Source organism: Chlorocebus sabaeus, chromosome 3 (assembly GCF_047675955.1).
Source record: "Chlorocebus sabaeus isolate Y175 chromosome 3, mChlSab1.0.hap1, whole genome shotgun sequence".
Lineage (NCBI taxonomy): Eukaryota > Metazoa > Chordata > Mammalia > Primates > Cercopithecidae > Chlorocebus > Chlorocebus sabaeus.
In genome coordinates this window covers 40110685-40254863 of record NC_132906.1, presented here as the reverse complement: position 1 = coordinate 40254863, position 144179 = coordinate 40110685, and positions in this window count along the sequence as shown.

Below are 144179 nucleotides of genomic sequence, written 5' to 3'. Positions count from 1 at the left end.
AAGAAAAGAACTAAGAGAAAGCAATAGACAGAAAAAAAAAAGTTTGAAGTTTCTAAGAGCTAAGAGGCATTGCGTTTTTGTTTGTTTCTACTACCCAGAATGCAAATCAATAATAATACATAAGGCATCATATATAGTATGTAGTTACCACCTTGTCGGAAGGTAGAATCTTTGAGTCTTTTGTGGTTCTCCATATGTTTCTGGATAGTCCAATCAAAGTCCTAACCTCTCTCTTACCTGGGTCATTTCTCAGAACTTTTTAATACAGTTTGTACCCTTGAGAGAGGCAAGGTAACATTTCCATCTGCACTAATTCTTTCTGCTCATATAAAAGGGATGGATATCTCAAACCCACAGATCCAAAGCTGCTATGCAAACCCACTGGGTATGTAGGAATTCAACTGGAAACATCACATTACTGCCATCAGACTTGGAGCTATCCCAGGACTTCACACATAAATATGCTGATGTTCATGTTACTTTCTGTGCCATGGAAATAATGTCCTTTGCAATTTGCTTCTTATCCCAGAATTTCCAGTCTTTTGACAGCATGCATGAAACAGTCACAGGGTAATTTACTGGGATGTATCTTAGTTTTTCACTGTTATCACATAACACAACAGACTGGAAAATTTATAATGCACTTTGGGAGGTCGAGGCGAGTGGATCATGAGGTCAGGAGATCAAGACCATCCTGGCTAACATGGTGAAAGCTCATCTCTACTAAAAATACAAACATTAGCTGAGTGTGGTGGTGAATGCCTGTAATCCCAGCTACTCGGGAGGCTGATTCCGGAGAATCCCTTGAACCAGAGAGTTGGAGGTTGCAGTGAGCCGAGATCACGCCACTGCACTGCAGCCTGTCAACAGAGCAAGACTCTGTCTCAACAACAACAACACAAAAGAATAACATGCTGGCCTCTGGTGAGGGCCTTCTGTGTCACAACATGGTGGAAGTCATCACATAGTGGAAGATGGAGTAGCAAGAGAAAGAGCAAGAGAGGAGAGCACACTCCCACGATAACAGCGTAAGTCCACTCACAAGGGCACAGCCCTCATGACCTAAACACCTCTTAAATGTCTCACCGCCAAATCCTATCACAATAAAAATTAAATTTCAACATAAGTTTTGAAGAAGACAAATATTCACACCATACCAGAATGGACCCTTTACAATTTTTGTCAGTTTTAATGAGAAAGATTGTATGGTGACAGAGACATAGCTTTCTGGAAGAAGACCAGATTCAGGGATAAGGGATGACTCTCTGAGATCCAGTAGCAAATGCTCCCACACATGGGGGGAGGGTAAGTATCCTGCATGATCCTTCTTGTTAATAAAGAAGAATTGAGTTAATGAATACGAGTTGCATGTCAAGGGCAAGTGATAGGATTGAGGTAGCTGCAAAAATAATACTTTTTAAAAAAATTATTTTATGTGGAACGGTGGGAGGGGGATAAGGGATGAAATAGGTCCAATTTGGTACAATGTACACTATTTAGGTGATCAGTACACTAAAACCTAAGACTTCCCCACTGTGTAATATATCCATGTAGCACAACTGCACTTGGACCCTTAAATCTACATTTAAAAAATAAGACAAGTGGACAAACAGCCTGCTGACAGACAGCAAAGAAAAGTAAACCAAATTCAAGGCAAAAATTACCCTAGTTGTATGCTAACAATGCAGTTAATGGACTTGACTCATGATATTTAACTTTGTTTTTGCATTAATAGCAATTCAAAAAAAATTATCTTCCAATGTGCAAAAAATCTGGGAACCCAACCAAAAATATGTCCAAATTATACTGCTCAATGAAGAAAGTAAATCTCAGAGTAACAGATTATAATGTTAAAAAATAAGTAGGTATATGCAGCAGAATGAATATGCACATAGGGGTATGTGTGCGTGTATGTGTGTGTATTCCACATTGCATGGATATATCACAGGTTATTCAACCAATATCATCTATAGGCGTTTCCTTGTTTGGTATTAAAAATAAAACTCATTAATTAAAAAAAGCAGTGCTTTTTTTTTTTTTTCTTTTTTTTTAGCTCATTCTCCTCCAAACAGGAGGGCCCTTGTGGAAACGAAAAGTCTTACCTATAGAAACCTTGTGACTCTCTGGCCTGACATCCTCATTTTATATTCGGCCAACTTTTGATTGACCATTCACAAAGTTACAAGGCCCTGACAGGTCTCCTAACAGAATAGAAACATCATATTCAAAATCACTACCACACCTGAATTTAACAGCATTTTGGCTTCACATGAAAATTTGAATTCTTTGGCTGTTGCTACTGCAGCAAACTATTTAGCAATTTAATTGTGCAAATAATTCAGAGTAAGTGAAAACAAGTAGAATATGGGGGCAGCAACATCAAGAAACTTTCATTCCAGTGCAAAATAGAAATTTTTTTTTAAATTGAAGGCAATAATAAAGAGGCTCTGTATGGTGAAGCAGTAGAGGGGCAGTATACCTAATTAAACTCCTGAAACAGTTAAGATGAGATTCCATGATACCTGAAATGAGTATCTTAGGTTTATTAAGATACTTAATTAGGTTTATCACTGTAGCTTTTGACCAAAAATACCTAAAATGAGTGTCTTAGTTTACTTAATTAGGTTTATCACTGTAGCTTTTGACCGAAAAAGGAAAGATGAAAAAATGGTAAAAGAGTATACATAAGCATAATATAACAAAAATCATCAGCATTTTGTCTGCAAAACCATATGTAATTTAATGCTGGAGGATTTTTAAAAATGATGCCTTTTTGAGCTGGGGAGAGATAAAATGTTGGCAAGCCTTTGTCCTAGTAATCAATTTTTCTATAATGAACTGCTCAAAATATTTGTAGCTTAAAAAGCAATCATTTCACTACATGTCAGAATTTTGTGGGTAAGAAGTCCAGGCAGAGATTATTTAGGCACTTATTATGTTTTTTGTGACATTGATGGATGTCACCACCGTTATTCTACTGGCAGAAGAGATGTTCTTTAGAGTTCAATACAGCTTCACCCAGATGTCTTTAGCCTTGATGAGGTTGGCTGGAAGGATTATCTCTGCTGAAACTGTCAAATAGAGTGCCAAAACCGACCCTCCATGAGGGTGACCTCAGAGAAGTCAAGCTTCTCACAATCTAGCTCTTGACTCCCAGAGAGAAGGTTTCAAGAGGCTCATGCACTAGCAAAGTGTGATCTTACGACCTAGCATTGAAATTACCACAACATCTTATCTACCATATAATAATAACCAAGAATGTCATCAAGTCTAGCTAAACTTCAAAAGGAGAGAAATTAGGGTCCACCTCTCAAAAGAAAGAGCAGCAAATAATTTGCTCTCTTTTCTAATCTGCCTACTAGAAAAAAATGTACATATATAACCATAACAACTAATATAATATACATGATATATAATAATCGTGTATACACTATAAATTATTAAAATATACTATATAGTATATATAATTATTTAAATTATACATTATAAATTATTATAAATTATAATGTACTATATATTACAATATAATTACATAGTAATAATTTATAATAAATGATGACCATAATATGTATAATATATGATTATATATTATGCTGTAATTATAATTTATAATGTAATATAAAATTTAATAATTTACATTTCTTCCACTTGAAAAGATACTGTCATCCTTTCTTAAGGACCTTAAAAGTCATATCTAATTAGGGAATCAGATGCAAAAACTAGTATCTTAAAACCTTTAAACAGACTCAGGTTTTCTCACTGTTTTCCTCACAACTTGAAATCCTGTAAACAAGGAAGCAGTTATCCTCCCCTATATACTCAATATAAAAAGATGTGACAGAGACAGAGTGAACACAATCAGTCCTCCTGTTCAAAAAATAAAGTAATAGGAAGCAAGAAATAGTAAGTGATCTATCACATTTCTGAAATCTAGCAAGAAACATGTTTCTAGAGCCTTGAATGGAAGGAATTGGAGGCTCAGGGCTGCTTCCTGGGAATGCTCCTTTACATCTCTTTTCCCTGCCCTCCGAGATCTCAGTTTCTCCTGAGTCCCACTTTTACATAACAAATCACTGATGCTTACAGCTGCATGGTATTTTCAGCCTATGACTTGCCTGTAGAATAAGGACTCTTCTTATTTTGAACTGTCTCTGTGCTTCTGCCGGGAAAAGTGTTTTATAAAAATATTAATCTTTGTGTGACTCTTATCTGGGTTTGGTTCATTAAACAAATGCTGAACCACAAAACTCTGAATTTAGTCCTTATTTGCCTTGGGCTAAGAATCATGAGGTTGTTGGCGGTGTGCTTAAAAGTTTCAGGAAACTTGTTATCTAGTCAAGAATATCTATGGGACACACACTTCAACCTTTCTGAATTCTTAGTTTTAAAGCTTCAAAGTTAAGATAATTTTGCCCCAAAGCTATTTCTCCCTTTAACAACATTTTTTTGGGGGCATGTCAAAACAGGCTGTGAATAAGAAATAATATTATTTTCAAATCCTTCAATTCTTGATTCCGTGATATTTCTTTTCATTGTGCTTGAAAACTAAACAGTTGCTGTCATAGCTCATTTCTTTGTCCTGGCTCTCTCATTATTTCTGGCTGAAAGAAAATGGTCAGCACTTCCAATATTTTGACTGAAAATTTCCTCAAGAAAAAATATGAGGTTCATTTTTATATTTTCTACACTAACTTAAGTGACAGTGCGGACTCTACAAAATAAAGACTGTTGACAGAGTGCCTAGCTGCGGTCTCTTTAGCGTGGCCTTCTCGGGATAGTTGACTTTCTTAGAGTTGAACTCAGGGCCCTCAGGGTAAGTATTCCTATTGGTTTGCTTCGAATTTCCACAGCTTCTTTTTAATCTGAAAAGTCCCAGAATTGTAGCTTTCGCTACATTAAATTTTTCAAATAAGTAATTAAGTCATGCCTATATTCAATGGGAGGGAATTTAGTGGATGGGAAAAGTACCGAAGAAGTGCAAGTAAGCCTCTGGGTAAGAGCAGATCTTCCTCCAAGGATCCAGAAACAGATGAGTGCCACCATACCCAGCACCTCAGAAGCTCGGCCCAGTTCAGTACCAGGATTCAACAATGGACATATTTGACTAATTCTGAAGTATATTTTTATATGAGACATCCATAGAGATTTCCAACCAAGTGATTTTTGTGAGAAATAGGTACCAATTTATGTTTCACACCAGTTAAAATGTAATAACTCTATCCAGACTTAAATATTAAACATGGACTACTTTGGTGAGTACAATTCTAACAATTTTAGCTTATAAGAAAGTGCATCCCTTATTTCCTTGTTTCATATAAACGTTATTTAAAAATTAAATTAATTTTTTTGCTCCTAATAAAATACTCATACAGGGTGAATATTCTTTGTCTTAAAGGCTTGGGACCAGAAGTGTTTTCAAGTTTTTTGGATTTTGGAATATTTGCATATACATAAAATGATATCTTAGGGATGGGATCCAAATCTGAAGATAAAATTCATTTATGTCCTATATACACATAGCCTGAAGGTAGTATTATACAGTATTTCAAATAATTTTGTGCATGAAACCCAGCACACGAGTCCAAGTTTTGACTGAAACCCAGCATATAAAGTGTGGTGTAGAATTTTCTACTTGTGGCATCACGTTGGTGCACAAAATAATTTGGATTTTGGAGCATATCAGAGTTTAGATTTTTTAATAAGGAATACTCAACTTGTATACAGCCAGGTGCTGTCTTAAGGTTTCAAATATTAACCCATGTAGTCCTCACATATGGGTTGGTACAATTAGTATATACATCATACAATTCATGAAAATGAGGAACAAAAAAAGTGCATCATAAACATTTCATAGCTGTGCAAAGATTGATGAATTGTAAGGACAGCATTTTTGCAGAAAGCAATATTATAACAAAATATACTTCTCACACTATGTAACATATGTTTATGGGTATTAGAGTTTAATGTAAATTTTACTTAAAATTTAATTCCTAGAGATATTAAATAAGAACAAATATAGAAGCATAAACCCTCCTATTTTTCTTTCAGATCTAATTCAGTTCCATTAAAACTGCTATTTAGTCTTGTAGTAAGGCAAGATTTCCAAGGTTTATTTAAATTTAGAAGAGCTTATAAGATAATTTACGATATACATGATATTGTGAGTCATGGTAAAATGTATAATGCTTTGAATAGCTAATAGTTTTCTTTCAGAAATGGCATGTGCTGCAGTTTGTTGAGAAAGACAATGTAATCTAAAAAAATGCAAGTATGTATTTAACTGGAAAATATAACATCAATACAGTTCACCATCTGATTTATTGTATGCAAGCTTAAGGCCAAACTTATTTAATATTATTTTTCTTCTGATAATGAGCCTGCACTAGATGAGAATGAAAATTAGCATGCTTTCCCATTGTCTAATCGTATATTTTCTCCTCATTAAGTAATTTGGCAAGGTGGAAGTTTTACAATAAACAATATGTCTTTCTCTTAGAGGTAGCTTTTATCTCTGGATCTAATATTGTGACAGCAAATCTGCTATTGCTGTATACACATCTTAGATGAGTGAAGAGTCAAATTAGCTTATTTCGGGCCATGCTTTCATTTACATAATATTTTTCTAACAAAATGTTTGATGGCACTGAGAATAATAGCAGACTTCCACATAAATGAGATAAGAATATTTTATAAAATAACATGTTACTACAATTATTTTTAGCTACCTAGGATTTATGTGTATATATATATGTGTGTGTGTGTGTATGTGTATATATGTGTGTGTGTATGTATGTGTATATATACAGCATATGTGTAGCACAGATATATATATAAATACACACATATATACCCTTAGAATCCCACCAGATTCTAAGATAATGCCTTTTGGGGGCAGGTAGTTTATATGGGACATGGCCTCAGGAAGTAAAACTGAGGAAGCAAAGAAAATGAGGCATGGGAAGGAGAAAGGCAAACAAAAAGTGCATTAATGGATTAATGGACATACTACTGCTGTGGGCTACTGGGACTTAATCCTTTTGGGGATATGCAAACCATATGGAATATTCTTCAGGACAGTGTTGAAAGAGAACAGCAAAGCTGGGCCTTTTTTTAAAAAAACAATTATCTTGTGCATTGGTTCAGAGTTACCCCAGGAGATATTAACTCCTAGGATACTGACCTCAATCTTTTCATTTTGTAGCTGAATGTGGTTAAGCAAGCTTATAAAAGTAGCAGGTTGGATACTGAAATTATGCTGGGAAATATCTCGGAGAGCATGTGGGCTGAAACGATACGGGGCAGGATATTGATGACAGGGTTGGTTACAGTGAGAGCCCCAGATCTTCTCATTCTCTGCACTGAACCCACACTTCTGGTGATGCTGCTGGGCAAAGTCTTGCCATAATCTTAAAAAAATAATAATTAAAAATTAAAGGGTCAGAAGAACAAGTTATTTTACTCATTCATCATTTTCCTTCTGTACCATCAATTTTAGATTTTCTTCACCCTCAACAAAGAACTTCCATTTGTCTATATTTCCTGCTCAGTGGGGTAACATGAACCTTCATTAACACTGAGTATGAATTCTTTACTTTTCAAAATACAATTTTTTCAATTGCCTATTTACAGGTTTTTTTTTTTTTTTTTTTTTTTCCTGAGCATGGATGCATCCAAAGATGTCCTAGTAAACTCCTCAATTTCCAGATACTTTACGCACTGCCTCCATTATGTAGCAGTAACTATATTGCTCCCCATGATCAAGGTTTTTTACCCTAGAAATATAGTAATTTCTTATTTTGTCTGTTAGTTAAATAGCATGAGTAGCCCAAAATAATCACATGACAGACATAGTTTTAAAGTTCAGTGGAATTCTTATTGTACCCCATCTATACCTAGGACCCTAATTATGATCAGGTTTAAATTCTGGGGACAAGAAAAACAAATTCTCCAAGTGGTTAGTGACAACAAAGATTGACAGCGGTCAATCCTCCTCTCCCTCATTCTGATATTCATGAGCTAAGAACACGGGATCATTAAATGGCCATTGGTATGACAATATACCATGTTTTAGAAGACAACTTATTCATATAGATTGTTGTCATAAAGTTGCTGCTTTAGTTAGGCTTTAAAGAAGTGATTTCAACATCTCTAATTTGCTAATTAGAAGTACTAGCATCAGAAAACACCCACTGGTCCATATACATGCCACTTCCTCAGGACCACTGTCCTGTCCAGAGCTTGCCCAGGGCTCTGGAAAAGCAGCCACGTCATTTGTGACTGCCACAAGTTTATGAATATCCTATCTCAATTATTTTGTTTTGTTCACCTAAATGATATGATCAAGTGTGTTCCTCATAGAGCAGAATTTCCTCTCACCACTAACTTTTAGTGCCACCTTCAGTGGAGATGTAATGAGCAAACACTTTAGCCATGAAAACACATCAAACTAATCTGTTTGTGAAACAGATCTAGGGTATTTCTTACTCCCTTAGCCACAGCTGATGATAAGAAACTATACTTGAAGTCTGTACATAGATGTGAGCTGAGGAAGAAGTGTCAGTTCAAAAGAAATAAATAACAAGGGAATCTGGGCTCCTGTGCAATGAGCTGAATTATATTATCTTAATTGTTAACTCTAGCCTATTGTGGCCCTAATTCTGTCTATAATATTTCTGTCACATGAGAGATTTATACTGCACCTGCCAATTTTTTAAGCTGCTCATTCTGAAAATTCCCAGCTCATAACAGGCATCTGCAGCTACACATTCACTATTCCAGGTTAAGTGTTTAGTTTCTATTCACAATTTTTAGGAACTACTCCTCAAATGGGGAGTATGTCTATGCTGCAAAAGACACAGAACTCCAAGGATCTGTCCTGCAGCTCTCCAACTGGGACTTTCTAGAGACCCAATACATGATCTTTATCTACTCTTAGTTCTCTAGCATCACTAGGTCTGCTGAGGGGAAAGTAACCTTAAAAACAACCTGAACTTGCTACCGAGCCAAGCACACAGTGGCACTAGTATTTCAGTTCCTTGATAAATATGTCAGAACAGTATGGCCAAATGAGGCAAATCCCATCTCCAAAATCCAAAGTGGTTCACCAGCTACTATGTATCTCCTCTAATGATGGGAAGTGTAAGGTGCAATAAGTTGTTATCTCAGAATGAATGTCGGAAAACATCCAGGTCACCGGAATTCTGCAAGCTTCACTAATTATCATTCACTGTCAGCTCCGGCTCACAGAAGACAGGAAGCGCTGAACTTCTCCCTGCACTCAGTATTGCTTCTCTTATTGTTTGATTGATGCAAGTCAACTCAATGTCCTTCTGGCTTAAGTTTGACACAGTAAATTCATTCTAATCTTCCCAGTTTACTGAGCCTCCTTATCCTTTCTACATTTATATGCCAAATGTAATTCTCGTCTTCACTATTTCCAAATTTAAGAAAAAATCCCAGAAACTGCTGGCTTAGTAGTTTTTTTTTTTTTTTTTTTTTTTTTTTTTTCCCCCCGCCATAATGTTTTCTTCCTACCATTATGACTCAATTTCACTGTATAGGCTATGCTGGGATTTGCTCAGGGTTATATATAAACAGGTAATCAGCAGAGCTAGGCACAGATATTGAAGAGAACAAGATTTATCTTGTAAGACTTCCATTTCAGGTAAACTCTTCCATGGTCTCTATGTAACTTAAGCCACTGTCCTCTAGCAAGAAGGCAGAGATCAATTCCGCTTTTCTGGAGACTTTGGGAAAGTCTAAAGCTTCAACATTCTCATCTACGTCAATTCAAATATTGTATACAAAAAAACTCAAGCATAACGAAAATTTTAAAAATAATGTTAAGAGATGAAAGTTAAAGTGGATAAGGAAGACAAAATATCCCTCAATATAATCTCAATTAAATATGCAAATTGATAAAGTATAACATGTTTTAGGTAGAGTGTTCAATTCTAGAAGAAAATCGAGCAATATCTATACACCTATAGGGTTCTCAGAGAAAGAAAATGAGATAGAAGTATGATTTCAACTGTCATTAAGGTTTAAAAAATAGATATACTAACATTGCTTGCAGTCAAAAAGTATACTTTCTTTGAGCTTCAGCCAATCATTAGCTGAAAGCAGAATTTTACCTAAAAGGGCAGAAATTTGAAATCTGTTTTAAAAGAAAAATAAGAGTAAATATTGGGAGTGATTTTAATTGTAAAAATTAAATGGTATAAATATTTATAATTGGGAAAAGCTGCTAACATAACTAATAAAGATCTACATGCATTATTTAAATAGAAACTAAATGAAGTAAAGATATCAAAGTATCAAAGCAATCAACTTGAATCGAGAATCTATCAACAGAGGGGTCATAGAGAAGGAAATTAAATTTGTACTAATTTTTCTACTCAGTACAGGGAGTCATTAGACATTTACTTAAGTTGCTGAATCAAGAATAAATGTATTTCACTTTATCTTTAAATGTATGTTTTTAAATAAATTGTCTTAAAGGCAAACACTGCTACAAGTAAAACAAATTCAAACCTTCCAAATTATAAAAAGGCAACAAATATTAACCCTCAAAACCTCTAAATATAGATAATACTCTATATCTAAGATATTATAATGGAAACATTACAAAGACAATGTATCCTAAAGTACTATGGGAAAACTAAGTTCAAACATATCTAATTTAGGTATATGTGTATTAAGTAACTCATCTATCAAAATAAGTAGATCTTAAAGCTGGATCGGATACAAACCAGATACACACCTAAAATACAGATTGAAGGATTATATATTCTCTTGTTTTCAAGATAAGAGCCATCCATTCTTTCCCTCCTGTATGTTAAATCTATCCCCACTGAAAGACGGAGTTCATTCATACCCTCCCTTTTTCTGTGCATATTTTGATGAATAAAATAGAACAGATGTGATGCTGGAGGACTTTTGAGGCTAGATCATAATGAACTCGGCAGCTTCCATCTGAATCTTTTGGTATGTGCACACTGAGGAAGCCAGTCACCATATAAAATGCTTTAATATTTGGAGACTTCTGCTCTGCGAGAAAGAGCAAGGTAGTTACACGAAGAAGCCAGGTGGAGAAAAACATTGATGTTGGACCAACTCTCTACTCACTCTTTTCAGACCAAATAGCAGACACGTGAGTCATGAACCCTTCAGTCACACTCTATCCCAACTGCCATTAGTTTTGCTCACTTCTATATACCTAATGTTTAAAACTACCACATAGAGGTCTTCAACAACCATTTATTTAATAACTTAATTTTAGAAATTGTAACGGCTCAATTGTAGGAATTGTAATTGTAAAAATATTTAATATAGATAATCAAAAAGTCAAAGAAAATTATTAATCCACAATTAGAGATGTTAATAGTTTCCTATTCATTTGTATGTTGTGTATATATACCTATTTTACATAATTGATTTATATTATTAATTTTATAACATTCTTTTTACTTATTTTTTAAATTACTAACGTATATCAGTATCTATTCTATAACGCATTTTAATAGTTACATAATATGAAGTTATATTAATTGAGAGCCTGCCAACTACTACCTACTGTGCTGGAACTGATTACATACTGCTACAGAAAACAGAAATGGTCCCCACTGTTGCAGAGGTTTAATCTAATGTGAGATATAATCAATAAATGTTGCTTGTGTTTTCTGGAAACCAGCCTCCAAGATAGACCTTATTTTACAGGTAGGCTTATCAAAGGAGTGAACTGATGTCAATACCTGTAGAAGATAGTAAGAAAGCAGGGTTAGACCAGGACAAATCAAGTCCTGGTAATTTACAGAAAAAAATTTACTAATCATGGTTTAATACTTCTGGTTTACTTTAAATGTAATTATTGGAGAAGTTTGAATCTTTAAAAGTTGATATATCAAAAAATATTACAAAATCCAATCACAAAATAAAAATATAACCACTTCAATCCTATATAATCTCTATTAGTGTTTTACAATATTTTTGTAGGCTTCTTTTTCTATGCAGTTTATATAGTTGAGAACACTCCATCAGTCAATAAATTTTTACTGGAGCTCTACTATACACAAGGAAATTTTCTAGAACTTGTAGAACAGTGAACAAAACCAAAAAGTTGTTGGTGTCATGAAACTTACAATATAAAGGAAGAATTTTCCATTATTTTAATGATAATTAATTTCACAAAGTATTATTTATCCCATTTATTTAACCATATCCTTGTTGGAAATACTACTTGTTTTCAAGTTCTGTTATTATGAAGAGCTGTAAGATTAGATGCCTTGAAAATAAATATTTTCTTAATTTTAACTTTCTTAACAATGTATTATAGAAAAATATTAAAACTAGAATCATAAGTTTAAAGGACTTAGGCATTTCACACATAACATAATTGGCAAATAAATTTTCAAAACATTTTTATGCAGTTATATGTCTATAATAGAAGCAGTGTGTAAGGGTTAACACAAAGTCTATTTAGGACAAACATCTTAGTATAAAAATAACTAGAGAGCTTTTCTTAAAATTATGATCTTATGGATACAACAAAAAAATTGTTTAGAATATCTGATGCCACACTGTAATAAGACTTAGATAGACAGATGAGAGAGAACAAACAAAAGGAAGAAAGGAGGAAGGAAGATAGAAAGAGAGGAAAGAAAGGAAAGAAAAAGAAAGAAAGAAAGAAAGAAAGAAAGAAAGAAAGAAAGAAAGAGAGAGAGAGAGAGAGAGAAAGAAAGAAAGAAAGAAAGAAAGAAAGAAAGAAAGAAAGAAAGAAAGAAAGAGAGAGAGAGAGAAAGGAAGGAAGGAAGGAAGGAAGGAAGGAAGGAAGGAAGGAAGGAAAAAGAAAGAAAGAGAGAAAGAAGGAGAGAAAGAAAAAAAGAAAAAAGAAAGAAAGAAAGAAAAAGAAAGAAAAAAGAAAGAGAGGGAGGGAGGGAAGGAAGGAAAGAAAGAAGAAGAAGAGAAAGAAAAAAGAAAGAGAAAGAAAGAAAGAAAGAAAGAAAGAAAGAAAGAAAGAAAGAAAGAAAGAAAGAAAGAAAGAAAGAAGAAAGAAGGAAAGAAGAAAGAAAGAAAGATATATGTACTTGTTCTATAATTGATCCAAAGAGATGGGCTGTGTGTATTGGGCCCTATACTGCTAAACTGCAGGCCGAGATTCATTAGCGCACAAGCCCACTGCACCAAAATCAAAAAATTGAACACATCCAATTATTTTTAAAACAGCCAAAAGGAGCAGATGTTTAGCCATTTACGCTTTGCATAAAACATGGAACTGCACACCAAATCTGCTAGCTAGCTATTTTTAGCACTGAGGCCATTAAAACTCCAAGCCACAACTATCCTTCAGAGCTCTTTGACTCAGAGACTCTTGCCATGCTGCCGAACTATATCATTTAGACACTTAAGTCCCCTCTCTAATATCTCTCTCCCCTGGAGTTCCTTTGCCCTCCTTCTCCACTGAGCAGCCTCTTTACTAACTTCTGCTGTGAGTAACTTCCCCTGCAAACAATGTCAAAGCAGCACCCAATGAGGCTTGCTTGTGATACTACCACCTGGTGGTTACCTCTTTTCCCCTCCTCAGGCCCCAGCTCCCTCAAACTTTCTACAGTATGTATACATAATTATATATATATGTAAATAAGTCTATACAAATTTACTTGTATATGTTTGAACAGAATATTCGTAACATATTTTGTATATAGCAGTTTGGATATGTATCCAAATGTATATTTGGGTTATGTCTGTGTGTATACACACACACATACACACTCACACACACACACATACACACACACACACCCAGAGAGAGAGAGACAGAAGGAAAGAGGCACAAAAATTGTAACGTACAACTGAGACAACTCAGCTTTCTCTTCACTAAGGAAATTATAATAACCCTTAGTTTCTGTTATTTTCTTGTGTATATTCTTCTCCCTTTGATTTCTGATGTTTTCTTTATAACATAGAATATGAAAAAGAATGACCCATTTTCCAGAATTACTTTTACAAAAATATGATTGGATAAATATTCTTTGCTTATGTTCTTGCTGAAGGCATTATTTAGGCAACATTGATTTCTAAAGGACTTTTAATTTCTCCATTATCCTCTGGAAAAATATTTACTGAACAATTTATTAGATAATAGGACTGAACTTGGGCTACTGTAGCTTTCTATTTATTTCTCTATCTAAGCACTGGCATTTGTCTTGGTTTTATGCCTGTATTATTTTTGCCATTATCAATGTTCTCTGCTAGGAATGTTTTTTTGTTTGTTTGTTTGTTTGTTTGTTTTTTGTATGTTGGTAAATAGAGGAACATTTGATTCTGCTAACTATGGCAGAAAAAAGAACTTTCTTTATAAAGATCCAAGAAAAAAAAATAGAGCCCTAGTTAAAATTGGGATCCTTCTCATAGAGAAGTTATCACCAGCAATATTTTCCATTGTTATCTAGAATAGCTAATCCTTTATAAACTACATATAATAATTGCAACAAATATTAGAAAAATCTATTAGTCCATTTAAAAACAAATGGCAAACTCCCATGCAAGTGATTTTTGTTTGTCTCTTTTCCATCTATTCTATTAGTGCTCATACATTTCAGTATTTCCAGTGATATATGTGCAGCACAAATCATACTAACTAAGAAAATTTGGTGTCCTTTGCTATTAAGCAAGGAAAAATAATTCAAACATAATTTATTACTTAAATCACTATATAATTTACTTACTTTAAATAGGAAAATCATCAAATAAAAGACAGTTACTGTCTAACCACATTCAAAAAAATGTAATACGTATATATCACTTTGTTTTCATGCTGCTGATAAAGACATACCCAAGACTGAGCAATTTACAACAGAGAGAGGTTTACTGGACTTATAGTTCCACATGGCTGCAGAGACCTCACAATCATGGCAGAAGATGAAAGGCATGTCTCACATGGCACCAGAAAAGAGAAGAGGGCTTGTGCAGGGAAGCTTCGCTTTTTAAAACCATCAGATCTCATGAGACTTATTCAATATCATGAGAATAACATGGGAAAGACCTGACCCATGATTCAGCTACCTTCTACTGAGTCCCTCCCACAATACGTGGTGATTCAAGATGAGATTTGGGTGGGGACACAGCTAAACCATATCATTCTGCCCCTGATCCCTCCCAAGTATCATGTACTCACATTTCAAAACCAATCATGCCTTCTCAACAGTCCCCCAAAGTCTTAACTTATTTCAATATTTGCTCAAAAGTCCACAATCCAAAGTTTCATTTGAGACAAGTCAATTCCCTTCTGCCTAAGAGCCTGTAAAATCAAAAATAAGTGAGTTACTTCCTAGATACAATGGGAATACAGGTATTGGGCCAAAAAAATGGGTTACAGTCCCCAGGCAAGTCTAAATTCCAGTGAGGCAGTCAAATCTTAAAGCTCCAAAATAATCTCTTTTGACCCCATCCAGGTCAAGCTGATACAAAAGGAGAGTTCCCATTGTCTTTAGTAGCTCCACTCCTGTGGGTCTGCAGGTTACAGCCTCCATCCTGGCTGCTTTCACAGGCTGGTGTTAAGTGTCTGTGGCTTTTCCAGGAGAATTATGCAAGATGTTGGTGGGGCCAGCTCCACTAGGCAGTACCCCAGTAGGGACTCTGTGTGGGGGCTCCAACCTCTCATTTCTCTTCTGCACTGCCCTAGCAGAGGTTCTCCATGAGAGTCCCACCTCTGCAGCAAGCTTCTGCCTGGACATTCAGGCATTTCCATCATTCTCTGAAATCTAGTCAGTGGTTCGCAAACCCCAGTTCTTAACTTCTGTGCACTGGCAGGCTCAACACCACGTGGAAGCTGTCAAGACTTGAGGCTTGCACCCTCTGAAGCCATGCCTTAAGCCCTATGTTGGCCCATTTCAGCCACAGCTGGAGCAGATGGGACGCAGGACTCCAAGTCCCTAGGCTGCACACAGCATAGGGACCCTGAGCTCGACCCACCAAACAATTTTTTTCTCCTAGGCCTCCAGGCCTGTGATAGGAGGGGCTGCCTTGAAGACCTCTGACATGCCCTGGAGACATTTTTCCCATTGTCTTGGGGATTAACATTTAACTTCTTGTTACTTATGCAAATTTCTGCAGCCGGCTTGAATTTCTCCTCAGAAAATGGGGTTTTCTTTCCTATCACATTGTCAGGCTGCAAATTTTCTGAACTTTTATGCTCTGCTTCTCTTATAAAACTGAATGCCTTTAATAGCACACAAATCACCTTTTAAATGCTTTGCTGCCTAGAAATTTCTTCTGCCAGATACCCTAAATTATCTTTGTCAAGTTCAAAGTTCCACAAATCTCCAGGGCAGGGGTAAAATGCCACGAGTCTCTTTGCTAAAAAGTAACAAGAGTCACCTTTGCTTCAGTTTTCATCAGGTTCCTCATCTCCATCTCAGACCAGCTCAGCCTGGACTTTATTGTACATATCATAATCAGCATTTTGGTCAAAGCCATTCAGCAAGTGTCTAGGGAACTTCAAACTTTTCCATTTTCCTGTCTTCTCCTGGGCCCTCCAAACTGGTCCAACCTCTGCCTGTTACCCAGCTCCAAAGTTGCTTCCATATTTTCAGGTATCTTTTCAGCAGCACCTTACTCCCAGTACAAATCTACTGTAGTCTATTTTCACACTACTGATAAAGACATACCTGAGGCTGGTCAGTTTACAAAAGAAAGAGGTTTACTGGACCTACAGTTCCACGTGGCTGGGGAGGCCTCATACTCATGGCAGAAATTGAAAGGCACACCTCACACGTCAGCAGGCAAGAGAAGAGAGCTTGTGCAGGGGAACTCCTTTTTTGAAAACCATTATATCTCGTGAGATTTATTCACTATTATGAAAACAGCACTGGAAAGACCTGCCCCCATGATTCAAATACCTCCCACCAAGTCTCTCCCACAATACATTGTGTTTCAAGATGAGATTTGGGTGGGGACACAGCCAAACCATATCCGAGTATGTACTACGTGTCTGAAACTGCTAACAGTGATAAATAAGGAAGATTTGTTTCTCCTCTAATTAACTAGCAAAATAAAATAAAACTAAATAACCAGATAATTTCACTTAGTGATGAAATTATAGAGAGCTTCTTAGAATGGGTGGAGGAAAGAAGAAGTCCCATTTAGGGGGACATTTGATTAGAGAAGTAAGTGATAAAAACGATAGAGTCATGCAACAATTTGGGGAAATAACATTCTAAGTAAAGAAATCCCTAGCACAGTGGCTTAAATAAGATAGAAGTTTGTTTCTAGTTCACCTTCAGGATTTGTAGTACAGACCTTGCTGTATGGCTCTGTCCTTCTCAGTACTAGGCCCCCAGTGTTGTTCCAGTGTTCACCATTTCACAGTTAGGGTAAAGGGTAAAAGAGAGAGAACAGAAGAGCAGTCTTTATGGAAATGACAGACATGAAAGTCATATGTATTATCTCTGTTCACATGACACTGGTCTGGATTTGATCAAAATTCAATAAAGAGGCCAGGAATATAGTTTGCAGCTTCCAGTCATGTTACTAGAAACAATTCAGTTGGTTATATTACAGAAAGGAAGAAGGAAAAGATGGATACAGAGATATTGTTATCAGTCTCTGCACAGGCTTCAAGTTGAATACAAACTTGTATTTTTATGGAATATAAAAAAGGTTGGAAAAGCTGAAACACAGTCAGACTTAAAAGAAAGAGTCAAGGTTGCTGAGTCTGACAGAGTGTAGATAATTTAGGACCATGTAAGCCATTATAAAAATGTGGATTTTATTCAAAGGCAAAGAGGAAGTAATTGAAGTGTTAAGCATGAGAGTGACAGATATAATTTATCACTTAAAAATATCAAATTGATTCTGTTGTAAGGAATAGATTTTTGGTGTGAATGACTGGATGGATGCAACACAGTTTGAATCTCAGCCCATGCTTCTGGAACAAGGATGAAGGTGGATATGAGAATTATTACGATTTGTTTGCATTTTGAAGACAGGTCTAACAGTTCTTCCTAATGAATTGGATTTAGAGAACAAAGGAGAGAAGAGGAATCAAGGATGGCATACGTGACCTTGGAGCAAGAAACTGGAGACACAGTGACACCATTTATTGAGATAGAGAATATTGTCAGTAAAACAGTTTTACTGAAGCCTGACAGTGGTGAGAAAACCACATAGTGTGTGTTGTACATGTTGAGTTCAGAATACCTATCAGACATACAAATAGGATTGTCAATAACTGTTGGATATAGGAGTCTATGCTGAGAAAGGATGTTTGTATATGGAGAACTTAGAAATCCACAATACATGCATTATCTGTAAAGAAAGAGAACATAGAAGTGAGAAGAGAGGTAAAGATTGAACCCTACAATACGTCAAAATTAGCAATTAGTCAAATACAGAAGAGTCCATAAGATAGACAAAGAGGAAGTACCAGTCAGGAGGAAGGAATCCCAGAATATGTTGGCATTATGGAAAGGGAAAAAATGCCAAGATGGATAGTGTTAAATCATGTAACAGAACCACGGCTTATATGTAATCTCTGAGCAATCACAGAAAATTGGAAAGTTATAAGAAAACAAGTATATCAAGTCAGGCTCCCTGGAAACAGGCACTGAGACTCTACTATCTGTATGTAGAGTTTTTTAGGTGGTGTTCTCTTAGGAATAACACCTATGAGGAAATGAAAAGAGGGAGTGGTTGGACTATGATTCAGTTGAGGTGGGAAATTAAAGAAAGAAAGATAAATAAAATTAAAAAGAGAAATAAGCTTTCCTGTATTAGACTCACTTGTCCCAGAGGCAACAACAGGCACAGCCCAGACCCAGGAAAAGTCTTGATAATACTATATAAGAAACCAGGACATGAATGTGCTCTGGACACTCTCCCAGCATTCCCTCAACATAGAGAGGAGAAAAACAAATTTTCTTTTCTCTTATGGTATGAGTTTATAGATTCCTGTTCTCTGTAACTAGTGACTTCAAGTATTCTGTTCAATCTAAGCAGTGGAGTGAAGGTCATAAACCATCTGAGCAGGCCTGAGATACGGCCACCTGGGCACCATAGTGAAGGTTATGGGATAAGTCTATGCCTAGGCAAAACCTAGATAATGGCCATCTGGGTTGCTTGGCAACAGTCACGTGTAATGCTGGGTTATGCACCTGTCGCAATTTGATTAACTGCCTTTGTTCTGGCTCTTTATCCTTGCTTTCACTTCACGCCACTGTAAGCCTGACTTAAGCTAGTCCACCCCCTTTTTAAAGTGTGTATAAATGTCAAGTGCTGTCTTTGTTCTGGGCCCAGTATTTTGGATGTTATGTCTACTGGGCCTGAGTGCACTCAATAAAGATCCTCCCCCTTTACCCTGAGGTTTCTTTCATCCTCCTGATTCCTGCAACACAGTGGCAACAGAGACCTCAGGCAATCTCACAAGGAAATTCGGAACTGGAATGGATTCACAGAGTTATCTCACTTGAGGTGATGGGACCATCTTTTTCTTTCCTTAAGTAACATAGATCAGATATTTGTTACAGGCTGCCCTCAGGGAGAGGCCATAAACTTGAGAATGGCAGTTGCCTTTAGGCTAGAACAATTCCTGAAGAGGGATTCACTGGTAGAGTTGTCAAAAGCCAATATACCCAATACTTAGTAGAAATACTTTCTTCATTCTGAACGGGAAGCAGGTGGGGAATTTAGATCCAAATTTTCTTTCAAGGAAGAAATTGTTGTTACGGTTACTTGGAATACTTTCAGAAGAAAGCAGACAATCTAAGTTTTCAGTATCAGGAGGGATTAACTTAGGTTCAGGAAGTTTTATCACCTCAACTCATACCATTCCAGAGATGTCCATAGCCAATAATTGAATGTGGTTGTGTTAGAGAGTCAGTATTTCTAGCAGAATATGGGAAATCTCAGATGGGTCATTTAAGCTCCAGCTCTGCCTGTGCAGTGGCTGAGACTGTCAGAATTGCGTTTCAACTTCACTTCTTCCAGTACCCAATCTGACTTCTTTCTTTCTTCTGCTCATTGGAAAACATTCTGCACTCTAATCTCTGAATCAGAAACCCTTTCCTGCAAAAGTCATAAATAGGTGCCAGGAGTTGTCTAAGAGCACAGGCAATTATATGAGGCTTTGGATTGGGATCACTCACCATCTGGCTAGAAACAAAGACCCACTCACTGGTGTCAATGAAACACATATAGTCCCTGAGATGAAGCAGCAGTACTATTGTTGAAATATTCACAGGTGGTGAATTAGAATATTTTATTATACTGATAGAAAGGAATGTGCTATCTGGTGCAATGTATCAAATATTTAAAAATTATATATTAAAGATAAACTATGCAAAGTGAAAAGATTATGGGTGGACTGCCATTAACCTCACATCCTATCGTTCACATCCTTGTGTTATCCCTTCTCTTTCAGTGTAGATGGGACCTGTCATTTCCTTCTAATTAACAGAATATGGCAAAGGTGAGAATATGCACGATTGCATGTATGTAGTAATGTGATCTGTTTCATAAGATTGTAGCTGTCAAATTGCTAGAGTCTCTCACTTTCGTGATGTGAGGAAGCAAGTGGCTCTATTGGTAAACCTCATACAGCAAGGCCTGCAGGTGAGCTCTAGGAACTGAAGGCATCCTTCTTCCAAGAGACAGTAAACATGTTTGAAGCTCTCTGTACTACCTCTGTAAGAAACTGAATGCTACTAACAACCATGCAAACAGGGAAATAGATCCTGTTCCAGTCAAGCTTCCAGCTGAGATTGCAGTGGAGCTTGTATCTTGATTGCTAGCCCTGAAATACCCTACAAAGGGAAATAAGCTAAGCCACAGCTGGATTCCTGACCCACAGAGGCTGTAGGGAAAAAAAAAATTGTTGTTTTAAACTATATGCTAAGTATGAGATCAAGTTGTCACACAGCAATAGAAAGTTAATGCAGTCAAAGGAATCAGGGCTTTATTGCAAATCTAGATTAGATTGACACATTATGGAAAGATAATACAAATCTAAGAGAGACGAGCTGTTAACTGAAAGCCTACTGTGAAAGCCAGGTTTTCTCATTGGTAATATACAGTGAGCCTGTTGTGTCTTTCAAGAGGAGGGCAGAGAAAGTTAAGTATGAAATCAAATACAGATCAGAAAAGTTAGGCTCCAAGGAAGGTTTATATCATAACCAAAGCAGATTACTATGCCAATACCAGAGTTTTTAATTGGAACAAATGGGGCCCTGATACATGAATGGAAAAATCTGGATTTATGACCCTAAATTCTTAAATTTTTATATTTTAATAAAAACTCTGAATCTGCCAAAGAAGATATCACTCTCTATTAAGAACTGGAATTGGAAAGTGGGTAGATTGCTTGAGCACAGGAATTCAAGATGAGCCTGGGCAACATGGTGAAACCCAATCTATAAAAAGAATAGAAAAATTAGCAGGGCGTGGTGACCTGTGTCTGTAGTCCCAGCTGCCTAGGAGGCTGAGGTGGGAGGATCGCCTGAGCCCAGGAGTTTCAGGCTGCAGTGAGTTGTGATTTTTCCACTGCACTCACGCCTGGGTGACAGAGTGAGAAACTGTCTCAATTAAAGAAAAAAAATAAAAGAACTTTAATTATCACTTTACTTGAATGTGAGAGTAAATTATTTGGAGCACTGTCTCATGATTGATGAATTAACACCTAGCAATAATCTTAGGGAATAATCCAAACTTGCTGTCAGGATGACTCCATGAAACATAGAAAAAATATTGATCTCCACACTATGGAGGGTCAAAGTGTCAGAAATTCTCTGGAAGCAGATAATGATTGGAGTAAAGGACACAAGAATGTGGAAGAACCAGAATGGATATCATAACTAAGACACAAAAACCCACCAGATGATTATGTTCTAAGTCAGGTCCAGAGCACACACCATGTTAGAAAGCCATAAAGGAGGTCTGGTGAGAGAAACACCAGCATCACTGAGAAGTTCAGGAGTGGTTCTGCTGTGCTAAAATTTGACACAATTGCAAAGTGAAAGATTAAAGTAAATACAGGCATCACAGCAGTATCCTGCCATTTCTCTAGATTTTGGTCACTCAAGTCCTAGCTGGCCTTATTATCCTGCAATGAATTTAAAATTTTGTTTGCTGCTGTCATTTGATCTTGTTCAGCATTTATGCTTTTCATTGAGAAGTTTAGTATGATCCAAAGCTACTGTATCATCAAGAGAACATTACGTTTTTAATTGATCATTTAAATAGAGCATTTGTGTCATAATGTAAGAGTTTTATAAATTTACTTAATTCATGCTGACAGTTACATCTGGATCACATCTACCATTGGTTTTCGATACTGTTTTTCTCACATGTTCCGTTTCTTTTTGCTCTGCTTTTTCCCATTACTAACATAAAATCCCATTTATATTATTTTACAATGGAAATAAAAGTGCACACTAATAATTTAACAAAGTGTAATGTTAATTCCAAAATGCTAAGTTTGGTCATTCTTTTCCCACTCATGTTATTATTTTTATTTGTTTGTAATGCAATCAATTATAACTTATCATTTATTATTTGTTTCAGACTGGTAATATTTTTCAGCATCTCTGACCTTCCTTCTTGAATTAGTTCCTTTCTTCTTGAATTGAGTATTTTACCATAATTGCTAGTTTACTCTCAATATATGCTTGTTGGAAAATATCATTATTTAGTGTTATTCTTTAAAAATATTTTCACTAGGTATAGCAGGGTTTTTTTCAACATTTTGAAGATACTGTTTCAAGATCTTCTGTGTTCTAATTTCTGTTGAGACATCATTTGTCAGTTCAATTATTATCCCATTTTAGGTCTTCTACTTTCTTTTCACTTTAACTTTGGTGGTGTTCTTTTCATTTTTTGCTCTAGGTATTTAGATGTATATCTCTTCCTGAATATCTCTCTCTCTCTCTGATTTTGTGCTTTCTAATTTAAATGATTCATTGTTCATCAATCTTGCAATATTTTTAGGTTTTCAATGTCTAATTTTTGTGTCTAACCACTTATTATCCTTTTCTCCATTCTCTCCTTCTGTGTCTGCAATTAGAACTTACTCAGTTTTTTATGTCTCTTAACATTTTTCATATTTTCCATCTCCTTTTCTGAGTATCAATCCTCTTATTGTTATTTAATGTTAAACTTCAATTCAGTTAATCTCTCTTTACTTGTACTTAATATATTTAGTGTGTATACAGTTTTTAATCCTTATTTTTGAGTATTACATAAGTTTCAATGTAAAATCTTAAGTTTTAATTGCTAGAAATTATATTACTCTAAACAGTACATTGGGTAGTTTTTAATATATGATTCATTTTGTTCATTTAATTATATTATTTTTATGTTTTATCTGAAGATTTCAATACATGAAGCTTCGCAAAGCTATTTTTCAGTTTGTTTTTCTTGTGACTTTTGTTCATGAAAGTTTATTTTCTTAAGTGTTTTATGAAGTTTGGGAACTTACGTTCCTCAGAACTTTGGCTAGAAATACACATTTGAGATTGGCCTAGAATTTCATCTACATTTTAAGGATTCTTTTATGTGAATGTATTTCATCGAATCTTCATTTTTTTCTTCTTTTGTTCACAGTCTTTAACTGTTGCCTTTTAATATGCACTAATCATAGGACTAACTTTAAGCAACCTGTGAAATGATAAATTATAAAGGACAGATGCAGTGGCTCATATGTTTAATCCCAGTGCTTTGGGATGGAGACTGAGGGGAGAGGATTTCTGGAGGCTAGAAATTTGAGACCAGCCTGGACAACATATTGAGATTCTGCCTTTACCAAAATAAGTTTAAAGAAATTATTAAAAAATGTTTTAACTCCTTCTTTTGAGGCCCACTAGGACTGGCAGTTGACAACAAACAATTAAGGGACCCCAGTTAAAATCAATAAATAATCCACCTGCATCAAACCCAAGAAGATGCCATCCTACAGCATTGTGAGTAAACAAATATTTCCTTTAAGAGCCAAAGTTTCAGGATTATAAGTTATACAGCAAATGCTACAAGATGCCAAAATGTGTCAGAATTATGGTGCTGTTATAAGAAAAACCTAAAATAGGTGAAATTTTCTTTGGGCCTGGGCTTTGGACAGATACACAAAAAATAGCAGAAAAACTGTTAGTGAAGTCTGGAAAAGAAGTGGACAACCATTTAGTAGACCATGAAAACATAGTAAGAAAAGTGCTATAGCTGGTAGAAAAAGTGTTGACCCTGACAATTTTAACTGATGCTGGCAAATAAACAGTTTGTATTGATTGCACTTGAAAATTAACTCTTAAGCCTGCAAAATGGTGAAGTACGACAATCCAAACTGTTGTTCTTCCAGAAACAACATTGAAAACAGCAGAAACAGTTAGAACCAACTTTGTCGATATTCTAGAAGCAGTTAAGTGTTTTCAGGAAGAAGTTGAATCCCTGAATAGACCAATAACAAGTTCTGAAATTGAAGCAGTAATAAATAGCCTACCAAACAAAAAAGGCCCAAGACTAGATACATTTACAGCTGAATTCTACCAGAAATACAAAGAAGAGCTGATACCATGTCTTCTGAAACGATTCCACACAATTGAAAAGGAGGGACTCCTCCCTAACTCATTCTATGAGGCCAGCATCATCGTAATACCAAAGCAGGGCATAAATACAACAAAAAGGAAAACTTCATGCCAATATCCTTGATGAACATCAATGCAAACTTTATGTCAGTATCCCTGATGAACGTAGATGCATAAAATCTCAATAAAATACTGACAAACTGAATCCAGTAGCACATCAAAAAGCTTATCCAGTACTATCAAGTTGACTTCATTCCCATGATGCAAGTTTGGTTCAACATACACAAATCAATAAACATAATTCATCACATAAACAGATCTAAAGGCAAAAAAACCACGATTATTTCAGCAGATTGCGGAAAAGGCCATTGATAAAATTCAACATCCCTTAATGTTAAAACTCTCAACAAACTAAGTATTGAAGGAACATGCCTTATAATAATAAGAGCCATTATGACAAACCCACAGTCAATATCATACCAAATGAGAAAAAGCTGGAAGCATTCTCCTTGAAAACAGGCACGAAATAAGGATCCCTCTCTCAGCACTCCTATTCAACATAGTATTGGAAGTTCTGGCCAGGGCAATTAGGCAAGAGAAAAGAATAAAGAGTATTCAAATAGTAAAGCAGGAAGTAAAAATGTCTTTGTTTGCAGTTGACATGTTCTTACATCTAGAAAACCTCATCGCCTTGCCCAAAAGCTCTTAAGCCAATAAAAAAATTCAGCAAAGTCTCAGGATACAAAATCAATGTGCAGAGGTCACAGGCATTCCTATACACCAAAAGCAGGCAAACAGAGAGCCAAATCATGAATGAACTATCATTCATAATTGCTACAAAGAGAATAAAATACCAGAAATATAGCTAACAAAGGAAGCAAAGGACCTCTTCAAGGAGAACTACAAACCTCTGCTCAAGGAAACCAGAAAGGACATAAACAAATGGAAAACATTCTATGCTCACAGATAGGAAGCACAGAACCAACCTTGCATCATAGGAATGAAGAATCAACATTGTGAAGATGGCCATACTCCCGAAAGTATTTTATAGGTTGAATGCTGTTCTCAATTAAACTACCATTGACATTCTTCACAGCATTAGAAAAAAAAAAAACAAAAAACTATTTTTATGTTGAGCCAACCTCGCATCATGGGAATGAAGCATCAACATTGTGAAGATGGCCATTTTATAGGTTGCATGCTATTCCCCATTAAACTACCACTGACATTCTTCACAGCATTAGAAGAAAAAGTATTTTAAAATTCATATGGAACCATAAAAGAGTTTGTATAGCCAAGACAATCTTAAGCAAAAAGAACAAAGCTGACGATAACACCCTACTGGACTTCCAACTATACTATAAGGCTACAATAAATAAAACAGCATGATACTGGTACCAAAACAGACACATAGACCAATGGAATAGAATAGACAGTGCAGAAACAAGATCACACATCTACAACTATCTGATCTTTGACAAACCTGACGAAAACAACCAGTGGGGAAAGGATTTTCTATTTAATAAATGGTGCTGGGAGAACTGATTATTCATTTGCAGAAAATGAAAACTGGACCTTTTCCTCATGTGTTATACAAAAATTAACTCAACATGGATTAAAGACTTAAATGTAAAACCCAAAACTATAAAAACCCTAGAAGAAAATCTAGGCAATACCATTCAGGACATAGGTAGGGGCAAATATTTTGTAATGAAAATGTCAAAAGCAATTGCAACAAAAGCCAAAATTGACAAATGGCATCCAACTAAACTAAAGAGCTTCTGAACAACAAAAGAAACTACTATCAGAGTGATCAGGCAACCTACAGACAGGAAGAAAATCTTTGCAATCTATCCATCTATCGAAGATCTAATATCCAGAATCTACAAAGAATTCAAACAAATTTACAAGGAAAAAACCAAACAACCCTATTATAAAGTGGGCAAAAGATATGAAGAGACACTTCTCCAAGGAAGATATTCATGCAGCCAAAAAAAAATAAGAAAAAAAATCAACATCACTGATCATTACAGACATGTAAATCAAAACCACAATGAGATACAGTCTCATGCAAGTCAGAATGGCCATTATTGAAATGTCAAGAAACAACAGATGCTGGTGAGGTTGATTAGAAATAGGAATGCTTTTACACTGTTGGTGGCAATGTAAATTAGTTCAACCATTGTGGAAGACAGTATGGTGATCTCTCAAAGATCTACAACCAGAAATAACATTTGACCCAGCAAAGCAGTACAAATCATTCTGTTACAGAGATCCATTCACACATATGTTCACTGAAGCACTATACACAATAGCAAGGACCTGGAATCAACTCAAATCCCCGTCAATGATAGACTTGATAAAGAAAATGTAGTAAATATAAAACATGAACACTATTTGGCCATAAAAAGGAATGAGATAATGTCCTTAGCAGAGACAATAGATGGAGCTGGAAGCCATTATCTGCAGCAAACTAATGCAAGAACAGAAAACCAAACACCACATATTCTCACTTACAAGTAGGAGCCGAATGATGAGATCACATGGACACAGGGAGAGCAAAATCACACACTGGGGCCTGTTGGGAGTAGAGTGGGAGGAGGGGGAGTATTAGGAAAAACAGTCAATGCATGCTGGGCTTCATACCTAGGCAACGGGTTGATAGGTGCAGCAAACCACTATGGCACAAGTCTACCTATGTAACAAACCTGCACATCCGGAATGTGCATCCCAGAACTAAAACTAATAAATACATAAATAAATAAATAAATAAGAAGAGCAAAAAGAGAAAAGTATTTGAAAAAGTGTGAGCAAAGCATAAGTATCCTATGTGACAGTATTACTTACACAAATATTTGAATTTTGGGATTCCTGGAAGATGAAAAGATAAGAAAATGAACAAAACTTATTTAAAGAAATACTGGCTGCAAATTCTAAAATCTTGAAGGGGGTGTGGCTATCCACATTTACAAAGATCGAAAGTTCCCAAGAAAGACAAATCCAAATATGAATAATCCAAGGCACAACATTCAAACTGTCAAAAGTCAAAGACAAAGAATCTTGAGAGTAGCAAAAGAAAAGAAATTTGCCACATATAAAAGAAGTTCTGTAAGGTTATCAGCAGACTTCTCAACAGAAACCTTGCAAACCAGGCAAAAGTAGGAGGATATATTCAAAGTGCTAAAATAAAAAAACAAAAAAGGAAAACAAAAACCTGCCAAGTACATATACTATACCCTGCAAAACTATTCTTCAGAATAAAGGAGATATAAAAACATTCACTGACAAACAAAAGCTTAAGGAGTTCATAACCAGGAGATCTGTCTTATAAAAAGAAAATGCTAAAGGGAATTCTATTTAAAACAAAAGGATGCTAAGTAATGACATGAAAACATAGAAAAGCACAAAATTCTCTGGCAAAGGTAAACATATAGTCTAACTCAGAATACTCTAATATTGTACTGGTGATGTGTAAGTCATTTTTAACTTTATAAAAGTATAATAGCTAAAAGACAAAAGTGTTAAAAATAATTACACCTATACTAATTTGTTAATGAATACACAATAATGAAAGATGTAAAGTATGACATTATTATCAAGTGTGTGTGTGTGGAGAGAAGTCAGAGTAAATAGTTTTGTATTTGATTGAAATTATTAATTTAAATTAGAAATGTATCTTTAAGATGTGTTATATAAACCCTATAATAACTATAAAGAAAAAAACACTAGTAGATACACAAATTACAAAGAGAAAGTATCAAAACATATCACTAAATAAAATCATTCTATCATTAAAAGGTTAACTGAATTTAAGGAGTAGATAAATGTATTCCACTCAATGGGTAGAGATGGACAATTTCTAACCTATTTAAAAATTGGTGAAATTCATGTGTACTTTTTTCTTTACCTTTGTTTCTCTTCTTTTGATAGCTACAATTTTCTCCATTCTTAATTGTAGAGATACTTATTATTTTCTGCTAGTAGTTAGTGTTGCATCCTCTTCACTCTAGATATGTATTTTTTTCTCCTAGGATTTAAAAAGTTGTTTTGAGTTGGAATTAGCCCTAAGGAAAATACTGATAGAAATGGTATAATAATGCAAGAGATACTTTCTCATATTCTCAATATTTCAGAAACTTTATTATTCTTAGATACAATTGATTATAAATATATTCTGCCTAAGTATAAACCATAATAAAGTCTTAAGGTATTGAAAACTACATTTCTATTAACATGAGTTTCTGCCAAAAATCCTTTTGATCTGTTATTTTAAAAAAAACCTATCATTGATTTCTAGTCTTTTCCTTTTCCTTGCACATATATTAGCAGATTACCTTGTTGTGTAACCATACGGTTACTGCTTTGTTTGGTTTAGTGATTATTATTAAAATTATACAATTATATATATATGTGTATGCAAATTAGGTTGCCTTCATAAATAATGGCCCAAATAAGTTAAATGTAATAATTAATTGCTCCTATAATATTTGAAGCCTTAATAACAGCATACAATTAATATGTATGACATTTTATACTCAAGATAATTTTCAAACAGTGCCATTTTCTGAAAATGTTAGGCATATGGACACAGAAATTGTTCATGAATACCAGCTCATATGCAATGCTTTGTGGATGCTTTTTTCAAAGCTCAACAGGGGCTTGAAAAAAGCTTTTAGAAAAAAAAGTTATACTGTATTGTTAGCCACCCTTTTGTCCTTGTACACTGCAATTGTCTTAGGGCATTCTATTATTCTCTTTTTATTATTTGTAAGGTAAACAAAACAAATTAGGTCTGAATATCAGCTCCCTATTTTATCAAACCTTGCTCAAAAAGTAAACATTACAGTCTCATATTTAGTTGAATTGTTTATATGAATACATTTATTAAGATGGCACTAAATAGTGTAAGAATCTGAAAGGAAAATACTACTCCTCAAACAGTGTATAATACTCTATTGTTTTTATTTTTAATTCGTTTCTCATAGAATAAGCCTACCCAATTTAGTTAGCATACAGTGAAAATCCACATGTAAAAATTAAGTAGATATTTACAAGAATAAAACTGCATGACACATATGTGGGTTGTTAGTTTAGTCTTTTATAAACAAATACAAAATCTGAAGTAAAATAATGCTCAAAAATTATTTAAAGTTAATTTCTTATTAAGTAAATATATTAAAAATGTTAAAAAGTAATACAGAAAAGTAAAGTAACACAGGCAACATAATTTCAACTATTTAAAGTTAATAATTGTTAAAATAGATTCTTTTCTTCTGATATTGTGCTTATAAACATAGTTTATATGATTGGAATAATATAGTTGGAGCTTATTTTTAACATGATATAAGCAACTATACAAATATTTTATCAGTCACATAATGTTTATCCAATTAATGTTTTATGTTTTAGGCTGCATTTATTTATTAATAGTATAGATACACTGTAACTTAATTTTAAAGAGTAATATTATTTCATCTGAGCTCTAATTAGCACTTTCTTTTCTGTTGCACACTGCTTTCTCCATTTATTCCAAAAGATTACATTAAAATAAGTGTCTGTGGCCATCTGACCATTTTTACTTCTGATAATGTTTTCCAGGGTGAAATTGTGAGAAATTATTATGGCTGACAGACACACAAAAAAATAACATCAGCATTATTTGTATTTAACTTCTAGACATTATTATATTTTCTGAAGAAAGCAGTTTAAGTCTGGAACAAAAATGAATGGGAAGGGGAGGCACTTAAGTTAGAATTTGTGAATGTCATTAGCTCTGACCCAAAGACAGGATAACCAGACTGGTTGACGCTCTCTTGTGAGATGGGTCCATCGCCCTACCATAAATTAATGAAAATTCTGTTATGATCACTGAAGCTGGCTTTGCTTTGATTCCACAGTCATCTAACTATAACTTACCTAGCTTTGATTCCACAGTCATCTAACTATAACTTACCTAGCTTTAACTTCGAATATAATATTCAATTTAGAGCATACAGTTCCTTAATTAGGCAATACAAGTATTCTGACATACAATTCTCAGTGAAATTGTTGGACTACAGTTCTCTTTTATTCACCAGGTCTCTTGATCATGTTGGTCTGAATTATTTTCACACCTTGATCAATTTCAGGGCCATGAAAAACCAAATTCTTTGTTTCTAACAACACCAGACTTTGTTCTACATTATTAGGCAGAGGCCAGGATTATTTAGTGAGCAGTGAAATCTTTTTCTGAAATAAAGTATTTGCTTCAGATACAGACTGGGAGTAAAAAAAGAAAATAACTTTAGAAGTTTTTAAAACAGTGAGTCAAAAGCCAAAGCATTGCCTTTTTATGTTTCTTAGCAATGTTTCTTTTAGACCATGACATCTGGTAATGTATCTCTAAAGTGTCTGATTACGTCTCCACTAACTTGGTCTTCTCATTCTTAACTTACACCTTCCAGTTCTAAACAGATCCATGAATGTGAATTCTATGGCACAAACTCACTTATACTAGACAGACTTGAAAATGATGCTAATAGGATCAAATCTCTAACTATCCATCTAACTTCTTGTTGAGAGAAAAGCTGAGTGTTGGGAGAGAAGCTGAGGCAGGGCTTGCCTGTCTGGCATAATGTAAAAGAGTTTTGGAACATGTCTGGGGTCCAGAGTCTAAAACCCCTCCTGTCCTTTGGAATGTGTCCAGATTTGCTGGCTCCTCGCTTCTAGCACTCCCATTATCTCAAGTAGCCATATGTTTCAAAGAAAGTGCTAAACTGTCACAGCTGTAGCTCCTTCACTTGATACACTGCTTCCTTTCAACCCCCACATCTTCCCCACCTGTTTCTTGGTTTGATCACCAACAAATAGCGTGGGGTCCCAGAGCTGGGGCCTTCACAGCCTCCATACTATCATTGGCCCCCTGGTCCCACTTTCTCTCTTTTCTCATTCCTTTGACTCTGCCGGACTTTATAGCCCCCACGGCCTGGTATTGGGTCTGATCAGCCCCTACTCTTATTCTTTGGATAATCAGAAGTTCAGTAAATAAGAAGTTTACTATTTGCTAGAATTTTGGCAGTTACTTTCAGTCTGGTAGATTTGAAAACTGGCCACACTATTTAAAATTTTTTAACTTCACAATTACTTTTGATAATTGTATCTAGTCACAAATATTGAACATAACATTTACTGATCAAATATGTAGCTTATATGGGAGCATTAAAAAAATCTGTTTCATTTAATGTACATTTTACCCAGGAATACATTTTTTTTCTTAAAAAATAAGAGGCTGCCAAGCATGATTTACATTAGAATTCCATAAACCTCATAATTATAGTAGTTTTAGAATGTACTGTTAAAACATGCCTGCATAGTTTAGCAAAGCATATCTTTTAAAATGTCAAACATTTGCTAAAATTACTGAAAGCTATTTATATGTGCTTGTGCACTGCTGCTTTTGGATAAAACTTGCATTGAAACAAGCCAATGTAGATAGTAATATCTGAAAATGCTTTATATCTGTAGTGTTGAAAATGAGTTAAATACCTTTATGTTTTCCAAAAGTCACCTTTAGGATTCAGGGAAAATGAGTTATTTTTACTGCATTTTGCCAATTGGCAACTTTTGTGAACAGGAGACTAGGTGCTATTTAAGGCTTCAGAAGGATATTTTAATGTGCATAACTTTCTTAAGGCCACAAATGTAGGGCAAGCTGATCATCAAGTGATTCTTTTTTTTTTTTTTTTTTTTTTTGAGGTGGAGTCTTGCCCTGTCTCCCAGACTGGAGTGCAGTGGTTCCATCTTAGTTCATTGCAAGTTCTGCCTCCCAGGTTCATGCCATTCTCCTACCTCAGCCTCCCGAGTAGCTGGTACTACAAGCACCTACCACCACGCCTGGCTAATTTTTTTGTACTTTTAGTAGAGACAGGGTTTCACCATGTTAGCCAGGACAGTTTCGATCACATGACCTGGTGATCCTCCTGCCTCAGCCTCTCAAAGTGCTAGGATTACAGGCATGAGCCACTGTGCCTGGTCCATCAAGTGATTCTTATTCAAAACTTCTCTTATTTCCACTCTTGCCTACTAGAATCATTTGTGAAACCTTGACCTATATCAACAAAGCAATGTTGCAACTTAGCTCTTCATAACATACAAACATTTGCAAATAAATCTCCAGTGTGGGCAACATAAATATAGAGAAACAGTTTTACCCACCTGGCAATGTTTCTCCAAATGTTGAGAATTTTCATTTAATTTGATGAATATATTGAAAAGATCTTTCCCAGTTAAGAAATCAAAATAACTCAATATGAATTCAATAATTCATTTGTATTTTGTGAATATATTTTTCTCCTGTAAGTTTAAGAATATAAGAGCTTAGATGTTGCATACTTTCTTTGAGATGAGCAGTGAGTACATAGAATATTTAAGCTTATTTTTCTCTAAACGAAAAGGACACATTTATGATGCACAACTAACTATATACGGTAGAAATGCATTTTTTTCTCAAATTCCCTTATGGGATCTCCGTATTTTCTATGTGTGAAAATTTATAGCCTGGCATTAAAAAAATAGCTCAAGGAAAGATGTGGCAATTGGACCTAAAGGTGCAATAACATATCTCTTCTTTATTGAAGAAAGGAAAGAAGGATTATTTCCATTCTAATATTATTTTACTGTTACTAGACTGCTATTTGTACTGATATTCTCTAAAATGGCATATATGCTAAGAAAAATGGTTATTTTTGCATTATATGATTCTAGTGCACGTCTTCATTGACAATATTGCATCACTGTAGTAGAATAATAGCTGACCTTACGAAACAAAACCAACACAATGTCTGTGATCGGCATCTGGATCGGCATTTACAAATGTAGGTCTTGATCTCAAACATCTTTATCCAGGTAGGAGGTAGATTATATACCTCCTAATTTTTGATTAGAGAAAGATGATCTTGTGAATACATTAGAATTTAAAGTCCTGACTTTATATTCAACATTATTACAACAAATAGATACACTTTGTGCATACGTGTATAAATGCTGAGAAAGACAGTATGATAAAATGTTTAGGTTTTGGAAAAATACTTATACTTGTTTCTACTGTATGATTCTAGGGATGTCAATTACTTAACAGTTTATAGATGAATGAACACATCAATACTAAAATTGAAGGACTGTACATGACTAACTGAGACAAGAGCAAAATATACTAAACCCTCCGTCTGGTACATAGCTCCAAATACATGTTAGCTCTTTTAATGTTCTCATGTGATTGAGAAAGTAGACAAATATTAAAGTCAGTCCTCCACCCAAAATTTACTCATTTCTTTTAACTTCTCTGTGAATTATATAACAATTAGATCTCATTAATTTTTAGATATTTTGGTACATTATCAATACTCTGAAGACTGAAAAACTATATGTTTAGCAAATGCTATAGAGAGATTAAATATAACAATGTAAGGCAGACCAATAACACAAATACCGACTTTTACCACGTATTTAAATTAAGTAAACCATAAAGTTTCACTAAATAATTGCAACTTACCACTTTTCTTTTTTATATGTTCCCATCAAACTCACTACTTCAACTCAGATATTTTTATCAAAAACTTTATTCCAGTTGCTCCATCTCATCTCTAAATTTTCAAATGTCTAGGAAAATTTTAGGATAAAATTTACAATTATTAAAATTATTCAATGAAGTATTGAACTCCCTCTTATCTGATAAATGTTCTGTTTCACTTGGGCAAGTCATCTGAACTTTCTCAGACTGTAAAACTTGGGCTTAGAGTAGAAATCTCCCTTATTTGTTCTGGTTTCAAAAGTTTTTGCTCAATATGAAGGGATTCTGTTTACACATTTAAAGAGTGTGACTGTGGCAATTCCAAGACTAATTTTGACCACCAATGACACTGGCTAGAAGGGGTCTAAAATCTTTTCTGACATTATGTTTCTGATATATCAGTAGGTCAGAACTATATTATTTCCCTATGAATAATAAAATTTATGCCCATGTTCTTAAGATGAGTCTGAAGAGTATTATTTAAATTGTTTTCTTTATTTTCAATGGATATTAAAATGCAACCTAATATGCCATTAATTTAAATCCTTTTTAATAATAATGATAACAAAACTACAACTTTTTTTTTACTCATCCTGTGTTGTGAATTATACATGGTGCTTTACATATGTTGTTTCATTTATCCCCATGGGCCACACTGACTGCTACCATTTTCTGAGGGTTAAAAATAAAGCAACTATAGTAAAAGCTGTTTATATAATTTATTTTTGGCAATTACCCAAGATGCAGCCATTGTGTACCTATTACCATACATATTATTTCTTACTCTGATGAACAAGGACAATGCAGCATATATTTAACATGAAATTTTAAAACTGGGGAAATAAGCACATTGAAATAAGGAACTTATTGAAGATTACAAATCAGATGATTTTGAATAGATTAAAATTTTTATTGGGAAATTAAAAATATTTAGTGATTAATAACAAATATTTAGGGTGGAGGTGGAGCAAGATGGCTATATAGAACCCTCCAGTGATCCCAGCAACATCAAACTGAACAATTATCCACACAATAAAGCACCTTTGTAAGAAACAAAAATCAAGTGAGAGATCACAGCACCTGGTTTTAACACTGTATCAAGGAAAGAAGCACTGAAAAGGGTGGGAAAGACAGTCTTGAATTGTCTATGTCACCCCTCCCCCGTCTCCTGGAAGCACAGCCTGGCATAAAGAAAGAACTTGTGTGCTTGGGAAAGGAAGAGTAAGGTGACTGTGGCGCTTTGCACTGGAACTCAGTGTTGCTCTGTCAAACTGGAAAACAACACAAAGCAGAATTCAGCTGGCGCCCACAGAGGAAGCATTTAGACCAGCCTTAGCAAGAGGGGAATCGTCCATCCATCCCAATGGTTGGCACCTGAGTTCTGGGTAGCCCTAAAGTGCTAAAGTACTTAGTATGATAAAGTACTTAGTATGCTAACGTGCTTTGGAGTGCTAAGTTAATTTGAAAGGCAGTCTAGGCCACAATGACTGCAATTCCTGAATAAGTTGTAGGTCCTGTGCTGGGCTCAGAGCCAGTGGATTGGGGTGGATATGACCAGTGAGATATCAGACAGGACAGCCAAGGGAGGACTTACTCCACCCCTCCCTGACCTCTGAACAGTGTAGTTTGCCGCTTCAAGATAAACTCCTTCTGCTAGAGGAAAAGAGAGGGAAGAGTAAGAACTTTCTCACACAACCTGTGAACCAGCTCAGCCACAGTGAATTAAAGTGCCAAGCAGAGGCTTGAAGTCTCCATTCAAGATGAAGTCCCCATTCATACAGCCCCTACCTCCTGTATGACATTTTTAGACCTTCTCTAGACCAGAAGAGAACTCTCTTCTGTGAAGGGAGACCCAGTCCTGGCAGGATTCATCACCAGTTGCCTAAGGAGCCCTTGGGCCTTCAATAAAGATAAGCAGTAGCCAGGCAGTAATTGTCATGGGCCTTGGGTGAGGCCCAGCACCGTGCTTGCTTCAGGTGTGACCCAACACATTCCCAGCTGTGGTAGCCGTGGGGAAAGATGTCTGCTTGAGGAAAGGAGAGAGAAGAGTTAAAATAACTTTATCTTGCAACCTGAGAACTAGCTCAGTCACAATAAAATAAAGCACTAAGCACAGTCTTAAAGTCCTCAATTTCAGGCCTTAGTTCCTGGATGACATTTGTAGACCCTCCCTGGGCCAGAAGGGAGACTGTTACCCTGAAGGGAGAGTCCCAGGCCTGGCAGGCTTCATTATCTGCTTACTAATGGGTCCTTGGGCCTTGGATAAGCATCAGCCTAGCTAGGCAGTAGTAACTGTGGGCCTGGGGTGGTGGTGACCACAGGGAGAGACACCAGGTTGTGGTAAAAAAGAAGGAAAAATAAAGAGACTTTGTCTTGCAACTTGGTTACCAGCTCAGCCACAGTGAAATAAAGCACCAGCCAGACTCCCATAGTTCCTGATTCCAGGCCCTAGCTCCTGGAAAGACCCATCCTGAGCTGAAAGGGAACCTGCTCCCATGAACAGAAAGACCCAGTCTTGGCAGGATTCATCAACTGCTGACTAATGAGTCCTTGGGCTTTGAATAAACATTGGTGACAACCAGACAGTAGTTGCCATGGGCCTTGGGTGAGGCCCAATACTATGCTGGTTTTAGGTATGACCCCATGAATTCTCAGTTGTGACCGTCATGGGGAGAGACTCCTTTCGCTTGAGGAAGAGAGGAAAGAGTAAAAAGAACTTGGTCTTGACATTTGGGTACCAGCTCTGTCCCCACAAAACAAAACATGAAGTAGATTCCTAAAGTTTCCAGGCCCTAGTTCCTGGAAAGTATTTGTAGACCCATCCTTGGTCAGAAGGGAACCTTCTGACCTGCAGGGAAAGGCCCAGTACTGGCATCCTCTACTCCAGTCTGTTTCCGTGATATCTGTGCTCATGATACATTGACGCAGCTTTTTTTTTTTTTTTCTTCATTGCTTTATAACGTTTAGGTCAGCTATTGCCCTTAACTCTATTTTGAGTCTGTTCGTAATAGAGTCAAAATAGAGTCAGGCCATAAGTCAAGGGCAAAAGCTCAGTCACTCAGTTTTGTATTAAATGTACTTTTATTGTGAATGTGTTTTATTTATTTTCTCATTAAAAAGTAATTGTTAGTTCACTATCCCTAATACATGTAATAGAAAACATGAAAGTCCCCAGCAGTAGCTCAGAAAGATCAGTCATAGCTTTACTCACATGATTTTCAATTTTAAAACATGTTATTAAGTGAACATACAAATACAATGTATAAAATGTTATCTGTGAATATATATTTGAGTACTTACTGAGGCCAGACACTGTTGCATTTATGAATATTAACTCACTTATTTATCATAACCTCAAGAGGTGTATACTTGTCTTTTGTCCATAAATTACCCCCCCATTCTGGACTAATTGCATGTGCTTAACCATCATCATTTCCACTTTATCTTTCTTCTCCCAATTCCATTGTCGATCATTTAATTCTGCTGGGAAATAAAGCTGTTTAGGCCTTCCTCTCTTCTCTTTCTAATTCGTTGTTACTACACAAATTCTGCATAGTATCTCTTTCAATGTCTCACTGCTGATTTTTCAAGTTTTCTCCCACCTCAATTGCTAGCATGACTCAAGAAATTCCAGCCCTTGCATATACAAAATTTAGAATTTGAAAGTCTTTTTGTTCTTTAGCAGCAAGAAAATTTTGCTTTAGAAGCTGAAAACAACATAGACTGGTTTTCCCCTTTGGATTTCTGCTGTAAATTACGACAATTACACTTGAGTAATAAGAATGACTTTAACTCTCATTCAGAAATAAAACACAAAAGAGTCAGGAAAAAACATTGCAAAGATTAGTATTTCAAGATATCTTATTGTATAGGTATTCCATGTACCAATGAAAATAGGCCAGGCGCTGTGGCTCACACCTGTAATCCCAACACTTTGGAAGGCCAAGGCAGGCAGATCACCTGAGGTCAGGAATTCGAGACCAGCCTGACCAACATGATGAAATCCTGTCTCTACTAAAAATACAAAAATTAGCCTGGTGTGGTGGCATGCGCCTGTAATACCAGCTATTCAGAAGGCTGAGACAGAAGAATTGCTTGAACCCAGAAGGCAGAGGTTGTGGTGAGCCAAGATGGTTCCATTGCACTGTAGTCTGGGAAACAAGAGCAAAACTCTGTCTCAAAAAACAAATAAATAAATAATGAAAATAATTGTAAATATATAAGCCATATGCCTATCATATTTATTCAAATTGCTTCATTTAAATTCTCCTGTAACTTCTTTTTCTTTTAATATTTTATTATTTTAATACAGCTTCTTCTTTGTGTTTTTCTTATAACACCCATGTCAGCTATTAAGTTATGCTTGACCTCATAGCCTGACCCTGTTTTGACTCATACAAACTTTGACTTGAAAATTAAACCAAGTATTTCACATATGTCATAATACTAGAGTACTATAATTTTGAAAGTTTTGGAGGACTCAGAATGAGGGGCACATAATAGTATGGATCGCATTTACCAATTCTCCAATAAATTTGAATTTACTCAGAGTAAGTACTTTCCACAGCTCATAGCTAAGGAAAAGTTCATTGGTTTTTAACCCTCTTCTACTTTATGTGTAACCTCGCTTCTCATCCATTGCTCTTGTTTGTGAGAATATATTATTCTTTCTTCTTCATATGTTATTCAGAAGTCAATGATATTCACTGCATACCACATTCTAAAAACAGAAGTCATACTGAAGTACATTTATCCTAGAATAAAGAACAAAATTGGAAGTTCTAGCACTTATTTTTGCCTTGTTTCTTAAATTTGAGCTATAAGCCAATTATTAATTTTAAATAAGTGGTATAATTAAACCCATCTGTCAAACAGAAGCATTATTATTTTATGGCCTATGTTATAATAAAAGATCATAATAAAAATAAAAATAAAACAACACATAAATCAAGATACATTATCCTGCCTAGGGCTATTTTTCACCAGTACTGTTAAGAGAAAAAGGTATTTTCTTTCCTGTAACATACGGGTTTGTGGTGTCTCTTTTTAGTACTTAAGGATCATCTCTGAACAAACATAATTCTTGTTATAAGCATTCAGATGAGGATGAAAGAGAAACAATGTCATTTGTGGCAGCCTGTTGTTGTCATTTTTTATTTTTATTTTTAAAAGTACTTGTCATATTTCCTAGTTCACATCTCCATTATCTTAAAATGTAGATGGCTCTAGTTCTATAATGTGTTGTCTCCTTTGACATTTAAAGTAGCTTGTTTCCTCATATTTGTTTTGTTAGTGAGTTTACATCCTTTGGCATTTAAAGTAGCTTGTTTCCTCATATTTGTTTTGTTAGTGAGTTTACATTGTCCATGCCTCATCTGGGTCTTCATCTTGGGTTGAACATGGATCCTTTCAAGGAGATTTGTACTTGCTTCTCCCAGATACCCTGCACTACTTAGTTTCCTCATAGTAGTTTCTCTGGTTGAGATGTCCTGGAATTCACAGAGAAGGTAAATTTGAAGCCCAAACTGCTGAAATAAAGACGGAGTCACACCCCCACACAATAATAATTAGAGAGTTGAATACTCCACTGTCAACATTAGACAGATCAATGAGAAAGAAGGTTAACAAGAATATGCAGGTCTTGAACTCACCTCTGCACCAAGCGCACCTAATAGACATCTACAGAACTCTCCACCCCAAATCAACAGAATGTACATTCTTCTCAGCACCAAATCGCACTTATTCCAAAATTCAACACATAGTTGGAAGTAAAGCACTCCTCAGAAAATGTAAAAGAACAGAAATCACAACAAATTGTCTCTCAGGCCACAGTGCAATCAAATTAAACTCCGGATTAAGAAACTCACTCAAAATGCAAAAATACATGGAAACTAAACAACCTGTTCCTAAATGACTCTGGATAAATAACGAAATGAAGGTAGAAATGAAGACATTCTTTGAAACCAATGAGAACAAAGACACAACATGCCAGAATTTCTGAGAAACATTTAAAGCAGTGTGTAGAGGGAAATTTATAGCACTAAATGCCCACAAGAGAAAGCAGGAAAGATCTAAAATCAACAACTTAGCATAACAATTAAAATAGCTAGAGAAGCAATGGCAAACAAATTCAAAAGCTAACAGAAGGCAAGAAATAACTAAGATCAGAGCAGAACTGAAGGAGATAGAGACACAAAAAAAACTTTCAAAAAATCAATGAATCTAGGAGCTGGTTTTTGAAATAATCAAGAAAATAGACCACTAGAAAGACTAATAAAGAAGAAAAGAGAGAAGAATGAAATAGATGCAATTAAAAGTGATAAAGGGGATATTACCACCGATCACACAGAAATATAAACTATCATCAGAGAATACTATAAACTCCTCCATGCAAATAAACTAGAAAACCTAGAAGAAATGGATAAATTCCTGGACACATACACCCTTCCAAGACTAAACTAGGAAGAAGTTGAATCCCTGAATAGATCAATAATAGGCTCTGAAATTGTGGCAATAATTAATAGCCTACCAACCAAAAAAGTCCAGGACCAGATGGATTCATAGCCGACTTCTACCAGAGGTACAAGGATGAGTTGGTACCATTCCTTCTGAGACTATTCCAATCAACAGAAAAAGGGGCTCCTTAACTCATTTTATGCGTTAAACTCATAAATGAGCTCCTTAACTCATTTTATGAGGCCAACATCATCCTAATGCCAAAGTCTGGCAGAGACACAGCAAAAAAAGAGAATTTTAGACCAATATCCCTGATGAACATCAATGCAAAAATCCTCAATAAAACACTGGCAAACCAAATCCAGCAGCACATCAAAAAGCTTATCTATCAGGATTAAGTTGCCTTCATCCTTGTGATGCAAGGCTGGTTCAACATAGGCAAATCAATAAACGTAATCCATCACAGAAACAGAACCGAAGACAAAAAACACATGATTATCTCAATAGATGCAGAAAAGGCCTTTGACAAAATTCAACAGCCCTTCATGCTAAAAAGTCTCAATAAACCAGGTATTTATGGGACATACATCAAAATAATAAGAACTATTTATGACAAACCCACAGCCAATATCATACTGAATGGGCAAAAACTGGAAGCATTCCCTGTGAAAACTGGCACAAGACAGGGATGCCCTCTCTCACTACTCCTATTCAACACAGTGTTGGACGTTCTGGCCAGGGCAATCAGTCAGGATAAAGAAATAAAGGGTATTCATGTAGGAAAAGCAGACGTCAAATTGTCCCTGTTTGCAGATGACATGATAGAATATTTAGAAAACCCCATTGTCTCAGCCCAAAATCTCCTTAAGCTGATAAGCAACTTCAGCAAAGTCTCAGGAGACAAAATCAATGTGCAAAAATCACAAGCATTCCTATACACCAATAAAAGACAAACAGAGAGCCAAATCATGAGTGAACTCCCATTTACAATTGCTTCAAAGAGAATAAAATACCTGGGAATCCAACTTATAAGGCATGTGAAGGACGTCTTCAAGGAATACTACAAACCACTGCTCAACGAAATAAAAGAGGATTCAAACAAATGGAAGAACATTCCATGTTCATGGATAGGAAGAATCAATATCATGAAAATGGTCATACTGCCCAAGGTAATTTATATATTCAGTGGGATTAAGCTACCAATGACTTTCTTCATAGAACTGGTAAAAAACTACTTTAAAGTTTATAAGGAACCAAAAAGAGCCCTCATTGCCAAGATAATCATAAGCCAAAATAACAAAGCTGGAAGCATCATGCTACCTGACTTCAAACTATACTATAAGGCTACAGTAACCAAAACAGCATGGCACTGGTACCAAAACAGAGATATACACCGATGGAACAGAACAGAGCCCTCAGAAATAATACCACACATCTACAATCCTCTGATCTTTGACAAACCTGATAAAACCAAGAAATGGGGAAAAGATTCCCTATTTAATAAATGGTGTTGGGAAACTGGCTAGCCATATGTAGAAAGCTGAAACTGGACCCCTTCCTTACACCTTATGAAAAATTAATTCAAGACGGATTAAATACTTAAATGTTAGACTTAAAACCATAAAATTCCTAGATGAAAACCTAGACAATACCATTCAGGACATAGGCATGGACAAAGACTTCATGACTAAAACACCAAGAGCAATGGCAACAAAAGAAAAGATAGACAAATTTGATCAACTAAACTGAAGAGCTTCTGCACAGTAAAAGAAACTACCATCAGAGTGAACAGGCAACCTACAGAATGAGAAAATTTCTGCAATCTACCCAGCTGAAAAAGGGGTAATATCCAGAATCTACAAAGAACTTACACAAATTAAAAAAAAAAAAAAAAAATCAAACAATCCATCAAAAAATAGGCAAAGGATATGAACAGACACAAAGAAGACATTTATGCAGCCAACAGACACATGAAAAAATGCTCATCATCACTGGTCATCAGAGAAATGCAAGTCAAAACCACAATGAGATACCTTCTCACACCAGTTAGAATGGCAATCATTAAAAAGTCAGGAAACAACAATTGTTGGGGAGGTTGTGGAGAGATAGGAACATTTTTACACTGTTGGTGGGACTGTAAACTAGTTCAACCATTGTGGAAGACAGTGTGGCAATTTGTTAAGGATCTAAAACTAGAAATAAAATACCATTTGACCCAGCTATCTCATTACTGGGTATGTACCCAAAGGATTATAAATCATGCTACTATAAAGACATATTCACATGTATATTTATTGCGGCACTATTCTCAATAGCAAAAACTTGGAACCAACCCAAATGTCCACTGATGATAGACTGGATTCAGATAATGTGGCACATATACACCATGGAATACTATGCAGCCATAAAAAAGAATGAGTTCTTGTCCTTTGTAGGGACACGGATGAAGCTGGAAACCATCATTCTGAGCAAACTATCACAAGGACAGAAAACCAAACACCACATGTTCTCACTCATAGGTGGGAATTGAACAATGACAATACTTGGACACAGGGCAGGGAACATCACACACGGGGGCTTGTCGTTGCTTGTGGGGATGGGGTAGGAATAGCATTAGGAGAAATACCTAATGTAACTAACGAGTTAATGGGTGTGGCACACCAACATGGCACATGTATACATATGTAACAAACCTGCACATTGTGCACATGTACCCTGAACTTAAAGTGTAAAAAATAAAATTAAATAAACAGTAAAAAATAAAGAGGGAGTCATTTATTGTCTTACATTACAGGGGATTTTAAGAAACTGGCTTGTTTTAGGGAAGGAATTCTATGTCTCCATCAGTATGCTTTGCCTCCTGTAAGTTGGTTTTATTCTTAATGAGGCTTTTACTTGGATACTGAAAATTTTTTGGTAGATCGGGCATAGCAGTATTCTCATAATCCTTGAACAATGATTGCCCAGGAGAATAGTGTACCATGACTGAATTGTGTGGCATGTGTGGCATAAATGAAGGCAAGGCCATGGAATTGATATCTTCATGAGCTCCATTGATAGAAAACAAAACAAAACAAAACAAAAAACAACAACATATATACATAGTGGATGATGGCAGTGTTTCCAGGTAAGGGGTTAGTATAAGGTAACTGAGGCCACCAGGTAGCCTATGAGAGCAAACACCCAGTCGAAGCCTCTGCATTCTAGTACTGACTCCACTTTCCAAAGTCATTTGTGAGGTCAAGCCTAATACTTGGCGAGAGTTCTTTTAAGAGTGATGGAAATGTCCTAAAACCAGATAGTGTGGTTGTTTAACTCTTTAAACTTACTAAAAGTGTTAAATTTATCCTAACAACACATGAATTTATGGTATATAAATTATATTTCATTAAATCTGTTTAAAAAACAAGGAACAATTTTAAAGAAAATCAACTCTCCACACCAGCTTCCTGATTTTCCTCATTCCTCCATTTACCCTGAGCCTCGGTGATTTCCACTTAGATGTTAGTTTAATTCTCTGGGATGTTCATTTTCATTCTCATCCATCCAGATATTTCTATTAGTCAAAATTATTAGACTGGTTGGCCTTTCCAGTAGATTCCTCCCTTTTTAATTATGTATCAAATACTTTTCTTAATATTGCTAGAATATCTATGGTGACCTTTTTATGTTACAGAATGGATGTAGAATTTATTTCATAATTTTCATTTTTGATTAATTTAATTGTTTGTCAAGAAAAACTCAATTGAATGCATAGGTTTGGACTTGTGTTTTGAGTCATAACTTCAATATTCTTTTAATAAATATCTTGATTAAAGGTCTATACAGCATGTTACCATAATTGATAATCATATGCATTTGCTAGGGCTACCATAAAAAGTATCAGAAATTGGGTGGGTTAGACAACAGAAATTTATTTTTTCCCACTTCTGGAGACTTGAAGTCCCAGATAAAAGTTTTGTCAAAATTTTGTTTTCTGAGGATCATGAAGGATCAATCTTCTACAGGCTTCTCTCCTTGACCATTTTCATCTTGTGTCTTCCTGTCATCTTATTTCCATGTATGTTTTGTCTACAAATTCTCTTCCTCTAAGGATACTAGTTACATTGGATTAAGACCTACCCTAATGGCCTTATTTCACCTTCACTACTTCTCTTACAACTCTATAGTCAAATACAGTTTACATTCTGAATTACAAGGGGCTAGGAATTCAACATATGAATTTTAGAAGGAACACATTTAGCCCATGACAATACTTTCCTCTTTTTAAAACAAATTTTAATCAATGATATTATTTCAACAACTAATAGGCTGGATTAATGATGTGCCAAAAATAGTGAAGAATTTTACTTTAATGGGGAAGTTCTACTTCTGACCAAAATCAATATTTTGATTACCTGCAGAAGTTCCAATATCAATATTATACTTTACTTTTATATGTCTATTTGCCTTCTTTCTTACATTATCTCTTATGAAAGAAATACTAAATTAGAAGCAATTAATAAAATATATTTAAAACCTATCTGTTTATCTCTCTATACATTAATATGCATTCGTATTTTAAGCCATTCTAGTGATACAAAAAAATCTTATGCCAGATCACGGACTCCAAACTTGAAAGGCACTAAATGCTGCAGTGTGCATGTAATGTGCCACAACTATTTTCAGTTTTAAATCTAACAGCAGAATGTAGATGGACACTGTGACTGTTGAGTGTGAAAAGAACATGATCTTGTACGCAGCTTTTACTCCTTTTTGCAGGCTGCTGCCACTGCTGTCAGATTTTCTAACTGAGATCTATGGTGTGACGCTCTCACTGATACCTAAGGGCATTTCCAAAGTAACCACAAAAAACACAATCTCAAAGAGCAATCAGCTCCCCCGATTCATGCAAGGATCTGCTTTAAATAATCAAATGCCCTCTTTTAGGAGACTTTTCTCTAGTTATTAATCAGTTGCAAAGAGACTTTGAAATACATATGCACCAAATTTATCCATAAAATTGGAACAGCTAATACTGCAGAGAGATAAAATTAGTGATTTTACTACTATTTATCAATTCTTCATGAGGTCTCTAATGGGGGGAAGATATCATATTTTCACCAAATCTGTTTAATTTAAAATGACTAGTAGAACATATTATAAAGATAAAATACTTAAGTCCAATAAGAAGAAATTCGATATTTAAGTTAAATTCCTGAATTTTTCTTACATATATGATAAAATATATTACCTTTGGGTGTTCAGTTACACTTGGTGACTGCAGTTACCACAAATTCATCAATATTATAGTGAACAATAAAATAGGAGGAAGAAGCAGAACCAGCAGTCACTGTACTACTAGATAAAAATATGGCTTTTTTACAGACTCTGGAACATTCCACATCAAGGGTTATATAATCTTTTGTGCATTAAAACAAACAAACAAAAACACCCTGTAGTCAAAAAATTTAACTTAAATAAAAATGTAATTATGGGAAAAAACAAATGGAATTAGTATTGGTAATTATGTCATAAAAATTATTGGAGATTATCTCATTCTTAGCTGTGTGATTAACAGTTGGATGAATTTCATATGCAGTTTATTTTACATAAAACATGAAAAATAAACTACAAAGTTTCTTGTTCATTATGAAAAGATCACATATATGAGCATCCACCTTCTTGATTTCTTCACATAATTTAAAACTCACAGCCCTTAATTTGTGACTATGCTACCTTGACACTAACCTACTTTGTAAAATGATGTAACATGACTACAAAAGCCACCCGTAAATAGGAAAAGAAAAAAAGCACAAACTAAATGGAGCTCACAATCATATAGTGCTCTACAGTACTAATCAAATCATATAGAGTTTGAATAGTGCATAAACTATTCAAATACAGTGTTCTTCATATTCACTCTTATGCCTGAAAAAATTTTTCTATGTTAATAAAATATAGTTTTATTATGTTCTATTTTCTATTACTTAATGCAGCATTTTAGTGACATTTGCATAGTGTTTTACAGAATTACAAGTCACTTTCATACTATTTCACAATGTTACTTAGGTTTTGTTATGCTTTTTTTGCCTAATAAGGATTTAAAATCTCAGAGTGGTTAAGTAAATTGCTTGATATTGTATAGCCAGTAAAGATCGCTGTTTTCGTCTGCTCCTTGAAAACACATCTCTTTTCAGTACTGTTCTATCTTTCTGTAGGCAAATCTCATGGCTAATTCACTTATAGTCACTAGGTTTACTTTCTCCAACCATATCTCAATTATTGCAATAAAGCTTTAACTTCAGTACTTACAAAGTCATTACTCTCATGAAGATCACTAATGACATATTTGTAGTTGAATTCAAAAATTCTTTTTTAAATAATTGTACATCTTTCCACATTTAACACTGTCAGTAACTCCTTTCCCCTGATTTACGTGGTCTTACAAACTCCTTACATTTTTCTTAAATCTGATTACTCCTTTCTGGTCTTGCTGCTTTATCTTCTGCTCTCTGAGTATTAGCTTATCCCAGAGTTCTGCCTTTCTGTCTCTTTATTCTTCATATTCTCCACAAGAATTATATTTTCTTTTAAGACTTCAGTTTCTATGTGCTCAGCACCCCAGAATTCAGAGTCCTCTCCTGAGTTCCATAATTTATATTTGAATATAATTTACATTTGTTCTTTTATTTTGTAAGAAAACATTTCTTTTAGAGTATCACATGTGTAAAAAGCAAGTGTAAATATCGCATATGTGTGGCTCCATGTTTTTTTCAAAGACCGAACACAGATACGTTACCCCAATCCAGTTCAGGAAATGGATTATTATAACACTGCAGAACTCATGAAGACCTGTTCAGTGACTACCCACCAAAGCAAATTCCATTCTGACTTTTATTACCATATATTAGCATTGTCTAACTGTATATTTATATAGATAAAATCTATATTCTTTTTTGTATATTTTGTAATATACTTTTTTTGTATATGCCTGTGATATTCATACATACAATGTGTATAACAATGTCTTATATTTATTTTTCTGTAGAATTTGGTTTTATTCATATATTTTTAAATTAAGTCAGCTGTTGAAGGTCATTTTTACTGGAGCAGGTCAATTGAGATTGTTTCTATGTTTGAGTCATTATTTGCACATTTCCTGCAAATATTAATTTATGTGTTTTTTTGGTGCAAATATCCATGCATTTCTGTTAGGATTTATCTAAGAATGAAATTAGAGGGTCATAGTCTATGTATAGGTTCACAGTTAGAAGTTACTAAAAAAGGCTTTTTAAAGCATTGTATCAGCATACAATTTTTAAAAAAAAATCTCAAACTCAAAATTGTATTTTATTTTCTGAGATTAGTCCTCCGAAGGAGAGTTTCAACAGATGTTGAGCTCCAGACTGCTCGGATTATGCATAGAACATGGGGCTTTCTCCTCAGTGTCTTGAAGTTATTTGCCACTGCACTCATTTTGACAGCTGAGCTAAATCTCCTTATGGCCTTGTTGAAACACTAGGGAGAAGAAAACTCCGTCCTGCAAACTTCTTGCCACAATGGTATCCTGCTTTTAATCACAAAATTGCTAGCGTGGCTTCATTTAATCAAAGGCTTAATGATCTGGAATCAGCATTAAGGAGTGATCAATATTGATGAGTCCTCAGAAGGTTTCACGGCATCAGCCTATGAAGTTGCAATCCTTTCATATTCCTTCCTGACCGGCAGAAATACTAGGGATTTCTGAGAGAAACTAATAGTAGGCATTTCATAAATGTGTGGGCTTTGCATAAAGAGTTTGTGTAGAGATTTACATTTTACCTTATACATATCATACGTAGGTGTAAGTAAAGAATTAGTCTACCCATAATCCTGGAAAACTCAGGGTCAGAGTACTGCATTGTTTTATTCTATTCTTTTAGATTATCTTTCATAGAGGATTAGCCTTCATCTATATTTAATTTTTGAGGTTTTCTTAAGGAAATAATTCAATAGTATTCTGAAATGTTCTGAATATAGTAAAGGGCAAATCATTAATACTACTATTTTTAATAGTACTACTATTAGTAGTACTATTTTTAAATAATATAAAATAGTGTTTTTATAGAACTTCTTATGAAGTTATTTCCCTGAAATGAACATAGAAGTAGGCAGGTATTTATTTTAGTCATCATTAGAAAAAAACTCTTTGCATCCATAGGTAATTATGATCCATGGAGTTATTCAGTAATATCTAGAAAATGAGATAGTCTTGAATCTGCTATAAAATAGTTAAAAGTTTTTCATTGAATCGTTATTCAATACATATTTACCTAAAACCAGTTATATTTCAGGTATAGAATTATCCTAGGAACCACTCAGTATCTTGTGTAATAGATACAAAGTAAATAAGAAAAGATTAATGAAAAAATAATAAATTGAATTACTCTATTATATTAAAAAAATTGTTAAACTTCTTTGAACAGAGCCTTAAATTTGATATTTAAAGACAAGAAAAGGACTGTCAGTTTTAGGCTAGTGAACACGTATACAAACAGAATAATGAGTATGATAGTTTTTAACCCATAAAATTCAGGCAGAACAGTGTGAATGACATTGTAATTATGAAACAAGATAAATTTGGAGGCAAGGAAAGAAAGATGGATGAACAGAAGGAAAAAAGGAAGGAAGAAATAGAGAATTCAAGGAAGGGAGATCAGTTGGATATCAGTGAAGTCCTGTATAAAAGAAACTGTAAGAACTAAATTAGAATGATATCAACTAAAATGAAAAAGAGGACCATATTTTTATAAAACTTAAAAGAAATAATTGGCATATTTAAAGCAATAGTTTTATATGTAATACAAAACAGGTAGCTGTCAAAATTGTTTCTGAAATTTGAAAACTGAAAGAATGAGAGGACTTTAGTAAAATATTAAAAGTATGAGGAAGAGCTATTTTTGGTAAAGATGAAGAATTTTGTTTTACACAAGTTGTCATTTCTTAAGAAGGGGGAGTGGGAAATAGGACCGTGTTCTAAATTGTTCTGTCCTTTCTTCTTTATTGTTAATACCTTTAAATTATTTCTAATCAGATGGTTTTATAGATGTAAAAAGAAAGAAGCAATCAAAATTGTAAGAAAAATTGAACAAGACTACTTGTTAGGATATGTTTCAGGAGTCCTGCCATTCAAAAATGTCCTTATTTGCCTAACTGCTGAATGAAATATTCTAAGAGCAAAAATAGGTTTTTCTCTTCTAATAAACAAACTTAGTAGTGTTCCACATACCATTATTTACATCCTGAAACAGATTTTTATTTAGCAGATATCAATCACTTTTTGTGTTCTGTCCCACCTTTCAATTCAGGACTTTATTTTAAATGTCATTGTACTGCATTTTTTTACTTTCATGAATTTAATACAAACACAGTCAATGGTGTTATTTTACATCATCAAATATAACAACAATACTGATGAAGGATTTTGAGATCCTATGAAAACTTTTTACTGACTTAGAAATAAACCCATAGGAAAAAGGAGGATTTTACAAGTTCATGAAATAAGGTTTAGAAAAGACAGTTAAAATTCAGCAGAGTGCAATGAGTTATAAAATTTACCTATTTATATTCAGCGAATTCAGTGTTTCTTAAGATTTATCTGTATAGTGCTCCTCATATAATTGCCAGTCGTCACTGTCTATATTTCCACTGTTTACACCTTTTCATGTAAATTTTGATTATCTTCAAAAAGTCTATGCTAATTTTTGTGAAACAATTCTTTCCTTTCATTTTTATGGACTTTCTCCTTTCCCTCATAACTTACAGGTCTCATAGTCATAAACATTGTTTACATAGATCTGTGGACAGAAATTGGTTTGTATTAGAATAAAATTAATGAGGAGTGATGGCAAAGAGAAAAGAAACAATGAACATTTAAAATTAAAGTTTTAAAAATAATTTCTTATAAAAGATTGACGAGAACAGGAGGAGATAGTAGATCTAGTACAATTTCAGCCCCAAATACAGAAGATAACTAAAACCAAAAAGCAATGATTACATTTCATTCTTCTTACTCTTACATTTAAGCATCATTTAGATCCATAATAAAATCTTATTAAACACTTGTTATATTTAAAGATGATTTTTACTCTGAAAGAGATAACAATTATGTCTAAAATGTTTCCTCAGACCCTCACCATATATATAGTCTTGTTTCATCTGAATAAATAACAACTTCATCTTTCCTGTTTCTCATTCCAAAACTTGAGTTATTCTTGAGGACTGAGTCTCAGTTTTCCCTAAATACAATTTTTAGTATTTCCAAAAGTATTATTTGATATAAATCCTATTGTTTTCTTATTTGAATTTCATATTACACATTTATGTAACTGGAATTTCTAACTTTGTGTTTAGCTAATTTTTTTGATGTATCTGTGTTTTTGATTTTGTGTGGGGGACACATTGAATTTTGTTTTTTAACATTTTGATACTTACTTTTTAATATTTTCAACAACGTAGAACCATAAAGAAGAGTTCTTTAAACATCCAAGGCAAATTTGTAGAGATATTGTACCGATTTCTGCAGTAATTTGTGAAAATATGTCTTCATATTGTGTTTTATTTACAACAGTTCACTGAGATTGCATAAATGCACCACACATTGCACATTCACCACATAGTTGTGTTCTAAATGTGGTAGAGAGAATTCTAAGATGGCCATAGGATTCTTGTCCCGTGCCCTATTTCCTGATTGTAGATGGGATTTGTGAATATGTTGGGATAGTTTTTCCCTCGATTCACTTATGTTATTTAAGACCCTGTGATAATAGACTGGAGTGAGATCCCTCTGTTGGAAGTGAAGAAGCCAGCTACTATATCATGAGAACTCCCCGTGCCTAGACCTGAGGGAGGCTTCTACCAGCTGAGAGGGATCCTTGGCTAATATCCAGTGACAAAACAGGAACCTCAATTCTACAACCACAAGAAACCGAATTCTGCCAACAACTTGAATTAGCTTGAAAGAGGACAGATATACTTAGGTGAAAGTGCAGTCCTGGCAGACTCCTAGATTTTGACCTGAAAAGATGCTAAGCAAAAGATCTTGCTATGCTGTGCCTGGATTCATAAAAACAGGATAACAAGCGTTATATTGTTTCCAGCTGCTAAAATTGTTTTAACTAGTTAACCAACAGTATAAATATAAATATACATATACATAATAAATATAAGTTACATAAATATAAATATAAATTTGCATAATATATAAATATAAATAATATGTATATATGTATACATAAACATATATATGTATACATAAATATATGTAAACATTATATGTATATGTAAATATACATAAATATAAATTTACTTAATAAATATAAATATAAATTACATAAATATAAATGTAAATAAAACTAATTACACAACACTTTACATTTTGTTGCTATGTTAAGTAGTGTTGATTTTCATTACATTTGATGCTACTTTAATGTAATATTTTTTTTGACTTCTTTCAATCAAGTTGGCAGTGATTTGGACCAACGTGTATTTAAGCCAGATCACATGCAAGGCTGACAGTCAGCAGGTACACATTACAGTTCCACTATCTTTTTTTGGCCAGCATTCATTCTGCTTGGTTTATGCATCCATATGAATTGGTTGGTACCTATCCTATATTATTTGTAAAGCATCTAGGATAACTTCTAGTCACAAGGATGTGAGTATGATATAAAAATTGTGACTACAAACAAAAAATAAACAGCGCAAATTGTATTTTCACCAGGGCATTTGTTCAAGGATATTTATATTATGCAGCGTTTTACTCATAAGTATGATTCATTCCTTATCCCAATATATTTAGAAATGTCAACATTAGGATTGAAAGATTTGTCTTAATTGGGGAACATCTTCTATAAATTGCTGTTAACTAGAGAACTACTAAACACATTTCCAAAAACATAATAATATTTACAAAATGTACCTATAAGTTAGCTTATACCAGGTAATCAGTCTATGGTTTTAAAGTATTTAAAATAAAAAATAGAACATTTATACATGGCAATCTACAATATGGAAGTAGAATTTTGAAGCTCATGTCATTTAAACACAAACTGCATATAATCTAGAAAGAAGCACTGCTCCTAGATCATAGGAATAAATAGCATGATTTTCAACATGCTACACAGTGGAATGTAAAGAATTATAGTTATTATGCTACCCTTGATCAAAGCCACACATCAAAACATAAATAATGCTCAAGGAGTACTTCAAAAATTGCTTAACATCAATATATTAGAAAATGAACTGCATCCTTTCCATTTCTCACTCAGTCTTTGAGTAACAATTGATTGTGGGAAACCTTGAAGTCCAGATCAGAAACGATATACAGTGGCACCCTAGGACAAGCTTACAGGATCTATCTCACTTAACATCTAATGTAATTTATTTTACTTATTTTAATTTTATATTCATCTGTAAAATGAAGATCGAGCCCACAAAAAATTCGTTAAGTGGGATCCTGACAGAAACAATGTGAACTCTTTTTTTTAGTATAGGACATTCTCTCTCTCTGTGTCTCACTCCTTCCTCTATCTATTTCCTCAATATTATTAATATAGACTAAGAAAAGAAAAATATATATTAAATTTCACTTTGAAAATGCTTGATAAAAATAAATAAAAGCATAAAAATTTGTATTTTATTAAAATATATTGAAGGAAATTACATTTCTAAAAATACCCACTAAAATTTTTGTTCTTTGGTTTGACAGAGAGTATATGTTTTTAAAAATATTAGGGAGAAAGCTCCACAAATTTCTGTTTTTGAAAGCATAGCACACAATAGGCAGTTCTTCATGCTTGGGAAATTTATAATTTTTTTGTTCTACATTTCCAAAAGGAAAAAAGCAATCTAAATTTAAGATAAAAATTGTATATCTTTAAATACATTATTTCTTTCTTCCTACTGCATTTTTATTGGTTTCTATGTATTTATTTCATCTTTGAATCCAATTAGTGTGACTATATTAGTCAGAAATTTCTTTGTAAGTTGTAAGTTTTCTGTATGATATGTTACCATATCTGGTCATAAATTCATCAAGAAAAGATAGTGTTGTGCTAATAGATCCTAAGGTTACCAATTGCATTATCCGTCACAGTTTTCAGTGCAGAGTTCAGTTTCTCATGAGGTACATCTATACTGCAGAGAATTCTAATAATAGATTTTTTAAAATGAAGTCAACATTAAATCAACAAATTGATAGAGAAGTTGTTCTGTCTCAAAGACATTAGGAAGTCAGTGTTTGCACCAAATTTTTATCCAAATTTTCATAAAATAATAAAAATAACTGATTTTTTAGAAATGTAAGGCAGAACCCATAGCAGTTTACTAAAAACTAGAACTTTATTGGATTACTGCATATCTTTAAAAATGTGAATTTTACATTGTCAAATATATCTTTTTAAAGAAAAACGTTATCAAATATATCTTTTATAGAAAAAGTGATGCTTTAAGAAGATATTCCACGTTTTCCCTGGGCTTCTGTGTCTTGATACATTATTATGTAATTAAATGAATATAATGTCTATTTAATATATATATATATATCTCTTAATTTTGGTAAGCAAGGGAATTTTTGAGAGATTGTATCATTGTACCAATATATCAGTCCTATCATAATTACAACTTCGTTGGCAGTGCAGTACCATAAAAACCATCTGTTTTTTCTAATGAAATTTTTCACATTGCTCTTTATATGATTCAGATATTGTTATAAGTATACTGTCTTCATCTATCCATTTAATCATCACAAGAGCAGTATGTGAGCTATGATAAATCTTCATTCTGCAGATGAAGTCACTGAGAAATAATATCCCAAAGGCAGTATTATCAGAACCAGAATTAGGATCCTGGCCATGCCCCTCAAGAGTCTGTGCTCTCAAACACTATGCTCGGCTGCTACTTTGGGGTTGTCACATTTTAACTCTGACATTTAAAGCAAGTTACTTTAAGTTTCTTGTGTCATTTCTCTTTCTGGATCTGTAAAATAGGGCAGTAATGGTTTCCTTTTGATGCTATTCAGAAGATTGTCATACGTGTGTTTATCAGGATTAAGATGAGTATAATAAAGTTAAAAAGTGCCTCATACACTGTGACTATTACATTTTTGTCTTTGATTCCACTGCTAGCAAAATAAGTTTTCTTAAAAACAAAAAAGCAAAAAAACAATAAAGAGTTGTTGACCTGTCAATTCCCATGATTCTGTTCGTACACATTCTTATTATGTTTCTTTCTTTAAAATGTCAAGATACACTTATCACTTATGATGGGAATGTTTAAACTTTGAAGCCTTTCACTTGTCTGACTAATTAAAAAAACATAAAATGTGGCATTTCTAACACATTTGGAGGATGGAAATAATGTACAATTATGTAGGTCTCTATCTGAAGACTTTCAAGGCTACTTTTAAAAAAGAAGTTTAAAATAATTTTCATAGTTGAAGGCTTCTGAAAAAAGAACTACTGTTTAGAAAACTCATTTTCTGCAAGCATTGTTTTTCCTACAAATATATTAAGGAAAGCAAATGTTAAGTATAATTTACAGAATTACAGATAAATACACATTTTGAAATAAAAGGCTTATTGCATTGTATATAGATCTGCAAACATACAATTTGACCAGCCATTTTTTTCAGTCAATCCTGATTAAATAATAACACTTTTAGTACCATCTTTCTGAACTTTGAAAATTGATACTAAGAATTTGGATCTTAAATGAGGAAGACGTCCCACATTATTTGCTTTTTTAAATATTATGCTTGGTAAAATGTGAAACATTTAAACTGTCTTACTGTATATTTGCATGGAAAACTAGGAAACCACAGTTTGTTTGGTTATTTTGAACTGAAGTAAAGAGATTTCAAGATTGTCTCTTGATGTGTATATATATATTTAATTAACACACATGCCCTTATTTCTCTTCTTAAGAGTACTAAATTTTTCAAACTGTAAGATTTGAGTAGAATTGACGCTCCCATCCCAAGTCCAGGGTAGATTCTGAATAGGTTGCCCATAATGATTTGTTGAGTTTGACAAATGACCTAAGTGATTCCAACTTGAATGTATATCATATTATTTACTAGAAATATGATTAAATACATTAGCTTTCTCCAACTGCCTTGGAAACATAAAATATGAGGCTGAGACCTATTTCATTCTTAAAACTTCCAAGAAGCCCCTCCTGGAGTTGGAAGTGAGGTCAATATTACATCACAGGAAGATATTAGAGAGAGAGAGAGAGAGAGAGAGAGAAAACAAATTTACAACAAAATATTGGTAGTCCTTTTGCATTCCAGATGAAGCCTCAACTGATACCTAAAGTATCCCTGGCTTCTCAAATTTATGATTTAGTATAGTGCATCTAAAACAGTCTGAGTTAGGTTTATAACTGATAACATGCATTAAAATAACTGATAAGCATTCTGTGTTTTTTTTTTTTTTTTTTTTTTTTTTTTTTTTTTTTTTTTTTTCTCCCTGGGCAAAGAACTGACTTATTAGAAATGACCTTCAACACAGTCCTTGATACAGCTGTCGATTATTGGAGGATTAGAGTAATGGGTTATAAGTTTAATTACTTGACAAATTTTTTTTCCCCAAATTTAATTTGAGCCCTTGTCTATTATCATTAGAACCATCAATAGTAAATGAAAACAGTGAGATGCCTCATTTACAGTTTTGACAATCGTGGAAGGACTGATAAGGCAGAACAAAAATGGTAATAATATGCTCTCATAATATGCTTTACATAGATACATTGTTAAAAATAGTGTGTAGGCTTTTTGGTATTAGCAGCACTGTGCATCAACTATGAAACAGGGAGAATATTTTTCAAACTGGCTGGGGTATGTTAGGATAATATTAAATATTATATAATTATTCCAAAATGGGTTTTACCCTGAATTCCAAGCTCTCCTCGATAGAAGTGTAGACTTTTCATGTAAGTTATTCTTCAATTAGGTCCTATTTCCCTTCACTTACCATACCCTAGTAGCACTTCTTGAGAAATCCCAGAAATTGGCAAAATTAAAAGAATTTTTGCCCATAACAAAAGGTGAGACAAGACAATTGGGTGTCAGAGAAAATAAAATTATTCACTTGGATTTCAGGACACCTGCCTGCTGCTCAGAATCTGATCAAGTTGGCTTGATGATTTTTATCCAAACCTTTAGGCCTTAGCCCTATGCTTTTCTTTGCTAGAGCACTAGAATAGTCTAAGATACTTTCAGGCTCAAAATTCTGTGATCTGAGAGTGCATTAATAGGTGCTTTCTTCAGCTCAATTTTTAGTTTTGAACTTGATTTTCTGTCTGTTAGAATATTTTTTATGCTAGTTTAAAAGATTCACAGTTCTCAGAGAAAGTGAGATCCTCAATAGATTCACAGAAATCACAGGGCTGTTCATTTACAGCACTAATAGGTGACATTCACTGGCAGAAAAACCCAATCCCAGAAATAAAGAATATTTGTGGCACTTTCTCAGTTTATTTGGATCAAATCGTTCAGCTATAATCTGCTTTTCCAAGCATCATTTTCTGTTGGACTGAATGCCAGACTCAGGATGTATAAAGGAATTACCCACACTAAACACCAAGAATATTAAGAACAGAAACAAAAGCCAAAAAAAAGAAAGAAAGAAGACAAATAATTTGTTTACTTTGTATATTCTCATTATATAATTTTAATTCATCTATGTATGCACCTGAATGTAAAAGCATAACCATGATTTTATTTAAAATAAGATGAAAATGCTAAGTCATGGGCCAGACACTTCATTAAACACAATGTATACTCTATCTTAATGCTCACATGGATTCAGGATACAAGTTTGTTAATATTTTCATTTTATCAGTTAAGAATTATTGAGTGTCCAATGTGATTAGGGTCACAGAGCTTGTTAGTGGAAGAACATTGTTCAAGCATAGCTCTATACATTCCCAAGGCTCATGTTCTCTCTGCAACATCTAGCTGTCCCGGGGGTAAAACGTGATGTTACAAATCCAGCGACAGCAAGGTACGTTCTTCCTGCTATTTGCTTCATATTTTGTGGTAACTTATTGTGCTGCATGGTAAACAGGACTGGGATTTCATTCAGCAGAATTGGGGATATAGAATCACAGTCACATAGATTGTTATTTCAAGGGAGGTCAATAGAATACCTCAAGTTCTATGCTCCTTTGTCAGTTCAAAATATTGTTCTCATATTTCATTTTTCTTGTCACAAAAAGTAGGTGCTTTTTGAATAGGAGTATTAGAACAGCTTGCAAAACTGGAATTGAGGTAAAAAAACAATGCAGGAGTTAATATTTAACAGATACCAGGTTTTTGTATGCAAGTGATTATATATATGCGCAGTACAATATCTGTGAATACTTGTGCTATACATTTGGAAAAATTAGGATATTATTATTGTAATCAATAGAGAACTAATTTGTAAAAATCAAAATGTATTGGCCATTTATGCTGTTGAAATTTATAATTTTTGCATTGACTGACAGGCCAAACTGTGATCTTTGCATATTAAATTACTTGTAGAACATTTAAAATGCTAACCTGAGGAAGTGCTTTATTTATAAGTACAATCACAACCACTTGTTGATCTTCCAGCTTTTCAGACAGGTTACAGCATATCGTTTACTATTGTTATTTGAACTTACCTTAATTTTTTGTATTGTTCATAAAAATAAAGTAATTTGTTCAGAGGTTCAATCTAAACTATTCTACTCTAGGGAGAAAATGTTCCATAAGTTCTAAAAATACAATCCAAATACTTCTTGTGCTCTCATTTTTATTAGCCTTTGTGTAGTCTGAAATCTAATTCACTTTGACCTTCAGGCTCATCAACTTTTTTTGATCATCTTTATCATTACATTTTTTGAAGTTTATTATGGCAATTTAGAATTGAGTTTTGATTGCAAAATAGGTGGTGTATTTGTTATTATTTTAGTGTGGGAAGAAAAAATAACTTATTTTGTGTATTTTTAAGATGACCCAGAAAATTATACCTGTCAAGTCAATTAAAGAAAATGTATCACTCAAATTATAAAATGTGCTTTAAAACAATTTAAGTTATAAAATGTACTTTACAACAATTCAAGTTATAAAACAATTCAAGCTATAAAATATGCTTTAAAACCATTTTCAGTATATTAACAGTTTAATTTTTACCATTAAAGTAATAACATTTTTATCATTAAGTATGTAGCGAATCAATTCCATTTTTCTATTTCTCGTTATCATTAATAAATGTTGATTTATGTGCTGACATAATTGTTTAGTAATTAGGTAAAATTATCAAAATAACTACTAATACTACCAATGTTTTATGGTGTATTTCAGAGAGATCAATTGCATGACAATAATCTCCAAATGAACACAGTTTAAAAACTTATATCTCCTTTACTCCTGAACACATAATTGAAAAATAAAAGGAAATGTTTACTTTTTGTTCTTTTGAGAGAGGGTCTTGCTCTGCCACACAGGCTGAAATGTAGTGGCATGATCATAGCACATTGCAACCTTGAACTCCTGAGTTCAAGCCATCCTCCTGCCTTGGCCTCTCAAAGTGCTGGGATTAAAGCTGTAAGGCACTGCACCCAGCCAAAAATAATGGATTATAATAAAAACCTACTTCATTGAGGATCAAAAACCCTAAAAATGTTAGCTGTAGTGTTCCTTTTCACTACTTGAAGACTTTTGGAAAATAACCACAAGTCTTTAATGTGTTTATCTTTCTTCATCTATAAAATGCAGAATCTATGAACCCTGGTGACATCAAGTGCTACCTAAGTAGATTATATATAATTTTCCATCTATCTACTGTAAATTGGTACTCAGTTAAACTTTGTTACTGGCATTGTGCAGTGGAGAAATAAAAAGTTAAAACTATAGCAAAAATGTTCAATAGATTTTTAGTTTATTGGAGGTTTACTGTAGATTATTAGGGTAAATAATTTAACTTGTTTTTTTAATTTGCCAATAATAAAATATATTTGTTGAAATGACATAAACGTTCTATAGATTTGAAGGCAACTCAATGGAAACCAAGTCATAGTATCTGAAGGTTTAGGAGGACTGGAAGGTAAAAAAAACTGATTCAATTGGCATAAATTTATATGATGTCTTATTATCATAGTCCAAAAATATGACTGCTACTTGATATTTTTACAATGTTTAAAAAACAAGTTAATTGAGACTCATATAACTTACTGCATTTATCTCATATCTTCTCATGAACTATTCTACAGCAGACAATTTGCAACACATTTTGTTTAAAAACTACCAAACAGAGCTCCTTCATCTTCCTATTAGAAAATACAAATCCCCATGTTTCTTGACCTACTTTCTTTTTTGTTATTTTCTTTTTAATAGAGAAAGTACCTCTCTTCCTGTCAAAGGATAATTATCTGTTTTGAATTATTTCACATTTCTCTCACAGTTTTTAATCAAGAATCTGCATTAATATCTTCATTCTTCCTTTCCACGAACATATATAGTCATGGTCCAGCAACTCCTACATTACAAAAATCCTGTTCTGACTTCAAGTCTCTTTCAACTATTATAATATTTATCTTCTCTTATAAATAAAAGCCGAGAAAACATTGTCTTTATATTTGCTTTTACCTTTGTCACCCTTTATGCTGTTCTTATCCAATTTATTCTAACATAACTTTCCGTCTTACCATTAGGGTCCACTCTTGTCAATGTTAACTATTAATGTCTTGTGTTAAAATCCTGGAATTGTCTCATTCTTCATCATTCTTGACCTTTTATTGCCTCTCCAAAGCTGTTTAAAATGTTATAATTCTTAAAATTATTTATTACTTTCTCTTCTGACACCACAGTTACTGATTTTTTCTCCAAGCTGTCTACTATATTCCTCCTCTTGATCCAAACTATAACTACTGGAGTTCTTCAGATTCTGTCATAAGCCTTCTGATTTCTCTACACTTTCTCATTTAATCATGACATTTATTTCCATAGATTTAAAATCATATAAAGTAAGAGTTTCATACCTATTTATTGTCTTCTTATCCTTGTACTCAACGCCTGTCTATGTGACATTGACACTTTGATGTCATAGAAATATGACATAACTAACTTACTCTCATTCTTTCCTTTCCTTATTGTGTCTATCTCTGTTTCCCCAGTTTCTTCAACCTTATTACATGTCATTTTCTCCTTTACCCACTCTGGTTGGGTCACTCAGATTTTGCGCAATATGGTCTCTCTTCCTGAAATTGTAAACTCACAATTAATCTCATGGCTGGGTCTTTCTTATTTTTTTGTGCTCAACTTAAACATTTTTCCCTGGAGAGTTTCCTCAACCATCTAATGTAAGGCTAGCTTCTCCTGCTATTTTCATTCTTCAAAATCCATCTATTTCCTTCATTACAAAGTATATTTAATATCCCTGGTATCATTTAATTGTTGACTGTCTGCATTTCCTATAAAGCATTATATTCCTTGAGATCAAATGCCATTAACTTTTTCATCATTATATACTTGGTACCTAGAATGAAATAATGAATAAATTAACGAATAAATCAGAATTTCCCTTCAAAGTTTTCTGAGTCCAAAACCTATAGGTTTTCACTATACTAGATAACCTTCAGATCCCTCAACACAGTAACAACAACGTCAAAAAATCATAACTTTTTACAATGACCTTAAAATAAAACAAGTTTTAAAAAGAATTTGACACATAAAGAACTGGTATGCAATTAGCTATGTAGTGTCCCAGGATCTGCAATTGAAATGTTAGCTTTTGTAGTATCAGAATACACAAACAGTTCATGTATACATAATTTTCCAGTCTTGTAAAATTGTTTCTAGCTGTAACAGAAGGAAACAAATGAATCTCATTTTTCTCTTAGTATATAGTGTGGAAAATAAATAAATATTTGTTTTTGTATTAACAACTTACTTAAACAGGTAGTAAGAATTGATTTAAAAGTCAAGTTTTCTGCAGGAAGAAAATTAATTATAGCAGATTTCTGACTTCAATGCACATGTTGACATATTTTATATTCAGTTTTTAATAAGAAATGAAAATGAGAATGGGGAATCGAATCATGCTTAAAGGAGTCTGCTTCCATTGTTAGACAAAGCAGTTCTAACTGTTGGTAACCACGAAAAATCCAAAAGCACAAAAAATGTTTGTACAGAGACTCTGAAGCTCATTGAAAGGTACACATCAACTTATAGATCACTCTCAATAGTTCTCAACATGGGTCTTATACTGGAACTAGAAATTTCCAACTTTCCATTAAAGCCCTCAAAACAACCACACAAATAAACAAGAAACAATTAAATATTACCTCCATTTAATCAAAGCAGTAGAATTTAAACTCCATCCCTTCTTCTGCCAGATTTCTGGCAAAAAGAAGTATAGGCACTTTGTTTTTTACTTCTTTGTATAAATGTGATTTGTTTGTGAGTCACTATTTACAGGAAGCTGTGAGAAACTATGTATTTAAATAATGTATGACTGTATTTCAACTGAAGTGATGGTAATTTTTGACTTACAGGCATTGGTGTAAAATGCTACGTTTGAATTGCTATCTTGTTAAAATTATCTGTTCTTGAACATTTTAAATGTAGTTGTAAGGGACCTTACTTAGTGACTCTCAGATTACAGAGTTCTTAATTCCCATTCACTTATTTCCTGTCATATTGATGTATCTATTTACAATATATTCATTATAGTAGTCCATTGAACAAACATAGACAGAAAATCTAAACAAAATACAATGACATACGTTTCTTTCACAATTAATGCAATGTGTTTAGATAGATGTGGAAAAGTCTTAAGGGTGAGACTGCTCAGGACAATAAAAGGATTTCAGTGAGGAAATAATCTTTGAATAGAGTTAGAAATAACAACTTTTTTTCATAAATTAGGAAATTTTTATTAAAATTAACTACATCTATGTTTCTTTTTAAAAAAATTTGTATACCATTGATATTTTCTTTACTTTATCATTTAACAATTGAGGTCTCCAGTTACGTGCTCTAGGTACTTAATTAATCACAAGTGCATAAAATACACTTGAGGAAAGGATTTCTTGTCTAAATTTAATGTATAATAAGTCAATGAGATTACCTCTATTCATGATTATGTTTGCTCTTCATCAGTATTGAAAAGCCTGTGTGAGGTAAGAAAAAGTTCCCACTTGAATTTTTATTAGACTTTGTCTCTGATTGTATAGTAATGAAATAGCTAAGTTGAGAGCCTTAGAACCAGTAGGTACTTGTAGCTCCCTCTACACACAAATGTCTCCTCCCCAAACCAAAAATAAAAATAAAAAATAAAAGTTCCCATGAAAAAGCCTTCCAAAGTCAGTAGAGTTTTGAGGAAATGGTTTTGAACTATTGTAATAGTACATAATTTTGCTCTCCTTTAAAAAATATTCTAGTAAGTTCAATGACCTATAAATGAGTTGGATGTATATCTTTCTAACTCTCAATTCCACTGTAAAGATAGAAAACATGTGCTTATAAGATAAAACTTATCATTTTTAAAATCTAAACCTAGACTGGCTCCAATGAAAACCTGACTTTCTCTCTAATCAGTATCAGAAAAAAAATGGTGTGAAATAAACTTCTTCAAAGTAAAAAATAACAAAAAAAAAAATCTTCTGGAAAATATTTTCCAAGTAATGTTTGGCAGATGTTGAAATTTATCAATGGGCCAGTGTAGCTAGTTTGCAAATACTTATTTTACAAATATTTTAATTTGGAATGTTTTCATAATAATATTGTCTTAAATATCATAGCGACAAGCTATGGCAGTTCCTTGGTTCCAGGCCTATCCTGCCAGCTCAGCATTCACATGTGCCAAGATCACGAGCCCCTTCCCTCATCTTTCTAAAAAGAGTCTTTTACTTCTTGACTGGCTGCTTCAGTGGCTTCTCAATATCGTTTAGTGTGGTATAACACTCTTTCTATCTTAAAACACATCTTTTCTAATGTGTCAAGATGCTTTTTACTGCAAGTAACACTAACAAAATTAATAGCAGATTAAACAGTGAGGCTATTTACTTAGATAATAAAATGACATCTGGAAAGTTTCTGAAATTCATTCATTGATTCAATAATCAAGTACCTGGTGTGCTCTATATTTCAACCCTTCCAGTCTCAGTGTGTTACAGCATCTTTAATCACATTTGTAAGATGGCAATATTTGTAATATGGCAATAACAAATTGCATGTACCCCTTTGGCAGCATCTAAAGGGAGAAAGAAGAAAGCTTCCCCCTGCTTTTCCTCCATCTAATTACATTCTAAAGAGGGCACAGGTACAGTTTATGCTACTTGAAAAGGGAACATTTTATTATTTTTGAGGACTGTTGTACATATTCTAGGTTAAATTATGCAATACTTAGGTCAAGATATAAATCATGAAAATTGTGTTTACCTCTCTAGCTTAAGGCTTAAATAATAATAATAATAATAAATCCTGTTTCTCCTATATTCTAGATAGGGAGATTTTGAGGTAAGGAGTCACTCAAAATTCAGAAGTCCTGATACATTTTAGTTTATCTGTTAACCAATACTCAAATAATAATCAATTCAAATGAAAAATGAGACTAAAAGGGAAATATTTCTAATGTAAGCTGATTCATTAGCAAATGGCCCACTATGTGAAATAAGGATCTGCTGAACTCTCTATGCCTTTCTTGGAAAAACAAAATAAAATTCCTGTAATATTTAGGATTTTGCAGCTGTGGGCATATTTCTAAATATTACAGAAATTTTATTTTGCTTTTAAAATCTGGGGCTCACTAGCCCTAAAGTCTCCTTGCTCTTATCATAGCCCATTTTGTTGTTTTAATCCCTTGAGATATTTTAACACGTGAACTCTCAAGTTTAACCAAGTTGAATGACTTTTCTTCTTTATAATGCAAGGCTTTGAGCCAAGGCTGAATTAGAGGACAGAAGAAGGAAATTGAATTACCAGAGCCCAGCAAAATCAAGCTCAATACTTATACCACCAAGCTTTGTCTACTTCGAACAGAATACAATTTAGCCTTATTTCTTAAGTTAAGATTATTTTCTGCTTGCTTAAAATCATGGACGATCCATTAGTCATGCGTATGTTCTTGCTATTTAGTTGAAATTGATTTTGATATGACTTTGTATATGATTTACTTTCTGGGTATATATGAAAATATTCACTAACCTGTAATTTGAGTCTCAAATCAGTTCATCTGGTCCTAAAAAAACAAGGAATAATTAAAAAATAAAGTAGTGAACCATATGGTCTAGCAATTCAGGCACTTTCCTGTATGTAAGGGGCTGGTTGTTTTAGAGATGCAGCTGCTTTTGAAGTTTGAAGTCCCTGCTTGAGTCCACTGCAAGGATGCTCCCGTAAGCTTGCCAAGCTGCGCCAGATGTCAGTCATGTCTCCTGAGAAAAAAGATTTGGCCAGTTTCTTCAACCCCTGAATTGTCATCCAGCTGTATGCTGTGGCGACAGCCAGCCCTGTTACTCTATTGGCTGATGGATGCACAGAAGGCACCTCAGATATATGCACATATTTATCCTAAAGAGGAACATGGTTGCCAACTCCTCTGTTGTCTATTCCCTAATAAACTCAGCTGGAACTTGCTTTGAACATTTTTTCTGGCTCTCTTTTGCTTATCTAGCTTAAGACTTAAAACGTGAATTCAGCTTTTAAAACCAGTTACCTCTACCTTTCCCCTGGTATAACCCTAGTTTGAATTTGAATTCCAAATAAATAGGGACAGTTACAGAAGATGATGGGATGGTGAATAATTATTAAGTGAGTATTGTTTCTTAGATATATTACTTCACCAGGTATTGAAGAAAATTATTTGATAAAAGAGTTTGAAAGAAGATATATATCTCGGCCGGGTGCGGTGGCTCAAGCCTGTAATCCCAGCCCTTTGGGAGGCCCAGGCGGGCGGATCACGAGGTCAGGAGATCGAGACCATCCTGGCTAACCCGGTGAAACCCCGTCTCTACTAAAAACAAAAAAAACAAAACAAACAAACAAACAAACAAACAAAATAGCCGGGCGAGGTGGCGGGCGCCTGTCCTCCTAGCTGCTCGGGAGGCTGAGGCAGGAGAATGGCGTGAACCTGGGAGGCGGAGCTTGCAGTGAGCTGAGATCCGGCCACTGCACTCCAGCGTGGGCGACAGAGCGAGACTCCTTCTCAAAAAAAAAAGAATGCAAAGTAATGAGGAAAGATGGAGGAAAAATTATTAGTAGAGGGAGAAAGAGAGAGAGAGAAAGATTCTACATTGATATTAAATCAATTTTCTCCTCTTAGTCAAAACCGAAACTATATTTATGTGGAGGTAGAGTTTCATTGACTTTTCTTGGGACTCTTTTTCTTTGGAATTGGGAAAATTGAGATTGAGATGGGTAGAAGAAGCCATGACAAGCTAGCCTTCACTTCCTTCTAGAGGTTAGACAATACATATTAATATTAGTAACTAATACCAATAAATAATTATTTTAATGTCACTTTTTTTTCTAGGAAACTGTCTTAGTCTGTTTGTGTTGCTATAACAAAATGCTATAAACTGGATAGTTTAGAAACAACAGAAATTTATTTCTTACAATACAGGAAGCTGGAAAGTTCATGATCAAGTCCCCAGCAGTTCATCATCTGGTGAGAGACTCTTCCTGGTTGTATTAGCCTGTTACCACACTGCTATAAGTAAATACCTGAGACTGGGTAATTTATACAGAAAAGAGGATTAATTGACTTATGTTTCTGTAGGCTGTAGAGGAAGCATAGCAGCTTCTGCTTCTGGGGAGGACTCGGGAAGCTTCCAATCATGGTGGAAGGCAAAGGGCGAGTGAGGTGTCTCACACGCCAGAAGCAGGGCAAGAAGAGTTGGGGAGATGCCACACACTTTTAAACAACCAGATCTCAAGAGAACTCACACATTATTATGGAAACAGCACCAAGGAGATAGTGCTAAACCATTCATGAGAAACCGCCCTCTTGATTCAATCACCTCCCAACAGGCCCACTTCCAAAACTTGGGATTACATTCAATATGAGATTTGGGCAGGGACACAAGTCTAAACCATATCACTGGTTCACAGATCATGCCTACAAGTTGTGTCCTCACATGTTGGATATCCTAGCTCCTTCAGACCTCCTTAGAATGGTACTAATTTTATTTAGAGGGCTCTGGACTCATTATCCAATCACTTCCCAAAGTCTTCAGCTCTTAACACCATCATCTTGTGAGTTAGGATTTCAAATAATAAATTTGGGGGTAGTGAGGGTAAACAAACATTCAGATCATGGCAAAACACATGGCTATCTGGAATAATGGTCAACATACTAAGACTTAGTTAATTATGGATGGAAGATTTCTTTCTGATCTACCTATATAAGAAGTCAGGTATTCCATTCCATCTAGGGGCAATAATACAAATTATAGACATAGTGTCTTAGGGGAAAATAACCTTGTGAATCTTAATCAAATAAATAATTCTAAGTGTAAACTATTATATCATAAATTATTTTAATGTTCACTATTTAGCATTAATAAAAGTGTAAATTTATTTTTCCTTAATTCTTTTCTTAAAAATAAACTTCATCAATTGGAACATTGGTGAATAATTATATTTTCAGTTCATTCCTTTCGTAGGTCTTAGTATAAAAAAAAATGGTTTGTGATCAGCCTGGGTCAGACAGTGAGACCCCGTCTCTACTAAAAATACAACAATTAGCTGGATGTAGTGGTAGATGCCTGTAGTCCCAGTTACTTGGGGAGTTCGCTAAGGTGGAAGGATTGCTTGAGCCCAGGAGGTCGAGGCTGCAGTGAGCCATGTTCATGCTACTGCACTCCAGTCTAGATGACAAGGTGAGATCCTGTCTCAAAAATAAATAAATAAATAAATAAATAAATAAATAAATAAAAATCGAAGCCATAAGTGATTTATTTTCCTTAAGCAGCTATTTTTGACTTTTTTTTCTCTTTGTTGTAATTCCCTAAAGCCCTGTTAAAACAATTTTTTTCAATGCTCCTTCAGGAAATTTTATTATAAGTATACTGAATATCTGTTTATGTACTGTATGTATTAATATATCTATACTCTATAAGCAAAAATAACAAATATTATAATCTAATTCAACACATAGTTAAGAGCGATTAGAAAATTAAATCAGAGACATTACAATAAATGCCTCAGGAATGAAAAGGATTATAAGGGACTATTATGAAAAATTATGTGCCAACAAATTAGACAACATAGAAGAAATAGATATATCCCCAGAAAAATATAATCTGCCAAGATTAAATCAGGAATAAATACAAAACCTGAAAAGAACTAATAACAAATAAAGAGATTGAAAAAGTAATTAAAAACCTCCCAACAAAACAACCCAGGGCCAGATGACTTCAAAGCCGAATTCTATCAAACATTCAAAGAAAGTTATTACCAATACTTCTTAAGCTCTTCCAAAAACAAAGGTAGAGAAAACAGTTCCAAACATGTTCTATAAGGCCAACATCACCTTAATCTATAAGCCAAAGACATTGCAAGAAAATAAAACTATAAGCCAATAACTCTGATGAACATCCATTGTAAAAATCCTGAATGAAGTATTAGCAAACTAAATTTGAAAACACATCTAAAAGATCATACATTATCGCTATGTGGAATTTATGCCTGGCAAACAAGGCAAGTTTAACATGCAAACCAATCAATGTGATATACCACATTAACGGAATGTAAGAATAGAAACTACATGATCGTCTCAATTGATGCAAAAAACGCATTTGACAAAGTTCAGGTCTTTTCTTGATTTAAAAAAAAAAAAAAAAAAAACTTATAACAATTTTGGTATAAGAGAAAATTTTCTTAACATAATAAAGTCCATTTATGAAAAACCCACAGCTAACATCATAATCAATGAGAACAACTGGAAGTTTTCTTACCGAGTTCCCATATAAGGCAGAGATTCCCAGTCTCACCACTTCCATCAACATAGTATTAGAAGGATTAGCCAGGTAAGTCAGATAATAAAAGGAAATAAAAGGCATTCGAATCAGAAAAAGGAAATAAAATTACTTCTGTTTGTGAATAACATAATCCCTTATGTAAAAGTCTTCAAATATTTAACAAAAACTTGTTAAAACTACTGAACAAATTCAGCAAAGTTGCAGGTTACAAAATCAACATGCAAAAATCAGTAGCAGTTCTATGCACAAAAAATGACTTAACTGAAAAAGAAATCAAGGAAACAATATCATGTATAATTACATAAAAACACCATCAAATAAATTTAACCAAGGAGGTGAAGATTTGTACACTGTAAACTATAAAACTTTAATGATAGAAATTGAAGAAGACACAAATAAATGGAAGGTATCCTGTGTTCATGAATGGGAAGAATTAATATTGTTAAATGTTCATACCAGCCACACAGATTTATGGAATCCTTAAAAAAATTACAATGGCATTCTTCACAGAAATAGAAGAAATGATCTTCAAATTAATAGGGAACCACAAAAAAAAAAAAAAAAAAAAAGAGAGAGAAAACCTGAATAGCCAAAAAAAGAAAAGTTGGAAGCATCACACCACCTGATGTAAAATTATAGTACAAAGTGATAGTAATCACAATAGTATGATACCACATATAAATGAAATATAGGCCAGTGGAAATAAATAGGGAATCAAAAAAAAAATTCAAACATATATTATGGTCAACTAACTTTTAGCAAGAACACCAAGAGAACACCAAGGGGAATAGTTGGTCTCTTCAATAAATGATGGTTGGAAAACTGGATTTCCATATGCAAAACAATAAAATTGGACTTTTGTATTAAACCACACCCAAAGATCAACTCAAAATGGATAAGAGAGCTAGACATAAGACTTGAAATCATAAAACTTCTAGAAGATAACTTAGGATAAAACTCCTTGACATTGGCCTTGGTGTTGGTTTATTGAAAATCACATCAAAAGTTCAGGCTACAAAAGCAAAATTAAATAAATAGGACTATATCAAATTAAAAAACTTCTACACAGCAAAGGAAGTAGCTAGCAAAATAAAAAAGTTACCTGTGGACTGAAGAAAAATAATTGTAAATCACATATCTGGTAAGAGGTTAATAACCAAAATGTGTGTATGTATATATATATATAAACACTTACAGCTCAAGAGCAGAAAAGCAAATAACTCAGTTTAAAAATGGGCAAAGAATCTAAACAGACATTTCTTCAAAGAAGACATATAAATGGCAAATAGGCATACGTAAAGGTGCCCCAAATCACTAATTATAAAGGAAATGTAAATTAAAAGCACTGTGAGCTATCACCTCATGCCCATAATGATGAGTATTGGTGAGGGTGTAGAGAGAAGTGAACACTACTGCACTGTTGGTGGGGATGTAGACTGGTACAGTCATTATGAAAAACAGAATGGAAGTTCCTAAATAAATTTAAAATGCAATGGCATATAACCCAGCAATCCCTCTTTTGGGTATATACTAAAAGGAGTTGAAATCACCTCCTTTTAAAAATATCTGCCCTGGGCAGAAATACGTTGCATAGCAACATTATTCAAAATAGCCAAAACATGGAAACATATTAAATGTCTATTGATGGACAAATGGATAAAGCAAATGGTCAGCCTTAAAAAAGCAGATCTTGCAGTTTGCCATATCATGAATGCACCTGAAGGACATTATGCTAAGTAAGGTAAGCCGGACACAGAAAGAAAAATATTGCATGATCTCACTTATCTGTTGAACGCTTTTTAAAAAGAGCCTAGAAACACTGAGATAGAGTTTGAAACAGTGGTTACCACAAGTGGTGGGGGCAGAAAATAGGGAGATGTAGGTCAAAGGATACCAAACTGCAGATATATAAGATAAACAAGACTAGATATCTAATGTAGAGTATTAGAATTAAGGTTAATAAAATACTGTTTTATGAGGAAGTTTTATTAAAGTATAGTTTAGCTGCTCTTCTCACAAAATAAGTAGTATGAGTTGTTAGATATGTGAATCTACTTCTCTGTAGTAACCATTTTACTATGTATCCTGCAACATCATATTGTAAACCTCAAGTATAGACAGTAAAAATTGATATTAAAAAAGTGACTAATATAAAGAACAAAATAAAATTTTGTTAAAAGCAAAATTAAAAAGTAAAAGTAACATCAAACATCTTTATAACTGAATTTGCTACATAATTTTAATATGGTATATATATAAATTGGAATGTATGAAATTACATGTGAAATTGCCAATTTATATAAACAATAATAATTTAATCAACTTATAAAAGTTATTCAAAATTATTTTCACAAGCAAAATTAAAACAATTTAATCATTAAATTATTAAAAATTATCTTATTGTCAACTTTCAGCTTTTGCTTGCAAGAAGATAATATGTAATAATGTGTAAGTAACTAGGTGCAAGTTATTTATTCAGATACTGTGAATACTTTTTTTTCCAGTACCTGCCAAAGTTAACAATGAGTTGAATAAATACTGTAGAATTAAGAAATGAAATATAAACTATTTTTAATTCTCAAAGCCCAATTCACCCATGAAATCCGAATATCAAATATAAACATTTACAAAGCAGTTAGTGACGGCCAATAAGTTTGTTATGTGCAGACTTCCTCTTACAACTCTCCAATCACAGTCTTGCATTCATAATAATATATCTTCCAGTCTCAATGTCAGTGCTGCTCACTTGATAACCAAGAAAATGAAACAAAAGTAACTAAATTCCAAAAAATGTGTTTTTTTTTTCCTTTGGTACAGATGAATCTGGAGGCCAAGAACAATTACAATGTCTAAAATTTTTTGCCCCCTTGCAAAAAAATAAATCTAGTTTCTTCTTTTTGAGAGCTATATTGCCCCCATTAAGACTTAATATCCTAGAGTCATAGATATTTTAAGTTGTAAAAACCTAGTTCAATGATGTCCTTACATGACAGAAAATAAGAATTATGCCATGAAATATTATTTTTTTGTGATTATAAAAATATGAATTAATACCTGATTCCAATATATTGTCTGATATGAAGATGACTGTTTTACTCCTTGACATTGTTTTATCATGTATTTTATTAATGTTACAACAAAATCTGATAATTTAGGAAGACTAGAATAAAATTATGTTTTACTTACTTAACATATTGGTTAAGTTACCTTGGCTTCATAAGGTAATTTCTCAAGTTCTCCATAGCAGCTTAGTATTAAATAACTGCATCAATTAAATATCCTCAGTTAAAGAACTGCTTGAAACTATGTATTTAATACATAGTTTATTTAAACTATTTAATGTTTATACATTAAAATATATATTTATTCTAGAAAGAGGGTGCAATTCAGAATGAGAGTGGCATATTTTCTTTAATGCCAGAAAGACAGCAGCTCTTATTTGTAATGAAGAAGCATTTTACATATACTCATTGGCTATTTGTATGTCCTCGTTGAAAACTGTCTGTACAGATCTTTTGCCCATATTGTAATTTGGTTATGTGGGGTTATTTTTTATTTATTTATTTATTTATTTTTGCTGTTGAGATTTTGAGACATCTAACAAACAGTACCATATGAGAGGAGACAATTATCAATAATCATAATCTTGTGACAAGATTAAAGCATACAATGGTTCACAAAATCCATGGAGCCTCATTAAAATATTGTAAAAAATAAACTAGCAATTTGTGTTTTGGTAAATTTGGGGCCGTTTGGAGAATACACATGAGGCAGTGAAGTTTATTTCAACTCGAGGTTCTGATTTTTATTTTTGGCACAATGATTTGGGGGGACTAATTATTATAGATAACAACTATACAATCTCAGATACATGATAGGGGAATAGATAGATAGATAGATAGATAGATAGATAGATAGATAGATAGATGAAAACACATATTTGAAGGTGCTAAAGAGTGACATAAATAACAGAAGGACTAGAGAAGAGTTAATCTTAAAAAGTTAGCCTGGAGGACAGAGGGAGAGTGAGTGAGCTTCTCCAGTTTGCCATTTAAAGAAAAAAAATTCAGCTCATTCTCAGTCTACAAAATTTGATATAAGCAGTGGCAAGCTGCAGCCTTACTGACTTGACAAGTGAATGGTCGCCTGTCAGGCCAAACAGAGCAGGTCAAAAATTAAAGAAGTAATGGAAGAAAGCTGCAGATATGCATATAAACTCCACCAAATATGTGGCTGGTTGCTAAATTACGCATGTACTTGAGAGAGACAAGAAGGACCAGAGAGTAGGCAGACAGAAAAAGGCAAAATCACTGAATAGGTCTTTCAGCTGTTGACCACCTGAGAGAGGCATAGTTTGAAGTTTGATTACAGACAGCTAACTGCCTGCCTGAAGAAAAACAAATACACTTCAGAAGAACATAACAGGATTCTGAACCAGTAAGATATACCATTCATAATGTCTAGTATACAATTACAAATTTACCAAATCTGTATAGAAACAGAACAATGTGGCCAGAGTTGAGAGAAAAATCAGACAATAGAGAATGAACCTAAAACAATTAAGACATTGCAATTAGCAGATAAGAACTACAAAGCAGTGTATAAGTGTGTGTGTGTGTATTTTTTCAAGGACTTAAAGGAAAATATGAAAGAAGGAATAAATGAATAAAAAAGGAAACTCAGAAGGAAAATGGAAACTGGAAATAATCAAATAAAACTTTTAGAGTTTAAAAATGTATTCAAATGAAAAGCTTACTTAATGTACTTAATGGCAGATCAAAGATGGCAGATGATAAAGTCATTGAAGTTGAAAATAAATCATTTAAATTATTGAGTCTAGTGTATGTTGAAGAAAAAAACATTCAAGCAAAAATATTCACTGATACGTGAGAAAGTATCAGTCATCAAACATATTTGTAATCAGAGTCCCCAAAAGAGACAGTAAATGGATGGATTAAAATATTTTATAATCAGTAGTGAAAATATCCCCAAATTGGTACAAACCTTAAACTTATATATTCAACAAACTTAATGATCCTAAAGAGAGGTACAAATGCATTCAAATGAAATACACCTAGGCAAATCACAACTATGCAGCCAACATCTAAAGATGAAGACAAAAGCGTGGAAGTATCCAAAGAAAAATGATACAATACATTCAGAGAAACTACAACATATTTAATGTCTGACTACTCATCAGAAAGAACTGAGGCAGGGTGGAGACCGCATCCACCCCAAGAGCAAAGGCCCTCTCTTCTTGCCACTTCCCACGGATCCACACCTACCTGCCATCCAGCTTACCATGGATGAGGCTACTGCTGAGCTCATCATTAACAGATAGCAAGAGCAAGGGCTGCTTGGCGGACAAGTGTTCCCCACCCTACTCCAGACAGTCTTCCCTTCTTCCACAGTGGGGCACCCACTGGCACCAAGGCATGACGGTGGGCATGGGGTAGAAGGACCCTTACATGGGCAATGAGGCCCAGAGCAAGTGCTGCATCCTGACCCTGAAGTTGTCCATGGAGCACCACATCACCACCAGCTAGCATGACATGAAGATGCTTTGGCACTGCACCTTCTACATTGAGGTGTGTGTGGCTCCCCAGGAGCTCTCTGTGCTGCTGCCCAAGCGCTCCCCAACCCCAAATCCCAAGTCAGTCCTGAGGAGATGACCCAGATCATGTGTGAGACCTTCAACACCCCAACACCTGGATGGTCCTGGATGTATAGGACTATCCAGGCTGCACTGTCCCTGTATGTCTCTGGCTGTACCACTGGCCTCATGATGGACTGCGGTGATGGGGTCACCCACACTGTGGGTGTCTACAAGGGGTATGCCTTCCCCCACACCATTCTGGGTCTGCACCTGGCTGGTGGGGATCTGAGTGACTAACGCACGAAGATCCTCAGGGAATGCAGCTACAGTTTCACCACCACTGCCCAGGGGGAAGCAGTGCATGACATCTAGGAAAAGCTGTACTTTTTCACCCTGTACTTCAAGCAGGAGATGGCCACCACAGCCTCCAGGTCCTCCTTCGAGAAGAGCTGTGAGGTGCCCAATGGTCAGGTGATCACCCTTGGCAACAAGTTGTTCTGCTGCCCAGAAGCTCTCTTCCAACCTTCCTTCCTGGGCATGGAATCTTGTGGCATCCATGAAACTGTCTTCAATTCTATCAATCTGTTTTCAATTCAATTCTATCTGCAACGACCTATATGTCAATACAGTGCTGTGTGGTTGCACTACTGTGCATCCAGGCGTCACAGGCAGAATGCAGATCACCAGCCTGTCTCCTAACATAGCAAAGATTGAGATCATGACTACCTATGAGATCAACTACTTGGTGTGGATCAATGGCTCCATCCTAGCCTTGCTGTCCACCTTCCAGCAGATGTGGATCAGCAGACAGGAAGAAGACTATGGTTACTTAATTGTGTTACACCTTTTATTAACAAAGCCTAACTTACACAGAAAACAAGATGAGATTGGGTATGATTTTATGTTATTTTATTTTATTATTTTTGCTTGACTTGGGATTTTAAAACTGGAATGGTGAGGTGACAGCAGTAGTTTGGAGTGAGCATCCCCAAAATTCTATAATATGGCCATGGAGTACTTTAATTGTACATTCTTATTGTTTTTGTCTTTTCTTTTCTCTTCTTTCTTTCCTTTTTTTTCCAGGTAGGGACCTCATTCTGTTGCCCAAGCTCAAGTGTAGCACAGTGGCACAATCGTAGATCACTGTAGCCTCTCTAACTCCTGGGCTCAAACAGTCTTGTAGCCTCAGCCTTTAAGTAGTTGGGAAAATAAGCATGCACCACCACATCCCACTACTGTTTTCTTGTTTTTGTTTTTGTTTTTTTTGGGTTTTTTTTGGTAGAGATACGGTCTCCCTATATTGCCCAGGGTAGTCTTCAACTTCTGGTCTCAAATGATCATCCTCCTCAGCCTCCCAAAGCATTAGAATTACAGATGTGAGCCAATCTGCCCTGTCCATTGTTCTTTTTTTTTTAATAGACATTACAAATATCTGAGAAGTATTGTTATAGGAGGTCCCTTGACCTTTCAATACCCACTTCATTTCTCCCTCAGAAAAACAGCCCAGGCCTCTCCTGATTCCACAGAAGAGAGATGTCAGTATTGCTTTTGTGTAAACTATATGATGCAAATCTTTAAAAATTTCATCTTAATTGATTTTTATTTTGAATGGTCAACCTTCATTGCTCTCTTTTTTTGTCCTTCAACTTGAGACATATAAAGGCTTTTTGTCTCCCTGGTGGAGGTGTGGAAGCACCCAGGGCTTACCTGTACACAGACATGAGATCAGTTCAGTGAAAGTCCACATCTTAAAAACAAACAGCTCACAAAAGTAAATGAATAAATAATAAATAAATAAATACATCAAAATGGAGGCAAGAAGGCCATGGAATTGCATTTTTCAGTATAGAGAGAAATATAAATACATGCCAATGCAGAAGTCCGTAAGTGGGCAAAACAACCCTTTAAAATAAAGAAGAGAGTTTGACTGTAGGCCGTGGGGACCAGATTCCCCCTCTGCTGTAAACAATGAAAAGAACAACTAAACAAACAAAAAGCAAAACATAAGGAGCAAGAACAGAAATAAAACTCTAGCTTTCAGGCATTAGAAACTGACTAAGAAAATGTTCCTTTAGGAGGGGAAATAGATGAGGTGAACCCTACAATTGCTCCATCTCACTTCCTGGAGAGAGTTTTAAGACAGGAGTCGTCCAAAGAAATCTTGAAACTCTGAATCGAAACAACAAAGTTGAGTTATGTTGGGGGTCAAATTAGCTAAAATTTAGGGGTAAACGAATGCGAGAAGAGGAAGCTCCTGAGAAAAAAGACAGGGATCAAGAGATCTAAAAAACATTTCCCTAAAATTTTTTCTTTGATTAAAAATCTTGAATATTGTATGCCTGTGAGAAAGTACACAAGGATAAAGGGGGAAAAGAATTCCAAAATGAAACAGAGAAAAACTCTGGTTACTCACAGAGAGTATGTAAAGGTTATGTTCTCATCAACTAGCTTGGAAAAAAATAAAACTGATATGACAGGGAGAATTGGGTAGAATAAACAGAAGGATATTATTCAGTAATCAGGAAAAATAACCCTGGACTACAGTTCTGCATAAAAAAAATTAAAAGACTGCCCTAAAACATTAAAATTGTTTTCTAATGATTTAATTTTTCTAAATAAACTGTGAGAATATTTAAAGAATAACAAAAATATACAGTCCACAGAATAAAACACAAAATCTGACATCTAACCAAAAATTACAAGGCATACAAATACACACACACACAAATAATCCATTAGGAGAAAAATTAATATAAACAGACAAAAAAATGACACATGATAAAATTTGTATACAAGGACATTAAAACAGTTCTTATAATTAAATTCATATGTTTTAGAACACAGAGGAAATAGTAATCCTATTAATTAGATATATGTTAGGCACAGAGAATTATTCAATTTAAAATACATGAGTAAAAATTACAATGGTTAAGGTGAAATATACCCTGAATGGGGTTAACATGCATGGGAGATAAAATGTCAGAGAATTTGGTGCAGAGAGAGAAACCACCAAAATGAAACAGAGACAGAAGAAACAAAAAAGGCCTGGCGAGGTGCCTCACGCCTGTAATCCCAGCTCTTTGGGAGGCCGAGGCGGGCGGATCACGAGGTCAGGAGATCGAGACCATCCTGGCTAACAGGGTGAAACCCCGTCTCTACTAAAAATACAAAAAAATTAACTGGGCGTGGTGGCGGCACCTGTAGTCCCAGCTACTCGGGAGGCTGAGGCAGGAGAATGGCGTGAACCCAGGAGGCGGAGCTTGCAGTGAGCCGAGATCGAGTCACTGAACTCCAGTCTGGGCTACAGCCAGAGACACTGTCTCAAAAAAAAAAAAAAAAAAAAAAAAAAAAAAAAAAAAAAAAAGACTAAAGAGAGCACCAGTGACCTGTGGTGAAACAACTTCAAGCAGCTTAAGGTATTCATGTAATTAGAATCCTGACAGGGAATGAGAGAGGGGAAAATATCATATTTGAAGAAATGATGGCAAAAAAATATTAAGTATTTGATGAAACTTGAACTCACAGATTCAGGAAGCTCAATGAACCCAATCAAAACCAACAATAGCAATGCTAAGGTCATCATAAATAAATTACTTAAAACCCATTATAAAGAGAAAATCCTAAAAAAAAAAAAATGACATTTAGGACACATTATTTACATAGAAAAGCAGATGAGAATTACAATAGACTTCCCATGGAAACAAGGAAAATGAGAGAATACTGAAGTTAACATATTTTAAGTTCTGAAAAGAAAAAAACTTAAACTAAAATTTTATACTCCCAAAATATATCTTTCAAACATGAAAATAAAATGACATTTTCAGACTCAAAAAGAGCTCAAAAGAAATCATGTATTGTAAGTATACTTCCACGACAAGAAATAAAAGAAGTTAAATTTTTTGGAAAGAAAAAAAATGATCCTAGATGTAAAGGTGGAATGTTGTTAATAAGAGGCAAAGTAGATTTCAGATCAAAGAATATTTACAGGGATAAAGAGGATCATTTTACAGTGACAATGAGATCAAATCATCAATAAACCATAACAATTCCAAATATTTACACAACTAATAACAGAACTTCAAAATATATTAAACAAATTAAACTGTAATAAGAAACTGAAAAATGTGCAGTCATAATTAGAAACTTAAATACCTCTATCCAAACAATTGTAATAATATGTAGACAGAAAATCAGAAAGAACACAAAACTTGAACCATTAACCAGCTTGATCTAATTGATTTCCACCTATAGAAATCTAAATGCAGTAACAGAATGGTAGGCACTTTTATTTTCAAGGCACCAAGCTAAATATATTATGGTCCTGGTGTCTAATACCTTTAAACATTGAATATGATATAAGTTATGCACCTTGACTATATTGAACCTATTAGAAATACAAAGCAACTCTGGAAAACTCTACATATTTGGAAGATGATACATGTGGTGTAGGTTTGAAATATTAGAAAAATAATTTTCACATATGCACTTTTAAATATTTCATTAAAAAAAATCCAAAGAGAAATTAAAATGTAGTTTAATATAAATTATTAGGAAAATAAAACATTAAAATCTATGAGTTAAAACTGAAGCAGGTCTTTGAAAAGAATTTGTATCCTTAAGTAAAAGCTTAATATGAATTTTGTAAGTTTTTATCTTAAAAACCTAGAAAGAGCATAGAAATTTCGGTTTTAACAATGAATTAAAGAATATAAAAACAGGAAAAGTAAAATATAACGCAACTTCCTTTATTTCATTTATTTGAAGATACTACATTAGACAATGCCTTTAGAAGACTAAGAAAGGGAGAGAGATTTGTGAAAGGACAAAAATTTTAGCTAAATAGAAATTCTAGTGTTCTATAGCAATGTAAGAATGCTATAGTTAACAATATTAGTTTCAAATATCTAGAAGAAGGATATTGATTGTTCTCAACACAAAGAAAGATAAAATCTGAGATTATGGATATATTAATTACTCTGACCTGGTCACCACATTATATGTATCAATACATCACTATGTATCCCATAAATATGTATGATTATTTTATGTTAATTTTAAAAATTAAACTGAATTTTTAAAAATGCACACTTAAGAAAATTGAGGCATGCCAGAGATGGCAAGAATGTACAGTAACTGGGAATCACATATTTGTGATATATAAAGTAATATACCAGAATATATAATGACCTCTTTTAAGTTGTCAGTAACAACTTGAATAGACACTTAACAAATATAAATGAATGACCAACAAAAATTAAATAGTCATTAAGGAAATGCAAATTTACATCATAATATTTTACTACTGTATACTTTTTAGAATTATAAAAATTAAAATAAGTTAATAATACCAAATATTAGGGAATGTATAGAGCAAGCAGAACTCATGTACTTTGCTAGCAGAAATGTAAAATTTTACAAATGCTTTGGAAAACATTTTGTCAGTTCTTTATAAACTGGAATACATTTTTATACTTTGACCTAGCAAGGCAGTGTGTATATATTTATCCAAGAGATACAAAATTTATCACTTTATTCATATATGCCAACACAGGAAACAACCAAAAGTTCCTTCTATAGGAGAATAAATGGGTAAACTGTAGTATTCACAGAATGGTACACAAATCTCATTTTAAAAACTAATACATAATATAATATTAGCAAGTTTTGCAGATATGTTCCTGAGCCAGAAAAGCCACACACTGAAGCATGTATTGTATGATTCCATTTATATAAATTTCTAGAGCAAGCAAAGGATAGATGATTGCTGGATTGATAGGTGTCTCTGACCATAGTAGTTTCCTCTGAAGAGATTAAGAAAGTTACATGATGGAATTTTCTGGTTTGATAACTTCATAGGATGCGGAAAAAAACAGGTATATCTTTTAATCCGAAATGTATTATTAATATTTCTGCATTTCAAGGGGAGACTATTGCTAGGTGATAAAGCATGATAACTTCCCGAATAAATAAAGGGAATGGGTAAAAAGTAATAAATAACAAGAAGGTGTTTTGACTACTTGCAAGTTTTTGGCTTGAATATATGAATGGATTGATAATTATTTATGGCTGCAAGATAGAATATCCAAGGACTTGTTGATGTGTAATAAGAATACCCCTGTTTTGGACATAATGAATAAAAAATTTCTTTTGATTATCTGTAGAAGTGTCCAGTAAACTTTGATTAAACAATTAATCAGCAATTTAAACCTATATCTTCCGATTTTAGAGTAACACACAAACACACACACACACCCACACACACCCACACACACACACCCACACACACACACACTCACACACACACTGAGCTTACATCTAATCCTACTTGGTAACTGTAAGAAGCTGAAACAATATACCTTTAAATTACAGGGTTACGTAAACTCTAAACAGTTGAATTTTTGAATAATGTTAAAGTTGCCTCAGGTATAATTTAGACGAACATTATATATTTATGAATTCATGTTTGTATCATTTTTATACAAGAAATCTGATTCAAGTTATTTTAAAATCTGCCATTAGTATCACACTGCTTGTATCTATTTTTGTGTTTATAATCTCCATGTTGAATTTTCAAAAAAATTTAAACTCTACATTTCCAAATGTAGAGATCTCAATTTCATATTATTTGACATATATTCTTTGTTGTATTAGAAATACATTGAAAATGCAATTCTATTTTTCCAGATGCTTTACAATGAATTCACATTTTATTTAAAATCCCCATAGACTCAACATAAATATTCAATAAATCCATTTTATCTGTCTCTAGGTAAAAGTGTTTTGCAAAACAAGGGATTCCTTGTCAATTATTGATGTACACCAATAACTTTTGTTATTTTACATGCCTCCAAGGAATACTACCCATAAGGTAACAAACGGAATAAAAAATGCTGAATAGCACCCAACAGAAGTGATATAATATTCAAAAACAGCACTTTAAATTGACAAATAAAAATGAATAACTGCACACACAAATATAAGGTGAAGAAAAAATTCACCAGGTACTGTGGAGTGAATGTTTGTGCTCACCACAAAATACATATATAAAACCCTAATCTTGTTACACAACTAAACATATTCATAACATATGATCCAGCAATTGTGTCCTTTGTTATTTATCCAAGGGAGTTAAGAATATGTCCACACAAAATCCTGCACCTGGATGTTTATAATAACACCTTTATTCATAATTGCCAAAACTTGCATGGACAATATTTCCTTTAGTAGATGGATTGATAAATGAAATGTGGTACATACAAACAAAGGAATGTTAATGTTAAAAAAAGGGCTATCGAGCCATAAAAAACCATGGAGCAACCAAATGCATACTGAGAAGGGAAGAAAGCCAGTGTGAAAAGGCTGCATACTATATGATTCCAAATATATGCCATTCTGTATAAACAAAGCTATGGAGATAGTAAAAAGATCAGTGGTTGCCAGGGGCTGGGGGAGGGTTGAGTGAAGAGGTAGAGCACAGATTTTTAGGGCAGTGAAAATACCCTGTATGATACTATGGTGGTGAATGCATGTCATTGTATGGTTGTCCAAACCCATAGAATGTACAATATTAATACTGAACCCTCATGAAAATGATGGGCTTTGGGTGATTATGTAGTAGCAGTGTAGGTTCATCAGTTGTAACAAATGTACCTCTATGCTACAGATGTTGATAATGAAGCAGGTTATGTATGTGTCAGGGAGGGGACACCTGGGAAATCTCCGTACCTTCTACTCAATTGTGCTATAAGCCTACATTGTCATAAAAAATCAAGTTTATTTAAAAATAAACAAACAAAACCTGTCATCCCCAGTATGATAGTATTTGAAGATGGGGCTTTGGGGCATAATTAGGTCATGGGAATCGAGTCCTCATGACGGGATTAATGCCCTTATGAGAAGAGATACAAGAGATTTGATCTCTCTGTCAGCCATGGGAGGACATATGGAAAAAGCGGCTATCTACGAGTCAGGAATTGGGCCCTCACTTGACACAGGATCTGCCAGCACCTTGATCTTGAATGTCCTCTGCTCCAAAACTGTGGGAAATAAATGTTTATTGTTTAAGCCACCCAGTCTGTATTAATTTGTTATAGGAGCCCAAACTGACTAGGACATCAGAGAATAAAATATTTTAAGATGTCAAAACGAATTAGATTGACAAGAAATGGGAATATATCCAAACAGAAAAGAAAATATTGGGGAAATAATGGTTGTTTCTCTATAGTTTTCCAGATGGTTAAGGAAAAACAGTAAGTCCATCAACACAATGCTGGTATATACAACTATTTTAAGAGGGTATATATTTTAAAGAATGCTTCATAAATTTTAATATTCTGTAAAAAGATTCAGAATTTAATATATGAGACCCATGTTATTTGTAAAAAACAAGTAGAAAATAGCATTCAGAATTTACAAAATTCGAGTCAGTTTGTAAATTGCAGCATAAATTCCACCATTTAAAAAAGTTTATATGTAGTTAGAAGAATATAAAAACATAAATTAAAAACTCCATATAGTTACTATCAGGGATGTTAAAAAAATAATTCAAAATAGTACTCAACAACTCCGTTGATAACTTAGAGATAACTAAGATAAACTACTTCCCTACAGAAATTTAGAAATACTTTGTCCCCCTAGGTAGAATTTGTGTGAACAGCCTGTAAAACAAGACTGCTGAGTCAAAGGTAAAGGTGGGTATTTAAAAAGCTGTATTGCTGATAGCCCTGAAAGGACAAATTGCCTTTGAAATGGAAAATCCTTGACCAGCCAAATGGGATTTTTCTCCTTTTCTCTTTATGAGCGGGAAAAGAAAGAAAGAAGCCCTTTCACAACTAAACTATATATTGGTGCTGAGTGATGGATTTGTGGACTCTTAGTCATTTCTCAGAGTGAAACAGAATCAATCAGCTCTTTTGTTATGAGGAAAGATTTATAAACACTTGATTAACTTTGAGAGGCTCAGCTCAATCTGAGGGCCACAAGACAAGTCTTGGATTTGTTGAATGTAGAGCTTCTAATAGAGTATGATAATGTATTCCTCATCAATAATTTCTGAAAACTACTTAATGGTTGTCTATCAGCCTATGTACTGTCCAAACAATACATGTGAAATGGTATAAGTTTACTAATAAGAAAATGTACTGCATTTGTGCAAGGGATCATCAAATTCCTTGCATCGCTGGACTTGGTTGGAGTCTTTTTATGCTGCAGTTATAGAAGTGTGTATGGGACAAAATATACCCAAGAATTGCTCACAAATTCTCCTTAAAAAAATAACAGGAGATTGAGGAGGGTGGATCACAAGGTCAGGAGACTGAGACCATCCTGGCTAACACGGTGAAAACCCATCTTTACCAAAAACACAAAAAATTAGCAGGGCGTGGTGGCAGGTGCTTGTAGTCCCAGCTACTCGGGAGGTTGAGGCAGGAGAATGGCATGAACTCGGGAGGCGGAGGTTGCAGTGTGCAGAGATCCTACCACTGCACTCCAGCCTGGGTGACAGAGCAAGACTCTGTCTCAAAAAAAAAAAGGGGGGGGGGTAAAATTAGGAAAGTAAATACATAACATACAATTTTCTTAAATGATATTTAATAAAAGCAATGACAAGAAGCATTAATTTCTATTTTATTAATTTTATCAATATGCATTTATTAGTACGTGTCCTCGATAAAGCCTCAGGGAGCAGCAAGGTGTTGAATCACAGTATAGCTTGAAAGTCTTTATCAGTGCTCAAACTGTTAACCATGTATTCAGCCTATGGAGAAATAGTTGTTTGGGATAACTTTACCAAATAAAAAAGTAAATGAAAAAAATCTGAGCTAACATTTCCTATAATAATCTAGATTCCTGAATTCTGCTTGCTCTCCAGCTCATCCCAGTATCTCCACTTAAAGAATAAATATAAGGCTGTATATTTTAATTATCCCTCATCCTGACCTGTGTCTATCAACTTTTGAGGTATTAAGACTGATTTCTGATCCAAGTCTTACTTCTGAACTATCACTAATAAATTGGATAAATATTATCAATATATTTAAGCACTGTATTCCTCAGTGAGTCTGAGTTCATTTTCAAGAAAATGAACTAAATTATCATACAATTTCTCTCTGATATCTTTTTAATCTTCTGTGAAGCATTCCCTTTGCACTTAGGCAGACAAAAACTCACCTTCTTCAATGATCCCTTTCAACTTGGTACAAAGAGCCATTTGTGAATATTGTGCCATTATTATTAATAATATGTATCTTCAGTAAATTATAGAGAAAAAGCAGGACCACCTTCTCTTGAGCCACAGTTTCTGATAAACCATAGGCATCCTGAGGCTTTGCTCAATAAATATATGGTTGTCTTAGTCACTCTCACTCCCTGAATGTGGATATCTCTTATTCTACAAAGTGCATTTCAATAAAATAGTTCAAATAGTTAATATCTGTAACTATTTTTGAAGACTAATTTTTATATTGAAATAATATTACAAAACATATCAAAAATCAAAAATGTGTATAAGAACAAATAAAAGCCTAACATGATGTGAAATGGAAAAATCTCTGCAACAATAAGGTACTGGAAAAGAGCCATGTTTGAACAAGTTTAAGAGGGTTAGTTTAGATGAAGGGAAAGGAAACTTCCCATATTAGGAAAGAGCAAGAAAGCAGAAAGAGGAAAGAGTTGAAAAGCTGTGATATAGGTTGCAAAATATCCTCAGAATGTCTTAAAATAATAACAGCAATTTTGAATCAGGTCTTGTATGAATGAGGAGCTAAGCCACTACTAAGTGTAAGGATAGGGTGATAATGCTTTTTTTTATATGCATGAGCAGAGGTCAGTAATATTGTGTGTTTCAACAAGCAGCATGTAAGGTAATTAATAAGAAAAATGTGAAAATAGACCATCTCTAGGACTCAGTTTCTTGAATATCACTAAGGTACTTCATTTCTGTGTTTAATGATACAAGAGATGTTTTTACTCCCATATCTCCTTACATTATGTGGATAATGAACTGTCATAGAATTTGTTTGCCATATCTATATTACCTTCCTTGATATGGAGAATAGTTCCCAACCAAAATGAGGACTTTTAAAAAAGAATAATAGGAAAAGCATGTACTAAATCCAAGTAATTTGTATCCATTATTTTAATTCTAAGACTAACAAGTAAAAACGATTGTTATAGATGTTTGTTATTATTACTTGTGTTGATTTTCAATTTTATGAACTAAATAAAAATATGAGCAGCATATTTTGAAATTATTTTTATAAACACTGTAAAGTAGATGAGAATTTACTACAGTTCTTGTACATTTCTTGTGAAATAACATGATAGCTTTTGTTTTAAAGTTTACATTGTAAACTTCTGTTAGCCTGTGAAGAATCAGTTTTTAATGGTCACATGTTGTTGAACACATTACAGTTGAGAGGGATCTGTAACAGACATGTATTGTTCAAAAAGAATTTTAATAATGAGAAAAATCACCTGCCCACCCCGTTCTCCATTATTATATTCTTTTTTTTTAATTGTTAGATTTTTTTTTCTTTTTTTTTTATTATTATACTTTAAGTTCTAGGGTACATGTGCAAAACGTGCAGGTTTGTTACATATGTATACTTGTGCCATGTTGGTGTGCTGCACCCATCAACTCGTCAGCACCCATCAACTCGTCATTTACATCAGGTATAACTCCCAATGCAATCCCTACCCTCTCCCCCGTCCCCATGATAGGCCCCGGTGTGTGATGTTCCCCTTCCCGAGTCCACGTGATCTCATTGCTCAGTTCCCACCTATGAGTGAGAACATGCGGTGTTTGGTTTTCTGTTCTTGTGATAGTTTGCTAAGAATGATGGTTTCCAGCTGCATCCATGTCCCTACAAAGGACACAAACTCATCCTTTTTTATGACTGCATAGTATTCCATGGTGTATATGTGCCACATTTTCTTAATCCAGTCTGTCACTGATGGACATTTGGGTTGATTCCAAGTCTTTGCTATTGTGAATAGTGCCGCAATAAACATACATGTGCATGTGTCTTTATAGCAGCATGATTTATAATCCTTTGGGTATATACCCAGTAATGGGATGGCTGGGTCATATGGTACCTCTAGTTCTAGATCCTTGAGGAATCACCATACTATTTTCCATAATGGTTGAGCTAGTTTACAATCCCACCAACAGTGTAAAAGTGTTCCTATTTCTCCACATCCTCTCCAGCACCTGTTGTTTCCTGACTTTTTAATGATCGCCATTCTAACTGGTGTGAGATGGTATCTCATTGTGGTTTTGATTTGCATTTCTCTGATGGCCAGTGATGATGAGCATTTTTTCATGTGTCTGTTGGCTGTATGAATGTCTTCTTTTGAGAAATGTCTGTTCATATCCTTTGCCCACTTTTTGATGGGGTTGTTTGTTTTTTTCTTGTAAATCTGTTTGAGTTCTTTGTAGGTTCTGGATATTAGCCCTTTGTCAGATGAGTAGATTGCAAAGATTTTCTCCCATTCTGTAGGTTGCCTGTTCACTCTGATGGTAGTTTCTTTTGCTGTGCAGAAGCTCTTTAGTTTAATTAGATCCCATTTGTCAATTTTGACTTTTGTTGCCGTTGCTTTTGGTGTTTTAGACATGAAGTCCTTGCCCATGCCTATGTCCTGAATGGTATTACCTAAGTTTTCTTCTAGGGTTTTTATGGTATTAGGTCTAACATTTAAGTTTCTGGTCCATCTTGAATTAATTTTCGTATAAGGAGTAAGGAAAGGATCCAGTTTCAGCTTTCTACTTATGGCTAGCGAATTTTCCCAGCACCATTTATTAAATAGGGAATCATTTCCCCATTTCTTGTTTTTCTCAGGTTTGTCAAAGATCAGATTCTTAAGGCCAAATAGCTTTGGGCAATCACAGGGGCCCATGTTGGTTGTTTTTGTTTTTGTGTTTTGAGATGGTGTCTTGCTGTGTTTCCCAGGCTGGAGTGCAGTGGCACGATCTTGGCTCACTGCAACCTCTGCCTCCCAGATTCAAGTGATTATCCTGCCCTAGCCTCCCGAGTAGCTGGGATTACAGGTGCCCGCCACCACACTCGGTTAATTTTTTGTAGAGATGGATTTCACTATGTTGGCCAAGCTGGTCTCAAACTCCTGACCTCAAGTGATCCACCTGCCTAAGCCTCCCAAAGTGCTGGGATTACAGGCATGAGCACCAACCCAGCCAAGACACTATTGTCTATCTTTCATGGCCAGCTTAATTGCAGAAGTATTCCTGTTATCTTTACTTTCTCCGATAGGAAAAGTCTTTATTGATATGTAAAATGTAAGTAGTTCTGCACTTGTTTGTGAATTACTGAATGACTCCAGAACTCTGATTTTTATATCATAAAGTTGACCCTCTTGTAAATTTATAAGGAACTGTAAGGATTAAAATGAGACCAATGAGGAATAAGTAATAAATAGTGGAATTTAAAATATTTTAATTTTTTTCCCTAAGTACGGATATTTCCTGACACCTAAAAGTCATGCCGTCATTGGTGTTTTGTAAGATGCTGCTGGACAAATCATTGTTGAATTCTGTTAAATTACACTGGGGCTCCAAGAACCATAATTATAAGAGATAATGGCTTGTGGTACTGGAAGCATTTTGAGAGGTTATTAGAGAATCAAATTTCTATTTCGACTTAATCTTTAAGTATTTGGTAGTATGTGTTATATGTTAATCTGAACATTTATAGAGCATTATATGCCTTTTTCCTATTATATCTGCCTGAAATATATTTAATAAACTCTGAGAAACTGTGACTGAACCTCTAACATTTACTTATATACAGACTATCTGAAGTGTTACATGAAGTGTTGCCATGTCAAAGGCAGAATTAATCCATTGCTGTTATATATTCCCACTTGACAGTTTTTAATGCTTCTAATCACAACTTTTACAGAGTTATTTGTTTAGATATCAGTGACATCTGCAACAGTAATCTGAGCCATTTGAAATTATCTCCACTTATAACTATGTCATTATTCAAAGTATTTATTAATATAACTTATGGGATAAGTTTATTAATATAACATGGGATAACTTATGTGTTTTGACATAATTATAAACTTACTCATTTGCTTTATAATTCTCTCATCCTTTATTTTCCCCTCCCTCCCTCTTTCCCCCTTCCCCTCTATTTGTTTGTGTGTGTATACAGAGACACACGTGCACACACACACATTATTCCAGATATCTATTTATTTTTACTTTAGTTTACTTTCAGGGGTTCATGTGTAGGTAAATTGCATGTCGCTGAGGTTTGGTTTACAGATTATTTCACCACCCAGGTAATAAACAAAATACCCCATTCGTAGTTTTTCAATCCCTATCCTCCCACCTCACTCCACCTTCAAGTAGCTCTGGTGTCTGTGGTGTCTATTGTTGTCTTCTTTGTTTCCGTGTATACTCAATGTCTCACTTCCACTTATAAATGAGAACACGTGGTGTTTGGTTTTCTGTTTCTGTCTTTTTACACACACACACACACACACACACTTTTATGTATGTGTGTTTTACATTTATCTAGAATTTATTAATATACATCCTGATCATCCCGATAAGCACTACAAATATGACATAAAAATACAAAATATGCTTCTGCCTGTTCATGAAACTCGTTGGTACGACACGGCCTGTAATGCATTTTCCTTTTTTTTTTTTCAACTTTTATATTAGCTTGAGGGGGTACGCGTGCAGGTTTGTTACCTTGGTATAGTGCATGATGCTGAAGTTTGAGGTACGAATGTATGAGTAATCCCATCATTCAGGTACTGAGGATCATACCCAATAGTTACTTTTTCAACCCTTGTCTCCCTTCTCAACTCACCCTTCAAGGAGTCCCCAGTGTCTATCGTTGCCATCTCTATGTTTGTGAATACCCAATGTTTAGCTCCCACTTATAGATGAGAATCTGCAGAACCTACAGATTTTCTGTTTCTGAGTTATTTTACTTAGAATAATGGCCTCCAGCTGTATCCATGTTGCTGCAGAGAACATTTTCTCCTTCTTTCTAATAACTGTGTAGTATTTCATGGTGTATATGTACCACATTTTCGTTATCCAGTCTACCATTGATGGGCACCTAGATTTATTCCATGTCTTTGCTATTGTGAATAGCACTGCAATGAACATATGAGTGCATGTGTCTTTTTGGTATAATATATTTTCCTTTTGGCATATACTTAGTAATGAGATTGCTGGGTTGAATAGTAATTCTGTTTCTTAAGTTCTTTGAGAAATGTCCAAACTTCTTTCTACAGTGGCAGAACTAATTTACATTCCCATCAGCAGTGTACAAAGCATTCGCTTTTCTCCGCAGCCTCACCAGTGTCTGTTGTTTTTTGACCTTTTAGTAATAGCCATTCTGATATGGGGAAGATGATATCTCATTGTGGTTTTGATTAGATTTTCTCTAATGATTAGTGATGATGAGCATTTTTTCATATATTTGTTGACTGTACATATTCTTTTGAAAAGCATCTGTTCATGTCTTTTGACTACTTTTTAACAGGATTATCAAACTAGATCAATGAGTTTTTAGCTAGCTCATCTATTGAAGTGACTTATAGATTTTGTTGATCCATTTAAGTTCCTTATAGATTCTAGATATTAGACTTTTGTTGGATGCATAGTTTGTGAATAGTTTGGGAATGCATAGTTTTCTCCCATTCATTAAGTTGTCTGTTTACTCTGTTGATAATTTATTTTTCTGTGCAGAAACACTGTAGTTTAATTAGGTCCCACTTGGTAATTTTTGTTGCAAATGCAATAAGGACTTTAAATGAAATGATTTGGCGATTTTGCAATCTCAGAACAAGGTGGCCAAGAGCCAATTTAGAGATAATGTGCATTTTTGATCTTTTAAGTTAAATTTCAGCCTGCACATTTTTTTTTCTTAGAAATATTACTTGTTATTCTTCCCATTCCCCTAGCTGTCTAGTTACTGATGTCCATCTTGGTCTCTGTCTTTATTGAAGGAAAAATATGCATGCTACCATGTGAAAATTCAACAAGTTGACTTCTTACTTGAGGTATTTAAATGCCACTGTTTTTACTATGCAGCATGTCATCTATATCAAGCTATATTCAAAACTGATGTTTAAATTATAAAAGATAAATTAAATATTTTATTTGTATAAAATGACAAGAAAATCTATTCATATCTTGGACTTTGCCTATATGCTTTCCATACCCTCTCTCTTCCTCTACCAAAAGTAATTTATCATACATACCCCATATATTCCTAAAGAAATATTTTATTGTTTTAAGCTTATACAATTATACTGTATGAGATCTTCCATCACATACTATTTTGTGATCAGTTATATATTTGATTTTTAACAAACTTTTTTCCAGGTGCAATTTTTTTTTTTTAACATTTTAATTTGCAACTTAAATGGCACCAATTTCTCTGTGGCTTTACTTTGGTGACTTCTAATTACATACCACGCAAGAGTAAGCCTTATATCCGAACTGGTTAAATCAACCAATGTTAGTCAAATTTCCAAACCAGGGAGGGGCTTTAGAAAAACCTGAATAACTACCCTTTCCTTTATTTATGAAGAACATGACAAGTTCTAAATCTATACATTTCAAATGTAGGCAATGTAGAATATATAAATGAGAATAAAGTATTTTATCAGAAATGACTTATTGTTGAAAGATTTTAAATAAAAAACTCTCAGATTATCTGGCCTCTTCGGGCCAGAATGTGCCCACTTTAGAAACTTTTAAGAAATATTTTTGTTCCTTTTTGATTTCCCAAGAGGATTGGAAATGTACTAAAAGGAAAATGAATCAGAATAAATCAGTTCACTCACAAGAAATACTCCTGGGTAATGATGAAAATATCCAACATATTATTTCAAAGTGACAAAACTCAGGATGAACTGAAGAAATAACTCAAAAGTGACAGTTACTTTGACTCATAGTTCCACGTGGAATCCACATGCATTCAACTCCCATCCTTTCCAGTGTATTTGTTTAGAAGGAATCACTATTAAAATTATTTTGTGTGTTACTTTACAGCATAAATTGTGTTATGTGTATAGTGTATTAGTCTATGTACAGTTACATACAATACCCTGAATTTTGTGTATTACAGTGCTCAAAACAAGATAAGAAAAGAGATTTTCTTGGCGCATGAACGGAAGACATTTTGTAAGACATTTCCACCTCCAAGAAATGGAGAAATTTCAATCCAGTGTCAATAGACATTATTTGCTTATTCTCTCCTTTTTTAGTTGCAGTAGCTCCTGCAGTTTCCTTTTTTAGTTGTCGTTTTTTGGTTTTGTTTTGTTTTTTCTTTTTCTAGTTTGCTAGCTCCTTCTCCTCTCCTTCTTCCTCTCTTATCTAAGAATGCAGACCAGATGTTCTACTTGGCCTAGAACTTGTCTGCACAGCTTAACCCTTTGACTTTCTCTGGGTTGCAGTGGACGCAGGAGTAAAGGGATCGAAACTCTTCAGTCAGGGGCTTCTGGCCTGAAGCCACAGATGGTTCCAGTTAATGTCTCCATGCAGCAGCATCAGTCTTTCTGCTGGCAATAGTCCCTGTCTGCAGCCAGCGGTCTGACCTCACAGTGGTGCTGGCAGCAGCTCCGTGCTATGACCTCTCTTGCAGGTCAGGCAGGCTGCTGTTGGGACCACATAGACACACAACTTCCACATCTGAATGCTGGGTTTTGAACCTTATATTTTTCAGATTTAGCTATATTCATTCAACATTCTGTCTTAAGTATTCTGTAGAATATATGTATCCAATTTGGTTATGTAGTCTTCTAGTCTTTCTGCTATGATTAAAAATAAAAAGTTTTCACACTACTTTTTAGGATATAAACTAAATAGTTAAGTAGAAAGTTTAGTGTGTAGACAGGCAAGCTTTCTCCATTATAACTGATTGTTTCACTAAAATTATGGTAGTTGTCTGTACCACATATTTTCCTCTCTCCTCTCTTGTGGGTAAGAACACCTCTCTAGCTCATTATTCCATTTACTTTGGACTTGGCTACATGCCTTTTGTTGGCCAATGGAATGTTAAGAGGCTTGTGTAGGCCTAAGCAGAAGGTTTAAATGTTATTGTATAGTTCGGATTGGGATTATGTATTAGTCTCTTTTCATGCTGCTGATAAAGATGTACCTGTGACTGGGTAATTTACAAAAGAAAGAAGTTTCTTTGACCAGCAGTTCCACGTGGTTGGGAAGGTCTCATAATTATGGTGGAAAGTGAAAGGCATGTCTCACATGGTGGCAGACAAGAGAAGAGCTTGTGCAAAGTAACTCCCGTTTTTAAAACCATCAGATCTTGTGAGACCCACTCACTATCAGAGGCACAGCATAGGAAAGACCTGCCCCCTAATTCAGTCATCTCCCACCAGTTCCCTCACACAACATGTTGGAATTATAGGTGCTACAAGATGAGATTTGGTTGGGGATACAGCCAAACCATATCATTCTCTCACTGGTCCCTGCCAAATCTCATATCTTCACATTTCAAAACCAATCATGCCTTCCCAATAGTTCCCCAAAGTCTTAACTCATTTCAGCATTAACTCAAAAGTCCACAGTCCAAAGTCTCATCCCAGACAAGGCAAGGCCTTTCTGCCTATGAGTCTGTAAAACCAAAAGCAGATAAGTTACATCCTAGATACAATGTGAGTACAGGCATTGGGTAAATACAGCCATTTTGAATGGGAGAAATTGACCTAAACAAAGAGGCTACAGACCCCATACAAGTCTAAAATTCAGCAGGGCAGTCAAATCTTAAAGCTCCAAAATGATCTTCATTGACTCCATGTCTTGCATCTGGGTCACGCTGATGCAAGAGGTGGATTCCCATGGTCTTGGGCAGCTCCAACCCTGTGCCCTGTGGCTTTGCAGAATATAGATCCCCTCATGGCTGATTTCATGGGCTGGTGTTGAGTGTCTACAGATTATCCAGGAACAAGGTGTAAGCGGTCAGTGGAGCTACCATTCTGGGATCTGCAGGATGGTGACCCTCTTCTCACAGCTCCACTAGGTGATGCCCCAGTAGGGACTCTCCGTGGGGGCTCCAAACTTTTTCCTTCTGCCCTGCCCTAGCAGAGATTCCTTATGAGGGTCCCATCCTTACAGCAAACTTCTGCCTGGGCATGGTGTTTCCATACATATTCCGAAATCTAGGTGGAGGTTCCCAAACCTCCATTTTTGACTTATGTGTACTTGCAGGCTGAAAACCATGAGGAAACTGTCAAGGCTTGAGGCTTACACCCTCTGAAGCCAAAGCCCAAGCTCTACATTGGCCCCTTTCAGCCATGACTGGAGCAGCTGGGACACAGGGTACCAAGTCCCTTGGCTACACACAGCTCAGCGACCATGATTCTGGCCCACAAAATCACTTTTTCCTCCTAGGCCTCTGGACCTGTGATGGGAGGGGCTGCCCTAAAGATGTCTGACATGCCCTGGAGACACTTTCCCTATTGTCTAGGGGATTAACATTTGGCTCCTTGTTACTTACACCAATTTCTGCAGCCAACTTGAATTTCCCCTTAGAAAATGGGATTTTCTTTTCCATTGCATTGTCAGGCTGTAAATTTTCCAAACTATTATGCTCTGCTTCCCTTATAAACCTGAATGCTTTTAACAGCACCCAAGTCACCTCTTGAGTGCTTTGCTGCTTAGAAATTTCTTCCACCAGATTCCCTAAATCATCTCTCTCAAGTTCAAAGTTCCACAAATCTCTAGGGCAGGGGCAAAATGCCACCAGTCTCTTTGCTAAAACATAACAAGCGTCACCTTTGCCCCAGTACCCAACAAGTTCCTCATTACCATCTGAGACCACCTCAGCCTGGACCTTATTGTTCATATCACTATCAGCATTTTTTTGGTCAAAGCCATTCAACAAGTCTCTAGAAAGTTCCAAACTTTCTCACATTTTCCTGTGTTTTTCTGAGCACTCCCAAAGTGTCCAAACATCGGCCTGTTAACCAGTTCCAAACTCGCTTCCACATTTTCAGGTATCATTTCAGCAAAGCCCCACTCTACCACTACCAATTTACTGTATTAATCTGTTTTCATGTTGCTGGTAAAGACGTACCAAAGACTGGGCATTTTACAAAAGATAGGAGTTTATTGGACTCACAGTTCCATGTGGCTGGGGAGGCCTCACAATCATGGCAGAAGATTAAAAGCATGTTTCACATGGCAGCAGACAAGAGAAGATCTTGTGCAAGGAAACTCCCATTTTTAAAACCATCACATCTTGTGAGACACATTCACTATCACAAGAAGAGCATGGGAAAGAACTACCACTCATAGTTTAATAATCTCCAACTGGGTACCTCCCACAACAGGGGGGAATTATGGGAACAACAAGATGAGATTTGGATGGGGACTCAGAGCCAAACCATATCAGCTTACTTTCCTCTGTGCGTGTCAGATAGAAACTTCTTCATCCCAAAATACAGAAAGAGAAAGTAGATGAAGACTTGAACTTGACTCACAGCCTAAACAGTGCCACAGAAGTTAAACTACAACTTTTGATATGGGATATTATCAATCAACAAATATTTGCTGCTAAAGCTGCTGATGTAGAATGCATTGCATATAGCTTAGCAAAATCTGACCACTCTGTGGTTGTGACAAAGACAACTTTAGCAGGGAAAAACAGTTGACCATCAGCAATTCATTTGTTATTCCATGGTTTGTATTGATTATTTAAGTGGCTACCAATCCAGAGACTATGTTTCCCAACATTCTTGATGAATATGACCAATATATTCTTGATGATAGACCATGTGACTAGCCTAAATGAATTTATTATTACGAGAAATGTTTCATATCAATTGCATGCCAAGATTGTTAAGGGCCATTTGTGTCATCTTTAAGTCTTTAACATCTATAGTGACATCAGAAACTGTGTGTGGAAATGGCACCTTGAAAACAGGAAGAAATTTGAATCCCTTTATCATTGCTTTGAGATAGGCCCATTGGAAAAAGGATATGTTCATGAGTATTAGTATTTTCCTGAGTGAGTGATAAAATTTCTTTATATTATGCTATTAATATTTGGGAACCTCTTTTTATATTGATTAACCTATCCTAATTGGAAGATGGTTGTACTAACCTCTTTGCTTCATACCGTAATTGGAAAGTGGTTGTACTAACCTCTTTGCTTCATACACTAGTTAATAGTGGAAAACATTTTGTTTTTAATATTTTTGAATATAGCTGAGTATTGATTGGGATATCATTATAGCTTAAATTCTCATTTGTATGATTGTTAATGATGTGAAGGATTATTCTGAACATATTCTATTTTCCCTTCTGGAAAGTTCCTCGACTGCTCATGTCCACCAAGGATGGCCTACAGTTGATGCCTGTGTCTTTTGCCTTTGATGGGAAGCTCAGAATAAACCAGAAAATGGAGAACTGATAATACTACACTGTGTCTATCACCTGACCCAAAGTCACTTCTACTCACAAGTCAAATTTCTTGACACTACCCTCTCCTTCTAGTTTTGAGCTATTACTACCTTCGACTTGTCATCTTTTATTAGATGTATTCCTTGTGAATTATAATTTTATCACAATCATGGTTTGTATTTTCTTTTAAACTGCATTTTGTCACTATTTGTTTATGGTTATAGAAATATAATTAACCTTTGTATAAATAGTTTGCTAAATCATTTTTAGTTCTAATATTATTTCTGATAATTCATATGTAGATGTATTCTTTTTTTACATGAATCATCTTTTACATATTATTGGCCTTAAATACATTATACAAACTCATTAATAGGAAAACACAGACATTTCCAAGCATACCATTCATATTCATGGATCCTTGTTAATAGTCATAAAAAACATTGATTAGGTTATTATCTAGAGCTTTTATTATAATGATAACATAAATTCTATTCAGAAATAAAACATATAGCACAAAAAATGAATTTCCCCCTTTTCCCTACTATTTGTTTTAAATGGAATTAGTGGGTTTTGTTTGTTTCTTGTTTGATCAAGCATATGTATTTATCCCTAAATCATTTCCAGACTTTTCTAGAAAAGTAACTCTATTCTCATTACACTCAATAATATCAAATTGTTCTGTCAATGTCATCTTTTTGGAAATCTATTTCATTTTTTTGGAGACATCTCTAGAGCATCTTTCTGAAGTTTTCCAAAGTGGACTGGGTGCTTTGGGCCTGCTTTGAAGCCTGTATCTTTTTCTTTGTTACTACCCAATTTTGCTAAGCCATTTACTCCATCTTTTCTCCTGATGAAAATCATGAAAGGTAAAAAATTTGAGAAATTGCATGCATAAATGCATTTATTCTATTAATATACTTCATTTATATTTAGATTGGTACAGATTATAATATTTCAAATCATCTTCACTCAGAATTTTGAAGACTTTTTTTTTTTTTCATTTTTCTCTGGCTTCCAGGGTCACTATTGGGAAGTGCAATGACAATCTGTATGTATGTGAAAGGGTGTATGAGTGCTTTTTACCCCAGAAACTTAGAATCTTCCATTTGTCCCCAGTTTTCTAATATTTCAGGATAGCATGCATTTGTGTAAATATATTCATCTGCTTGTCACTTTATCAATTCTTTGAATCTAAAAACTCTTAACTATATTCTGGTAAATTTTACGGAGGTTTTGATGTTTTTTCCTTTACTATTATTTCCTTACATTGTATTCCTTTTTCTTTTTTTTAAATAATGTCAAATGGATATTTAGATCTACCAGAGTGTACTAATTTTTAAAAGCTATTTGCTCTGTTTTATGGGAGGTAAAATATACTTTATTTTTAAATTATTGTGTTGAATTTTTATATTTGAAATCAGATTTTTTAAAATCCCAGAGTCTTTAAAAATTAATATTATTAAATTCTTATATATTATGATATATATACACATGTACAGATATATATGCAGGAGACACTTAGAATAGATATATAGAATACAGATAGATATATATAGGTAGATAGATGATAGATAGATAGATAGATAGATAGATAGATAGATAGATAGATAGATAATGTTTCATTCTCCCTGTATTATTTAGGTTTCTTTTTTTTCCTTTTTGTTGTGGTTCCTCTCATCCATGAAAATGACTTCCCTAAGATTTCTGTATTTTTGTATGTTTACTCTTATTTTAAGTATAAATTTTTAAAGATCATTGCAAACTTTCTGGCTTGAAAATAGAAGTCCAAGAATGAACTTCACTATTTGGTGATCCAGCTTCTTGTGGAGACCTTTGATTTTCATATGCAGGGTCTTAGATTCTGTTTCTTTCCACTGTGTAGCTATGAAATGAAACCATAGGTCCCCTATATGTTATCTGGTCCTCAATGCACTTACTGGCTTTTGTCCCAACCACTCTTTTTGACTCATGCTTTTGCAGTTTTTAGCCTCCATGTTTTTGTTTTGCTGAATTTTGGCTTGCTTAGCTGAGCTGTGGATTTGTTAACACGAAATGTTTTATATAGCTGTTTGGCATTTTTATAGGAATATTTCCATAGATATCTAGGCCATGATATTGAAGAAATGGAATACATAAATAGGTAATTATATGGCAAAAATTGTTACTGTTTCCCGATAGGAGACCTTTAAGTTGAACTTAGGAGTTTGGGATTCTCACATGTATCATAATAGTTTATATCATGCTTCCTTATCCCTGCCTCATAGTTCACTAAGTCAAAAGCAAGGTGAAAATCCAGTTGCTCTAATACTGTAAATTTCAACCATCTTGACCTATTGGACACAAGCAGAAAGAGCTTTCGTTTGCAAGACCACATTTTCCTTTCTCTGTACTTCCAGACCCATCATTTATGATTATACAGATTCCTTTTCTACAGAAATTTACAAGGATAAGGAGAAATGGTTACAACAGTCCCACATAATGACTCTCTTTCTTCTCACCACAGTCACTCCCTACTGTTTTCCTGTTTCCAACCTAGACAGGTAAACGCTTCCAGTTGCACGTTTAAGTAATGTCGTTTCCCTACCCCTTAACATTTCCTCTTCCACAGGGAATGCAGGAATCCTCACTGCTCCTCAACTTCTCCTGACTCAGGCAGTTCTAATTTGTATAGTCCAAATAATGTCACCTTTTTTTTTTTTTCTATCTACGTGGGCATACTTCAATATTATTAGTTTCATGTGATAAAGGCATAATTTAAATTAAAAGACTTTGTGTGCATCTGACTTTAAGTAAGCTCTGTTCAGTGTATAGAACAGTACAGCGATTTCTCAAAGAACTAACAGTAGAATCAGCATTTGATCCAGCCAGCCCACTACGGGGTAGCTACACAAAGGCAAAGAAATTATATTAAAAAGGTACCTGCAGCCATATGTTTATTGCAGCATTATTCACAATAGTAAAGATAGAAATTCAACCTAGGTGTCCACTGACATGTAATTAGATAAAGAAAATGTGATATATAAATACACACATACACACACACAGAGCACAGAATATACTAAGTCCTGAAAAACAGTGGAATTATCTCTTTTGCAGCAACATGAATGGAACTGGAGGTCATTATCCTAAATGAAATAACTTAGAAACAGAAAATCAAATACCACATATCCTCACCCATAAGTGGGAGCTCACCAATGAATACACATTGACACACAGATTGGAATAATAGACCCTGGAGACTCTTAAAAGCTGGGAAAGAGGGAAGGGGGTTAGGTTTGAAAAATTACCTACTGGGTGTTCAAAGTTCACTGTCTAGATGACGGGTACACTGAAAGCCGATGCTTCACCACGAGGTAACATATGAATGTAAGAAATCTGCAGTCCTGGCGCAGTAGTTCACACCTGTAATCCCAGTGAGAGGTGAAGCCAGCTGGACTTCCTGGGTGCAGTGGAGACTTGGAGAACTTTTCTGCAGCTAGCTAGAGATTCGTAAAATGCACCAATCAGTGCTGTGTAAAAACACACCAATCAGTACTCTGTGGCTAGCTAGAGGTTTGTAAAATGGACCAATCAGCAGGACATGGGTGGAGACAAATAAGGGAATAAAAGCTGGCCACCCCAGCCAGCAGCAGCAACCCACTGAGGTTCCCTCACCTGCTGTGGAAGCTTTGTTCTTTGGCTCCCCACAATAAATCTTGGGGTTGCTCACTCTTTGGGTCCGCACTGTCTCTAAGAGCTGTAACACTGAGGCAAACTCTGGGGCTTCATTCCTGAAGTCAGTCAGACCACGAATCCACTGGAAGCAACAAACTCCGGACACACCAGCACTTTGGGAAACTGAGACAGGAGTATTACTTGAGCTCAGGAGTTCAAGACCAGCCTGGGTAACACAATGAGACTCTGTTTCTACAAAATATGTAAAATGAAAGATTAGCTGAGCGTGGTAGCATGTGCCTGTAGTCGCAACTACTTCAGAGGCTAAGGCAGGAGGACTGCTTGAGACTGGCTGGTCAAGACTGTAATGACATAGTGAGACCCTGTCTCAAAAAAAGAAAAAAAGATATCTGCACTTTTACCCCCAAATCTATAAAAATTAAAAAAAAATGAAATTTAAAATTTAAAAGTAAATGAAAATATTTTTTAAATGGTACTGCTACTAAATATGTCTCTCTAACTAAAGATTCTTTTTTCTCCATAATGAATTAATTAACGGACATTTGGTCAATGTATTTTGGTAAATGTAGCACCATACCTACAGAGTTACAAATCACCAACATTGTACTAGAAAATATTTCCCAATAATTTCAGCCAAAGTACCTACATTGATTTACACTGGTCTAAGTTGGATCATTCACTTGTATCTGAGTCAGTCATGTTTTCTAGCATACAGAATATATGGACTCATGAAGCTGAGACCATTCTTGGAGACAAGAAAGGATCAGCTCTAAAATTACTGTTGCCTAGGAGAAAAAGGTGATTCTTCAATGAGCTCTTTGAGCAAACAGATGCCTAAAAATGTTGTTAAAGATACCCATTCTGACAAAAGTTAAGAGACTAGTCTAGTTTCATTAACCATGTTCCAGGTTACAAGCTGTTAGAAAAATACTACATTGCAGCAAGCATTTTAATGCATTATTTTGAATTTTTTTTTTTTTTTTTTTGCTTTTTCAGTTGAAACAATATTACCAACTACAAGTCTGACTTCCAGCAAAATAGTTAGACATTTAGCATTTTATGAATAACAAACTATCAGATTATTTTCCACTTTATATTCTCCTCAGAAAGTATTTTATTAAATCAGACCCATGAATTTATTAGTTAATAGAATTACTCTGTTTAGAAAAGTATTTTGTTAAATAAATAAACTTTTAGAGATAAGACCATTCTACTAAAGTGTATGCATACATCAGCATGTAGCAGATCATTCTAACATGGTAAGAGAAATTCAGTAACAGTCTGGAAGTGTATGATTTTTGAGATTATATATAGTTTAGTTTTGTCTTTTCTGCACAGGCTTTTTAAAACTCAAAGTAGTGCTATTTTTTTGCTGCTATAATTTTCACTATAATAGTTTAGAAGTATAGCAATATAAACAGTTTACTTCTTGTAATCTATGGGTTCATTCAAAACCTATTATCAACAAGCTTCCTAGACAATAGTGAGTCTTGTAATACCTATTTTTTCCATGTGTCCTACAAACACCTTCAAGTAGAAACATTAATATTTTTTAAACATGATATTTTCACAGAACAAATATATACAATGTTGCCTACATTCTAAATAAATCAGATACACTGATGATAATCTAATATCATTGCATCCAAAGGTCCAGATTCACCACCAATCTTCTAAAGTTGCTACACCACAATGTTTAAAAAAAATATGGAATTCTTAATGTGACTTGGATCTCAATATATTTATAGAGACATAGACATAAGGTCCATGTTTATTTTCTCCTAATCTAATCTTAGGGTATTTAATATATAATATTCATATTTTAACCCTAGTTATAATTCTATTGATATCTACAGTGTTTCAAGGAAACCTTTTGGAGTTAAAAGATCATAACCAGGAAGATGCAGCACTGATGTCATTGATTACTCAAAAGTGCATGTATTTATTCTTCTTTTGAAAAAAAAAGTGAGAAAAGTCAGTGTTCCAGCATTGGTGTTAGTTTATCACTTGCCTATGGAAAAATTCTAGCCTTTTTTGTAATTTATATTCTTTTTTATTATTAATTGATATTTTAGAATTGTATCTATATAAGGGATGCAATGTAATATTATGGTGTATGTATGCAATGTAGAATGATTAAGTCAAGGTAACTAAAATATCCATTACCTCAATTTTTTTTTTGGTGGTGAGAACACTTAAAATGTACTATTTTGTCAATTTTGAAATAAACAATATATTTTCATTAACTATAATTACCATGCTGCATTATAAATCTCAAAAAATGTATTCCTCCTAACTAAAACTTTGTCCCCTTTGACTAACATCTCCCCATTCTCCCTACCCTCCAGCTTTTGGTAACCCCCATTCTATCCTCTGCTTTGTGAATTTTGTTGTTTTAGTTTCCACATGTGAGTGAAATCATATGGTATTTGTTTTTCCGTACCTAGCATATTTCATTTCATGTAATGTCCTTCAAGTTCATTCATGTTGTCACAAGTGACAGAACTTCCTTTTGTAAAGCTGCATAGTATTCCATTGTGTGTGTATATCTAAGTGTGTGTGTGTGTGTGTGTGTGTATGTATATACATAAATGTATAAAACATAAGAATAGGTACACTGCATTTTCTTTATCCATATATTGGGGGACACTTAGGTTGATTTCATATCTTGGCTACTGCGAATAATGCTGCATTGAAGACAGGGGAGCACATATGTCTCTGACATACTGATTTTATTTCCTGTGGATGTATACTTAGAAATAGGATTCCTGGATCATTTAGTAGTTCTGTTGGTCATTTCTTAAGTAACCTCCCTTCAGTTTTCCATAATAACTGTACTACTTTACATTTTTACCAAGAACATCTCTCAAAACTCGCATGATTTTGTGGAAACTATACAACTTCCTCCTGAATGAATTTTGGGTAAACAACAAAATTTAGGCAGAAATTAAAAAAAAAAAAAAAAAAAAAAAAACCTTTTGAAAGAAATAAAACCAGAGACAACATACTAAAAATCTCTGGGATTCAGGTAAAGCAGTGTTAAGAGGAAGGTTTGTAGTGCTACAAGTCTATATCAAGAATATGAATAGATCTCAAATTAACAATTTAATACTGCACCCAGAGGAACTAGCCGAAGAAAAGAAATAACTAAAATCAGTAGAACCGAACAAAGTTGAACTTTGTAATGCTGAGCATTTTTTATATGCCTGTTAAGTGGTTGTATGTCATCTTTTAAAAGTGTTCATTCAAGTCCTTGGCCTATTTCTACGTTTTATATTTTTGTTTTTCATGGGCAGCTTCTATCAATATTTTACTATTTATTCTTCTCTTTTCTTTCATATTTTAAAATACTGTTTATATTTTACTCATTGTTTAGCTTAACCATTTTTAATGCTTTCTGACTCAGAATAACAATTATTTAACCCTTCCTGTACTCTTTCTGATCTACTTAAATACATTTTCTCTTACCTCATTTTCCCAATAAAGTCATATCATAATTTTGAATAAATTAATAAATTATGTTATTATTACTATTAAATTCTATTCACGATGATGTAGTGTGTTGTAAGTACTATCATTTGTCTAAAATAACTTTTTTGCTTTTCCTGCTGTATAAGCGGTAGACTCCATTTTTGTTTATGTCTCCATATACATTTATCTGTTATTAAAGCATCTCCAAACTTTTCCCCAGAGGAGAAAGTTTACTCACATTCATAAAGTACTCTACCAATTATATGTGTATTCATTCTTGGAACTATTCCTCCTTGAACACTCTATCCTGTTTCCCCTGTAGAATCGATAGTATCTAATATACACAGCTTTTCATCTGGGGCTCTCTTTTCACCATCATCCTGGGAGTGACAATTATTCCTCTTCTGTATGTGACATTGTGATTTGAATCCCATGTATTAAGCTTTCTTAATTCAGCTTCCACCTTTTTTCTAACTAAATGTTTAATCAGTCATTTCTCAGTAAAAGTACAAGTAAAGTACAAGGGAAGTAAATTTTTAAAGAACTTTTGAGTCTGACACAGTGGGGTTTTTTTCTTCCATATTTACACTTCATTAGTGTAGCTATAGCTTGGAACTCTTTCCCTGAAATTTTTCTTCTTGTTTTCTAGTATCTAATGTTTATGGTAAGAGGTTTGATATTTTTATAATGCTTGGTTCTTCATAGGTTTAAAAACATTTTTGGAGGCATTTACCATCTTATCGTGGCTCTCAGTGTTCCACTGATTTACTGTGACACTGAGTATTGCTTTTATTGTTTTTATATATTTTCTTGAGAACTTTGTTTTTTTTTAACCGGAGTACAACTTATTTCTTGGAAATTTCTTGAATTATTTCTGTAAGAACATATTACTGTCTTCTGTCCTTATTCTCCTTTTCCAGGAAAACTTTACTTCAAATACTTGACTGAAATTTAGAATGAGATTCTGCATTTTTGATATTTTTCATCCACTCCCCTATTTTCAATTTCTTGATAGATAAGTTCTAAATTTTATGAACATTATATAATTATATTTTACATTTATCATTAACAGTTTCTCTTCATCCTTCTATCATCATATTTATTAACATAAAAAACTCTTCCTTGTTCTTTGAATGCTCCTTTCTGACACCTCATATTTTCATTCCAAGGATAGAATAGAATAATCTGTTTTTCTGCAACTTGTTGAGGATTTCAGTTACAGGTATTTGAAACTTTGTTCAGCTTCCTGTATCTTCTCTGTCACCTCTGAATTCCTGTATTCTGTTTGTTTATTTCAATGTGTCTTTGGTGTTAACAGACTGCCTTGGAATGTCCCCTAATCTGCAGCTATTCACTTCCAAGAACAAGGCCCTGAGAAGCAGACACGAGCATTCTGTGCATGAGCAGGCCTGGCTCAGTCGTGGCCCTCACTCCTGGGTGAACTGACTTCCTGGTTGCTGAGGAGACTCTGAGTTCTCTGTTTCTCTCTGCCCTCTTCTCAAATGGTTGCATGACTGGCACAAGTGTTTCAGAGCTAAGTGGGAGAAAAAGAGGGAATGCTTGATTCAGATCTCAAACAGATGTTCATTTATTCTGCCTGTTTCAGTGTAGAACTCCTGCCCTCTGGTGTGACTGGTGTCCCCATTCCCATAGATTTATATTTTCTGAGAATAAGCCTAAAGTTTTGTTGTTGTTCCTTTAGCATGATATTTAATATTCTGTCTTGTTTACTAATTCCCACCTCTATCTGTATAATCTGTCTCAGAAATGTTACTATTTCTAGTTTTCTATGATTTTGTCCTGCAAGCATCTTTGGCTTCGGGCTTCTCCACTTATTCATGAATGTTAGCTTTTTGGGGATATGCTAAAAAAGCTATCACTAATTCTGCTGTCTTTCAAATTTGTTGGTATGGCTTTTCTTGCTGTTCTCTTTGCTATTGAGATTTTTTGCCCTTGTTTACGATTTTTATCATTTTATTAAAGTTTCAGGGACAGCAGAAAGATCACGTTTAGAAAAATAGAAGTAGGCCAGGCACCATGGCTCATGCCTGTAATCCCAGCACTTTGATAGGCTGAGGCGGGTGGATCACCTGAGGTCAGGAGTTTGAGACAAGCCTGACAAGCATGGTGAAACCCTGTCTTTACTAAAAATACAAAAAATTAGCCAGGCTTTGTGGTGGATGCTTATAATCCCAGTTACTCGGGAGGCTAAGGCAGGAGAATCACTTGAACCTGGGAGGCAGAGGTTGCAGTGAGCCAAGATTGTGCCACTGCACTCCAGCACTCCAGCCTGGGCGATAGGGTGAGACTCAAAAACAAAAACAAAAACAAAAAAAGGAAGAGAAAAAAGAAAAATAGAAGTAAAACACTGGGCTTCCCAGGGCAAGTCTTCATCGCCTTTACCACATACCCTCCTTTTGTTTTATAAAGCTGAGAAGAAAACTTTTAAGGACGCCAAATTTTGCTTTAATTAGATGATCAAGATAGGAGGATAAGGAACAGGTACCAGGAGGAACAACAAAAAACGTTCTAGTTATGTTCTCAGGAACTTTAACACATCCTCCATAGGGCGCCCAGCCAAGGCATTTGTGAGACAGGTTCTGAACTGTGCTAACCAAGAAGGCTGCCACTCCTCATGAGTGTTGTTGGTAGACTTCTCAGTTTTCAGAGCAGTGTTATATTTATAAAATTGAAAATATAGTACAGAGAGTCTCCATACATCTCTCACCCAATGTTTTCTCGTTTTAACATGTTTTGTTACTATAGTGCATTTATTGAGGTTAATGAGCCAACATAAGCTTGTTGTTGTTAGTTGAAGTCCTTATTTAATTCAGATTTCCTTTGATTTCACCTAATGTCTTTGCTATTACCCAGAATCCCATCCAAGACACTATATTATGTATAGCCATTACATCTTCTTAACTTCCTCTTGACTGTGGCAGTTTCTCAGAATCTCTTTGTTTCCGACGACCTTGATACTTTTGATTGGTTATGTTGTATGATAACCCAATGAAATTTGCTGATGTTTTTCACATGGTTAGACTGGAGTTACGGGTTTTGAGGATGAAGATTACAGTAGTGAAGTGCATTTTAATCACATTACCCTAAGGACACATATTATCAATGGGATTTACCACTGTTGGTATTGACCTTGGTCGTCTTAGCAGTTGTTGAGGTTCACCATTGTAAAGTTAATTATTTTTCTTTACAAACTACACTCTTTGAAAGGACGTTAGTATGCACAGCTCATACTTATGTAGTTGGGAGTCATGCCCCCCTTAAGGATGGAGTATCTATATAAGTTATTTGAAAATTGTATGCATAAAATAAATGTACATGTCAACATAAACTCATGAATATTTATTTTAAATTTTGAGTGATCATCTAACAGTACTTTATTTGGTTAAATTATTCAAACATTAGAGGCTGCTTTTCTGTGCCATCTTGGATCTAACTGCGTAAATAGTTCTTTTGTTCTTTGTTTTGTTCTGATTTGCTACACATCCTTATTTTCTGGCATTGCAAGATGTTCCAGGCTTATCTTGTCTCTGTCTTGCCCCAGCCTAGAATCATCCATTTCCTCAAGGAACCCTGGTTCCTACTGGAGATTGGCATTAGTCCATCATTTAAAAATGACTTCACAATAAGATGCATAGTTTAGTCAGAAAATGTTAAAATAAACTTATTGATATTTAATTTTTAAGTACATAAGTCCTTGTAAAATTTAGTGTTCACAGTTGATAAAATTAACATATCCTTCTCCAAGAATTTGACAAAAGGAGATATGGCAAAACATCACTGAATAATAGTATGTGAAAAAGTCAGTACACAACAGTTTATATACAGTACTATATTGTATAAAAATTTTATATATGTGTGCATGTTTTTACAAAATGCCTATGAAAGCATATATCCATGACTTGTAACACTGGTTACTTCTGTAGAGAAAAAATGGTAGTTATGTGCAAAAATTATTTTATTCTATATGCTTTTTTACAATTTATTTTTTTCATGTACCTGTGTACCTATTGAAAATGAACTAATCAATTAAAATGATAAGATATCCTTACCAGTTTTATTTTGTTAATATGATATGGACTAACCTATTATCAGTACTGTACACATATTACTGGAGTTGAGCTATGATTTGAGAAGTCTAAAGAGAAATATGACATACAGAGTCACAAAAGTATAAAAGAAGAGAAATGTAAAAGTCTAAATACTTTGGATTGTATAGACCTAGTTGATATCTTTGATACTACTCTTCGTAAACAATAAAATTCTCAATTAATTTCATGCTTTGTTTTCATGTAGTTGAAGTAAGATGTAATTCTTCTTTGTTAATAATATTCAAAAAATATTTTTGAGAAAAGCAGTGATGAAAATGTGCTCTCTTCAATAAACAGAGGAAGACAGATACTATTATACATATTTCATTCTTGTGGACTACACTGATGAAGAATTCCCTTACTGAAATCGAAGAAGGGAATGGCTGTGAACTGATGAGCAATCAGGAATGCCTAGGCCCAAATAAAAAATTTTGTTTCTCATCTATACCCACTAAAACTAGAATACTATCTTGAAGAACACTTTTATAAGCCTACTTTAATAGAATTCAGTTGAGAATGTGTACCACTGTACACTGGCTGCTTAAAGAATTCCCTGTGATAATACTCAAGTTGAGTAATAGAGTTTTCATCTCATTTTGGTTTTTCTTTCTTTGATAGTCAGCTGCTAGTCACTATTGTAGTGTAATCAAAGCTATGCTCAATCATAAAATAGAAATTTTCAGCCATTGTGCGATGTTCCTGGGTGCCAAGTCTCCACTGAATTCTCCAAATTACTCCTGGCTTTCTGACACATTCATTTATTCAGACAAACAACTCATTGTGGTCTGGTTGAAATTAAGAAAAAAAAAAAAAACATTATTAAGAATATTTTTCTAATTCACAAAAATAGATAAAATTATATTTATATCTTAGAAAATACGTTCAGCCTTATTGCATATGTGAATTCATTTCATCTGTGACACACACAAAAAAACCCAGAATATAAGATGAAGCATAAGCATATTTTTAGAATTGCAAATAAATCACATACTGTATTAATTATTCAGCTTAAATTGTCACAATTACCTTGTGCATATCAATTTTAAACTTTTTAATTAGAAGTATAGACTTATAGAGAAAAGTACATCTAAAAAAAATTAAATCTAAACTATGTAGCTCCAAGAATTATCACAATTTAAATACATCCATGTACTCACCACCCAATTAAAAAATACATAATATTACTTAACACCAGAAACCCATTTCTTGAACCTCTCAATAACCATTATTTGTATCATCCTCAGTATTATCTGTTTTCGAACTTAATAAATAAAATAATAAAATATGCACTCATAATTTCATTCAATATTATGTTTGTGAGACACATCAGTGTTTTTTATATAATTATACTTTATTCATATCTCATTATTTGATAGTATCTTCTTGCATGACTATATAAGAAGTTAATATTAATCTGCATAGTTGATGTATATTTTGGTTGATTTTACATTTTGTCACTACAAAGAAAAAATATCCTGAAAACATGATGTCACAATGATTTCCCAAGTGATTCTGTCAACTTACACTCCCTCTTCTATAACAGGTCCTTTTGCTCTACATCCTCAAAATTGATTGGTATTTTCTGTCTTTTTATTTTTGTAACTTAGTGTGATTTCTCTTTGTAAATTTATTTTCCATTTTCTTTATGATTGAGGCCGAGCAATGATACGTCCACTGGCCGCTGGGATATTATCTTTGCTGAAATGCATGTTCAAAACCCTTCTGCAATTACTTATATATTTTTATTAATTTTGTCTTTCCTGCATCACCAGCTTCCCTACTCAACCACACAAAAATTTTATTTCACATTTATTTTTTGTAGAGTTAAACTGAAGATTTAAGCCTTTGCTCCATTTCAAGTTTATTTATTTATTTATTTATTTATTTGCTTGTTTATATTATACTTTAAGTTTTGGGATACATGTGCAGAACATGCGGGTTTGTTATGTAGATATACATGTGCCATGTTGGTTTGCTGCACCCATCAACCCATTATCTACATTAGGTATTTCTTCTAGTGCTATCCCTCTCCTAGCCTCCAACCCACCGACAGTCCCCAGTGTGTGATGTTCCCTTCCCTGTGCTCATATGTTTTTATTATTCAACTCCCACTTATGAGTGAGAACATACAGTGTTTGGTTTTCTGTTCCTGTGTTAGTTTGCTGAGAATGATGGTTTCCAGTTTCTTCCATGTCCCTGCAAAGGACATGAACTCATTTCTTTTTTATGGCTGCATAGTATTCCATGTGGTATATGTGCCACATTTTCTTTATCCAGTCTATGATTGGTGGGCATTTGGGTTGGTTCCAAGCCTTTTCTATTGTGAATAGTGTTCATGTGTCTTTATAGTAGAATTATTTATAATCCTTTGGGTATATACCCAGTGATGGGACTGCTGGGTCAAATGGTAGTTTTAGTCTTAGATCTTTGAGGAATGGCCACACTGTCTTCCACAATGGTTGAACTAATTTACACTCCTACCAACAATGTAAGAGTGTTCCTATTTCTCCACATCCTCTCCAACATCTGTTGTTTCCTGACTTTTAAATGATCACCATTATAAATGGCGTGAGATGGTATCTCACTGTGGATTTGATTTGCATTTCTCTAATGACAAGTGATGATTAACTTTTTTTATATTTGTTGGCCACATTAATGTCTTCTTTTGAAAAGTGTCTATTCATATTCTTTGCCCACATTTTGATGGGGTTGTTTTTTTCGTATAAATTTGTATAAGTTCCTTGTAGATTCTGGATATTATCCCTTTGTCAGATGGATAGAGTGCAAAAATTTTCTCCCAGTCTGTAGGTTTCCTGTTCACTTTAATTATAGTTTATTTTGCTGTGCAAAAGTTCTTTAGTTTAATTAGATACCATTTGTCTATTTTGGCTTTTGTTGTAATTGCTTTTGGTGTTTTAGTCATGAAGTCTTTGCCCATGCCTATGTCCTGAATGGTATTGCCTAGGTTTTCTTCTAGGGTTTTTATGGTTTTAAGCCTTACATTTAAATCTTTAATCCAGCTTGAATTAATTTTTGTGTAAGATGGAAGAAAGTTTTTTGCATATGACTAGCCAGTTTTCCCAAGACCATTTGTTAAATAGGGAATCCTTTCCCATTGCTTGTTTTTTGTCACGTTTGTCAAAGAGCAGATGGATGTAAATGTGTGGTTATTTCTGAGGCCTCTATTGTGCTCCATTGGTCCATATATCTGTTTTGGTAACAGTACCATGCTGTTTTGGTAACTGTAGCCTGGTAGTATAGTTTGAAGTCAGGTAGTGTGATGCCTCCAGCTTTGTTTTTACTTAGAATTTTCTTGACTATATGGGCTTTTTTGTTGTTCAGTGTGAAATTTAAAGTAGTTTTTTTCTAATTCTGGGAACAAAGTCAATGGTAACTTGATGGGAATGGTATTGAATCTATGAATTAATTTGGGCCAGTATGGCCTTTTTAATTATATTGATTCTTCTTATCCATGAGCATGGAATGTTTTCCCATTTGTGTCCTCTCTTATTTCCTTGAGCAGTTGTTTGTAGTTCTCCTTGAAGAGGTCCTTCACATCCCTTATAAGTTGTCTTCCTAGATATTTTGTTCTATCTGTAGCAATTGTAAATGGGAGTTCACTCATGATTTGGCTCTGTTTATCTATTATTAGTGTATAGGATTGCTTGTGATTTTTGCATGTTGATTTTGTCTCCTGAGACTTTGCTGAAGTTACTTATTAGTTTAAGGAATTTTGGGACTGAGATTATTGGGTTTTCTAAATATACAATCATGTCATCTGCAAACAGAGATAATTAGACTTCGTCTCTTCCTATTTGAATGCACTTTATTTCTTTCTCTTGCTTGATAGCCCTGGTCAGAAATTCCAATACTATGTTGAATAGGAGTGGTGAGAGGACATCCTTGTCTTTGTGCCGGTTTTCAAAGGGAATGCTTCCAGCTTTTGCCCATTCAGTATGATATTGGCTGTGGGTTTGTATTAAATATCTCTTATTATTTTGAGATATGTTCCATCAATACCTAGCTTATTGAGTGTTTTTCAGCATTAAGAGTGTTGGATTTTATCAAAGTCCTTTTCTGCATCTATTGAGATAATCATGTGTTTTTTGTCATTGGTTCTGTTTATGTCATGGATTATGTTTATTGATTTGCATATGCTGAACTAGTCTTGCATCCCAAGAATGAAGCCAACTTGATCCTGGTGGATAAGCTTTTTAATGTGCAGCTGAATTCAGTTTGGCAGTATTTTATTGAAGATTTTCCATCAATGTTCATCAGAAATATTGGTCTGAAATTTTTTGTTGTTGTTGTGTCTCTGCCAAGTTTTAGTATCAGGATTATGCTAGTCTCATAAAATGAGTTAGAGAGGAGCCCCTGCTTTTCTATTGTTTGGGATGGTTTTAGAAAGAATGGTACCAGCTCCTCTTTGCACCTCTGGTAGAATTTGACTGTGAATTCATTAGTGCTAGGTTTTTTTGGTTGGTAGACTATTCATTACTGTCTCAATTTTAGAACTTGTTATTGGTGTATTCAGGGATTCAACTTCTTCCTGGTTTAGTTTGGGAGGGTGATGTATCTAGAAATTTATCCATTTCTTCTAGATTTTCTAATTTATTTGTGTAGAGGTGTTTATACTATTCTCTGTTGGTAGTTTATATTTCTGTGGGATCAGTGGTGATATCCCCTTTACCATTTGTTATTGTGTCTATTTGATTCCTCTCTTTTATTATTTATTAGTCTGGCTAGCAGTCTGTCCATTTTGTTCATCTTTTCAAAAAACCAGTTCCTGGCTTCATTGATTTTTTTGAAGGTTTTTTTGTGTCTGTCTCTCTCAGTTCTGCTCTGATCTTAGTTATTTCTTGTCTCTTGCTAGCTTTTGAATTTGTTTGCTCTTGTTTCTCTAGTTCTTTTAATTGTGTTGTTAGGGTGTCAATTTTACATCTTTCCCACTATCTCTTGTGGGCATTTCATGCTGTAAATTTCCCTCTGAACACTGCTTTAGCCGTGTCCCAGAGATTTTGGTATGTTGTGTCTTTGTTCTCATTGATTTTAAAGAAGTTATTTCTGCCTTAATTTCGTTATTTACTCAGTAGTCATTCAGGAACAGATTATTCCATTTCCATGTAGTTTTGTAGCTTTGAGTGAGTTTCTTAATCCTGAATTATAATTTAATTGCACTGTGGTCTGAGAGACTGTTATAATGGATCAAGCAGAAGAAGGGATTTAAGAGATTGAAGATCAACTTAATGAAATAAAGCATGAAGATAAGATTAGACATAGAAGAATGAAAAGGAATAAAAAAGTCTCCAAGAAACATGGCAATATGTGAAAAGACCAAACCTAAGTTTGATTGGTGTACCTGAAAGTGACGGGGAGAATGGAACCAAGTTGGAAAACAGACTTCAGACTATTATCCAGAAGAACTTCTCCAACCCTAGCAACACAGGGCAACATTCAGATTCAGGAAATAGAACACCCCAAAGATATTCCTCAAGAAGAGCAACCCCAAGACACATAATCGTCAGATTCACCAAGGTTGAAGTGAATGAAAAAATGTTAAGCACAGCCAGAGAAAAAGACTGGGTTACTCACAAAGGGAAGCCCATCAGACTAATAGCAGATCTCTCTGCAGAAACCATACAAGCCAGAAGAGAATAGGGGCCAACCTTCAACATTCTTAAAAGAATTTTCAACTCAGAATTTCGTATCCAGCCAAATTAAGCGTCATAGTGAAGGAGAAATAAAATCCTTGACAGATAAGCAAGAGCTGAGGGATTTTCTCAGCACCAGACCTGCCTTACAAGAGCTTCTGAAAGAACAATTAAATATGGAAAGGAAAAACCGCTATCAGCCACTGCAAAAACATACCAAAATGTAAAGACCATTGACACTATGAAAAAACTGCATCAACTAATAGGCAAAATAACCAGCTAGTATCATAATGACAGGATCAAATTCACACATAATCTTAAATGTAAAATGGGCTAAATGCCCCAATTAAAAGACACAGACTGGCAAATTGGTTAAAGCATCAAGAGACGGATCTCATGTACAAAGGCACACGTAGGCTCAAAATAAAGGGATAGAGGAAGATTTACCAAGCAAATGGAAAGCAAAAATAAAACAAAATAAAATAAAAAAAGCGGGGGTTACAATCCTAGTCTCTGATAAAACAGACTTTAAACCAACAAAGATCAAGAAAGATAAAGAAGGGCATTACATAATGGTAAAGGGATCAATGCAACAAGAAGAGTTATCTTAAATATACATGTACCCAATATACGAGCACCCAGATTCATAAAGCAAGTTCTTAGAGACCTACAAAGAGACTTAAGATTCCTACACAATAATAGTGCGAGACTTTAATACACCACTGTCAATATTAGACAGATCAATGAGTTAGAAAATTAACAAGGATATTAAAGACTTGAACTCAGCCCTGGACCAAGCTGACCTAGTAGACATCTACAGACCTCTCCACCCCAAATCAACAGGATATACATTCTTCTCAGCACCACGTGACACTTATTCCAAAACTGACTGTGTAATTTTAAGTTAATTTTTTATGTAGTTTGAAATATGCAGTAAGGGATAGACAGACAGCTATCCAATATTCCCAGCACCCTTGAGTCTCTATTTTATTTGATTGGTCTATATAAGTATTTTTACAATAAAATCATGCTGCCTTTATTATTAAAGTTATATCGTGAGTTTGGAATAAGATAGTAGCAGTCATCCTTGTTTTTTCAAATTGTTTAGAATAATTATTTTTACATACATGAAATACCCATAAGTTTCCAGGGAATAAAAATTGTTCAGAATTTTCATTGGCATTACATTGAATCTATAGTTAAATAAAGCTAATTGTTATAGTAAAAATATTGTCTTCCAATTCATAAATCTATTTCTAGAGGTCTTATTAGTCAATGGTACTTTCCATCATACTTTTTTATAAATGTATACTGAAATACTAGTTTTTGGTGCAATTGCATATTGTGTTATCTTAAAATATTGTTTTCCAAATGTTCATTGTTTTGTTTAGCCATACAACTACTTTCACTTACTTTTATATAGTGCAAAAATGTTTAATACACTTAATTTTAATAAAATTTTTGTAGCTTCTGTTAGCCTTTTTCATGGAGACCATCTCATCTATATTTCTCTCTCTCCAACCTACATTCCTTTCATTTCTATTTATTGCACTGGTTAGAATCTCACGAACAATGTTGAATAAAAGTGGTGATTAAAAACTTCTTTGCTTTTTTCTACCCAAATAAGCGATAAAATTCCAATTTCTCATCACGAAGTATTGCGTCCCTAATGGGTCGGTTTTTGGTCTCGCTGACTTCAAGAATGAAGCTGCGGACCCTTGCGGTTGAGTGTTACAGTTCTTAAAGATGGTGTGTCCGGAATTCGTTCCTTCACACATTCTCATGTGTCTGAAACTTCTCCCTTCTAGTGGATTTACAATCTCTCCCAAAGGAGAGAAGCTGCAGACCTTCCCAGTGAGTGTCACAGCTCTTAAACACAGCATGCACCCAAGGAATTAACAACAGCAAAATTTGTAGCAAGCAGCAAAACAGCAAACACTGCACCCCTGCAGGCCGCTTCTCACAGGCTTACTCAGGCAGCCTGCTTTTATTCCCTTATCTGGCCCCACCCATATCCTGCTGATTGGTTCATTTTACAGAGAGATGACTGGTCTATTTTACAGAGTGCTGATTGGTTCATTTTACAGAGAGCTGATTGGTCCATTTTACAGAGAGCTGACTGGTGAATTTTACAGAGAGCTGATTGGACTGTTTTGACAGGGTGCTGATTGGTGTGTTTACAATCCCTGAGCTAGACACAGAGTGCTGATTGGTACATTTACAATCCTCTAGCTAGACGTAAAAGTTCTTGGAGTCCCCACTAGATCAGCTAGATACAGAGTACTGATTGGTGTATTTACAAACTCTGAGCTAGACACAGAGTGCTGATTGGCGCATTTACAATCCTTTAGCTAGACACAGAGTGTTAGAAAAGTTCTCCAAGTCCCCACTACCTTAGCTAGATACAGAGTGCTGATTGGTGTATTTACAAACCCTGAGCTAGACACAGAGTGCTAATTGGTGTGCTTACACTGTCTAAGCTAGACATAAAGGTTCTCCAAGTCCCACTAGACTCAGGAGCCCAGCTAGCTTCACCTAGTCGATCCCGCATGGGAGCTGTAGGTGGAGCTGTCCTCCAGTACCGGGTCAAGCACCGGCACTCCTCAGCCTTTTGGGCAGTTGATGGGACTGGGCACCAATGAGCAGGGGGCAGTGCTCCTCAGGGAGGCTAGGGCTGTGTGGGAGCCTACCGTGGTGGGGGCAGGGTTCAGGCATGGCACACTGCTGGGGGACCCAGCACACCCTCTGCAGCTGCTGACCCGGGTAGGGGCTGCCAGCGGTGGTGGTTGGCTGCTACAGTCGGTGCTGGGCCCGGGGAGCCCACACCCACCCAGAACTCGCACTGGCCCTTGAGCGCCTCAGGCAGCCCGGGTTCCTGCCTGTGCTTCTCCTTCTACACCTTCCTGTAAGCAGAGGGGGCCAGCCCAGAGAGGGGCTCCCACAGTGCCGTGGTGGGCTGAAGGGCTCCTCAAGCACTGCCAGAGTGAAAGCGGAGGCTGAGGAGGTGTGGAGAGTGAGGGCTGCTAGCATGTTGTCACCTCTCAGTATTATGTTATTGTTATTTTTTTTCTTGGGTGTTCTTTATCAGTTGAGGTAGCTGGCTTTTACTACTTGCATATTGAGAATTTTTATTAAGAATGAGTATTGAATGTTGTCAATTTTTTGTTGTTGTTTCTTGCATCTATTTATATAATCATATTTTTTATTTTTATATCCTCAATATGGTATCTTACATCAATTGGTTTTCTAATATTGAACAAATTTTTAGCTTCCATGAAAACACTACATGGTCATGATGCATAATACTTTTTATAAATGTGTTAACCTCACATGATTTTCAACAGGAGAGTGAAATAATATTAACTTGGTCTTCAATTATTTCTCTGGCCACTAGTTTGATAATAACCATCTAGGGTTACATGTGGAAGCAGATATTCCTGTTGAAGCCTATTACAAAAATTCACTTGAGTGACGAGTGTAGCTTCACTCATAGATATAACAGGAGACTTCTGGAACTGTGGCTGGAGTTTTACATAAATTTCAAAGTTAGAATCATAGAATTCCTATTGAATTGAATACGGGGTATAAGAGAAAGAGAAATGTCAAATTTTTCAACCTAACTTAAAGTATAGAATTACTGTCAACAATGATGGGAAAAATATGAATGGTTAAGGGCTGAGACAGACGAACAAAATTCAATTTTGAACAAATTAAGTGTGAGACTTAAATTAGGTATATAATTGTAGTTGTCAATATAGTGTTTAATATATAAGTATGGAGTTCAGGAAGATGACTAATGATAAAATTAGGGACTTCTTATTATCCAATTAATGAAACAACATGCAATTTTTTGATTTACTATGATGACATTTTATAATAGTTGCTGGAATGCTAATATTCTTTGTCTTTTTTCCAATATGAAGATTCTATTCACATCAAGTTAGCAATCACATTTTTCATGAGAAAGTTATTAAAATCCAGGGAGAACATGTTGATACCTGATGAAACATCTTTACTCTGCAAGTTGGAACCCCTCCAGTAATTGTGCACACATGCTCTCATAGAAATCCAAGGTCTTTCTCCTGGCAGTGCTATGAAAATGCTGATACATTCTGACTGGTTAATATCCTCCTGGCTTTAATAGTGAGCAACCTTAAGAAGTCACTTAGGATTACTTTGCTTTCAGTTCTCTAAATTAGAATCACTGACACCTTCGAATTAGCTACAATACATCAGTTAGAATTTTCAGTGTTTTACAATCTTTTCCATGACAGGTTTCTGAACATTCCATTGGGTAAATACTACACATGTATTTTAAGAGGGAACCTTTCAGAAATAAAATATAGTTAAAAATTATTTAAGAAAACTCTCCGTTGTTACCTTCATTCATATTTCAAATAATATATACTCCACTATGACAATAAATCTCTATCAAATTAATATCCCAATAATTTAATTTTAACATCTTGTCCCTCAGAAATACATCCACATTCAGGCTTTGTAACATTTGTCAATTTTATTACATATATCTACTGATTTTTCAGTCAAATGTAAGAATTTAAATAAAGTTACTTATACAGTAACAGTATATGCTGTTGGTAAAGCAACACTAAATTTAAATATCTTAGTCATTTACATGAGCAAGGAATATCATATTTATGAAATTACTTGGACTACAACTTTGAAAATATTTATTCTTGATAAGTGTTAACTGACTTATTAGTAGTGAAAATAATAAACAGATTTATTGAATCAGCAGTCTTTCCATCACAACATTATGAAGTTTAATTATTAGGTCAGTACATAAACCACTAAGGTTCCTCTTTATTTTTCCTGTCGGTGTACATCTGTGCTTAATAAGACCAGCTCATGAGAAACTGAAGAAAGTACTTATTTGTTATTGCGTGTATTTTTTTATTTGTCCATTTGAGTGTGGTTTCATATTTAATGTTGTGTTTTCCACTTTCATTTGGAAGATAATAGGTAGTCAGTTCTTGGAAAAGAGTAACTAAGTTGACAAGTCTGTATCCAGATTGACCAAAAAAAACAAAACAAAACACACAGAAGACTCAAGTTACTAAATTACTAAATCGACTATGAAAGAAAAACATCACTAGTGACCTTGCAAAAATGAAAATAATTGTAAAGTATTTGACAATATATTATATATCAAAAGTTAAATAATCAAATGTCTAGGAAGTCATAAACTATCCAAACTGGCAAGAAAAAATGCAAAAACCGAATGGTCTTATAACAAGTAAATAAATTAAATTAGTAATCCACCACTTCCCACAAAGAAAACTTGGGCCCAGCAGCGTTGCTGGTAAATTCTACCACATCTTAAAAAGAATGAACATCCTTGCTTTGCAAGCACTTCCAAAATTAGAACACGAGGGAACAGTATTCAACATATTTTATGAGACTGACATTAACCTGATACCAAAACCATACAAAGATGTTACTTGATGCCAGAAGACTATATGTCTAAAATCAGGAACAAAATAATAATGCCTTTACCACTTACATTTGAAGTTGCACTGGAGAATCTAGCCAGAAGAATTAGTCAATAAAGAAGCAAGTAAAAAGTACTCAGATTAGGAAGAAAAAATAAAACTGCCTGTATTTGCAGATGACATGGTCTTGAATATAGAGCTACAGCAACAACAACTATTAAAACTAATAACTGAGCCCAGCAATTTTGCAGGGTGTACAATTAACATACAAAAATCAACTGTATTTCTATACACTAGCAATGAAAATTTCACAAGTGAAAGTAAGAAAATAATTCCATTTTTAATAGCATCAAAAAGAGTAAAGTACTTGAGATTATTATTAATAAATGAACTGCAAGACTTGCTCACTCAAAACTATAAAGCATTGTTGAAAGACAATAATTGAGAGCTAAATAAATGGAAAGCATTGCATGTCAGGATCAGAAAAAAAAAACAAATTTAAATGACCATAACCTCCCAAATTATTGTAAAGATTCAACAAAATCCTTATCCCAATATCTGCTACCTTGTGTTTTTTTCCAGAAATTGACAAACTAATACTAAAGTTAATAGGGAAATTCAAGGGACCCAGATTAATCAAAACAATCTGGATGAAGTACAACAAAATTTTCCTCATTGCAAACCTTACTACAAATGGACAGTAACCAAGACAGTGTAGTAATGGTAAAGTTAGACATATAGGTCAATGGACTAGAATCAACAGTCTGGAAATAAACTCTTACTTTTATGGCCAATTGATATTCAACAGGGTGCCAAAACAATTGAATGGGAAAAAAGATATTTCTTTTGGCCAGGCGCGGTGGCTCACGCCTGTAATCCCAGCACTTTGGGAGGCCAAGGCGGGCGGCTCACGAGGTCAGGAGATCGAGACCATCCTGGCTCACACTGTGAAACCCCGTCTCTACTAAAATTACAAAAAATTAGCCGGGCGTGGTGCTGGCGCCTGTAGTCCCAGCTATCTCGGGAGGCTGAGGCAGGAGAATGGTGTGAATCCGGGAGGTGGAGCTTGCAGTGAGCCGAGATTGCCACTGCACTCTAGCCTGGGCAACAGAATGAGACTCTGTCTCAAAATAAATAAATAAATTAATTAATTAATTAATTTAATTTTAAAAATATATATTTCTTTCAACAAATGATACTGGTACAACTGGTTATACACCTGCAAAGAAAGTAATAGTAACTTGGACTGCGACCACACTAATTTAAACCAAAAATGAAATTCTAAGGCCCCCCACCCATCTGAATTGACTCCTTCTCTCTGCCAAGGGCATTCTGGAGTTAACCTGAAAACCTAATTCAAGCCATGATGGAAGAGGGGTTGGACGTGCCTCATTACACTCCTCTAGCATTAACATCAACACAAACCTTACGTCTGATAAGAAGCATTCACAATCAATTCTCTCTGAAGCCTGTTACCTAGAGGCTTCATCCATTGGATAAAACCTTGATCTCCACAACCCCGTCTTAACCCAGACATTCCTTTCTACTGACAATAAGTCTTTCAACCAATTTCCCATCAGAAAATTTTTAAATCTACTTTTGACCTGGAGGCACCTGCTTCTAGTTGTCCTGCTCTTCCATATCAAACCAATGTATATCTTACTTGCATTGATTGATGTATCATGTCTCCCTAAAATGCATAGCAAGTCATAACCTGACCACCTTGGACACATACTGCCAAGACTTCCTAAGGCTGTGTCATTGGTGCGTCCTTAACTTTGGCAAAATAAACTTTCTAAATTAATTGAGACCTGTCTCAGATGTTTTGAGTTCACACTAATATGTGAAAATTAACCGAAATGGATCATAGATTTAAATGAAAGAGGAAAAAGTACAAAACTTTTAGCAGAAAACAGAAAAAAAATATGTATGACATAAGCAAAAGCTTTTTTGGAAACACACACACCACACACACATGCACACACGCACTAACAAAGACAAAATAGACAAACTAGACTTCATTAAAGACAAATTTTTGTTCATAAAAGGACACTACTCAATAAATGAAATGAAAATAAATGAAAAGAAAAACCATAGAATGGGGGAAGATATTTGCAATTTGTATGTTTGATGAGGGACTGTCATCCAGAACATATAAAGAACATGTATAATTGAACAACAAAAAAGGCAAATAACCCAATTATAAAATGGAGAAAAAAGAATCTGAACAGACATTTCTTTAAAGACATACAAACGAACAATACACACATGCAAAGAAGCTCCATATTATGTATAAATCAAAACTACAGTGAAACACAATGTTACACCCAGTAGAATGGCTAAAACAAAAAGTCAATAAAAAATGTTGATAAGGATGTGAAGAAACTGGAAACCTCATTCATTGCTGGTAAGATTATAAAGTGGTTCAGCCACCTTGGAAATAGTTGGACAGTTCCTAAGCATGCTGAACGTATGACCCAGCGAATTAACTCTTTTTAGGTATATCTTTCAATGTAACAGGTATATAATGGAAAGCACATGTCCACTCAGACACTTAAACATTAATGTCAATAGCAACAATATTCTAACAGCTCAAAGTGAAAACAACTCTTTGGGAGGCCAAGGTGGGCAGATCATCTGAGGTCAAGAGTCTGAGACCAGCATGGGTAACATAGTGAAATCCCATCTCTACTAAAAATTCAAAAATTAGCCTGACGTGGTGGCATGCGTCTGTAATCCCAGCTACTTGCGAAGTTGAAGCAGGAGCATCGTTTGACCCCGGGAGGCAGAGGTTGCAGTGAGCAGAGATAGAGACATAGCACTTTAGCCTGAGCTACAGAGAGAGACTGTCTCAAAAAAAAAAAAAAAAAAAAAAAATAATTAATTTAACAAAAGACAAAGTGATCACTACTCAAATGTCTTCAGCTGATTTGAAGAAATTCCATTAGCATAGAAAGTCCAAATTAGGGAAATATGTAGTGATAAAAAGTAGATTCCTGGATGCCAGGGCCTGAAAGCTGTGAAAATGGAGTGTGGCTGCTAATGGGCATGAGGTTACTGCAGGCATGATAAAAATGGTTTAGAATTAGATAGTGATAGTTGTGCAACTCAGGGAATATAATTGGAATATACAATTTAAAAGTGTACATTTTATAATAATGAGTTATATCTCAATAAAGCTGTTATTTTAAAAATTACAAAGCAGTTTATGAGAATTTATGTCTTCCCATGTGTGCATTCCTAGAGAAAATATATTTATTTACAAATGGTAGTTAAACTCAACCAAAATATTAGATTCTCTATAACTTAATGAGTGACATTAAAAGAAAAAATTGATTAGCCATTGTAATGTAAATACAACACTCTGAAGATAAATACAAGCCACAGAAGGAGAAAGTTAGTAAAGAAATCATCTCTTGTAGTTTCAAGTATCAACATGTCAGCTCAGTTCCCACTCTTCCTTGCATTTTGGCACCATAGGATACCAATGGCAGAACTGTAACTTTGTGCCAAAATTCTTCTAATTAGCACACAATATGCAAAGAAGTACAGGAAAGTATTAAACATAAAATATAGATTTATGTAAAAATGTCATGCCTTGAACTGCAATTAGCTATGTCTGTTTTTATTGTGCTTCCCAAATAACTCCACATATAGGTTGGAAAATACTTATATAATGGAAATGTTAACTTCTAGTTAACCCAAAAAGTTAGAAATCTTACATAGCTATGGTTTACTGTAGAGAACCAGATTTCACCTTTCAATGGCTGGTATTAAAAATCAGCTCCACCACCCACACAAACAAAAATGATTCCCTTCTATCATGCTTGCCTTAACTGTCTGTGCTTCTGTGTTTTCATCTATTTTTTAAAAACAAAAATAACGCCTAGTACTAAGCATTCCTGTGAAGTGTAAATGAAAATCAAATGTTGAAAGAGTCTAACATATGGTGGGCCATCCAACAATATTTTCAAGATCTGATTAAATTTTTTCAGATAGCATATGATACAAAGACATTAATAAAACCGTACTGAACACAATCAACACATTTTAATTATTTAGAACATATTTTTATATTTTGAAAAATTTAAGCATCATTCTTATGAAACTGGACCACTTGCTATTGCATTATAGATGCCTGAAAGATCTTTAATATAATAAAAGATAATTTGCAGTGTTTTGTATTATGCATCACTGAACTGGCAGAAGCCCAAACTTATGAAAACATCCTCTGGAATCTTGTGATTAAGATAACAAACAAGGAGAATTTTGAAGTCTAACACGTAAGATCCAAGCCTTTGTGACTCTTATAAGGGACCACTGAGTACAATAAAATAAATAATACTCTTCAAAGAACAGATGTCTTTCAAAATAACTCTAAGAATGTAATTTTTGAACAATGAAGGACAAGGACAGACTCAGTATAGCAGTGTGGCAAAATGATCACTGACCAGCAGCATAACAGATATAAACCATGAATCATAATATAAAATTCAAAAGGATTAACATAGTGCTACAAATCAATACTTTGTTGTAATGAAATGTAAAATATTATATTCTCCTGTATCTAAAAATAGTTTCCTGTAAGGGGAAAAAAAAACCCAAAAATATTTATTTCCTTTTCAGCCCAATGGGAAAAGTAATATAAATCAAAATATCATTAGTGAACTGGCAGCAATGTAACGTCCAACCCATTGCAGTCTTCACGGTATCTCAAATAGTTATCACGGAGGAAAAGACACGAAATAAAACCCCATGAGGTGCAATATAAGAACACATATGATAAATGGAGGAATACCCAATACTGTCCTCCAGGAGGAATTAAATCACTGAAAGTAGGAGTGCATCAATCTGACTTCATATCTCATGGTCATTGGTGTACAATAGTACTGACGTAAGGTGTCATGTTATTTATTTATTTATGTATTTATGTATTTACTGAGATGGAGTCTTGCTCTGTGATTAGGCTGGAGTAAGTGGCACGATCTCAGCTCACTGCAACCTCTACCTTCTGGGTTCAAGCAATTCTTTCACCTTAACCTCCCAAGTAGCTGGATCTACAGGCGTGCACCAACATGCCTAGCTAATTTTTGTGTTTTTAATAGAGATGTTGGTACAGGACGAATTAAATCACTGAAAGTAGAAGTGCATCAAGCCTGACTTCATATCTCATGGTCATTGGTGTACAGCAGTCCTGACATGAGATGTCATGTTATTTTTACTTATTTATTTATTTTTGAGACGTAGTTTCGCTCTGTGCCAGGCTAGAGCACAATAGTGCCATCTCAGCTCACTGCAACCTCCGCCTCCCAGGTTCAATTCTTTTGCCTTAGACTCCCGAGTAGCTGGGACTACAGGCGTGCGCCAACCACGCCCCAACTAATTTTTGTATTTTTAGTAGAGATGGGGTTTCACCATATTGGCCAGGATGGTCTCAATCTCCTGATATCCTGATCCGCCCGCCTCAGCCTCCCAAAGTGCTGAGATTACAGACATGAGCCACTGTGCCTGGCCGGTCATGTTATTAAACATGAGAAGTTAATAGAGAGCAACTCACTTTCATTCTAAATATCTATTTCGTTTTCCAAATACCCATGGGTGTACATTATTGCTTTCATTATAAAGTTATTTCAAAGTAATGTCCACAGATAAACCTCTAAATTTGGGGTCAAATGTAAAAATCTGAGTGTGTATATTTAAAGAAAGTTTTAAAAAGTCTAAAAAGCAAAATAAAGCCTTTAGATTCTACAGTCTAGTAAAATGATGTAGTATTGTGGTTTATGTAGCATATTTTATTTTCATATAAGGTATTTTTCCTATAGAGAGAACTTTAACCAAAGTGATGTATATGATTTGACAAAGAAGGACCAGATAATATGCACTTCATACAGAAGTTGGATCAGGTGAAAATTTTACTCTTAAAGAAATATAGGTTGAGAAGATTTGGGGGTTTCATTTTTTTTTTTTTTTAATGTTAAGGAAAATTAAGAAAAAAATAGAAACAAATTTTATAAATTCTTCAAGTTCAAATTTTCTGCATATGTTACATATATGTAATTATATGTATAATTGATTTTTATCACCTCATTTTTGAAAGTGATTTTGCCATTTACTTGTCATATATTTCAGTTAAAAGCAGTAGAGCCAGTATTTTAGGTCTCAACTGTATTTACTTGCTCTTGTAACCGATTTTGTACTCTATCAAACTTATGAAAAACACTCCCATTTTGTACTCTCTTTTACTACCAGGAAGTTAAAAAGAACTGTTACTATGTGTAAATAAGGTAAATTATTCAGACAAAGGACAGTTTAGTAACTTTAGTTGCATCATTTTATAAATTGTCTTGGTGTATTTTGTCATGATTTGTTCTGGATTTCATTATGTCAAAATATAATGTGTAATATTAAATATTTCTTTAAAATTTAGCAAAAGTTGAAAATAATGTGTAATATAAAATATTTCTTAAAAATTTAGCAAAAGTTGAAAATCCTCTGTTGTTCAGTCAGGAAACAAAATGCTTATAAGATTCCATGCCCTGGCAGCTTAGATTGAGACAAGAGATTTGTCAAGCATTCTTGTTACTGAAATACTTGCAATTTAAATTAATTACTATGTAATAAAAACAATATGTGAACATTGTTCATAGTTTTAAAATGGAGAGAAAATAATTGATTTCTCTTTGGAATTTTCAATTAAAGTTTCTTCAATACCAGACTGGTCTTATTAGGTGGAGTGTCAGCCCATCTTCAGTGATGGTAGAGATATTTTTCATTTACTCAGGCCAATGAGTTTCAGGAAAATGAGAAACTTTGTGATAAAATTATATAAAATGCAAAATTACTTGTTTTAAATAGAGTAAATTAATAGGAAGATATTACTTTCTAATTAAAAAGTACATGAAAAAGCAAGAATTAACTTAGAAAAATCAACATCATTTGGTATGAGGATACATTCCAAAGATATGCAAAAATTCCATTTCTTTTTGCATTCAAGACAGCATAAAAGAGAAAATTATATCAAATGTAAATTTTGGGGTGACTGGAATTGTGTCTCATGGTAACAGGCTATATATTAATGCTTAGATCCTGTTTATGGCTTAAGTACTGCTTTGACAAAAATGCTGACAGTGATATGGATGATAAAGTCCAGGCTGAGGTGGTCTCATACGGAGAGGAAGAAGTTATTCTGATGGCATTTTTTTCCTTTCTCTAGAGATCTGTGGAACTTTGAACTTGAAAGAAATGATTTAGGGCATCTGGCAGAAAAAAAATTGTAAGCAGCAAAACATTCAAAAGATGATTTGGGTGCCGTTAAAAGCATTCAGTTTTATGTATTCACAAATATATGGTTTGGAATTTGAATTAATGTTTAAAAGGGAAGCAGAGCATAAAAAGTTCAGAAAATTTGCAGCCTGAGAATGTGAAAAGAAAAATCCATTTTCTGGGGAGAAATTCAAGCCCACAACAGAAATTTGCATAAGTAGCAATGAGCCTAATGTTAATTACCATGACAATAGGAAAAATGACTCCAGGGCATGTCAGAGACCTTTGTGGTAGACCCTCCCATCACAGGCCTTGAGGCCTAGGAGGAAAAAAATGGTTTTCTGGGTTGGGAACAGGCACCCCCCTACTGTGTGAAGCCTAGGGACTTGGTACCCTATGCCCTAGTTGCTCCAGCCATGGCTAAAAGGGGACAAAGTACAGCTTGGGCCATGACTTCAAGGGGTACAAGCCCCAAACATTGGCAGCTTCCATGTGGTATTGAGCCTGCAGATGCACAAAAATCAAGAATTGATTTTGGGAACCTTGGCCTATATTTCAGAGGATGTATGGAAACATCTGGATGTCCAGGCATCCAGTTTGCAGCAGAGGCAGAGCCCTCATGGAGAACCTCTGCTAGGGAAGTGTAGAAGGGAAATGTGGGGTGGGACCCCCACACAGAGTCCCCACTGGGGCATTGCTTAGTGGAGCTGTGAAAAGAGGGCCACCATACTGTAGTCCTCAGAATGGTAGATCCACCAACAGCTTGCATCATGTGCCTGGAAAAACCACAGACACTCATTGTCAACCTGAGAAAGCAGCCAGGGGAGGGAGGTGTACCCTGAAAAGGAACAGGGGCAGAGCTTCCCAAGGCCATGGCAGCCCACCTCTTGCATCAGCATGACCTGGAAATGAGACGTGGAGTAAAAGGAGATAATTTTGGAGCTTTAGGATTTGACTGTTCCATTGAATTTTGGACTTACATGGGGCAAGTGGCCTCTTGATTTTGGTCAATTTGTCTCATTTGGAATGGGTGTGTTTACCCAATGCCTGTACTCCCATTGTATCTAGGAAGTAAATAACTTGCTTTCGATTTTACAGGCTCATAGGCAGAAGGGACCTGCCTTGTCTCAGATAAGATGTTGAACTGTGGCATGTGACATTCGAATTAATGCTGAAATGAGTTAATACTTTGAAGGACTGTTGGGAAAGCATGATTCGTTTTGCAATGTGAGCACTTGAGATTTGGGAGTGGTCAGGGGCAGAATAATATGGTTTTTCTTTGTCCCCACCCAAATCTCATCTTGAATTGTAGTTCCTATAATGCCCATGTATTGTGTGAAGGATCTAGAGGGAGGGAATTGAATTGGAGTTGAGTCTTTCCCTTACTTTTTTCGAGGTAGTGAATAAGTCTCACAAGAACTGATGATTTTATAAAGGGGAGTTTCCCTGCAAATGCTCTCCCTTGCCTGCTACCATGTAATACATGCTTTTGCTCTTTGCATTCTGTCGTGATTGTGAGGCCTCCCCAGCCATGTGGAACTGTGAGTCCATTAAACTTCTTTTTCTTTATAAATTACCCAGTCTTGATACCTGACAAAGACATACCATCTTTATTAGCAGCATGAGAACAGACTAATACACCCGCCATGAGGCAGAGAAGTTGAAACTTTGGCGTTAGGGTCAGCCAGCTTAGAGGTCACATTTGGGACAGGTTGCTTACTAGTGGACAAGTTACTCAAATTTTCTAAGTAGAAATCCTTAAGTGTTAAATATTTTTGAAAAATGTGATAGGTGTCAAAATTAAAAGAGACAGTGCTTGGTATGTATTATAAGTCAATAAATAATCTTATAGTATGCTAGCTACAATAAATGACAGCTTTAGATACTTTATAATAGGCATATAGTTTTCCTGTTCTTTTTGGAAGGGTTCTTTCCAAAAATTTCTTAGAAATCACCTTTAAGTGTATATTTATCAGCCTACAGAGAATTATCAAGAGGTACACCAGAGACAAGTCTTGCTATTTGGGAGAAAAAAAATACATCTACATATAAATGTTTTGTGCTAAGAAGGTTTGGGTCTTAGTGATGTAATCTTTCCCATCTTAAACATCACTTCTTTCTTAATCTCAAATAATTAGATTTTCTTTATTTATGTAATTATTGTTTTAATTCCCTTAGTCTTTTTTCTTTTACTGCAGCTACATTTGTTCTAACAGCATATATTCTGTTTTATTTCCCTCCATATTTTATTGCTTTTACTTTTATTATTTTTCAAATAATTAGTTCTGGTTTTGGAAATTTGATTCCATTTACTACCCAAACACACACACACATACAAATATAATTTTAGTAGTCCTGTTTTGTCTTTTTATTAAAACAATATTTTCTATTCTCAGACTGTTACCTTCTTAAATTACTTTTTATTTAAAAATATTGGTGCATTATTTTACAAGTCAAATTGAAAGATATTTGTCTATGACCAAGTAACAGGGACAGAATTTACTCTCTCCTCACTTAAAAACTCAAAAATTAGATGATTTATATGAAACACACATGTTCACTATCATTAGAGTCACTAACATTTTTTAAAAACAGATAAAGCCAAGTACTGGAAAAAAGGTGGTACAATCAGATCTTTCAGGCTGAAAATAGTATAGTTTCTTTAGAAAACAGTTTAGCAATTTCTCACTTTCAAAAGTTAAAGTTATCAAACTATCCAGCAATTCCACTTTCAGATACTTGTCCTAAAGTAAATTATTATATTTGATTTATTAATAATAGCCATTTATTTTTGTATTCTCATTTAAATTCAGGATATATTATATACATGATGGTACTCAACTTATGTATGACCAATATATGATATCATCTATGAATATTCAGTAACAGAACTGTTAATTAATAAACTAAAAGGAAAGGAAACTACTATTTTTTTAAAAACAGTTAAGTAATAAAAATAAAATGATTCAACAAAGGAAAGGAGAAATTCTTTTGTTCATAAATCAAGAAATCTATCACAATGTATAAATATATAATTTCTTATACTGATATATCAAATCAACTTTTCTGTTAATATTTTCATCATTTTAATATTAAATATTAATAACTTATTTTACTTAGTTTTTAGTGATAAAAATTGATACATTTTAAATTAATATATATGTAAATTTTAGTATTTTTAAAATGTCCTAAGACAATGTATTTCACAAAAAACTAGCGTTTGCTAATCTATTTGTATGTGAGTACTTGAGGTCATAGCTTTATATGACCTCAATAAACATGCAACTTACAAGAAAAACAGAAGCAAATTAACAAAAGGATGATTTTGTACTGATTAGCATTAACATTTTCAGGATAAAGGATGTGATTTTTTTTTATTTGTTATTCTGAGAAATTATAATCACTAGTTTTTTTCATTAAAGGAATTAATTGGGTGTACAGTTGGAAATGTAAAGGTTTTCTGAATAAATCATTTGGCAATCTTTAAGAAAGCATTTGTTGATAAAGTTTAGTTTATTTTGTGTATGACTTTGGTTTTGTTTTTTAATCTAGGAATTGGTGTTGACAAAAAACACAACTGACATTCTTCTCATCTGATAAACTATTGTTAATAATACAGTTTTCTATCAACGTTTTTCTTCCAAGTCCAAGAAAATGTAACTGCAGGTAATATTTATTTTTAAAATAAAGATCATTCCGGTATGATGTTGCATATAAGGTTATTTTTATAAGTAGTTTTAAGAAGTACTTCCCAACTGAGTTAATACTATATGATGGGATCCTATTGACATACACAGGGGTTGCTGATCAATAATGAATTCTCTCTTTATTCAGAGAGATTGTATTTCTTCCATTCCTGTCTCTTTTTAAATTTTGCCCATTTTTTCCTAGTGTTATTTTTCAGTTTCAGGATACCATCCTGAATACCATATTTTGTTTTGTTTTTTTCTTGTTAGTATTTTCTTGTGAGAGTTTTTTAGACTTTCCTTGTTTTTGATGACCTTGACAGTTTTGAGGCCTACTGGTAAGGTGTTTTGTTACTATATCCCTCTATTGGAATTTGCAGATTGTTTTCTCATGATGAAAATATGTTATATATATTTTTGGCATAAGACAGCAGAAGTTAGTTGCCATTTGCATCATATCATATAAAGGTTTCATATAATCGACATGATTTATGACTATTCATGCTGACTCAGAATATCTGTATGAGATAGTGTTTGTCAGCTTTCTCCATTGAAAGGTTAATACTTATTTTTGACTTTCAATACTGTACTCTTTAGAAAAAAGTCGCTATATGTAGATCATGTATGATGAGCCTTTGCTCATCATATTGGAAAGGCATTAGAAACTACGACCTAGATTCTTGATGTGCTTGTTGCTAATGGAGTGTCATTGCTTGTTGACCGTCTCAGCTAACAATTATACACACACACACAACACACAGACACACATGGATATATAAATTAGAATATAAGTATTCTAATTAGTGTATATACGTATGTATTTCTATATATAAGCATTCGTATTTAAACTACAAAGGAGTTCATCCTTAGTCATGATATATAATGTACACATTTTTGGGACTGAACTTGCTAATAGTGAGACTTTTTGCATCTAAGTTCATGAGAAATATTGATCTATAATTTTTTCTTTTTTTCAATGTCTTTAACTGGTTTTAGTATTAAAGTAATGCATGCCTCATAGAACAAATCAAGATGTGTTCTCTCTGCTTCTGTTTTATGGAATAATTAGTTGAAAATCGGTTTGATTTTTTTTCTTTAAATGATAAGTAGAATACACAAATGGTACCATAGGTTTCTGATGCTTCCTTTTGTGGAAGATTATTGATTCCATTTCCTTAATAGAAACAGGCTAATCGGGTTGCGTATTCTCCTTATGTGGATTTTGATACTTAATGTAATTCAAAGAATTTTTCTATCTAACATGTTATCTAATTTGTGAGTAGAGGTGTTAATAGAATCTTTTTTTATGATTCAAGAATTTATTTTCATTTTGTAAAACATATCGCTAATTGCGTTAGCAAAGTCAGTGTAAACACACTCCATAGTTCTGCAATTATCAATTCAAAATATTTTCTTCTAGTGATTGAAAAGCTCAACATTGTAATCTTGCTAGTGGGTAAGTTATACAAAACATTATTAGAGTTATGACTGTATTACAGAACCACACAGACTCAAAGTAGCATTGTTAAGCAAAACAGCTATATAAAGCATTTTTCTTTGTAGGTAAGGTAAAGAGTAGTTGTTAGTGATCATCAATTTACAACATTGGTAATCTGGCAAGACAATGATGTTAAAGTTTGTATTAGTCTATTCTCACACTGCTACAAAGATACTACCAGGGACTGGATGATTCATATGAGAGGAAGTTTAATTGACTCACAGTTTTGTATGGCTAGAGAGGCCTCAGGAAACTTGCAATCATGGCAGAAGGTGAAGGGGAAGCAAGGCACATCTTACATGGCAGCAGGAGAGAGAGAACACAGGGGAAGCATCAGATCTCGTGGGAACTCCCCCGTTATCACGAGAACTGCATGGGAGAAACTCCCCCCATGATCCAATCACTGCCCACAGGTTCCCCTCTACATGTGGGGATTACAATTTGAGATGAGATTTGGGTGGGGACACAGAGCCAAGCCATATCAAGGTTTATAGTTGAAAAATAACTAAAATAGTTTATAAACTCTAAACTGAAACATATGAATTTTGTACTTATTTGCCAGAAAACTGAAGAAAGCACATATTAATTTAAAATAACTTAAAAACAAGAATGCACATTTACTAATCTACCAAATGAACAAACCACAAAGTTTTATTGTTTTATAATAAAAACATAATCCATGGAGATATATTATCATCAACAAGGGATTCTATAAGGAAAACATTTACTAGCAACTATGGGAATGACTAGTTCAAAGATGAATTAAATGCCCAATTTGAAGAGGAATGGCAGATGCAAGAAAAAGAAAAATCTTAAGCAAGCACTGATATTTCCCAACTTTCTTCATCATCTACTGAATTTGAAAAAATGAGTCTTTTAAATATTGTACACATGTCACTTGTATTCAGTTCAACTATTCTGAATATAATGCAGTATAAATTAATCTCTCTACTTCACTTTTTGTCAAAATACTCTCTTTATCATTTGATCATATCAAATGTTTCACACTCCCCTCCCAGTACATATTGGACTAGAACCAGCATATTTCATTAGAGGAAACAAACACACAATAAGATTTCTCTTCAGAATACCAACAATGCCAAAAAACTATCAAGATTTTTTATATTAGAAAATTAAAAAGTTTGATCCAGAGAGCTGACTTGTTATACTCATTCCATTTTGATATACAGCACAAAGTTATATAATGAACATGGGATAACAAATGATTAAATGCATTAAATGGCATCATTTTCTTAAGGAGGATGTTTTGCTTCACTTATCAGAAAACTAGTTAGAAAGTGTCTGCTTTTCCTCATATTAGAAGATAGAATTTTCTGGAAAGCAATTGTTATTCAGTTTCATACTTAGTGTTCCTGGTGCACAGTGTAACTTAGGGTATTTTGGCAACTCAATCTGAGTAAGACTGGAACTATTGAAAAATAAATGTTAGTGGTTAAGATGGCTTGTCATTTTAGGGCTGAGTTTTAATAGAATGAAAATGTTAATTCTTACACTTTAAAGAAATAAAGCTTTGAGATTACTTATTGGCTCAAAACGGTTTTATAGAAAAAAGTACTCTGTAAGAAAAACTTGGCACTGAGTTTCAAGACTCCACAATTTTTATGCGAAGTGTACAAAGGTTTTACAAGGATGAAACAGGGCAAGAATATCAACAGCAGGCATCTCCTCTCCTTTTTCTGTATGGGGTGGCCAGATGACTGATGGGATAACTTCATTAAACACTGTCTTGAGGCCTCACAGCTCAAGCACTATAGGTGTTTTACAGTTCTCATCTCCTTAGTTATGGTTAATCCCTGTGGATAGGTGATAGCAGCCAGCTTCTTCACCTCTAGTTTCTTAATATGACTTTATCATCTCTAAGATCCTTTGGTTCACAAAGGTTAATGGGTTAATGGGAGTGTTGGGACAATGGTGTCACACTTCAGGATACCACTTAGCAAAGACATTTTCAAATAATGCAGGACTTGTAAAGAAAAAAACAAAATCTGTTTGAAGATAGGATAGGATAGGACACGTTATCTGTGATGGTCTTATAAATTAGCTGTATCTCATAAACCCAGATTTACCAGTTTTCTATCTATCATCATATTGAAAGAAGAGTTTTCAGAAACAGTGGACATATATTCTGCACAAAATACATTGGTGTGTAATTGACTAGCAGGCAAATTTTACCTAAAACTCCCATTCCCACCACCACATACTTAATGACCTGCACCTGGGCCACTCTGGACGCTGCTGCAGGCATGAAGGACCAAGCCTGCCAGACTGGTTAAGTTCAAAGCTCAAAGCTTCTCATTTATACTGTTATTTGCCAGGTCAGCTGTTTAAGGACTAGCTCCTTCCCAGTTAATATTGTATGTTTGAGAGGGAAAGCCTCAAGTAAGAACACCTTTCCTAAAATCTTTCATTCGCTATCTAACACTGGGAGTTGACTTTGCATCTCTTTGAGATAGTTCCTTCATCTATCCAATAGCATCATATGTAAATATGGTTAATTTTTGGTTATGGTTCATAAGTAAATATGGTTGTGGGTACAAAATAAGATTATAGATGTGCAATGTCAAAATAGTGCTTTGGTAGAAATAAGCATTCAAGAGCTTTAAAATTTTATGAATTTGGCATTACTACACATTTTTAATTTGTTTTCCTCAATTCCTGAACTGAAATATCTATCATTATTGTTGTTCTCCTGGAATTTAGTTGCGACATCCCCTGAAAAAAATTAACAGTCATTAATCATAGGTTATCTATCTGTAGTCTCTTGTCCTTTTTACATAACAGAGAAACATTTTTATCCTCTTTGTTCAAGGAAGGGTCATGATGATTAAGGTGACATTACCTCAACTTACAATGAAACCATACCTCTTACAGAACTCTAGTTAGGACTTCAGAGCCAAAACTGAGATTCAATTTTCCAGAAATAAATAATCCGTATGACAGTTCTCAGACAGCAACTGTTTTTTCATAAGATTATATTCATCTATTCTGGGATATTGTTCCCTGATTAAATAATAAGAACAAATTGTTTACAGATTATTTTGCTTAAAAAGAGAGACTATTTCTGTGAGGTTCAGTTTAGATTTTGCAGAGGGGCAAGTTTTTTGACCATTCATTACTTATGAACAGATTTCAATATTATAGTGACAGTATACGAAGCTAGAATAGCAATGACACACAACTTGACTTTTATAGAGGGCAAACATATAACAGAAATGCTAACAAATCCATAATGTGTAGGCACTCAAAACATCAAAGAGCGAAAAAAAATGTATTCCAATCAAGCCTCTCCAGATCAGTCAAGAAAGTGTATAATGAAATTTCTTATCATTATTTACACTTTGTTTGGACTGCGTTTAGCATGATAAATTTGTATTTTTTATGTGTAAAACCGAGACTGGTCAGGATATATGCCCTATTCTATGGGAAAAGAGTAACCTATTGCTACTTGAATAACTAATGTTCTAAATATTCAGCAGTGTATTAAATGGTCTGTGACCTGTTGAGACTAAAGAGAAAGAAAAAGAAAGAGAAGAAAACGAAAAAAAAGGAAAACAACTGTGGCTTAAAATTATCCTAAATTAAATACAGTTTTCCAGTTTTGCATATAATTATTTACAAATTAAAGCATAAATTTTAGCTTCTCTTTCTCCAAACGTTTTTATTTTAAAAACCATTAATAGAAAAAAGGTACCTACTAAGATGTGTGTGTGTGTGTGTGTGTGTGTGTGTGTGTGGGGTGTAGATTCTAGGAGTCCCAGATAAAGATAAACTATGACATAGATGATTTTGACTTAGAATGTGTGGTTAATTGTTGGTCAGTTGATACTGATTCTCCTTCATGAGAGCAATTTATTTTTATTCTAAGGATTGTGAAGCCTAGTGTTCTAGCCTAGTCCAGACATTTTGCTTTACCCTTTAGCTAAGTGGCGAGAATCAGATTCTGTTACTTATATCCAAGGCACTAAAACTAATATGAAATCTACCAGAATTTTATTGTCGGCATAGATTCCATTACAATATGGAAGTCAAGCAATTCTGACACAAAGAGGAGGATTTTATAAGCCTGAATATTATAATAATTTCTTTACACTATGCCAAGTTGTAATATCTGGATTTCTGTAGCAGTGCATATAACAAATGAAACCAAAAAGTCTTTAACATTTCAGGGAACATTTTTCTTAATATTGCTTGATTTAGAGTATCAGCAATAAGTTCAGCAATGTACACTGAGTATATCACTTTATCTAAATTGTATATGTTACTACCCAGAGGTATGTGAACAAATGTTTGTTAATTTAAGCAATTAGTTTGGATGCAAAAATGAGTTGTAGAAACAGCAACAAATATCTCTCATGAATTTCGTGCTTTGAAGAGAAAATAGTAGTTTAGAGAATGGTAGGATTTAAGAGTCTTTTTCCTATTTAGTCAAATTCTATTTGAATCTAAGTATTTTTATGAACTGTTAAACTCTCTGTAACCTGCAAATCAATAGTTTTCAACTATTTCTTTTTACATAAATAAAAATCAATACAGAATTAAGTAAATTGCCTGGAGAAATTACAGGAAAATTATTTTCTCTCTAATTATCTGACCAATTGCCAAGGCATTGTTTAACTACAGTTATCATGTCATTCAGTTATCTGGATGTTATTAAGAGATAGCAGGAATGATTGAAAAAAGTAATACATTTGGAATTAGAATTCTAGCTGTAGTATTATACAACATCTGATCCTTGTCTTCTCATGAAGTAAATGAGTGTAATATGTCATTCAATTGAGTGTAAAAGTATTGAGTACATTATAAATGCACATACATTTGGCAGGGCTTGAGATGTGAAGTCATGTATAACCAGTTACATAAAATGTCTGGGATCATTTGTAAAATAAAACAATAGAAAGATTAAATAATTCTTTGGGCCTAAAACCAACCCTCAGTGTAGACTCTTGAAATATTAGAATAAAAAGTTACCATTTAATTGTTTGCATAGTATGCTGTTTTTGTTTTTATAATTTATTTGTATTTATTGTTTTATTACAGTAAGAACACTTAATGTGAGAGCCATCTTCAATATAATTTTAAGTGTACAATACAGTATTACCAAGCATAGGCACAGAGTTGTAGAGCAGGCCTATAGAAATTATCCATCTTGCATAACTGAAACTTTATATTCCCTGAATAGCAACTCCTTGTTTGCCCTTCCCCACAGCCCTGGAAACCACCATTCTATTCTGCGTTTCCATTAGTCTATTTTAGATATTTCATATAAGTGCAAGCATGCACTATTTGTCCACCTGAGACTGATTTATTTTACTTTACATAATGTCCCCCAGGTTCATCCATGTTGTCTCATATGGCAGAATTCCTTTTTGTTCAAGGCTGAACAGTATTTCACTGTATGTGTATCTATATTTCTTGACCTATTCATATGTTGAATTTGTAGCTTGTTTCCATATCTTGACTATGGTAAATAATGTTACAATGAAGATGGAAGCACATATACCTTTTCAAGAAACAGTTTTCAATTGTTTTGGATTAATACCCCGAAGGGGGATTTTTGGAACATATGGTAGCTCTATTTTAATTTTTGAGGAATTGCCATGCTATTTTCCACACCAACCACACCATTCTGCATTTCCACCTACAGTGTACCAGGGTTCCAATTTCTCCACCTTCTTACCATCACATGTTCTCCTTCTCTGTTTTTCTCTTCCTCATTCTCCCTTTCTCATAATAGCTGTGCCATCAGATGTGAGATGAAATCTCATTGTGATTTTAATTTGCATGTTACTGATGATTAGTCGTGTTGACCCTATTTCCATATACCACTTGGCCATTTGTATGTCTTCTTTTTTAGAGAAATACTGTTCAAATACTTAACTCACTTTTTTTTAATGTGGTTATTGGTGTTTTTGCTATTGTGCTATAGCAGTTCCTTATATATTTTGGATAATCTCGTATCAGATGTATGGTTTAAAAATATTTTCATTATTTAGGTTATATGTTGTTGCTTGTTTCCTTTGCTGTTCAGAAGACTTTTACTTTGATATAGTTAAATTGATTTGTCAAATTTTACTTTTGTCACCTGTGCTTTTTGTGAAATATCCAAGGAATCATTACCAAGCCAATGTCGTGTGGCTTTTTCACGAATTACAGGTTGTAATTCAATTTAGCTTCTTTTAAAAAAATAAACATTGAGTAAGGTTGGAAGAAATCAAATCTGTTTGAAGACTTACTGTTATTTTCTTTTTTTTTTTTTTTTTTTTTTTTTGGAGACGGAGTCTCGCTCTGTCGCCCAGGCTGGAGTGCAGTGGCCGGATCTCAGCTCACTGCAAGCTCCGCCTCCCAGGTTCACGCCATTCTCCTGCCTCAGCCTCCCAAGTAGCTGGGACTACAGGCGCTGGCCACCTCGCCCGGCTAATTTTTTGTATTTTTTAGTAAAGACGGGGTTTCACCATGTTAGCCAGGATGGTCTCGATCTCCTGACCTCGTGATCCGCCCGTCTCGGCCTCCCAAAGTGCTGGGATTACAGGCTTGAGCCACCGCGCCCGGCCGACTTACTGTTATTTTCATATCAATGAAAATCACTACTTGAGTGATGGTATCATTCATATCCCAAACCCAGTGTCATGTAATATACCAATGCAACAAATCTGCACGTGGACCCCTTGAATTTAAAATACAAGTTGAAATTATTTCAAAAAATCATTAGAAATTTAATAAGGCCTAAAAAATGAAAATCCTCTTTTACATTTTAATGACTGATTAGAATATTCAGAAAGAATATGATTCTTAAAAAGTTTATAAAATATATTAACTACTGTGGAAAATGTATTCTATCTTAAATAATATATACAGATATGAATAAAACATGCAAGATATATATACACGCATGTATTTATATGTCTAAACTTACCTCTTTCCTGCAATGATAAGTAAAATATTTAAATATTAAGGATAGCTAATTTTATAAATAAATATCTCAAAATTCAAAATTTTTAATTAGTATAATTTTGGCAGGTCCTGGTGTAGAAACTCATATCAGTTCACTTTGGTGTAATGCCTATACATTCTCTATAATTTTCAAATATAAGATAATGGTTATTTATTTTTAATGACTTTGACATGTTTGATGGTGGAAGCATGAAGATCCTACTCCCCTGTATACAAGCATTTAAAGTTCCCTTATATTATTGTAACTTATACTAAGAACACCTGAAATGACAGGATATGTAGAACAATCTGATATTAATAGTTTATCCTAGTTATTGCTTATATCCATGTCAAATGTCTGAATGAATAACTGCTTGAATGAATGATTATCATAACCAAAAATCTAATGTTTTCCTTCTATCTCTAGTTTTCTTACTCCACTTTAGGTAATACCCATTCTGGCTTGAAGTATTCGTTTTTGCAAAATGTCGTATTTATCTCTCTGTCTTCTTCGTTATATTGTTCATTATGCACACATATTTTTCATCTTTTTTTTGAAAAATCAATTGTATGATTATGTCATTTTCTTCCTTAAATTTCACAATGGAATGCCATTGTCCTCAAGTTAAAACTCATACATTCAACCTAGCTTAAAGCATATGGCTTCTACATTTTCAGCTTTATTTTGAGCTATTCTCCTTCTCATTCTCCATGATATTTTATTCTTTATTTCTATGATGCACTGCATTCTTTGACGACTTAAGTATATATTCCATTCTCTTATCTCTTCCTGATACACTTTCCCTCCCTTATGCCCTGCCTTCCACACATAGATTAACTTAACCAGTTTGTTTCTTCTTTATCAGTTTACAATTCACTCCTTCACACTCTACACCACTTTAAAACCCTTCCCTATGCATTGCCATACTACACTGTATTTTCCCTATTCAATTCACTTGTCCAAATTACTTATTTAATTTTTGCCTTATCTTGTTGACGTTAGACTTTATAAACTTACCATTTTCTTATCAACCATCAGAGTACCTAGGACGTAATTTATGATTAATTAGTATTTTAAAAATTGAACTGAAGGCTGTAGGAAGCTGCTGAATGTTATAAGCAATATACAGACATAGCAAGTGAACTGAAAATAGAAGTTACACACTTGTAATCATTTATGACTTCTTCTGTGTCTCTTTTTAATGTAGAAACTAGAAAACACAAACCAACTCTTACAGACTCTTTAGTTGGAGTTTGGATGCAAATTAAATCTCATCAATTGACTGAATTCATAACATATTTGAATGCAAAAAAGGACAAACAGATACATTTTTTCCTGTTTTAAAATCTTCTAATGAGCCAAATCACAGATGCTGTTTCTTGAGACAATTTTGATGACGGAGTTTGTACTTAGCATTTACATATCAAGTTTCTTTCTTCTTAGACAGCAAGAGAAAGATATGGGAGAAGAGGAGGAGTGGCTGCCTATTTCCGTTTGATTTGCCTTAACTTAAGCAATTGCAGTTTGTTCTTGCCTTGAATTCACTAGTTAGAAGAACAGCCTATTGAATCCCTTTCTCTAGAGCTCAAAGATTGTATCACTTATATTCTTATATTAATACTTTTACCCTAAAATATTAACAGTAGTTGCTTTTTTTCACGATCTCATTTTGAATGGTGCAATATTGGAGCCAGAAGTGGTTGCAGATACTTAAAGAAGAATACTAATTTTATTATTTGATTGGGTATCATTAAAGCAATTATCCTCTAGTTATTGCTGGAAAATGGGACACTAGTAGATCATGACATACGTAAAATAGTTGCATAAATTATATTATCTGGTTACCTGGAATGAAGAACCAATTAACATAACTCTCCAAAAAGAAAATGTTTGCTGCAATAAGACATATTAGTGGTAACATGAATTATACATTGTCTGCCTCCTTCAATCTGTACCACAAAGAGCAGAGAATAAACACAAAACTGAAATTAAGGACTCAAAGCACAAAATGCCTAGGAAATTCAACTCTCCAAAATAATTTATTTCTTGTAATTGCAGAACTGTTTTCACACAGCATATTCTGGATCTGATACTTTGAGTTGGTGACTTACCATATGTTTTATTTTATTTCATTATTTATTTATTTATTTTAATTTTCTTTTTTTTCTTTTCTTTTATTTATTTATTTATTTATTTATTTTGAGACGAAGTCTCGCTCCATCTCCTAGGCGAGTGCAGTGGCACGATCTTGGCTCACTGCAAGCTCCGCCTCCCAGGTTCAAGCGATTCTCCTGTCTCAGCCTCCGGAGTAGCGGGGACTACAGGTGCCTGCCACCACGTCCAGCTAATTTTTTGTATTTGTAGTAGAGACGGGGTTTCAGCGTGTTAGCCAGGATGGTCTCTATCTCCTGACCTCTTGATCCACCTGCCTCGGCCTCCGAAAGTGCTGGGATTACAAGAGTGAGCCACTGCACTCAGCCCTTTATTTATTTATATATTTATTTATTTATTTATTTATTTATTTATTTAATAGAGATGGGGCCTCACTATTTTACTCAGGCTGGTCTCGAATTCCTGGGCACAAGCAATCCTCCCTCCTCTGCCTCCCAAGGTGCTAGGATTACAGGTGTGAGCCACTGCACCTGGTCAAGTTACCATATACATTTAATTCATATTCTTGTCATATCTGTTGTTTCAAATTAGGAAACTTTTGGAATAAGGTGGAACAGTGAGAACTGGAATGAGGTCTTTAGATGAATTTAGGTACCATGAGTATAATTATGTGTAATGAGCTAGGCTTGGCTTATTTGGAAACAATGTAGTGACTGCTCCTCGGGGAGTTAACTTGCAAGGGAATGCCAGTTAACCTCACACTGCACCCAAATTGTTCCAATTGCCATCACATCCATATGTCAGCCCAGATCTCAACATATCCTCAGGGAGACAAGTGTAAATTTCTGCCTGAAAGAAGTTTCATATGTCAATAATATTGTAGCATTATTGTAAATTGTAACTGAGTATTATTTGTAGAAATTCATTTTTCATTTGTTACAACCATAAAAAAGAAATATATTTTAGATGAGGCAAAAATATCTATCTATAAGGATGTATTAAAAACAATTTTCTCCATTCAAAGAATTCATTTGAGTATCTTCAGATGGTTTTGAAGATTACTCAAATGATTGACTGAAATCTGGTCTACTTGAGATTAGAAGACCAATTTTATATTCTAATAAAGAAAATGCAAACAATAAAATAAAATAAAGTGTTCATGTAGATTATCATAAAAGGGATCTTCTCGTCTTAACTATATACTTCAGGAGAGGCTAAACACATAATTCTGCAAGGTGACAAAAAGTAGATTGGAGAAGTGAATACTATCATCCTTAAAATGGTCTGCAATGGCTAGACTCATAGCCTGTGAAAGATACTGGAAGAAAAATGTGATTTTTGAAGCAGCAGAAGCTAAAAGGCAACCTATGATTACCAGATACTTTTCTATGAAAATCAGCCATGCTGGTTGGTTATCATATATATATACACACACACACACACACACAAACACACATACATACACACACACACGAGCAAAAGTCAGAGATGTTGAGTTTCTTGAGACAATTTTGATAATGGAGTCGATATATTTTGCATATATATACACACACACACGACTAAAGTCTTTAGACATATATATGTCTACAGTTACATATATAATATATGTGTGTGTATACATATATATACACATATTATTTTATTTTATTTATTTATTTATTTTTTATTTTTTATTTATTATTATTATTATACTTTAAGTTCTAGGGTACATGTGCATAACGTGCAGGTTTGTTACATATGTATACTTGTGCCATGTTGCTGTGCTGCACCCATCAACTCGTCAGCACCCATCAACTCATCATTTACATCAGGTATAACTCCTAATGCAATCCCTCCCCCCTCCCCCCTCCCCATGATAGGCCCCGGTGTGTGATGTTCCCCTTCCCGAGTCCAAATGATCTCATTGTTCAGTTCCCACATATGAGTGAGAACATGCGGTGTTTGGTTTTCTGTTCTTGTGATAGTTTGCTAAGAATGATGGTTTCCAGCTGCATCCATGTCCCTACAAAGGACAGGAACCCATCCTTTTTTATGGCTGCATAGTATTCCATGGTGTATATGTGCCACATTTTCTTAATCCAGTCTGTCACTGATGGACATTTGGGTTGATTCCAAGTCTTTGCTATTGTGAATAGTGCCACAATAAACATACGTGTGCATGATACACATATAATTTTAAAGTTAGTAAATGAAGTCCAGATATTACCCACTACAATAGAGAAAGTAAAATCGTCTTCTGCAAACAGACATGTATTAGTTCACAGACTCAAAGTACAGATCCAGGACTCGAAGAAAGATTGCATGACAGTACACAAGGATATAATTCAAGTATTCCTTCTCTCATTTGCCAGTGGCACTCAGAATCATTTCCAAAGATATAATATATGGAGAAAAGTAATATACTGAGATGTTTGTATGGTTACTTGTCACTGGCTCTGAAACATCATTAACCCTTGGATGCACAGAATGCTACTGTCATCCATGGGTTAGAGAGGGCCCGTGGAGTCCTGTGATAAAAGCAATGTTTGCCAATTTCCATCACACAGTGGACCCAGAATATTCATGGGTTCACCCTGTGCTTATTTCACTAGCTCCTGAATCATAAAGTTGCCAGGTCAGTGGATCTCAAAATCTGATGCATGTTTCTGTTTACAATAATTTTAAAAAATAATACTGAGATTTCATTGATGTATTTTTTTTTTTAACTGGGTTAGGATTTGCGTTGATGAAGCAAAAGCAACCGTGCATCGACCTGCTGGCAATTTAACATGAATAAAAACAGTGGCCCTGACAGTACTAGCAAGTCGTCATATTCTTCTCCATCTTGCATTTACAGCACACACACACACACACACACACACACACACACACACACAAATGACAGCTTTACTTTAGAATGTTCTAATGAAGTAGCACAAATTGTTATTTTATTAACTCCTTAACATATGTGACATGGCCGGGCGCGGTGGCTCAAGCCTGTAATCACAAAACTTTGGGAGGCCAAGACGGGTGGATCACGAGGTCAGGAGATCGAGACCATCCTGGCTAACACGGTGAAACCCCGTCTCTACTAAAAAATACAAAAAACTAGCCGGGTGAGTTGGCGGGCGCCTGTAGTCCCAGCTACTCGGGAGGCTGAGGCAGGAGAATGGCGTAAATCCGGGAGGCGGAGCTTGCAGTGAGCTGAGATCTGGCCACTGCACTCCAGCCCGGCGACAGAGCGAGACTCGGTCGAAAGAAAGAAAGAAAGAAAGAAAGAAAGAAAGAAAGAAAGAAAGAAAGAAAGAAAGAAAGAAAGAAAGAAAGAAAGAAAGAAAGAGAAAGAAAGAAAGAAAGGTGACAAAATTTGAGACTGTGTTAAAAAGTATTTTTGCTGAATATCAATGTTCCCGAATTTCCTAGCGAAAAAGCACTTATGCACCTCTTTCAGTTACAAGCTGAACTAACTACTTATTTCGTGGAAAAAGGTTTTCACTTGAAAGAATTGCTGGAACAAAATTATAGTAGTCAAGATTTAGGCACTGGGAGATATTTCCTTGAAAATAAATAAAACAAGTTTATCTTTTCAAAAAACAGAGAGCATTTGTTGCCAATGATAACATTCTAGCTTTCAAGTGGAAAATTGAATTTCCTAAAGCTTATATCTGCCACCATGAGCTTGACAATTTCCCCACACTTCAAGTCTTTTCAAATAAGATTTATGGTATTATTTATGAATGAGATGTTTGATGTTGCATAATAAAATGTGTCAGAATTGGAATGTTTTGCACAACACCATGAATTAATATTTTCCAAATAATCAGTGCATGATGTTACAAAATCATGCAGGCATAAAAGATCCATTCAAAGTTCAAATGGGCTAATGAAAAAGAGTATGAAATTTATAAATAAGGTTGCAGGTTCCACATTGCAACTAACGTTTGAAAAACTACCTCTTTTTAAGTTTTGTTGTAGTATTGAAGAAGTAGAGACACAATTATCTGAAAAAGTTATTAATGTATGCTTCCCTTTTCTAGTAACATGTCTGTGTAAGACCAGATGGTCTTCACGTCATTTAACCCAAACAGCATGTAACTGATTATGAAAACTCAAGAGCATTCTATTAGTCCAGATATTAAAGAGATATGGAAAATTATAAACCAATGCTGCTCTCACTATTTTAGGCAATTATAGTCAGATTTTCAAAAAAAATATGCATGATAAGCTTCTTGTAATGGCTTACCATTGTTTATTTTCAGTGAATTGACAAATATATATTTATTTTTTTTGTTTTACTGTCTAATACAATAAATATCAATAGATTTTACCCATATAAATAAAATATCTTTGGAATCCTCAGTAGCTTTTATAGAGTGTAAAGTGACTGTAGGCCAAAAATGTTTGAACCATTCTACACAGATTCAGCAACAAAAGTTTTGCTTTTTTTTTTTTAACTGTTAAGTTCAGGGGTACATGTATAGGTTTGGCATATAGGTAAATTTATGTCGTGAGGGTTTGTTGCTCAGATTATTTCATCACCTAGGTATTAAGTTCAGTATCCGTTAGTTATTTTTCCTGATCCTCTCCATCCTCCCACCCTCTGCCCTCTGGTAGGCCCCATTGTGTGTTGTTCCCCTCTATCTGTCTATGTGTTCTCATCATTTAGCTCCCACTTATAAGTGATAACATGAGGTATTTGAATTAGTAAATAAGATAAATAGTAACTTCCTGCATTAGTTTGCCAGGGATAATGGCCTCCAGCTCCATCCATGTCCCTGCAGAGG